The 144,179-nt window shown below is 39.8% G+C and overlaps 2 protein-coding genes across 2 annotated transcripts; one reads left to right on the top strand and one right to left on the bottom strand.

Moving 5' to 3' along the window:
- Window positions 1-13,841: 13,841 nt before the first annotated feature.
- KLHDC8B (kelch domain containing 8B) lies at window positions 13,842-55,631 on the top strand (the record flags this gene model as incomplete). The annotated part of the gene is made up of 5 exons (XM_081321274.1): window positions 13,842-14,217; window positions 43,792-43,956; window positions 45,944-46,168; window positions 48,630-48,731; window positions 54,144-55,631. The coding sequence occupies 5 exons, from the start codon at window positions 13,842-13,844 to the stop codon at window positions 54,338-54,340; spliced, it is 1,065 nt and encodes a 354-aa protein (XP_081177400.1). The 3' UTR covers window positions 54,341-55,631.
- A 2,782-nt stretch (window positions 55,632-58,413) lies between these two features.
- CIMIP7 (ciliary microtubule inner protein 7) lies at window positions 58,414-82,397 on the bottom strand (the record flags this gene model as incomplete). Its single annotated transcript, XM_081319083.1, has 4 exons — window positions 58,414-58,914; window positions 60,470-60,547; window positions 75,437-75,550; window positions 82,371-82,397. The coding sequence occupies 4 exons, from the start codon at window positions 82,395-82,397 to the stop codon at window positions 58,414-58,416; spliced, it is 720 nt and encodes a 239-aa protein (XP_081175209.1).
- Between the last annotated feature and the right edge of the window lie 61,782 nt (window positions 82,398-144,179).

The following is a 144,179-nucleotide window of genomic DNA, read 5'->3' on the forward strand; positions in this document are numbered from 1 at the left end:
TATCGACAAGAATCTGAACTATTAATGATGAGGGCAAATTAGTGCCAGGTAAGAATCAACAGAATTCAAGGTGGGCTGGACTTAAATCTCTTGTGGGTGCGAAAGGACTCCAAACTAATGATGCTCTTGACTCCTTCCTTGGGCTCAGCCTGCTCATTTCTTACAGCAACGGTCCTCAAACTACGGCCCGCCATCTCCTGTGAGCACACCGAGGCAGGTTCAGCTTCTTGTTAGCTTCGCTTTGCCCGGTCCAGCCTCTCTGCACTGTGAGGAGAGCGTGGTGCTGCCTGCCAAAACCGGGCAGGCTGGGGGCTCGGTGGCAGATGTCAATTCTCACTCTGCTTGCGGCGTCCCCTGCCCTAGAACCCACAGAGCTGGGTGTATGAAGTGGGCAAGGGCCAATTGCTGGTCACCTCCAGCCAATGTTGTCATTCTTCATTCTTCATGGAGGGTGACACTTCCCCAGCTGTGTTTCCTGCCTGTTTTTCTCCCTCCCTCATCGCAAATATCTTCCCGCCATTCTGCTCTTAAGGCTGTGCGGCTCTTGTCCAGGAATTTACAATGGCCTTTCAAGCCATGGCCACTGGCCATGCTGGCAACCTCTCCCCCTCTCCTTATGCTTTCCTGGGCACAGAGGGAGGAAGGAATGAGATGGGAATGAGAAAGAGGGAGGAAGGAAGTAAAGAGATGAGAAGGAGGGAGGCAGGGAAGGAAGGAGAATAGGGATGGGATGGATGGAGGAAGGAAGGAGATGGGAATGAGAAAGAGGGAGGCAGGGAAAGAAGGAGGGGAGGGAGGGAGGAAGGAAGGAAGGAAGGAAGGATGGATATTGGAATGAGAGAGAGGGAGGGTCCGAGGGAAGTCCTGTTTTAGTCCTGCCCTGCTGCCCTTTTGCCATCCCCTTGCCCCCTCCTCCTGGCCTATCCTGGTGGTTTCCCATCCTATTGCTAAGGATGCTTTGGTTATAATCATTTTTTTTTCAAACTATAGTCCGGCCCCCCAACAGTCTGAGGGAAATGAACTGGCCCCCTGTTTAAAAGGTTTGAGAACCCCTGTCCTACAGTAACTTTGAATAACTGCTAAACAAGGTGGCCGGTAAGCAAAGAATACCTGTCCCTGAACTCTTTGGATAAAGCTGCACCGTACAGAACACTACCTCAGTTTCAAGGTAGAAGGTTGACGAAAGATCACCACTGAAGGAACAGGATATAAATTTTTGCCAATTCCTCGAAGACGCTCCTTGTTTTTTGTCGTTGTTTTTTTTTGTTTTGTTTTTTTGCAAAAGTAGCAGTGATGAGAAATGATGGGGAGTATTTGTGAATATCATCCTGATCTGAAATTCTTTCTCTAGCTCAGTTGTTTCAGCGGGAATGTTGTCTATTCAGGGGGTTCATTTAAAAACACCTGACCTGTCTTCCAACCAGACAGCAAAATATGACTCAGAAGTGGCCTTTCAGACATCCATTACTCAATGACACTTTAAAAAATACCATGGCTACTAGGATCGCATTATTTCGCATTATCTCCAACCAGGTATCCAGATGGATTTCTCTAATTTAGAAGCTTCCTGTTTCTAGGTTTGTATAAAAACATACATTTGATTTTGTAATTATTTATCCCTATGCTGAACAATTGTGTTGTAAAGAAAATAATTTCAGCAGCTGTGAATTTATTCCTTGAAAGTTTTCCTTGCCCTTATATTAAAAATATAATTGAAATCTTGACAAATATGAGTGATGCTCACTTAACAACCACAATTGGAACTGGCAACTCCATCACTAAGCAGTGAAGTCATTAAGTAAGACATCACATGACCATGACAAACATGGTCATTACTTCTTCCACAGTAATTAAGCAAATCAGCTACAGTTATTAAATGAGATATCACATGACCACAACCTGTGATTTAATGCTAGTTTCTCCATTGATTCTGTTTGTCAGAACCTGGCTGTGAAGGGCCCAACTACCAATCATGTGACCCCCAGAATGCTGTGACGGTCTTAAACCTGTGGATTGGTCATAAAGTTACTTTTTCACAGGCTTCATAACTTCAGGCAGTCATTAAGCAAGAACTACCTTTAGCCTCTTTTAGTAATCCATTGCTGCAAATCTTTTTTCAGATATCTTTTTTCAATAGGATATAGTATTTCTTATGCCTGAAAAATCCACAGTTCTTGATGTGTTGATAGTTCCAAGTAGAATATAGTCAATATGTAATCAAGAACAACAAAGGTGCTTTTAGCATTTGGCGAAGCTATATTAACAGTCCTGTTGATATTGGTGCCAGCTGTGTCAGTAATAGGACATGATCGAAACATGTCAGTTCCTGTTTCAGCTCCAAGATTGCATCTCCAATTGCAAGACAATTGAAGCCAGTTCTTATTAAATGTTCTCTGAGGCATTCTGAAGCAATGTTTGTTGTTCTGTTCAGCTCATTTTTAAATCATAGGAAAACACTGCCATTTTTTAAAAGCAAATCTGCATTAGTTTATTTTAGTGTGTGACATTCAGTTTGTTATTTGAAAGGAAGTGCAAATAACACGATTTTCACCAATCATTTTTTTTGTTGCAATAGCCCGCCAGTTCTTAAATCCCTAGAAGCTAGAAAAAATGACAATACGGTAAATTTCTCCTATTGTTGTTCCTTAGAAATGAATATTTAGAGGCAAGATACATCTTCTCATAATTATTTTTTACATCTGTCAGGGACCTATAATCTCTTTCCTGTGGAATGCATTTATAATGGGGGAAGAGAGAGCTAGAAAGTTAAGTTCAGGTTTATGGAAACTTATCTTTCTCTCATAAAAATCTTGAAATCTATCAGCTGAAGCCAGACCTGCATGGTTATCATTAAAGAATTCTGCATATAAAATTCATTTTGAATATTAAAGTGAGTGAAATAATACCACAATTTGTTTCCAATACTGTCAAGATTTCCTTATTTAGCTGCTACTGAATAATTGGAAGTCAGGAATCTGCTGATTTATGCAGATCACCCAGAGAACTGTTCACTGTGGTCCCTTTTAAACTACAGTTTTCACTTCTATTAACGTTCTTAAAATGATATGTTTTTGTAAAAAGTGCATGGGGAAAAAATGAAATGATTTGGAGACATGAGAGGATTCCTGATAAATATTATTGAACCATAGAATCGGGTCATTTAGGTCACATTGAGTCCAAATTTCTGCGTAGCTCAGAAATACAAATTAAAGAATTTCAGGCAAGTAATTGTCTAGCTTCTGCTTGGATACATCTAAGGAAGAACAGTTCATCTGCACTTCGAGAAATGATTGCACTGTCAAAATTATCTTTCTGTGAGACATTTCTAATGTTCAGTCTGAATCTGCATGACTGTATTATTCCATTATTTTGTGTCCTATTCCCTAGAACAGGGGTAGGCAACCTCGGCTCTTTTATGACTCATGGACTTCAACTCCCAGAATTCCTGAGCCAGCTGGCTCAGGAATTCTGGGAGTTGAAGTCCATGAGTCATAAAAGAGCCGAGGTTGCCTACCCCTGCCCTAGAACAATAGGGAACATGTTTTAACTTTATATAGTTGCCTTGTGGTGAGATGGGCAGCTAACAAATTTAATAAATAAAACAAAAATAAAAATAAATATTTTATATATCACCGTTTTTGGTACTTCAAGAGTACATCATATCTCTCCTAAGTCTTTTTGGTGCTAAACATGGTCAGTTCCATCTGCACCTCTTCATAAACTTTAGTTTCTACACTATTCTCACTGCCATTCTAGGAACTCTTTCCAGTTTTTTTAAAACTCTATTGCCCAGAACTGGATGCAGTATTTGTAGGGCCTGACCAAAGAACTATATAGAATAAAGTAGAATTATTACTGGTCATTGTTTGAATACTAACCCTAACCTAAATGTTACATTTGCCTTCTTACAGACACTTTACATTGATGGCGTACTTAATTTGTACTCCACAATCTTTTTTCCAGTCTTTTTCTTTTTCATTAGGACCATTATCAATGGAGGCAAGGGACTCCTGCAAGACCTCCAAGGTCCCTTCTGGCCCCGTGATTCTATGATATATATATAAAAAATCAAGATGGTGGTTGTAACCAGATGTTCAAAATTCCTTTTAACGCATGTCATATGAAAAAAAGGATGGGCTTCATTGTTTGGTTATGATCCCCATGTTGATTTTTTTTAACTGCCTCAGCAGATGGCTCTGATTTCCAACCCCCTCCCCCCTCCAATCATAGCTCTGCATTTGATTCTTGTTTCCTAAGGGAACAACTTTAAAATTTCTATTAAATTTCACATAGTTCATTTCAACTCATTTCTCTAGGCCAGTGTTTCTTACAGTGTGGTCCTAAGATGCTTTAGGAATCCCCCGAGACTCTCTCAGAGGTCTGCAAGATCAGAAAGATTTGCCAGCCTAGGTTATAAAGTAATACACTATTAAAATCCAATCCAACATTTGTGAGAAACTGTAGCTGCAGCAAATGCATCATTTTTAATTTTTAATACAGTAAACCTCAGTAAGTACAAGGCATACAAAGAAAAGCTCTTTTGGGATCCTCCCTAATTTTTAAAATAGGAAAGGGTGTCCAGAGAGAAAAGCTTACGAAGCACTGTTTTAGACTGCCGAGATCATTGTCTTTGTATTTCTCTGTTCTAGGCTATTCCCCCCAATTTTGTGTCACTTGTAGAGATTTCATAGGCACTCCTCCCACCTGCCCTTCTGTGTTATTAATATAAATATCAATGAATTGGGGGAGCAGGACTCTGTGACAAAACCCAGCTGATCCTTCATAGTACTATTGTTACCTCTTGTACTTCTTTTTATCTGAATTCTTTTGACATCATTGCCTTCTACGCCAGTAGAGCAGTAGTGAACACTTTTAACATAACACTGCACCTTCTCTTCTTCTGACACTCCTGTTAATTTTGAACATACTGTATCCTTCAACTTCCATCGCCAGGTTCTCCTTCCATCTGTTAAACTATATTTACTTTCCTAATGAGGCTCATCTAACAATTTTTCCAGCACTCTGAGCATTAGCCTGTAGGCAATGAACAGCATTCATTTTATGAGCTTTTCTCCCTAATTTTCATTAACTTTTAATAGATGGATCAGGATAACGTTGTTGGTTCTTTCTAGAGTGTTTAGGTTCTTGAAGTTCTTCAGTGTTTTCTAATTCTTTGAAGAAGCACATTTTTACTTGTCCTTGGGAGGTGCAACCAACTTAGCTCAGAGGCCCATTTATCAGATAATGGTCAATGGTCTTGATCAGTCTTGGAAATATAGTTCCAAGCAAAGCGTATATTTAACGTTGCAAAGTGTATATTTAACATTGCATGTATTAACAGCAGTGAGGATTGTATTTGCTCAGCACTGGAAGAATGAAGAAATACCACTAGACCAGGGGTAGGCACCCTTGGCTCTTTTATGACTCGTGGACTCCAACTCCCAGAATTCCTGAGCCAGCCTGGCTCAGGAATTCTGGGAGTTGAAGTCCACAAGTCATAAAAGAGCCAAGGTTGCCTACCCCTGCACTAGATGAAGAGATAATCAAGAAGACTGTGCTGAAATGGACAGACATTGTAGATCAAAGAGAAAGAAGATACAGAATATTTTTAAACGTGGAATTTATTTTATCAATGGTTGGAAAAAAGGGGTAGAGACTAAGACTGTAACTTGTATTATTAAGCAAACAATTTAATCCAGACAACACGATCTTTATTAAGCACTAATGAAATGTAATAATAGAAAATTAAAACATTTTTTTTTGGGGGGGAAGGAAATCTAGTTCTGTCACATCTCCGAAACTTGCTCCTAATAAAAAAAACAACACCTATTTCATGAAGTATTGGGGCTACTGGACACATCCTTGCTTCGATAGTGAGTCACCAACTACCAGAAATGTTCTCTTGTAGTTTCATCTCTTATACTGTGTTTCTGCAAAAATAAGGCCGGGTCTTATACATACTTTTGGGAGAACAAAAGACCCATTAGGGCTTATTTTCAGAGGATGTCTGACTTAGCAGTTGCCCACCCTCTCCATCCCACCATTTGGTTGCTCGCAGTCACAACGGGACAGGAGAGCGTGCATCGCATCAGTGGTAGGCGCTCTCTCTCTCTCTCACAGCCACAGGAGAGCCTACCACCGGTCTCCAGAGCTGCCGCCACTGAAACCAAACAATACAGGCGGCAAACGGGGAGCAGGCAGCGCAATGCAGGACCCAAGTGGCAGGCAGAGGAGGAGGCGGCCACCGACACTGGCAGGTGATCTGTGGGGCAGGGTGGGGCCAGCGGGGACTGAAGAAAGCCCGTTCAGTGGTGGTTGCAGCTGTTGTGCAGTGGCTGCAGAGGCCTTTCGCCGTCACTCTCCCCGGCTCCGAAACGGCAGGGGGGAACGGGTAAGGTGACCAAGCCTGCCCCGCCCATCCTCTGTAGCATGGCAGTCCGGCTTAGGAGGGGAGTGAAAGGGAAAAGGCGGGTGGGCAGCTGGGTCATGGAACAGCCGGGGGAAGGTCGCTGAGTGGGGAGTGGCCTGGCTGGAGGGTCCCTGAGGTAAGCGGGTGCGAGGCACGTGGGGCAGCTTCACCTCCCATCCGACTAACTTGCCTCACCTTGTGGCAGCACCAGCGCACAGTGCTCTCTCCTATCCCATTGCAGCTACAAGCAACCAGACAAAGTGGGCAAGTCTTAACTGGGGCTTATTTTAGGGGTAGGGCCTATATTAGGTGCATGCCAAAAAATCAGGCTAAGGCTTATTTTCTGGGTGGATCTTATTTTCAGGGAAACACGGTATTTCTCTGTCTCCTCTTCCGCAGTGTCTTTCCCTCTTTCCCCGAAGGCCTGAGAACTGAGTTCTCAGTGATGCTGAAATATTCTATGTCTTTCTTTTGATTGTCACACTTGTCCACCAAGTTTGTTCTTTTGTTTAGTGTCTTCTTTATGAAGAGTGGCCTCTAGCATAACCTTTTGTGATAGCTCCTTTCTTAGACTTGATCTTTCTTCATCTTTCATCAGCTGAGGTATTTGCTGCTCCAATTCTTAATTTTTTTTCTTTAAAGCTTGTCATAAATATATGTTTGAGAAATCTTGGACAGTCACTGATGCTATTAGGAATTGGATAGTTCTTACGGGTAATCCTCATCTTACAGCTATTTGTTTAACAGCAGTTCAAAGTTACTACAGCCTCAGAAGAAGTGATGGTTGCATTTGGGACCATCACACCACCCCTGCATTCAGGCGCTTGGCAATAGGCTCACATTTAGGAACAGTTGCAATGTCCTGGGCTCCTGGGGTCATATGATTGTTATTTGAGACCTTGCCATCCAGTTTCCAATAAAAAACGCCAGTTGGGGAAACTGAATTTGCTTAACAGCAGCTGGAAAAATGGCTATAAAATTGGGATTCAGTATATGACTGTGCTGACTTTTGAGGGAAATCCTGGTCCCAGTTGGGATCATAACTCCGAGGATTGCATATAATCTTGCATATAGATTCAACTTTTACTTTTTTTTATTTTTGAGGGTTTTTTGTAAGCCTTCATACTCAGTATTTCCTGGTTCTCATAGGTGCGGAAGATAACAAAAGCAAAGTATCTTTTCTTCTCCTGAGAGGCAAACACAGTGGCAGTCCCCAAAGGGAACAACTATTTCTGATGGGGAGGGACACATAATCAGTATTTGTGTCCGAGTTACTAAATTCTGCCGCCTTCTGTTCTTAAGCTACTAAAGTGCCTAATTTTGTGAGTTGAAAATAAATGAGTCATGGAGTACTCCTAGACCACAAGATTTAGAACGAGGGAATTTATCACACTTAGGGACCAGCTACAAATTAAAAGCTTCGGGTGTCCATTGCAGAGATCGTGAAGTTACGCAGAGAATAAAGTAGCAAGTTGGCTGAACATCCAGAATCCTAAAGATAGCTGCCATGTCTCTTCTCTCTTCCCTTATTTCGTGGTATTCTGACTTCAAAGAGTTGAAGTTCATTCATAATTGCACCGAAGAGGATTTTTTGCTCCTTGGGCTGGACAGATAAAGTTGCCAAATGATCTTGTTTGTGTGGGGTTCTTGATGCTCTCTCAGCTTGGTTGTTTTCTTGTAGACGATTCATTATCAGATGAAGTAACATCAGCAGTGGCTAATGATATTACCTAGTTTGGTAATGAAATAGCTGCAAGAAAACATCCAAGCTCAGATAATAGTACCAAGGACACCACAATTCAACCCTCAGCTGCAAATATTCTCTTCTACCAGGACCTTGCTTATCCTGCGCATTAGAAGCCCTTTGATTTCTTGAAATCAGCAAACAAAAACTTTTAAATAATATAATGACAATCACTGGCTAACTTCTGCATACTAATAGTCCAGGATCGGCGGTGTGAAAGATGACAACCATACACAAACATGCAGCTTTTAGGAACACAGATTTTCATTGTATTGATTTCTTCTCTCTTCCAAAGAGCCAGTCACAATAATTTATTATGTTTATTCTTTTTAAATGATTTTTCTTTACTTGTACATATATTAGTAATATCCTTTAATTATATTTTCTAGGAGTTTATAGGAAGAGCAAGGAATTAAAATGTCAAGTTTTACATAAATGGTGACTAACTAGAGGAAGTAGATGAAACTTGTGTAATTTGATATAATAGGACTAGGGAGAAATTTTAGTGGGCTATTGTGGATAGAAGGGATGTGGGTGGTCTGCAGCCTTTCACGAAGAACAAATGTTTTACCAAAAGAATTAAAAACGGCTGTGTATAAGAGTCTGCTTCTGTCCATTATAGAGAGTTGGGTATGAAACATAAAATGTAATGGGGTTGCGATAAAGTATATGGAGAAAAACAAGAATTGATGATGAAATACAGGTGATGAATGAACGTGAATTTAGTACACAAGTGACCGGTGTGAAAGCAGTAGATTGAAGTATGGGGGGAGGGGGGAGGGCTAGTCAGACAGGAAGAACAAATGAGGATGGGATTGCATAGCAATTACATAGAGGAGGAGTGAGGAATGATGGACCTCATGACCTGTGGACTTCAACTCCCAAAATTCCTGAGCCAGCATCGAAGGAAGGAAGGAAGAATTTGATGGGTTGAGAGGAAGGGAAAAACCAAGGAAATCTTGGTTGGATGGAATTAATGAAATCCTCAAAAAGAATGAGGTGAGAAGCTTACAGAATAATACCAAGGTATGAAAAGCTGGATTGACAAGCTAGTGGCAAGGATGGCTTGCAAAAATGGAAAGATACTGGAGGTATGGAGAGGTTTAGGGCGGCCTTTCTCAACCTTAGCAACTTTAAGATGTGTGGACTCCAACTCCCAGAATTCCCCAGTTCACAGGCCTTAAAATTGCGGAGGTTGAGAAACACTGATATAGGGAATAGTATTGGTGTAAAGTAGTAGGTTTCTTCTTCTCTCCTACTTTTCTAGGTAGTTCTTGACGTATAACCATCTTAGAGCCTGCATATTAAAGCCATAAGTCTGTAATGATAGTAAAACAGTTCAGTCAAACAATTGACCCAATATTGTGACTTTTTATGGCAATTGTTAAGCAAATCAGTGTGGTTATTAAGCATATCCTTGGTCATTAAGGGAACCAATGGTTTGGCATGGGTACAGTTATGCCAAGAAAACAGAAGTAAGTAGCGGCTTTCAGCAAAACTGTTGTAAAATGCAGCCACGTGACTGCGGGATGGTGCAAATGGTTGTAAATATTTCTATGTTGCCAAGCCCTGAAATTCTGTCACGGGACTGCAGAGGGGGGCAATCGGAACTTCAAATCTGGGTCATAAGTGTCTTTTTTTCAGATTGGTAGTAACTTTGAACAGTTGCCAAGCAACTGTCATAAGCTGAGGACTACCTGTATTTTATTTGCCTTATTAATTCTGACTCCCTTGTCTATGCTTTGCATAAGCCTGCTTACCCTAAATGGAAAGAATGTGGTTAAGTAAATACATACGAAAGCCACAACAAAATAAAAGCAGTGCATAACATTCCAGTTGTAACAGAATAACAGAGCTGGAAGGGATCTTGGAGGTCTTCTAGTCCAGCCCCCTGCTCAAGCAGGAGACCCTATACCATTCTGGACAAATGGCTCTCCAGTCTCTTCTTAAAAACCTCCAGTGATGGAACATCCACAACTTCTGAAGGAAGCCATTTGACTGATTGTTTTCACTGTCATGAAATTTCTTAGTTGTAAGTTGGCTTCCTCTTCCATGATCTTCCATCAGTTACTTCTTGTCCTGCCTTCTGATGTTTTGGAGAAAAGGTTGAACTCCTCTTCTTTCTGGCATCCTCTTAGATATTGGAACATGCCATCATGTCACCCAGTCCTTCTTTTCATTAAACTAGACATAACCAATTCCAGCAACCATTCTTCATATGTTTTAGCTTCCAGTCCCTTAAATCTTTTGTTAAATATTTCTGTCTGCAACAAAAAAGGGCAATACTGTAAAGCTGATTGCAAATTACTTTAGAGAGAATTTTCTTACACTCCCCCCCTCTGAGAAGACACTCTTTGACAGTCACATTCTCATTTCATGTGTCAGCAAGAGTTTTTTCAAGAGTCCATCAACTGAAGATTTTAACGGATAGATAGATGTGTTTCTCTGTCTTGCTCTGTCTGTGTGTGTGTGTGTGTGTGTGTGTGAAAGAGAGAGAGGAGAGTATCAAGCCATCCTGCTTTTAAATTGCATCTAAGATATCTTTTCAGTATTACTACAGAGTTCGTTGCTTTTCATACTCTTTCAGAAGCAATTTCAGACTTCTCAGAAGTATGATATGTCCATTCTCAATCAATGTGGCTTGATGGAAAGTATATTAGGGGTTACTATAAGACAGTGAAAGACATTGATTCTCACTACATAGTTATTTATGAGTTGTCAGGAGATGAGATTTCTTCTTCCCTTTAATTTTGTGGCTAAAGACGTGTTCTTGTGACAAGACTGGTCGACTTGAATGTCAATGAAAGAGAAGGCCCTCAACTGTTACCCATGGTCAGTTGTCTTCTGTCTGATTTCTAGGTTTTTAAGACCAGGTGTCACTTTCACAAACATAATTATTTCACAATTGAGATTATTATCAAAAAGAGAAAGGTCAATAGAAACCCAATTAACAATTTGCTGTCACAGTCCTGAATTAGGGCTACAGCAGATATAATCAAGCAGGTGTGTCTAACCTTGGCAACTTTAAGGCTTGTGGTCTTCAACTCCCAGAATTTCCTAGCCAGCCATGCTAAGGAGTTGAAATTCTGGGAACTGAAATCCACAAATCTTAAATTTGCCAAGGTTGGACACCCCCATAATAAAGGAAAGTGAGCAAGGATCTCTGCCTTCCTCTTTTTCCCCCCACTGCTTCCTAATTTTCTCATCTTCTGGGACCCACTTCACCATTGTAATTTTGCAGTAAATTGCTTTGAAAATAAATGGCAGTAGTCACCTTTCACATTTACTTACTTTTGTCTTATTTTCCAATACTTGTTGTCCTTCCATCAAAATATCAACATACCCCGCAGCCATGATTTGTCCTCTGGGAGTATCTGGTTACACATTTGACAAGAACTTTCTTAAGGTTGGTTGATATTGACACGAGGACATCATGGATGCTTTTCCCTGGGGTAGGAAGATGAGTGAAATGCTGCTGCTGTTGCTTCTATAACTAAGAGAGCCAGTTTTGTCTAGTCTTTAAGTCACCAGGCTATAAAGCAAGAAACCATGAGTTCAAGTCCTGCCTTAGCCATGAAAGCCAGCTGGGTGATCTTGGTCCAGTCACTCTCTCTCAGTTCAGCTCACCTCACAGGGTTGTTTTTGCGGTAAAATAGAAGGAGGAAGGAGGATGAAATGTGTTTGTCGCCTTAAAATTATTTGTAAAAATACTGATACTGATTCTGTGTTCACAAACAAATTCACAAACACATTTCAGACAGCTTTATCATAATCTGTGAGATAGACTGAGTGAAGAGCTTAGAAACATGCTGGCTGGGGAATTCTGGGAGCTGAAGTCCATCACTTCAAGTTCAAGTTCTTAAGATTGAGAGACACTGTCCTAGAGTTACCCAGGGAGTTCCTGACAGAATGGTGATGACCCTGGATTTCTGTCAGATCCCCAAAGAAATGTATTACCCTTCTTTCTATCCTATACATGCTTCTATAACCATTTTTGGGGGCCTGCCATTTTATTGGGAGGGGGGAATGCTTTGGGGGATGTTTTGCATTGCCTTGCCACGTTGTTCTTGCCCCAGGGGAAGGAATGCAGACGAATAACATCATCCTACGGTTTGCTTGGAGCCAGAGGGCAATGAAATCGAGAGAGACCTTGTAGAGCACGCCAGAGGAGCCAGTTACCAAAACAATATACCACCTGTGGATTGGCTGAGAATCAAATGGACATTGGGACCCTGGGGGGAGGAGTAATGAGTATGGCTTTTGATATACTGTGTGCGCGGTATTTTTCCTCAGACCTCGCTTTGATTCCTTGCTATCACTAGCTCCTAATAAAAGTTCCTTTTGAGACAATGCCTGTTTCAAGAGTTCTGCTTTCTTGGGAACCTAATTTGAGGCAGGACCTTACAATTTCCTTGGTCCAAGTCCTGGCCCTCATATTAAACCATTCCTGAATGGTATGGCTTTTCAAAGAAGACTCTTGCAGGACAACTCTGTCAACGCTAACATCGGATGTTTTTGCGTTGACAACAGATGGAGATGCAACCATTTTCTTCTTATGTTTTACTCTTAGAGTTAGATGATGTTGGGGGGAGGAATGTGCGTGAGAGTTTAGCTTGACATAACAATACTGAACCTAGTATGAGGACCAAGGTTATTGAAATAAGAGATGAGAAGAATTGGCGGGCTGGAGAACTGGAGGAAAGCCTGCATTTCAAACTAATTGGAGAATGTGATTTATGACTGTTAATTGGAGGAGAGAATTGTACTTTGATACTATGTGCACGGGAGAGGAACTCAGTTTTTGGCTTCGACTGTGTTAGTGCAGATGGTATGCTACTCAAGTAAAGATTCTTTAAGGTAAACAATGCCTCGAAGTTCTTTGAAGAGTTTCATCTGTCGGAACCATGACAAACTCAGGAGAGATACTTTTTTTTTCCAGGAGAAGACCACCCGGGATGTCAAATGGAGTCCATGGGACATATGAAAGTGCTATTATGAAATGCAAACTGAAAGCTACTCTGTTGAAGCTCTTTTCTGCTTGCTTGATCTAGGATTATTGCCTAGGTGTGAAGGACAGATGGAAGCTGGAGGGATTTAATTTGGGAGCTAGCTTTTAATCCAGTGTCAGTGTTTTTCAGTATGATCAAATTTCTTGAGCTAGCTTCCTTAGCAGCCAGTAATTTTGTGCATTATCTCTCTCTCTCTCTCTCTGCAGCAGAACTCAACGTCAATGCAGAGACACTGAGGTACCGACTTCATTCAGAAGAACCTCCTGAACGTGTCCTGGTTTCTGAGTCTGGCTGACCACTTAGGGTTAGGGGCTGACCTCCAGCATTATCGACCACCCTCGGTGTCTGGGCCATCCATTCCTTCAAGTTATTTCTAGCCATTCTGGAGAGGAATGGTTCCTTCTCCTGTGGAGACCCCATCTCTTGGTCATCACGGCAGTCTTTGCCTGCTTCCTTGGGGCACCCTGGCCTCTCCTGGTAGTCAGATCTTCCTCCCGACCTCCTCAGTCTTTGTGGATGTGGAGTTCCAAAGGTGGAAGAAATAAGTCCTTTGACTTGCTTCAGGTGAATGTTTCCCGGTCTTGGGGACCCAATGCAGAAAGTTGCCATGCTGAGGCACCAACTCGCTGCAGGGACAATTGCCATGTCTGTCTCCTGAGATGTCAGGCCCTTGGGCAAAATGGAAGCACCCAACGCCAAGTCATTCTTCTGGGAGACCTTCCCACCCATGCCTACCTGTCGGGTCTATTGCAGCCCAACCTATCAGGATGGACACCTCTTTGTGGTGGGGGGGTGCAACCAGCAGGGTCAGCCATTGGACACCCTGGAAATGTTGGACGTGGTTTCCCACAAGTGGATAGCATTACCTTCTATGCCCACCCCACGGGCAGGGGCAGCGGCCGTGATGCTTGGCAAAGAAGTGTTGGTGATTGGTGGAGTTAACTCCACACAGAGACCCCTGGCCTCCGTCGAAGTCTACCACATAGATGAAGGCAGGTGGGAGAAGAAAGAAGACCTAGATCAGGCTTCAATGGGCATCTCAGCCCTTGAGAAAGGTAGGTGGCCAAATTACTTCATTTTGGTGGGTTGATAGGGAGCTAGAAGAGGGACAGTACAAGGCAGTCCTCGACTAACGATCACAACTGCACCCAAAATTTGTGTGGCTAAGTGAGACATTTGCTAAGTGAGTTTTGCCCCATTTTATGAGATTCCTCGCTACAGTTGTTAAGTGAACCACTGCAGCTGATACGTTGGTAACACAGTTGTTCAATGAATCTGGCTTCCCATTGATTTTGCTTGCCCAAAGCTCGCAAAAGGGGATCCTGTGACCTTGGGACACAGCAACGGTCATAACTATGAACCAGTTGCCAAGGGTCTGAATTTTGATTGCATGATCATGGGGATGCTACAAGGTCATAAGTGTGAAAGATGGTCATAAGTCCGTTTTTTTCAATGCCATTATAACTTTGAATGGTCACTGAACTGTTGTAAGTCGAGGACCACCTGTACAGTAGTTGCCTTGACTGGAACTCCAGACATTGGGGAAACCAGTTGCTCTACCTTTATAAGTTGAAGTTTTAGCCAGGCATATCCTTTTACGGACATCCCATTCTGTTCCACATTGACAATTTTCCTGCCCACTGAATGCACACTTTTCCTGAGCTGATTTTGCTGTTCATCATTTCTGCAAACAAAGTACCATCCTCCCCACCCCTACTGATAATCTTGTTCTTATATAGTGCTTGTAAGGACCCACCTCCAGCTAACCACCCAAGAAAGCAGAACTCTTGAAACAAGCATTGTCTCAAAAGGAAACTTTTATTAGGGGTTAGTGACAGTAGGGAAGTCAAAGCAAGATCTGAGGAAAATTCGGCTTAAACGGTACAGTTAAACCAGCAATATTCCTCCTCCCACCAGAATCATAATGTCCATTTGAAATCCAGCCAATCTTCAGGTGGCACAATGTTTGGGTAACTGGCACATACACACACACAGATAGATAGGTAGGTAGATGATAGATAGATAGATAGATAGATAGATAGATAGATAGATAGATAGATAGATAGATAGATAGATAGATAGATAGATACACACACACACACACACACACACACACACGGAAGACAATAAGGATTTGGGGACCTGACAGCGCTGGAGCTGATTTAGTCTCCTAAAGAGCCACTGTAGGAGAATATATGCTAGCTTTGACGGGTGCCCATGGGTTTTCTGGAAAGTGTCATGAAAAGGAGGCTAGGAAGAAGTGGGCACAGTAAAAGAAGTCAAGCTATCATTTTAAAATATTTTTTTCCTCCTTTTTCATTGCTTCCCACCTTACCTGAACCTATGTAATTTTTAATTCAAATTTGGTGGTAGCTGAAAAGTAAGCTAGGGTGGTAGCATAAAAAGAAGTTGGAGAGGGATGCATACAGCTTCAGCACTGGTTAACACCCGTGGAATATAGCAGAATTTTTTTCCTCAGGCTGTTGGACAGAGTTGGCTTTTGAAGGCTCATTGGGAAGCACCCTAAAAAATAACAGGTAGGGCAAAGACATTTCCTTTCAGTTCTATTTACATTTATTTAAAATTAATAAATTAATGTATTAATAAATTAATAATCTTCTGGGAGGAGGCTCCGTGGCATCCGAAGCAGAACATCCAGATTCAGTCACAGCTTTGTTCCATCCAGTATTAACCTTGTGAACTCTAAAGCTTCCTCCTTCTGTTATGTATTCAAGATGGACAATAATAATAATAACAATAATAACAATAATAATAAGTTGGAAGGGACCTTGGAGGTCATCTAGTCCAACCCACTGCTCAGGAAGGAAACCCTATACCATTTCAGACAAATGGCTGGCCAGTCTCTTCTTAAAAAGTTCCAGTGTTGGAGCATTCACCACTTCTGGAGGCAGGTTGTTCCACTGGTTAATTGTACTAACTGTCAGGAAGTTTCTCCTTGACTAGTTTCCATCTGTTGCTTCTTGTCCTGCTTTCAGGTGCTTTGGAGAATAGCTTGACTCCCTCTTCTTTGTGGCAGCCCCTGAGATATTGGAACACTGCTATCATGTCCCCCCTCGTCCTTCTCTTTGTTAAACTACACATACCCAATTCCAGCAACCGTTCCCTATATGTTTTAGCCTCCAGTCCCCCAATCATCTTTGTTGCTCTTCTCTGTACTCTTTCTAGAGTTTGAACATCTTTTTTACATCATGGTGACCAAAACTGGATGCAGTATTCCAGGTGTGGCCTTACCAAGGCATTGTAAAGTGGTATTAGTACTTCACGTGATCTTGATTCTATCCCTCTGTTAATGCAGCCTAGCACTGTGTTGGCTTTTTTGGCAGCTGCAACACACTGCTGGCTCATATTTAAGTGATTGTCCACTAGGACTACGAGATCTCACAGTTACTACTATCGAGCAAGGTACCACCTATACTATACCTGTGCATTTGATTTTTCCTGCCTAAATGTAGAACCTTACTTTTTTCACAATTGAATTTCATTTTGTTAGATAGTGCCCAGTGTTCGAGTCTGTCCAGATCCTCCTGTATCTTAAGCCTATCTTCTGGAGTATTGGCTATTCCTGCCAGCTTGGTGTCATCTGCAAATTTGATGAGTTCCCCATCTATCCCCTCATCCAAATTGTTGATGAAGATGTTGAAGAGCACTGGGGCCAGAACAGAGCCCTGGGGCACCCCACTACACACTTCCTTCCATGTAGATGCAGTTCCATTGAGGACCACACGCTGAGTACGGCCTGTCAGCCAGCTACGAATCCATCTGGTGGTAATGCTATCTAACCCACATTTTTCTATCTTATCAAGTAGTAGGTTGTGATCTACTTTATCAAATGCCTTACTGAAGTCCAAGTAAATTATATCTACAGCATTCCTCTGGTCCACTAATTTTGTCACTTGGTTTGTTTGCATCAAGGTGTTCGCTGATTTGTTGTTTGATTATCTTTTCCAGAATCTTCCTAGGTATTGAGGTCAGGCTGATAGGTCTGTAGTTTCCTGGATCTATTTTTTTCCCTTTTTTGAAGATGGAAACTACATCAGCTCATATAATATTTATATGTTGCTTATATGTAAGGTTGTAGGTCAATACATATGTTGTATGTTGTTGTTAGTTGCGATGTCACGGAAGAATTAACCTTCCTATCAGAGGAGGACGGACCGTGGCTCATCTGATGCATGGTGAATATCAAAGAAAGAAAATCCGTGGCCTATTCTGCTGTAAAACTTTTAATGAGCTAACAAAGCAAAACCTAGCTGACTACATTCTCTTGTCAGGCAGAAGAGAAAGTTAGAAAGTAACTGTGAGAAACTTTTTCTAGGCTTGCGCACAAAACAGTTTGAAACCATAACATAGCTGGACATGCGAGATTTACTACAGTTACATCATAAGATAGTAACACAGGTGCAGAGAGCAGTGGAAAATGTACAGATAGAAATGAGCGAAGCTGACAAAACTAAAAAACAGCAGTGACATCCCCTTCTTTTGTCAGCAACACAGAACTCAGATAAGACATCTTGCGCAGATACTCGTGTTGGGCTGTAGGAAGTGGTTTGTTCAGCATATCAGCAATTTGATCATGTGTAGGCACGTACTGCAATTTAACAAAATCTTGTTTAACTGCTTGTCTTATGTTTTGATAACGGATGTCAATGTGTCTAAACCTGGAACCTGTAAATCGATTCTCAGATATGTAAACCACAGATTCGTTGTCTTCCATCACAGTGATCGGTCAAACCGGAGGTGTCCAGATATCTGTGACTAAAGCATCAAACCACGTTAGAGAATTACAAGCATCTGAAACACAAGCATATTCAGCTTCAGTAGATGAACAAGAAACAAAATTCTGTTTACGCACATGCCAGTAAACAGGACATCCATTTAAAAACATCATATAACCTGAAGTACTTTTACGTGATTTCTTATCACTTGCCCAATCTGAATCTGCATAACAACATAACTCTGCATAGTGTGTGTTGGTTCTAACAACAACTTCATGTCTTTGGTGTGTTTTAGATATCTCAATAATTTCTTAACACATGTCCAATGAAACTGTTTTGCCTTGCCTACGTGTCGTGATAGGAGATTAACACTAAGTGCAATGTCGGGTCTAGTCCAACTACTTATATATAGCAGCGACCCAATGACTGAGCGATAAAGTGTTTGATCTTCGAACTCAGGACTTGGTTCATGTGCCAAGTTGTGAAAATCGGTTTTCATGGGTATACTCACTGGTTTAGCATCCTTCATGTTGCAGTGATGCAATAGTTGGTCAATCTTATCCTCTTGTGTGAGGCTAAACCCCTTCTGAGTTTTGACAACCTGAACACCTAAATAAGTGTTAATATATCCTAAAGACTTCAATGTGAAAAACTGTTGTAAAGCTTTAGCAAAATTCTCACTCATCTGCTTATTTGGACCAATATAAACAATATCATCAACATAAACAAGAATTATCTCATACCCATTATCAGATCTTTTAGTAAACACACATTCATCTGTTTTTTAGTTTTGCCAGCTTCGCTCATTTCTATCTGTATGTGTTCACTTTGAGAGCAAGCAACTAAATTTCATTTTTAATGTGTGCCATTATGCCCACAATAAAAAAAAATGACAATGAAAGTTATCTAATCTAATCTAAACTTAAAATTACCCTTTGCCATGTATTGGATAGTTTTTCCTTCATGCAACTTAATAATTACAACTGAGTGAAACTTTGGGAGGCTGCTGGGGATGAAATGCTCTGTGTGTGTGTGTGTGTGTGTGTGTGTGTGTGTGTGTGTGTGTGTGAGTGACAGAGCTCTAGGTCTGCACGCAAATGCTATACAAGTAGTCTTTGACTTACGGGCACATTTGGGACTGGAATTCCCGTGGTAAGGTGGTAAGTTGACTGACCCAATTTTACAACAGTTTTTGGGGTGGTTCTTCAATGGGCCCTTTTTGCCAGAAATCACCAAGTGCCTGAATTGTGATCGCATGACTGTGGTACAATGGTTGTAAGTGTGAGTACAGGTTGCATGCCTCTTTTTCTGATGCTGCTGTAAATTTTGACCTGTCATTTGAATGAATGGTCGTAAGTCGAGGACTATCTGTAGAGCAGGTATCTTAATTAAGTACTCTTAACATGGTAAAGGTGCCTTTGTAGGTAAAGTTAGGCAGGCACAAAGGAATGTCCTGCTGCACTCAAAAGAAATCTTGTGGTGTGTTTTTTTTTAACTTTGTAATGGGAAATGTGCAATGTTCTATGTGTGTGTTTGAAGTACCAGCAGCTGCCTCAGAAGGAAAAGGGGGTGGGGTGGGGAAAACGGATAAAATAAACTTGTATAGATAGTCCTCAACGTACAGCCACAACTGAGCCCGGTATCTGTGTTGTGAAGTGAAACATTCGTTGTGAGGTTTGCCCCATTTTATGACTTTCCTTGCCCACAGTTGCTAAGTGAATCACTGCAGTTGTTACGTTAGTAGCCCCGTTGTTAAGTGAACCTGGCCTTGGCTTGCCAGAAGGCCGCAAAAGGAGTTCACATAACCCCAGAACATTGCAATGGTCATAAATAGGAGTCAGTTGCCAAGCATCTGAACTTTGATCACACGACCATGGGGACAATGCAATGGCTGTAAGTGTGAAAAGTGGTTGTCTTGTCGATATCACCTGGGAGGAGTTTGATTCTGTGACTCCGGAGGAAGTGGACAGGATCATGGGGAGGCTGAGCACCACCACATGTTTATTGGACCCGTGCCCTTCCTGGCTGGTCTATGCAGCCCGGGAGAGGACACGCAGCTGGTTCCAGGCAGTTATATCGGCTTCTCTGAGTGAGGGTATCTTCCCCGCCGTCTTGAAGGAGGCGGTGGTGAGGCCTCTCCTCAAGAAGCCTGCCTTGGACCCAGCTGTATTGAACAACTTTCGTCCTGTCTCCAACCTTCGCTTTCTTGCGAAGGTTGTTGAGAGTGTGGTGGCGCATCAGCTCCCTCTGGTCCTGGATGAAGCGGATTATCTAGACCCGTACCAATCGGGTTTCAGGCCCGGGCACAGCACGGAGACGGCATTGGTCGCGCTGGTGAATGATCTCTGGAGGGCTCGGGACAGGGGGCATTCCTCTGTTCTAGTCCTATTAGACCTCTCGGCGGCTTTCGATACCATCGACCATGGTATCTTGCTGCGGCGTCTCAGGGGACTGGGAGTGGGAGGCACAGTTTTACGGTGGTTCTCCTCCTATCTCCAGGGACGTTCGCAGACGGTGTTGGCAGGGGGGCAGAGGTCGACCTCGAGGTCTCTCATTTGTGGAGTTCCTCAGGGGTCGGTCCTCTCGCCTCTCCTGTTCAACATCTACATGAAACCGCTGGGTGAGATCATTCGTGGCTTTGGAGTTGGGTATCATCAGTACGCTGATGATACCCAACTTTTCTTTTCGACCCCAAACCACCCCAGTGATGCCCTCAACGTGATGTCCCGTTGCCTGGAGGCGGTTCGGGTCTGGATGGGGAGGAACAGACTTCAACTCAACCCCGACAAGACTGAGTGGCTTTGCATACCTTCATCCCGGGTCTATTCGGACATTCCACCTCTGGCTATGGGGGGTGAACTATTACCCCCCGTAGATAGGGCTCGCAACTTGGGAGTCCTCCTAGATTCACGGCTCACCTTGGAAGACCATATAGGAGCTGTGACTAGGGGGGCCTTCGCCCAGGTTCGCCTGGTGCGCCAGTTGCGGCCCTATCTTAGCCGGGATGATTTGTGCACGGTCACTCATGCGCTCGTGTCCTCTCGTCTGGACTACTGCAACGCTCTCTACATGGGGCTGCCCTTGAGGACCACCCGGAAGCTCCAACTGGTACAGAATGCAGCCGCGAGAGTTGTGTTGGGAGTCTCCCGATACTCCCACGTTACACCTCTGCTCCGTGAGCTGCATTGGTTGCCAGTTGTCTTCCGGGTGAGATTCAAGGTACTGGTAACGGTGTTTAAAGCCCTCCATGGCATGGGGCCGGAGTACCTTAGGGAACATCTGCTGCCGGCATCAAGCTCCCTGCGCCCTGTGCGTTCCCACAGAGAGGGCCTCCTCAGGGTGCCACCGATCAGAGAATGTCGATTGGTGGCCCCCAGGGGGAGATCCTTCTCTGTGGGCGCTCCGGAGCTGTGGAATCAGCTACCGGTAGAGCTCCGGATGGCGCCCGATCTTCGCTCCTTTCGTCGCGATCTCAAGACGTTTTTGTTTGTACAAGCTGGCCTTGCCTGAGGGGGATCGGTGGGGTTGTTTTATCTTTGGTTTCTTAATTTTATCTTGGGGTTTTTAGAATTGTACTTCTATTGTTTTAACTAGGGCAACTGTTTAATCTCTTTTTAATGTTTGTATTTGGTATTTTATTCTGCCCTGTGAACCGCCCTGAGTCCTCAGGGAGAAGGGCGGTATATAAATGTTATTAAATTAAATTAAATTAAATTAAATTAAATAAGTCACTTTTTTCAGTGCCATTGTAACCTTGAATAGTCACTAAACGAACTCTTGTAAGTTGAGGACTACCTATAATAGCAACTAGATTTTCAGGCGCACGGTGTGTGCAAGATGCCAGCATAGCATCGCTTTTACGTGTTGTAACATTCCTTGCCTTCCAGCCAAAAAAAAAGAAAGGGGAAAAAAAAAGGCTTAAAACCCCGTTTCTGTCTTTTTGTATTTGTTATTACAAATAAGTACAATGCAAAAGGTGCGTTTGTCACGGACCGGACTGATTGGCAACAAAGAGGCCTTTTCAGTAGAAATTGTACCCCTGTCTCTCCAAAGCTTTGTTTCTGATTTAAAGCAGCCACAGGAGGCTGCCAGTTTGGTTGCAGAAGTGGGAAGCAGGAAGGCTGTTTTCCCTCAGAAATATTTGTTCGCCCCACAAGAGCATCCGGACTCCCTTTCATGAAAAAAGCACAGCTTTGGGAAAGGAGACTTAGAGGGGGGTGGGGTGGGGAAAGGTGATGCATATGGCAGCAGAGAGAAGATTTGATTCTTCTGCTCTCAGCACTGTTACCATGATAAGATCTGGAGCCCTCTGGAGCTGCAGTAGGTGAAAAATTCTACAAAAAGAAGATGTGATTGTAGACGACCCCTGAAATGTGTCAAATGACTTATAAGTGCTCGTCTGTATTATGCACTTAGCTGATCTTGCTTTCTGCAGAAGAGCACATTATTTGTAAAAGAGAGAGAGAGGGAGAGAAAGACAGACACATTTGAGATTTTTAAGACTTATCTGTTTCCCATTTATGAACTCTTCCTTATATTTTTATTTATTTTATTTATTTTTATTTTTATTACATTTATATCCCGCCCTTCTCCGAAGACTCAGGGCGGCTTACAAGCTTAGCAGTAGCCTTCATTCTATGTATATGCCTGCTTATTAGGGCTTTCACACACACCCCAAGCGGCATTATTACAAAGTCAGCTTATTGCCCCCAACAATCTGGGTCCTCATTTTACCTACCTCGGAAGGATGGAAGGCTGAGTCAACCCTGAGCCTGGTGGGATGCGAACCTGCACTAATTGCAGGCAGCTGGTGTTACTTAAAGAGGCATCAGCCCACTGCTCCACCAAGGCTCTTTTACTCTGTGCTATCTCAGAAATTGGCTACGCTATGTATGGTCCAGGGCTCTTCAAACTCGGCCCTTTTATGACTCATGGACTTCAACTCCCAGAATTCTTCAGCCAGCATGCCTGGCTGAGGAATCCTGGGAGTTGAAGTCCATGAGTCATAAAAGGGCCAAGTTTGAAGACCCCTGCATATGGTCCTTTAGTTCCACATTTTTTTCCGTTCCATTTCATTCCTTTCCTCCTCTTTTTCCTGTTAGGTTTCGATCATTTGGAGACAATGCTAAATTTGATGTTTATAAGGATAATAATTTGATCAGGAAGAACTTAAATGTGAAAGTTATCAGCCATTCCAGTAGAATGCGTTCATTTAGTACAATCAAATATATCCATTTAATACATTCAAACATTGGTTGGTTCAATTTCATCCATTCAGCAAAGATTATTGGATATAAAATTTTCAAGTTTCTTTCAAAACATATTCCATTCAAACGAAATTTATAATTGATTCAATCAAACCAGTCAATTTAGGCTTGGGTTTAAAAAAATAAACATTTTGTTTTGCTTCAGTAAATATTAATGCAAATATATTTCTTCCAACTAGCTAATGTTCTAAACATTTAAATCTATTAGCTATTAACATTTCTGGAGTATGTATATAGTAAAAGCAAAATGCATATAACCTTATTTAATTACATTATCTGAGAACTTGGACCTGGGTAGTAAACAATTGTTGTGCTTTTCTTGTGTTTAATAAGGCAGGTAAAATAGAAATTGCCTGTATTATCATAATATGGCTGTCTCTTTTTTGTTATTGTTTTTCATTAGATCAATTTTCCAGCACATTTGCTACCATATAGACATTTTCAAATTCTGCTTTCTTTTCTAACATCTTGCTACTGCTTGTTGGAATGCAGCCAATAAGAAAATTCTTTAGACTTCAATGTGTTTTTGATTATCAAATCAAAACAAAACAAAAACTTTAGTAAGGCCAAGGAAGGATCCATTGTAATTTTCTGAGTTGTGATTTGGTTCAAATAGTGATTTGTCCTATTTTAATAAAAAAATTGCATTCCCAAAACTGGACAGCTTTATAAGACTACTACATATGATAATAGGAATCTATTTCTTTTTATTTTCTCTAACATACTGAGTTGAATGTCAGACCAAGTCCATGTAGTATGGTCTAATTAAACTGATTTATTGCTAAGCAACCTATGCACAGGAATTGTCTCAATGTACCCGCTTGGAATCTAATAAGGGTGAAGTTGGTAGTTTGGCGGGTCAAATCCCGAGTGCTGCGTAACAGAGTGAGCGCCTGTTACTTGTCCCAGCTTCTGCCAACCTAGCAGTTCGAAAGCACGTAAAAATGCAAGTAGAAAAATAGGGACCACTACAGTGGGAAGGTAACAGCGTTCCGTGCGCCTTTGTCGTCTAGTCATGCCGGCCACATGACCATGGAGACGTCCTTGGACAAGCGCTGGCTCTTTGGCTTTGAAATGGAGATGAGCACCGGCCCCTAGAGTCGGAAACGACTAGCACACATGTGCGGGGGAACCTTTACCTTTACCTTTTTAATGTATTGGGCCTGTTTCACTTGAACTGTACCACGTGTCTTTGAATGCTGTTTAAGATTGCTTAATCGGAGTCTGTGTAACGGTAGCTGGCTTCTGAGACAAGCAGTTTCCAGGATCACCATTGGTTGGCTCTAGGGCGGCAATAGGCTCCTTCAAACCTATTGGCCGCCACCTAGTGGCCAGCAGTATAAATAGCTGCGTAGAAGCCTTGGTTACTAGTTCAGTTCCTGCATTCAATAAAGCATGTTCCTGCCTGAACTCTCTCGCCTCCTCTCCTGCTTGCAACAAAGAACCCAGTACACAACAGCTGCAGAGAATTCAAGTGAAGTTGGATTTAGTCTGCCTGTGGCTACATAGGAATTCTAGGCTGATCCCTTTTTTAACTCCCTCCAGAGGCTCTGCCATTCCTTCTTCTACACTTACGATAGAATTTATCATGTTGAGTTCATTTGATATGAAATACCAGCTATAAAACTCACTTTTTCCCTAACTTGGGGCAAAATTGTTTTCAGTGTTTTTTTAATGTCAGTTGGATAGCAACCAGATCAAACATACCGGGGCCTTCCCATCTAATACATTATTTTCAACCCACTCAGAAAGTTTGTCTTCCAACAGAATGTTGTAAATTTTTGAAATTCTCACCCATTCCCTATTATCTGATAAATTTAGCTTAATCTTAGATTTAATGTTGATTTGAACTCTTTGTATTATAACCTGCTGGAACTGTAGCGAAATGTAGAATTTCTTCATGAATGAATGACAGTTCTTAAAATTATTTACAATTGTGCTCTGTTCATCAGAACATATTTGTTGTAGCAAAAGCTAAGTGACAGCATAACCTAATCCTAAATTAACAAAACGGAAGTGATCAATTGCTGCATCTAGTTTAATCTACATCTAATACAACATACTAATGGAAAAAAAATCAAATTGTGGATTGCATTGCTTATCATCATGTTCCTCCTCATCTGAAATTGTAGTTTGCAATCCTGTCCTGTGGACTGAAGTCATTTTGGTCATAGTCTGCAAGAGAACTATGGACAGGGAAGACAATGGCTGAGAACTAAATAGACTTTTAAAGATTCAATGGAGGGGATAGTGTTAAAGGAAGAATTTTTATGGTTCCCGCTCATTCTTCAGGCAGTCTCTGCAGCAATTTTCTCATGGCCAGAGGTGGGCAATTATATTTCCCAGTGGGCCACATGAAAAACTAGGACTGTTGTGGAGGACTGAACAAACAGGGCTGTGAAGGTGTGTAGGCATGCACACACGGACATAAGTAAATTGGAAAAAAATAATACTTGCCTTCAAAATGAAAACAATCCACACAGGCCGGATGGGGATAGCCAAAAGGCCAAGATGTGGCCCGGGGGCCATAAAACATCCAAGTCTGCCTTAGCCTAATATTTTTCATAATTTGTGATTAATAAGAATAATTTATTAAACTTGGATGCTACCCGACTCTCAACAACTCTTTAAGTGGCTCACAACAGAAATTATAATAAAAATAAAAGATGGAAATGTGATGAAGTGAAAGGTCTACCCTCTTCTTTCCTTCTTGAGGGCCCAAATAAAGAGCCAGACCTTCACGGGTAAAGAAATAAGAAAGGCAGATCCCAGAAGCATCATGGAATAAATTTCCAGAGGCCCCTCAAGACTTGGCTATGCCAGCAGGCCTGGGGATAGATGAACTAGTGTGTGGCTCTATTTTTAAGCATATTTTTGTTTATTATTTTTATTTTAGCATGGTTTTTGTGCTTTTTAATAGATGCATTGACCGTTTTTAGTTCTATTGTATGCCACCCTGAGTCGTTTGTTTTGGTTAAATAAACATTTTTTTTAATTTATAGGAATAAAAAATTTACAGGTTACAGGAATTGGCTACATCTAGTCCAGGGGTAGGCAACCTCGGCTCTTTTGTGACTCGTGGACTTCAACTCCCAGAATTCCTGAGCCAGCATGGCTCAGCTTGGAAACCTCTCCCTTTCCCCTCAGCATGGCTGGCTCAGGAATTCTGGGAGTTGAAGTCCACGAGTCATAAAAGAGCCGAGGTTGCCTACCCCTGATCTAGTCTAATGAAAAGAAGAAGTAGGGGGAACTCGATAGCAGTGTTCCAATATTTGAGGGGCTCCTACAGAGACAAGCAGGTCAGGCTATTTTCCCAAGCACCAGTAAGCAAGACAAGAAACAATAGATGGAAACTAACCAAGGAGAGAAGGAGCTAAGGAGAAATTTCCTAACGGTGAGAGCAATTAACCAATGGAATAACTTGCCTTCAGAATTTCTGGGTGCTCCATCACTGAAGGCTTTCAAAAAAGAGACTGGACAACCATTTGTGTGAAATGATACAGGGTCTCCTGCTTAATCAGGAGATTGGACTAGAAGACCTCTGAGGCACTTTCCAACTCTTATTATTCCATGCTCTAAATCTGTGGTGAAAGCAGTCAATGGCTCTCCCCATTTTATTTGAATATCGTGCAGGTGTGCCTACTAAAAGCAGGAATGTGGTTGACAGTGGGTCACTGCATTTTGAAGAAAGCCTTCAGTCCTGGAAGGACATTTTAACAGAGGTTTTCCAGGTTCCCCTCTGCATTCCAAGGAGCTGGAAATATTTCTATGACTCTAAATGGAATGTAACATTTATAATTAGAATCTCCTTTTAATCTTCACAAACACCCTACGATATGTTGTTATAGAAGAGAAGTGGGGAAAACGTACCAAAATAGGGATTTATGGAGAGTGATAACATTTCTTTGTTGCTTGGTTTGGGTGATGTTATCTGGCAGAAGATGCAATCTCCATATTTTTGTTTCCCCCACACTGTTGTGCGAAGCAGATCAAAATAGTCTGAAGGGGCCTTAACTGAATGCCTTTCTTCTTCATTCTACAGCAGCGGCAGCTGAGCCGTGTGCCAATTAGGTACATGCTAGGTATGACATTAAAACAACAATAACAACACGCAGTCTTTTCAAAAGCTTAAACCAGCCTTCTCTAGTCTGGTACCGTCAGAAGTAGAACTTTTGCGAGTTCTAATGGACAGCACTAGGCTTGAAAAGGCTGTTTTGAGTCCTTTAAGAATAGGGCAAAGAGTAACCAATTAACCTTTACAGTTAGGGATAAATCAGTAATGAATAAATAATGGAGAATCATTGTGTAGCATTTGGGATGTTGGGCTATGTTGGAAGAGACCAGCTTTCAAATTTCTACTAGGCACGAAACCTGTTTGATGATTCTGGATCAGTCACTATAACAGAATAACAGAGTTGGAAGGGACCTGGGAGGTCTTCTAGTCCAGTTTAGTCCTGCTCAGGCAGGAAACCCCATACCATTCCAGACAAATGGCTGTTCCATCTCTTCTTAAAAACCTCCAGTGATAGAGCATCCACAACTTCTAAATGCAAGTAGTTCCACTGGTGAATTGTTCTAACAGTCAGAAAAAAATCTCCTTATATTTAGGTTGCTTCTCTTCTTGACTAGTTCCCATCCATTGCTTCTTGTTCTGCCCTCAGGTGCTTTGGAAAATACGTTGACCCCCTCTTCTTTGTGACAGCCCCTTAGATACTAGAACACTGCTATCATGTCACTCCTAGTCCTTCCAATATTGGGGGGCTGTCACAGAGAGGAAGGGATCAACCTATTTTCCAAAGCACCTGAAGGCCAGACAAAGAATAACAGATGGAAACTGATCAAGGAGAGATTCATCCTAGAAATAAGGAGAAATTTCCAATCAGCCAATGGAACAGCTTGCCTTCAGAAGTTGTGGGAGCTTCATCAATGGAAGCTTTCAAGAAGAGACTGGACTGCCATCTGTCAGAAATGGCGTAGGGCATCCTGCTTGGGCAGGGGGTTGGATTAGATGACCTACAAGGTCCCTTCCAACTCTGTTATTCTACTCTGTTCTTTTCATTAAACCAGGGGTGTCAAACTCAATTTCATTGAAGGCCACATCAGCATTGCGGTTGCCCTCAGGGGGCCAGGTGGGTATGGCCAGGGTGGGCGTGGCCTACTGGGTGGGCGTGGCTAGAGCGAGTTTGGCCTACTGGGTGGGCGTGGCCAGCTCTACATCGTTCGCATCAAGGGTGCCTATGGGGGCCTGGGCAGGAGTGGGACAGATCTGAGGGTCTCTGGCAGAAGGAGGGTCTCTGGGCCAGGGCCAAGGCAGTGGGGGCCGTTCCCTCACTGTTTCCAGGATGGCTTCGCGGGCCACATGAAACCACTTCGTGGGCTGGATCTGGCCCCCGGGCCTTGTGTTTGACATGTCTGCATTAAACTATACATACCCAATTCCTCCAACCGTTCTTCATATGTTTTAGCCCCAACTATCTTTTTTGTTCTTCTCTGTACTCTTTCTATAGTCTTAACATCTTTTTTATATTGTGGCAACCAAAACTGGATGCAATATTCTAAGTGTGGTCTTCCCAAGGTGGTACTAACACTTCACTTGACCTTGATTCTAATGCAGCCTAAGATTGCATGGGGTTGGGTTTTTTTTTGGCAGCTGCAGGTCAATAACGCTGTAGGAGGTTAAAAGCCACATGTATTGCTTTGGGATCTCTGGATGAAGCAGATAAAGAGTAATTACAAAAAAAAACAACAACCCAGGAAATTACTGTACACTTTGGTAGTCACTAGTGTTGTTATCAGTGGGATTCTTCTACTTCTAAAGTCTTTCAGTGCCTGTTTCTTCTCAGCACAAGTTCATAGGCAATTTCCTCTTTGAAGCTTGTTGATGGAGAATGGGAGACCAAAAGCAGCAGCTGCAAAAGGGTGGTTCAGATTTTACATCCCCTCTCGACATTCTTCCTCTGTTGTAGATTTGAAGAGGGGAGATGAAAAGAGCTGCGCTGTGCTTTGGAGGCTCTCTGAAATACAATTATCACTAGAGGGCAGCAAAGAGATAAAAAGGTAAAGGTAAAGGTTCCCCCGCACATGTGTGCTAGTCGTTTCCGACTCTAGGGGGTGGTGCTCATCTCCGTTTCAAAGCCGAAGAGCCAGCGTTTGTCCGAGGACGTCTCCGTGGTCATGTGGCCGGCATGACTAGACGCCAAAGGCGCACGGAACACTGTTACCTTCCCACCATAGTGGTCCCTATTTTTCTACTTGCATTTTTATGTGCTTTCAAACTGCTAGGTTGGCAGAAGCTGGGACGAGTAACAGGCGCTCACTCTGCTACGCGGCACTCAGGATTCGACCCGCCGAACTGCCGACCTTCTGATCGACAAGCTCAGCGTCCTAACCCACTGAGCCACCGCGTCCCTCAGCAAAGAGATACAGAGCCCAAATATGGCAGCCTTGATGAAAGTCCACAGGCCTACAGTAGTGGCCAAAATTGTGGAAACCTTTTGGGAAAAGTTTATTTTTGAGGTTTGATGGCTAATAACACCACTTTTGTTTTGGAGTAGTACCATAAAGTTATATATCAGTGGAAAGATAATTAAATCAAGAATGTCATGCAACAAAGTTTGTTCAATTATCTGTACTGTGTTCTATGAAAAGTTATAGCCAAAGAACCAGAAAAAGGAAGCACAACGTGCTTAGGTTGATATCGGGTAGCTTTCCTTCATCTGATTGTAGCCAATGAGCATGAGTGTTTAGAGAGCCAATCAGGTGTCATCTTGTTTTGGCAATGAGCCAGTCAGATCACAGTAGGATTCAGTTATTGATGTCATGTATTGAAGCCGAGAGGAGGACATTTGTCAGTGTGTTATGTAATTGCTATCAAGTTGGTTGGGGTGTTTTTTTTCCTTTCATTTAGTGACTTTGTAAAACGTAATAAAATTAAAGTAATGGTGAAAAGAGTTGACTGGTTGCCCAGAAAGCAATATAAAATAGTATTTATTTTATTTATTTTATTAGATTTATATACCGCCCTTTCCTGAAGGACTCAGGGCAGTTTACAGGGCATTTTAAAATCATACCAATACAAAATATAAAAGTTAAAAGACAATTAAAAAGATTAAAGTATCCCTGAAAGTCTACAGTTATAAAGAAATTAGAAGAAAAATTGGTGGAAACTTAACCAAAGGTGGCATTTCTACTGTACACTTTTCCCAAAAGGTTTCCACAATTTTGGCCACTACTGTAGATGGTGCCAGGTTTAGAAGGCAGAGCTTCCATCCAGCTCCAGACTTAAGAAAGATGGGAAGAGACTGATCTTTATCAAACTTTCTCAGACATGGTGTTCTCCCAGTTTGTAGGACTTTTAACGTCAAAGGCCTGGAGACTAAAACATATGAAGAACTGCTGCAGGATTTGGGATTAGCTAGTCTAAAGAAAAGGGGTGACATGTTAGCAGTATTCCAATATTTGAGGGGCTGCCACAAAGAGGAGGGGGTCAAATTATTCTCCAAAGCACCAGAGGGCAGGACAAGAAACAATGGTTGGAAACTGACCAAAGAGAGAAGCAACCTGGAATTAAGGAGAAACTTCCTAACAGTGAGAACAATTAACCAGAAATTGTGGGTGCTCCATCACTGGAGGTTTTTAAGAAGATACTAGACAGTCACTTGTCTGAAATGGTATGGGTTCTCCTGCTTGAGCAGAGGGCTGGATTAGAAGACCTCCAAGATCTTTTCCAGCTGTATTGTATTATATTCTAAACATCCATCAGCTTAAGACAGCATAATTCCTTTTATAGTAGAGAATGATGGGGAACTGAAGAAGCTTCTTGGATGAGAAGCGAAACGTCTTCAAAGAAAAACAAGGACGTCCAGTTGCCTTATGAAAAAGCACCTTCGGGATAACTAAGACCTGGATTTCTGAGAATCCCCATAGACAGATGGGGATGATAGTGCAATATTTTTTATTATTTAGCACTACCTTTGGAAAGGCTAGTCAAGCTGGATGGTCTCTCATAGCACAGATTTAATATTTGAAAACAGGACAAGCCTTGTAACGCAGGAGTTTCGTCCATTCCCTCTGTGATATTGTCTGAGGATGGTGTAAGGCAGGGGTAGGCAACCTTGGCTCTTTTATGACTCGTGGACTTCAACTCCCAGAATTCCTGAGCTAGCACAGCTGTCTCAGGAATTCTGGGAGTTGAAGTCCACGAGTCATAAAAGAGCCAAGGTTGCCTACCCCTACACTAGACCAAAATGGCTTTGTCATATATGTTTTACCATTGGAAAAGAGACAGAATCTTACATTGTTCCTGCACAATTTTGCTAAATCTGAAATTTAGCTTACACTAAATGAGACAATTCATTTCTGCACAATCACATTCCTTATTTTTTATGTTTTACCAAATGGTATGGATATGGATGGGAGCGGTAAGATATAAGGACATTGTGACTGCCATTCTGGATCAGGCCAAGATCCATCTTAGCTCATCATTTTGTTTCTGTCAGGGTGAGCCACATGTTTTTGTGTTCTTTATGCAGGAAATGGAAAGTCCCAAGGGACATCCTATTAATTTCACTCCCTTCCCAAGATATTAGATCATTCTCGTCCTCTTTTTGGTGTTGTTAAGAGACACAAAATGAGATCAATAACCAGCATGTGGCTAAATCAGTTTATAAATACCTCTACAGAGTGATTTTCAGCTGTTAGCATTGTTCCAAGCTTGTTGTCTGTAAAAAGTGTGGAGAGGGGGAAAAACACACACAACAAAGGGTCAATATTCATCATGAGATCAGTTTTTGTTTCTTTGACAGGGGAAACTAAGCTTCTCTTAGTTGACTTCAGCCTGTCCCTCAAAGCAACTTTGAATAAGTTAATTCACAGATTTTGCTTTCAATGGGCTTCCAGCTGCAATGTAAGATGCTGGTTGTCACAAAAAAAAACCCTACATTGTTTGTTTGTTTGTTTGTTTGTTTGATTGAATGCATGCATGAATGCTTGCATGTATTTGATTTCTATAGCCACTCATCTCAGTTAATGATTCTGGGCAGCTCACAATTCAAAAAATATATTACAATTAAAAATATTAAAAACATTTTAAATCAATTAAAACAGTAAAAAAAACCCACCCAGATTAAATACTGGTATACATAGGAGCAAGATACTTGGCCAATTAGCAATACAGCCAGAAATGGAGCCCTTAATACATTCAGCACTCCAGGCATGGAAACATAGCCAGGTTTTTAGGACCTTGTGAAGGGCTAATAGCAGGGGTCTTCAGACTTGGCCCTTTTATGACTTGTGGACTTCAACTCCCAGAATTCCTTAGCCAGGCACGCTGGCTGAGGAATTCTGGGAGTTGAAGTCCACAAGTCATAAAAGGGCCAAGTTTGAAGAACCCTGCTAATAAGGTTGGGGCCATTCTAATCTCTGAAGAGAAGATGTTCCCTTGAGCAGGGGCCACTGGAAAAAGTTTGTAATGTATTGGGCTTAATTGTAACACCACGCAGTAAGCTGGAGCTAGCTAACGGCTCCCAGCATCTCAGACACACCGTATCCAGGGCTGCTATTGGCTGCCCCTAGGTGGCAATAGGCTGCTTTAAACCTATTGGCTGCCACCTAGGGGCCAGGCTATAAATTGCTGCAAGCTGCAGCCCAGTTCCCTAGTTCAGGTCCTGTAAGCAAATAAACATGTTCATTGCTGAACTCACTCGCCTCATCTTCATTCCTGCACAACGAACTCACTACACAACAAAGTTCATATTCTGGTCCCTGCCAGCTGACACTGTTTGGAGGATGAGATCTGCACCTTGCCCATTCTGCTCTCTTGACATAGAGCCAATATATTTGCAAAACTATTCAGCTGTTTCTACTCACCCACCAAAGTTGGCATCCTCTGTGCTCTTTCCGTTAGAAAATGTCTTCTTGTGGGACCAAGGAGCTGTGACTTCTGTGTTGAAGCATCTGCCCTATGAAACAGTATCTTCCTCCTCCCCCCCCCCCCGAAATCTTTCTTTTGACATTATAGACCTGGATATTTACCCTGGCATTGGGACCAGGAGGTTAAATCCGCCTTGTTGGTGGATTTGTTTGATTGGTTTTTACATATTAATACTGGATTGTTCAGGCCCAACACATATTATATGTTATAAATATTAATACTGATATAAAGTTCACTTGGTTGTATTAAGTTTTAATCCTCTGTGCATCATCCTGTGGGGGAGGGCGTCACTGCTGTTGAGATGGGCAGCAGTATAAATTGCTGAAATAAATAAATCTTCCTGCCTAAGCAGGTCCTCTGCCACTGATTTGTGTCAGTCCTAGTTGGTCAGAATCATTCATTCTCTTCACCCCATTCAGTAATTTTTTACATTGCACCCAGATCGTGTGAATCAATAGATCCTGTTGTCATGCCTTCAGCCAGGAAAAGAATGAAGCTGCCTGAATGGCTTGTTCAGATGAGCGGTTATATAACTGATTCATTTCATCTGTTTGATTTAATTATGCAAGATTTAATTACCGCATATCGGTTCCAGAAATTGGCTGCAGTGATTTCCCTCAGGGCGTTTTATCTTTTTAAACATCTCTGTCATAACTCTCTAAAATAAGATTGGCTGCCTGTGCCTCTCCCTCATTATTTGATTTTTTCAATCTTGTCAAGAAATAGAGAATTTTCATCCAGCAAGGTACCTGAAGGATTCTGCCTTTCTTGGTGTGCCTCTACTGTCTTGGTGGAACAAAGAGCAGCTTGTCAGCCATTGTTGGAGATCACAATTGTAGGTTTTCATCCGGATCTGGAGTTAGAGGTGATTGTTCAGACAAGGAAAGCTGTTGTATCTTCTTGATGTCATATTTGGCAATCTGAGTTAATGAAGAGGAGGCTAACAACAGGTGCAAATCAATTAAGATCTGCAAGAAATTCTGGACCTGGTTAACTAATAATTTTGTGTCCCTCCTCTCAAATTGGAAGTAGAAACCTTCTCTTGTATTCCCACCCTCCCTTACTATGTGCAGAGTGGTGGGGAGGCTGTGGTGGAAGCAGAATTTGGCAGCATGGTTGGGTTGCCATGGTGTCTCCAGGGATACTACATGGCGAATATAATTAGTTGTGATAGCCTGGTATCCCAGTGTTGTTCCTGTGTTATATTTGTTAGAAGAAGCAGGTACCCACGTGAGGCAGTTGCTAGGGTCTATCAGAGCACAGCTAGCTTGGGTCTGGGTTTTTTTTATAGAAAATTTTATTAAATTACATTTAAAAACAAAAGTGGACATGATTCAACTTCCCTGGCTACAACACTGCTATTAGTATTATGTTACAGAAAGAAAAACAGAAACTTAAAATACATTCTATGTTGTATCTACGTATCTTTCAGTTGTGTCCTGATATAGGTGCTAATAAGAAGTCCTTATGTTGTCAACTAATCAATCAATAGTCATCTCAGCGATCCTCCTTATCTCTAACCAATCGTACAAATTTTGCCAAATTTCAAAATACTCTGTTTCAGTTTTATTTTTAATCTCTAGAATTAACCTGTCCATTTCGGCGCAGGGTAAAATGTTATTAATTATTTCTTCTTCAGTGGGGATTTCCTTTCTTTTCCATTTCTGAGCATATGCCAATCTTGCTGCGGTTAAAATATGCAATAGTAAGTAGAAAGATGCTTTGCTGAGTTTATCATTAATAATCCCTAATAAGAAGGTTTCTGGTTTAAAATCAATTTTTTTAAAATAATATTTCTTCCAACCAATTTTTTATCCGATGCCACAAATTTTGCGCTTTTGAACATTCCCACCACATGTGATAGTAAGTCCCTGGAAGCCTTCTGCATTTCCTGCATGTCGGTGAGATTTTTTTATCTACTTTTGCTAGCCTTGTAGGGGAAGGTGCCATCTATAAAACATCTTGTACAAATTTTCTTTATAGGAAGTGGCTAGCGTTAACCTCCTGTTTCTATCCCATAATGATTGCCAATTATCTCTAGGTCAATACTGTAACCAAAATTTTTGCTCCAGATTAACATTGTTTCTTTTACCTGTTCTAACAAATCTTGTTCTAATAAATATTGATATATCTTTTTTATCATTTGATCTTCTGTTCCTAGAAGGATTTTATCTAATTATGTATGCTCTAATTTTATCCCTGGTTCTTTTTTGTCTTTTTTGTATCGTGACTGTATTTGTAAGTATGCCCACCATTCCAACTCTATACCGTCTTCTAATAGTCTTTTCCTTGTTTTCAGGTCCCCATTCTCATCTAAGATATCTTTATATGTGATTACTCTTCCTAAATTTATGAATTTGGGGTGCATGAAAATCTCTAATATGGATAGCCAATTGGGGATTTCTGTATAATTAAGGGGTTTTTTTAAATTTTTATCCACACGTCTAATAGTGCCCGTCTAATATGATTCTGAGAGGGACGCAGTGGCTCAGTGGGTTAGGACGCTGAGCTTGTCGATCAGAAGGTCGGACGTTTGGCGGGTCAAATCCCGAGTGCCGCTTAACAGAGTGAGCGCCTGTTACTTGTCCCAGCTTCTGCCAACCTAGCAATTCGAAAGCACGTAAAAATGCAAGTAGAAAAATAGGGGCCACTATGGTGGGAAGGTAACAGCGTTCCATGCGCCTTTGGCGTCTAGTCATGCCGGCCACATGACCACGGAGACGTCCTCGGACAAGTGCTGGCTCTTTGGCTTTGAAACGGAGACGAGCACCAGCCCCTAGAGTCGGAAACGACTAGCACACATGTGCGGGGGAACCTTTACCTTTTTAAATATGATTCTGGAAGTACTGATGAGCCTTATATTTCCCGTCCCACATTATAGCATGCCACCCTATTTGCATGTCGTGGCCTTCTAATGCTAGTAGTCTTCTGTTTCTTAAGTATATCCAATCCTTATCCATACCGATATTGCCGCTTGATAATATTTTTCCCAATTCGGGAGGCTGAGCCCTCCTCTTTCCTTTGCATCCTGTAATAATTTTAATTTAATTCTCGGTTTTCTACCTTGCCAGATAAATTTGGATGTAATTCTGTTTAAATTTTCAAAAAACTCCTTGCCTAATTTAATTGGTACACATTGGAATAAAAAGAGTAATTTGGGAAGTATATTCATCTTGATTGTTGCTATTCTAAAGGAGAGCTGCAAGTTTTTCCATCTGTCTAAGTCTGCTGTAATTTGATCTATTAATATGTCATAATTTTCTCTTTTGAGTGTAATACATCTTGCCGACAGTTGGATCCCCAAGTAAATTACTCTTTTAGATGTCTGGATATTAATTTTTTCTACTAGCTCAGTTTCTTGTAAATTGGACATGTTTTTAACTAACATTTTAGTTTTTTCTTTATTAATCTTCAACCCCGTGACATCATCATAATTTTCCAGCACCTCTAATAATCTTGTTCCAGATTCTAAGGGGTCTTCCAAAATGAAAACCAAATCATCTGCATAAGCCTGTAATTTAAATGTCTCTTTTCTGATTTCTAGTCCTTTAATCAGCTTATCTTTTTGAATTATTCTTGTTAGTGCTTCTAAAGAAAGAATAAATAATAGAGGAGATAGTGGACAACCTTGTCTCGTGCCTTTTTGTATTTGAACGCTATTTGTTAATTCTCCGTTTATGATTACTTTTAATGAATGTTTTATGATTGTTTTAAACATATTTATACATTTCTCCCCGAATTCCATCTGTTTAAGTTGAGTCAACATAAAATTCCATTTGACATTATCAAACACTTTCTGAGCATCAACAAAAATCAATGCCATTTGTTTTTCGCTGTGTAATTCATAATATTCTAAGATGTCTAGTATGATCCTGACATTATGTTTAATTTGTCTTTTAGGCAAGAAGCCATTTTGGTCAGTATGGATAAATTCAGCTAAATATTGTTTTAATCTTTCTGCCATTATAGTCATGAAAATCTTATAATCCGTGTTCTGTAAAGAAATGGGCCTATAGTTTTTAATGCAGGTCAAATCAGAGTTTTCTTTAGGAATTAGTGAGATGATTGCTTCTTTCCATGAGTTTGGGGTTTTTGCTAGCTTGGGTCTTAAAACGATTGTCAGTAGGATAGGATGCCATGCTGTACAGGGAACAAAGCAAGCCTTCTTCAACAAGTTGTATTCTGGAAGGGCAGACTGTTGGGCCCAGTATTCTTTTTTTTTTTTTTTTTTTTTATTGAAAAGTTTTAAAAATACAGTTTTCCTTTAAAAAACCCCCTTCCCCCTCCCTACCTCCCCTCCCTACCTCCCCCCTTCCCCCCCCTCCCCCCCTCCCTCCTCCCCCCCCACCTCCCCCTAACCCCCCTCCCCCCCCCCGGACTTCCCAGAGCTAAATACAAGGTATATATATATAAAAAGGCAATCATAAACAACCATATACTAACAACTATAAATTCTAAAATCCATCACTCTCTAACTTATATAGGATCAAACAAAACTTAGCATTATTAAATATATATAGAAGACAAAATAAAAAAAGAAAAAAGAAAACGAAAGAAGACTTATTCAAATGCTAGATAAAACTTCTTGACCCTATACTTATTCTGGATAAACTCAATCCATTTTCTCCATTCCATAATATAATGTTCTTGCGAGTAATCTTTCAAATAGGCCGAAATCTTCGCCATCTCTGCCAAGTCGGAAACCTTTAAAATCCACTCTTGTATAGTCGGCAGTTCCTCTTTCTTCCAATATTGACCTATCAAAAGTCTTGCTGCCGTAACTAAATTCAGCATCAACTTAGAGTCCACAACTGTAGCGTCAACAATTATTCCCAACAAAAAAAATTGCGGACAAAACTTTATCCTCCGTTTAAAAATCTTCTGCATATTCCACCAGACTTTTATCCAAAAAGCCTTGACCTTTTTACATGTCCACCATATGTGAAAATATGTTGCCTCTTCATCACCACACCTCCAACATTTAGGCTGATAATTCGGATACATACTTGCAAGCTTTTTAGGATCTAGATGCCATCTATAAAACATTTTGTAAAAGTTCTCTCTTAAACTTTGAGCTTGAGTGAATTTTACATTCCTCACCCAGATCTTTTCCCACGTGTCCATTGTAATAACTTCCTGAATGTTTTGGGCCCATTTTATCATACAATCCTTAACAAGCTCTGTTTCTGAATCGATCTCTATCAATGCAAGATATATCCGTTTAATATGTGCTGGTCCTTGATTTCTAATTTGCTTTATCAAATTTTCATCAGTCGTTGCAAATCCATTTTTTTGGTCTTCTTTCCACCTGGCCTGTAACTGAATATATTGAAACCAAGTCTGAACAACCTTCTCTTCTCGCAAGAAACTATATGATTTCAAGCACCAAATATTCCTTTCCAAACTTAAAATTTCCTTGTAAGTAGTCTCATCATGTTTGAAACCAGCATGTATATTTTCTATTGCGTGTTTTGGGATTGCCCACAATGGTATCTTGCTGCTTAACTTATGTCTATACTTCTTCCAAACTCTCAGCAATGCCTGTCTTAAAATATGCATCCTAAACACAGTATCTACCTTCTTATCATACAACAAATATGCATGCCAGCCAAACAACAGATCATGGCCCTCAAGATTTAATAACCTCGATTGTGTCAAATTAATCCAATCACTTATTCCTACTAGTGCAGCAGCTTCATAATATAATTTAAAATTAGGCATTTTAAGGCCACCTCTCTCACGAGTATCCTGCATAATCTTAAGTTTAACTCGTGGCTTTTTCCCTGCCCACACAAATTTATTGATACCACGCTGCCATTCCTCCAAGTTAGAGTCTTTCTTAAGAATCGGTATCATTTGAAATAAGAATAAAAATTTGGGCAGGACATTCATTTTCACTGCTGCGATCCGTCCCAACAAAGACAATTGCAATTTTTCCCAACTCTCCAGTTCTTTTTGAATTTTCCCCCATAACTTTTCATAATTATTTTTATATAGCTTTGTATTAGAGGGCGACAAAATCACCCCCAAATATTTAACCCTTTTAACAATCTCAAATCCAGTTAATCCTTCTAAGAGAGCCTTCTGCGAAACTGTCATATTTCTAGCCAAAATTTTAGTTTTCTGTATATTTACTTTAAATCCAGAAACCTTCCCATATTGTGTTATTATCTCCATCAGGTCCACAACAGAGTTCTCTGGCTGGGTCACTGTAACAACCAGATCATCTGCAAATGCTCTCAATCTGTAATCCTGATCTCCAACTTGTATCCCCTTAATTTTTTCCGAATTCCGAATCTTAACCAATAGTATCTCTAATGTTAATATAAATAACAAGGGCGATAGCGGACAGCCTTGCCTTGTGCCCTTCTCAATATTACATACTGTTGTCAAACTATTGTTAACTATAATGTCTCTTTTCTGATTTCTAGTCCTTTAATCAGCTTATCTTTTTGAATTATTCTTGTTAGTGCTTCTAAAGAAAGAATAAATAATAGAGGAGATAGTGGACAACCTTGTCTCGTGCCTTTTTGTATTTGAACGCTATTTGTTAATTCTCCGTTTATGATTACTTTTAATGAATGTTTTATGATTGTTTTAAACATATTTATACATTTCTCCCCGAATTCCATCTGTTTAAGTTGAGTCAACATAAAATTCCATTTGACATTATCAAACACTTTCTGAGCATCAACAAAAATCAATGCCATTTGTTTTTCGCTGTGTAATTCATAATATTCTAAGATGTCTAGTATGATCCTGACATTATGTTTAATTTGTCTTTTAGGCAAGAAGCCATTTTGGTCAGTATGGATAAATTCAGCTAAATATTGTTTTAATCTTTCTGCCATTATAGTCATGAAAATCTTATAATCCGTGTTCTGTAAAGAAATGGGCCTATAGTTTTTAATGCAGGTCAAATCAGAGTTTTCTTTAGGAATTAGTGAGATGATTGCTTCTTTCCATGAGTTTGGGGTTTTTGCTAGCTTGGGTCTTAAAACGATTGTCAGTAGGATAGGATGCCATGCTGTACAGGGAACAAAGCAAGCCTTCTTCAACAAGTTGTATTCTGGAAGGGCAGACTGTTGGGCCCAGTATTCTTGACAGATGATGTCAATCAGGGAGGAAGTTTGAGGAAGATTTTTTTTTACGGAGCATGGGCAAGGTTTGGTTAGATAGTGTCTTCAGTGCCATGAACATGAATTTGGACAAACTCTGAAAGACTTGAGTTCAGGGGAGCCTGGTAGGCTGTGATCCATGGGGTCATGAAGAGTTACCAACTGAACAACAATTAAGGGGCACAATTATAGTTATGAGGAAAATGTCCCTTGAGTTCTTTCCGAAATTGTTTCTTCTGTTGCTGAGAAATAAGAGTCCCTCTGTGTGGGAGGTGGGGGAAGTTCCAAATGTGAAAAGAAAAGGAAGGAAGGAAGGAAGGAAGGAAGGAAGGAAGGAAGGAAGGAAGGAGAGAGAAAGAAAGAGAAGAGAAGGGAAAAGAAAAGAAAAAAGAAAGTTAGTTGCCTATTGATTTTCCCAGATTTACTGTTGGAACCAAATCCACCTCAAATCATTGGTTAAGATACTGATTCTCTATCTTAACCTGGCCATCTTCAGTTGTATTGGGCTACTTCTGCTATCAGTTCTGACATTTAGCTAAGGCTGGTAAGAATTGGAGTCTCAAAGTTCTGGAAGATGTTGTTTTCAGACATTGACCTATCAGATCATTTTGGAGGAATGATTGTTGATCATTGGAAACAGTGTTTATGAACAGTTGCTGATTTGGAGTATAGATTCTTTGTGTAGAATGACCATGTAATGATGAGAATATCTTATTTCTAGGTTCCCAATTTTAAGAAATGTGAATTATGTCAAAGACTTTAATGTGGGAATCTTCCTCAGATCACATGATGATGGTTTGCCTAAGGAAGAGATTAAGTTTATCTTTTAATGGGCGTCATTTGAAGGTGCAGTACAAGAAGGAAAGGAAGACGATAGGATTCCTTTCACAATTGTCAAGAATTCAGGGGTAGGCAACATTGGCTCTTTTATGACTCATGGACTTCAACTCCCAGAATTCCTGAGCCAGCCATGAGTCATAAAGTCCATGAGTCCATGAGTCATAAAAGAGCCAAGGTTGCCTACCCCTGATTTAGATTATGGAATTAGGGTAGCCAAATCGTGCTATATAGGAGTGAGGAAGATGAACATGTTTTGCATATAATTTGTAGTTCTCTCGATTTTAGTCAACATTGCCTATAATTATTGACAGGCTGGTTGGGTCTGATGCACTTGGAATCCAAATATATCTTCAGTTATCCAACTATCCAGAGAAAAAAATGCACTCATAGCAGTCTTTGCCAGCTTGTTGTCCATGTTGTTGTTAGCTGCGAAGTCGTATCCAACCCATCGTGACCTCATGGACAACATTCCTCCAGGCCTTCCTGTCCTCTACCATCTTCTGGAGTCCATTTAAGCTCATGCCTGCTGCTTCAGTGACTCCATCCAGCCACCTCATTCTCTGTCGCCCCTTTCTTCTATTGCCCTCAGTCTTTCCCAGTGAGTCCTTCCTTCTCATTAGGTGGCTAAAGTATTTGAGTTTCAACTTCAGGATCTGACCTTCTAAAGAGCAGTCAGGGTTGATCTCTAGGACTGACGGATTTGATCGCCTTGCAGTCCAAGGGACTCGCAGGAGTCTTCTCCAGCACCATAATTCAAAGGCCTCAATTCTTTGGCACTCAGCCTTTCTTATGGTCCAACTTTCACTGCCATTCATTGCAACTGGGAAGACCATAGCCTTGACTATATGCACTTTTGTTGGCAGGGTGATGTCTCTGCTTTTTAGTGTGCTGTCTAGATTTGCCATGGCTTTCCTCCCCAGGAGCAAGCATCTTTTAATTTCTTGGCTAAAGTCCCCGTCTGCAGTGATCTTGGAGCACAGGAAAATAAAATCTGTCACTACCTCTATTTCTTCCCCATCTATTTGCCAGGAATTAAGAGGGCCGGATGCCATGATCTTGGTTTTCTTAATGTTAAGTTTCAAGCCAACTTTTGCACTGTCCTTCTTCACCTGCAACAAGAGGCTCTTTAGTTCTTCTTCACTTTCTGCCATTAGTGTGGTACCATCAGTATATCTTTTGTTGTCCATAAAGATTCTCAAGCATCCAGGTCTTGGCTGTCCTAAAGGTCCTTTTCCAAAAAGCAGCTGGACTTTCTTGGTTTTATTTTCCTTGAAATTGTGTCTCTTTTCATCCAGGAAACTTCTTCCGTTCTTACTGAAGAAATAAATAAAACCAAGTAAGTCCCGTTGCCTTTTCGAAAAGAACCTTTGGAATCTCCAGCTTGTTGTTTCCAAATCTGTTGGACTACAGGTTTTACCATCTTAAGGTACCACCAGCCACTGTATTTTCTGAGTAATAAAAATTATATTTCAGTACATCTGCAGTTTGGGTCTAATGATGGGGGTCTGAATCAGAAAAAAAGCAAAGTCAAGAAATTGAAATATTTTGCCTATTGAGGGTTCTAAAATATGAATTGCCTTAATAAAAGCAACATAGATTGGGGAGGGCAAGAGCTATTATGCTGCCCTTGAGCAGTTTAGACTATCCCTATAAGAAAGGCAAATCGTGCTTTATTCTGATAGAAGATAAAATGTGGGCTGATGACTGAAGGATTATATTTCTTGACTTCCCCAAGAAATTGCTTCAATGAACAATGCACCTTGTGCATTAAAAGGCCCATGTGGGCTTTTAATTATGCAGACATCCAAGCCAGTGAGAACAAGAAGGTAATATTTAATTCTAGCAATTAGTATTCTAATTCATGCACAGGAGAGTTCTCAAGTTTTTCTGCTAGTTATTTATTAATAGAAACTGTCCTTCGAATGCTAGAGAAACATCTGAAGGGGCTTATTCTGATGATCTATAACCTAGCTAGCACCCGTAATTCTACATATAGATTTTAATCCCTCCCCCACATGATCTCAAAAAGATCCAGAATTTCATTTCCATCTGAGTTCGACACCTCACTTAGCCATTTCAATCAATCACTTGCAGATTTTCAACTCCACGGCCATGGTGGCTATGGTCCAGCCAAGCAGGAAGGCTCCAGGATGAGAAAGCTAAATTTTGAGGCCTACAGTGGAAGAATCAGAAGAACGATGGCATGCTGTAGTATCAGCCTATTATAAATAGGATAAAAAGTGATTACCGTATGTAAACTTGCGGCATTGCCTTGCTGTAGCATTTGCCGATAATTGTAAAGGGATAACTTCTCTTGTCACTTTTCTCTACTTTGAGTTCCTTCAGTAATTTTTGTGAGGCCATAACTCGCATTAAGCCTAAAAATCTCTTGAATCTTTACTTCGTGTATCATTAATTATTATTTTGTTCAATTTATTTATTATTTATTTACTTACTTACTTTATTTGCTTGCTTGCTTGCTTGCTTATCTATCTATCTATCTATCTATCTATCTATCTATCTATCTATCTATCTATCTATCTATCTATTTAGCATCCTGCCCTTTGCAAAGACCTACTTTAGAGCAGATAACATCCATAAGAACTTCAGTAAGAATAAAAACAGAACGACGGATCCCAAAAACCTGGCACCGTAAGGTAGAATTACAAGATGCATTTTTTTAAAAAAAAATCCAACGCTCGTCCCTTTTACATGTATCCATTTCTCCTTTTCTTAGATGGAGTGGTTTATGCCTTAGGAGGGATGGGTGCAGACACATCTCCACAAGCCCTCCTGCGACTGTATGAACCAGCTAAGGATCATTGGCAGTCTTTACCCTCCATGCCGACACCTTCCTACGGGGCTTCTACTTTCTTGCATGGGAACAAGATCTACGTGATGGGTAAGGATTCAGCCAACAGGGCCTGGCTGTGGATTAGTTGGATTACTTAACTGCGAACTCTGGTCACAGAAGCTTACCAGCCACAGGCCTGGTGGAGACATCAGTCTTCACATTCCAGTTAGAGGGGGCCCTTGGCTTACAACACTTTGTTTATAGCAGGGGTAGGCAACCTTGGCTCTTTTATGACTCAGGAATTCTGGGAGTTGAAGTCCACGAGTCATAAAAGAGCCAAGGTTACCTACCCCTGGTTTAGCGAGACTGTTCAAAGTTACATTGGCATCGATAAAAAATGACTTACAACTGGTCCTCACACTTATGACAGTCGCAGCATTCCCCACGGTCATGTGATCTAAATTTGGGCACATGGCAACTGGCATGTATTTAAGACGATTGCTGTGTCCCAGGGTCATGTGATTGCCCTGTGCGACCTTCCCAGCTGTTTTTCCACAAAATATAATAATAATAACAATAGCAATAATAAAAATGTTGGAAGGTACCTTGGAGGTCATCTAGTCCAACCCCCTGCTCAGGCAGGAATCCCCATACTGTTTCAGACAAATAGCTGTCCAGTCTCTTCTTAAAAACTTCCAGTGTTGGAGCATTCACAGCTTCTTGAGGCATTGAAAGAAGCCAGATTTGCTTAATGGCCACATGATTCACTTAACAACTGCAGTGATCCACTTAGCAACCATGACAAAAAAACGGTCATGAAATCACTTAACAACTTACTTAGCAACAGAAATTCTGGTCCCAATTGTAGGCTTAAGTTGACCTGTACATGTCAAGAGATGCTCAAATACCATTTTATAAATGCTTATCCAAAGTTTGTTATCCTGAGATAGAAATCCAGCACCCATAATGAGGTCAAGCCTTTATTGAGGCCAATGAAAGAGACACAAAGAAAAGTGCAGGCTTTCAAATTCTTCAGAATCCTTCGAGCACAAAATATTATGAACAAACAGGAGAGGTGAGGTGAGGTGTGGGGAAGCTAGACTTTCTTGCTTCTTTCCCATCGTCTGTTTTTTGGAACATCATGCCTGATGAAAGATTTCTGGAGTACTCACAAGCTTGTAGACATTTTTGTATTATTTTAGTTGCAACACTTCTTTCCTTCATGAACCGACATGGCTATCATTGTTTTTCATAGGTTATCTTTCAGCAAGGAATCACTATAACGTTTTATACCTGCTTTGTGGCTTAATCTCGGATCATTCATAGTTCTTTGTGGAATGGAAAAGATTTCCATTACAGATGACAGTTTTGGGAAGTGTTCACATATTCATTAATTGTGGGGTGTGCAGCCAGGCAAATCTGATCTAAAACTAATCAAATCTGATCTAAAACTAATCAAAGAGAGAAGCAACCTAGAAGTAAGGAGAAATTTCCTCAGAGTAAAGAACAATTAATCAGTGCAACGGCTTGACTTCAGAAGTTGGGTGGCCGCTTCATCACTGAAGGCTTTTAAAAAGAGACCTGTCTGGAATGGTATAGGTCAGGGGTAGGCAACCTCGGCTCTTTTATGACTCATGGACTTCAACTCCCAGAATTCCTGAGCCAGCTTGGCTGGCTCAGGAATTCTGGGAGTTGAAGTCCATGAGTCATAAAAGAGCGGAGGTTGCCTACCCCTGGTATAGGTATAGGGCAAAGGTAGGCAACCTTGGCTCTTTTATGACTCATGGACTTCAACTCCCATGCTGGCTCAGGAATTCTGGGAGTTGAAGCCGAGCCAAGGTTGCCTACCCCTGGATAGGGTCTCCTGCTTGAGCAGGGGGTTGGACTAGAAGACCTCCAAGGTCCCTTCCAACTCTGTTATTCTGTTTTTGATCATGGTAAACATTTTGAAGCTGAACTGAGCTTGGTGGCTCTTGTCTAATTTTCACAAGATCTTAACTTGCTTGCCTCTAGAACTGTGCCATCTGTTGTATATTTCTTCAGTTTGCTGTGCTTCACGAGTGACTTGCAGTCATGGTGTCTCTGCTTTCCATAGGAGGAAGACAAGGCAAGCTGCCCGTCACAGCCTTTGAAGCGTTTGATCTGGAAGTGAGAAGCTGGACACACTACCCCAGTGTGCCCAGTCGGCGTGCCTTTGCCAGCTGTGCCATGGCTGAGGGTTGCTTCTTCAGCCTGGGAGGACTGCAGCAGCCCGGCCCCCATAACTTCTATTCCCGGCCCCACTTTGTCAACACCGTGGAGATGTTTGACTTAGAGGAAGGTAAACTAGAGATGTAGTTGTGCAAATCAAGTGGAAGAACTGTGAATCCTAAGATGATTATTATTATGTCTCATTAATAGGCAGAATAAAAGGATAAGGACTGAGTGCAGGTAGTCCTCAACTTACAACCACAGTGGGGCCCAAAATTTCTGTTGCTAAGCGAGACAGTTGTTAAGTGAGTTTGCCCCGTTTTATGACCTTCCTTGCCATAGTTGTTAAATCACTCCAGTTGTTAATTTATTAATTTACTAATACGGTTAAGTGAACCCGGCTTCCCCATTGACCGTTTGTCAGAAGGTCACAAAAGGTGATCACATGAACCTGGTACATTGTAACTGTCACAAATACAGGCCAATTGCCAAGCGTCCAAATTTTGATCACATGACCATGGGGATGCTGCAAAGGTTGTAAGTATGAAAAATGGTCATAAGCCCTCCTTTTTACTGACACTGTAACTTCAAACAATCCTTAAACCAATAAGCTTGTAAATCAAGGACTATCTGTAATCCATAGTTTCACACGCCCAGATTAGAACACACAGTCGCCATCCTGTCAAATTCCATCTTTGAATTCAGGCTTCTTAATAATTATAAATGCCTTTTACATTGTCTCCAAGTCAAGTTCAGTTCTTGTGATACAATCACAAGATTTTATTGGCAAACCTGCAAGTAGCTTACCATTATGGTTATCCATTGAGAAGTAACCAGGTGTTGTGATTCAGCGTCAGCCTGTGGTTCTGGCAGCTGAGTCGGATGATTCTGAAGAGGAGGAGGAGGAGGGGTTTGGAGAGCCTTTGGTGTCAGAGGAAGGTTCTGATGCACTGCAGAACTCTCAGCCTGGTCCCTCCCATCTTGTTCCTCCTCAGACTCAGCTGTGTGACCATGAGGGATTGGAAGAAGACGATCCACAGCTGGCTCTGTTCAGGGACGGTAGGAGCAGGAGGCAATCTAGCAGAACAGAACAGAGGAAAGCAATGAGGCAACTCGGGAGAAGGCAATGAGAAGCCACGCCTTGGGACTGCTGATAAAAGGGGAATGTGTGGGAGGTGCTGGTTGCTGAAGGCAACCGTTTGAAGAGCTTCTGCTAGATTCCTGTCTGTTATTCTTGTTTAACTCTCGTTTAACCTTTTGGTGTAAGTCTTGTTTGAACTTTTTGTTTAACTTTTGTTTGAACTCTTTGTAAATAAATTTGGTTGGGTTTTTTCCAGCCTGTTGATTATAAAAAGGGGTTGTCCCTGACATTCAAACAGGGCCGGTCGTAGGCTGGAACAGAACACCAGGTTGACTCAGCCTTCAATCCTTCTGAGGTTGGTAAAATGAGGACCCAGATTGTTGGGTCAAGTTGCTGACTCTGTAAACCGCTTAGAGAGGCCCTGTGAAGTGGTATATAAGTCTAAGTTCTAGTGCTGTTGCTAACAAGATCCACTCCTTCTTAGTTTCCAGACTTAGAAAAAGTAGTTCTCGGTGCTTCTATTTGTCAAAGCTAAGTACAGATAGTTTTCCGTTTATGACCCCAATTGGGATTGGAATTTTGGTCACTAAGCAATGCAGTCATTAAGAGAGTCATCACACCACCGGCCCCAAATTTGCAACCATTTTTACCATGGTTGTTAACTGACTTACTGCGCTTAATTGAATCACATGGTTGAATCATGTGAAGCAAAACTACCTTCCCTAATTGACTTTGTTTGTCAGAAGCTGACTGGGAAGGTTACAGATCTCAATCCCTTGACTACATGATGCTGTAACCATCATAAATATGAGCAAACACCAGATAGCAGCCCCATAATTATGTCTGTGTGTGATGGTTGTCACTTTGAGGACAGGTCGTTAATCACTTTTTATGAGGCCATTGTAACTTCAAACCATCATTAAATGAATGGTTATAAGTCAAGGAGTACCTATAGCAGGGGTCTTCAAATTTGGCCCTTTTATGACTTTTGGACTTCAACTCCCAGAATTCCTCAGCCAGGCATGCTGGCTAGTTGAAGTCCTCAAATCATAAAAGGGCCAAGTTTGAAGACCCCTAACCTAAAGCCTTATCATCTTCCTCTCCCTTTAAAGGTAAAGGTAAAGGTTCCCCCGCACATGCATGCTAGTCGTTTCCAACTCTAGGGGCCGGTGCTCATTTCCGTTTCAAAGCTGAAGAGCCAGCGCTTGTCCGAGGATGTCTCTGTGGTCATGTGGCCGGCATGACTAGACGCCAAAGGCGCACGGAACGCTGTTACCTTCCCACCGTAGTGGTCCTTATTTTTCTACTTGCATTTTTACGTGCTTTCTGCTAGGTTGGCAGAAGCTGGGACGAGTAACAGGCACTCACTCTGTTACGCGGCACTCGGGATTTGACCCGCCAAACTGCCGACCTTCTGATCAACAAGCTCAGCGTCCTAACCCACTGAGCCACAGCATCCCTCTCCCTTTAGATGAAGCTAAATTCTTTCTGTCTCCAATTTTCCAATTAGGATCCTGGAGTCGGCTCAGCCGTGCCATCCGTATGAGAGACAAAAGGGCTGACTTTGTAGCTGGCCACCTTGGTGGACGTGTGGTAGTAGCTGGTGGCCTTGGTAAGTGTTGCTGATCTTTGAATCCTGGCTTAACATATGAGGTGGCTTCCATTACTCTTCTGAGCTAGGGAATATTTTAGTTCCTTAAAATAAATAAACCCTACCTATCTCATTTAAATACCTCACTCACTTCTTGTCTGAGAGATTCTTACTAATTTTGAAAACCTTGATTATTTTTTTAAACAGCAGTTTGATAGTCGACTGTTTTTCTCTGTCTAATTTTCTATTCTAGCCACAACAATGTCTCTTATTTTTTTCTATCCTATTGTGCAGGAGGTGTTAATAACAGCTTAGGCACAGCAAATGATGACTCTGCAGCAAGTTTTTTAAAAAAATGAAAGTGCCATTTTAGTGGCATAATAGAGGCTTTACACTTTTGAAGCCCTGTTTTAGCATTTGACGCCTCTATTTCAAGGGTCTTGGGGAATTTGCTGGAAAGGCTTTGAAGAAATGGAGCTAGGCTAGGTAAAGAGAACAGAAGATTTCATGGAACAATTGGTGACATCCACAGCTGTTGATTCTGTATTTTTCACATTTGATTTATTGTGGAAGAACTGTTTTTACGATTTCATCAGTCTTATCTTTCCAAAGAAAGAAACTAAACTGTGACAATGAGCATCTGCTTCTAAAACCTTGCCGCACACTCTTATGTTATGTGTTTTATATGTTTACCTCCACCACCACTGTTCATAATATCAATAATAATAATAATTGTTACCTTACTTGTATAAGAATCCAGTTTGATTCATATATGCGGGAAAGGATATATCCCTTTCCAAGCCTCCTTTAAAAATCTCTGAAAATTCCCAATTATTGTGCACATGAAGAACACTGACTCCAGCTAGGCAGAAAGATAAAATCAGCTACAATTTCCAACTGAGCATATTTATCAAGGAATCATGCAGAAAGCCTTTGAGAACGTTGCTTCTAAAAATAAAGACTTGGCTGAAATTGAACAGGAGCCAAACCTTTTAGGAGTTGAGATGTCTTGGGATAGCTGTAGCCCAAGTTTGTTGTACATATCATCCTTTTAGTTGAGCTTCTATAGACTTACATCAGAGAAATCCAACTAAAAGGATCATTATCTTATCAAAGGAGCCTGCAGAGCGAAAACCCTTGGACTGCACAGTGTAGGAAATCCATCATCTTGACTCTTAGTTAATTGTTTGCACAAACAGCAATAGCACTTAGATTTTTATACCACACCATAGTGCTTTACAGCACTCCCTAGGTGGTTTACAATATCAGCATATTGCCCCCAGCTATCTGGTGGTTCTCATTTTACTGACCTCGGAAGGATGGAAGGCTGAACCAACCTTGATCTGGTCAAGATCAAACACCTGGCTGTGGGCAGAATTAGCTTGCAATACCTCATTCTAACCACTGTGCTACCATGGAAGTATTGCAGGCTAATTCTGCTCACCTGTCACCAATTCTTCCCATCATTTCACCAAGGAGAAATGAAGATTTTTTTTTAAGCAAATGTATTTCAGTAGGAATGGTTAGATAATGCCCTAAGAGCAAAATTCAGACTAACTGATCAATACTGGAATAATGTAGGGCAATGTGTCCGATGTTGCTTGACTGGAACAACTTGAGCCTGAGTAAGCGAAAAAAATTCTTCCAGGAATGAGAACTGGAAGACATATGTGGCTGCCTGAACTTAGGACATCCTTGACATACAGGACATGGCATGATGTCTCATATTCTGGAAAAAGTGATGGGGGAGGGGTCTTTGGTGCTCTTTCAGCTTGGCTGTTTTCGTGCAGACATTTCATTACCCAACTAGCTAACGTCATCAGTGCTGTAAATAAATGCTTAACAGTAACAGTGTAACAGAGTTGGAAGGGGCCTTGGAGGTCGTCTAATCCAAATGGTAAGAGGGTCTTTCTTACAGCAACCAAGGAGAATGTTTGGATGTGACCCGTGTATCTTCCGGTTGATTCCTGTACAAATCGTCCTCAACTTACAACCATTGGTTTAGTGACTGTTTTAAGTTACAGTAGCACTGAAGAAACTGACTTACAGCTGGTCCTCACGCTTAACAACTGTTGCAGCATCCCCATGGTCACGTGATCAGAATTTGAAAGCTTGGCAACCAGCATGTATTTATGACAGTTGTAGCATCCTGCGGTCACGTGATCACCATTTGCGACCTTCCAAGCCAACGTCTGAACAGCAAAGTCAGTGGGAGAAGCCAGCTACCACGTGATTCAGTTAACACCTGAATATTTAACAACCGTGGGGAAAAAAAGGTCATGAAATTGAGTGCAACTCATTTAACAACTGCCTTGCTTAGCTGTGAAAATTCTGGTCCCAGTTGTGGTAGTAAATCGAGGATTAAATGTATATAATTAACATGAAGTTGAGGCTGAGTAAGAGAGGCAAGTCATTCTTGGATGTGCAGGGGTGCAGATTTTGTTTCTGATGTGCCCGGATTTCTTTGTTTGGAGACATGTTCTACAAAAGAGGAAAGGGGCTGGGCTTGTCACACAGGGTGATAACCAAGAATGGATTCTGGTGTTGGCTGTGTTGTTTAAAAATCAGAGGAGTGATACACCTGTGTGAACCCAGAGGCTAATTCAGTTTTGCTCAGCCAGTTTCTTTGATGTTCAGAGGTTTCGCAAGTACTCTTCTCCAGTAATCAGGAGAATTGTATAAATAGTTTTCCTGAAATGGCTTGGCTATGTTTTTATGTAGATTCAAAGCAAGGGGGGGAAAGGACATGTTTTCAGCTAGATCAGCAAAGACCATGCCAGAATCAGTTAGGTGAAAACTAGGTCGCTCGGCAAATATGGTACAAAATCTCTGGATGCAAACTCACTTGGAAAGAAGGAAAGTTGTTACTCAATGTGGACGCTAAGACCAGGCCTTGGAGTACCAGGAGCAGATGCTTCATCCTTCTCCGGTGTGTCACTTTTGCAATCCATTCTTCCTAACCACTTTTTCCCTTGGGGAAAACTATTAAGAAATTTGATGGGCAAAAGCTAGCAAAGGGCAGAGGCAGTAAACGGCTCCAGGGGAAAACAAAGCCATTATTTTTCCTCTGCTAATGCTGACCATTGCAACGATATGATGCAGCAAAGGCCTAGCCCAGTGATGGCAAATCTTTTAGAGACTGAGTGCCCAAACTGCAACCCAAAACCCACTTATGTATCATCGGGTGCTGGGTGGACGTGGACCATTGGCTGGGTGTGGCCAGTTGGGTGGATGTGGCCCATTGGGTGGGCGTGGCTGCGGTGGTAATGGCAGACTGGATGGGACTAAAAAGTTCGTTCGATCAATTCCAACTTTGCGAGTTTTTTTTCCTCGCGAGAAGTTGAAATTGATTGATTGAACCTTTTTTTTTTTTGCACACAGCAGCGGAGGCCTAAAGCGAAAAGGTTTTATAAAACCCAGCTGAAGGTCTGGGACTGGGGCGACGGCATGCATGCCCACAGAGAAGGCTCTGTGTGCCACCTGTGGCACGCGTGCCATAGGTTCACCACGGGCCTAGCCATTCCATTTTAGTCCTATTCTTCAGCATCCATTAACCTTACTGCATTCAAACACAAGTCGGAAGGTCTTGTCTCTCCTGGCATTCTGCCAGCAGCATTTTTCTGAATTACTTAAGCAGTGAGGAAAAGCAGATTTGGAATATATGCTGTGCTGAATGTTGCCTGGTAAGAGACATGTTGCGCGGGCAAAATGTTCCAGATTAGGTCCTGGCACATCCAATGAATTGAGCTCAAGCATCTTGGCCACGAAGATGCTGTCAGAATACCAGGCGAATAGAGTGATAGAGCCAACTCGTATGTATACAGTAACTTGGAGTTCTCCAGAGCGTATTTTATGAGAAACATAAAATATGGGTTTGTGTACTATTTCAGAACTAGAATAAATGAAGACCAAGTGTTTTGCTGCACTTTAGCCACTTTTTAAAGGTAATAACTAGAACTAGTCAGGTAAATAACATCTTCTGCCTCCTACAAACTGTGAGTATGCCTTGTATTTGTTGTTTTTTTAAATGGATTTATAGGGAGGGGTACCTAATATTGGGAATTAGATCAGGGGCATGCCATGTGTACTTATACCTCTTGCAAAAGGACTAATGGGATTGAAAATGATTTCTCTTGAAGATTTATCTGCTTTATTTGGGATAGTTTGTTCAGGCTGAAGGCCACACTTGACACAGGAAGGCACACGTTCAAACAATAAGACATATTTCAATCAGTGGGTGACACCAGGACAGTCTCTCAAACTGATGTCACTTCATTTCCATTTATACTAAGTCAAACTGACGATTTTCTCTTACTCCACTTTCTTTTGAACAGAAAAGTGGTGGTACATATTATTTTGTGTCTTTTTTTACCATCTTCTGTGGCGGTATCATCTATCCTGTTTAAAGTTGAAGGCAGGGAGAAGAGCATTTAATATATTTTTTGTGAACAGATCCTGTGATGAGCCCCAACAGCAATTAGTTGTAGTCTGTCTTTCCTCTGAAATGGACAGTGCCTGTACTTGTCACCTCTGCTCCCATCTTTACACCTGCAGCTGAGTGTAACTGAGTTCCATTTGCACCTTTGTTAGACTAGTATATTAAGTTCTCTTGTAGAGCTTGACAATGATGCTTCATCTGGGTGTCGGGTGAGGCATAGCCCTGGGTCTTCCTTTGGCCCCGAACCTGTAGCTCATTTCCTGCCCCAATCCACTGTTGCAATATCCCCCTTCTTTTCTTACCTGGATTGAAGGACATATAGGTAAGTTTTGCCCTTCATTTCCACAATGAAAATATCTCCTATAAACTGTGGAAACTTACCATCATAGCAGAACTGCGGTGGGTGACCTCTGTCCCACTGAAAATAACACTAAACAGTATAATTTTCAGTATAATTTGTGTGTGTGTGTGTGTGTGCGTGTGTAATGACTTAACATCTAAATATAAAATGTAAGCATTTATATGAAATAAATCAGAAAAGATCTGATTTGAAATGGAAGTTAGAAAATACGCAGCCCGAATGAATCCCTTGGCACTGTCTCACTGGCTCTCCTGGAGGATTACAGCAGGCAGTGCCGCTGGCGTTGGCAATGTGATCGATCTGCTGTGAGAAAGTGAGCCAAGCTCTCCCTGCACCATTTCTGGCTTTAATTTTGGCTCCAGGCTTCCAGCTTCCAGAAGTCTGTCATGTTCAGAAGCACCACGCATCCTGTCAAATCCTTTGTTTCAGCAGCAAGGCATGCCTGGCAGTAGATCCTGGGAGATATTTGGCTTGGTGGAATTCAATTGCACAGCTCTCGTTCAATTAACAGAGAGTGCAATTTTGACACCTTCAGTATATGTGGCTCTGCAGCCGGAGACAAATGCCAGCAGAGTCTCAGTTGGGTAAGGCAACTGCCACTCGGTTCACGCATCTTTCTCTCTCCTTCTTCTAGGGAACCAGTCAAGTCCGCTGGGATCTGCGGAAGGATTTAATCTGGCTAAGAAGAAATGGGAGACTTTGCCCTCCATGCCTACTGGGCGCTGTTCTTGTGCTAGTTTGGAGGCTCCCAACCTGCTGTTTGTGATTGGAGGGGTGGCTCAAGGCCCCAGCAGTGCGGTGGAGGCCCTGAGCTTACAGGGAGAGGTCTGATTGAATGTTATTGTGAAAGGATTCCCAGCCAGTATGCACCAAGATGACTCAAGTGCCTGTTGACAACAGAAATTAGCATACGAGAAGCCCTTGATTGCCAACCTGGAGGCCTGCTGCAGTGACTTTCCCCTTTGCCGGTTCTGCAAATAACTCATTTCATCTCTGCAAAGCGTCAAGTAGCTCAGAGACTAGAGCAGTCTGTTCTGTAGGCGAGGCAAGGGTCAAGCAGTTTAGCAGCTCTGATGGCTGGGACAAAGTAGGTCTGATGCAGCTGATTCTTTTGATGTGCAGCTGTGATTTCTTCTTCACATAGCTTTCCAAAGGAACCAGATTGGGAATTTGGGCTGGTCTGGGTGAAGTCTGATTGAAGCAGCTGTGTGACTGCCTCCTCATAAGCAAAGTCTCAATTCTGCTCTCTTCCCTTTGGTTATTTACTTATATTCCACTGCAATAAAGCCAATACACCACAACAGTACTATATTTTATTTTATTTTATTTTATTATTTTATATTTTATTTTATTTTATTTTATTTTATTTTATTAATTTATTTTATTATTTTATTTTATTATTTTTTATTTTATTATTATTTTATTTTATTATTTATTATTTTTATTTTATTATTTTTATTTTATTATTTTTTATTTTATTTTATTATTTTATTTTATTTTATTATTTTATTTTATTTTATTTTATTATTTTATTTTATTTTATTATTTTATTTTATTTTATTTTATTTTATTTTGCTTTGTTGAAGCTCTCTAGCTTGAAGATCTTCCCTCCGCTCTCTGTGGCTCAGCTACTCTGCAAATTGTCATTGCTGCATTAGTAAGACTCATATATAGCATCCACTATTAATCGTCCAAGAAAAAGGGGTAAGATATGACCTGATAACCACCAGTTGAGTTTGGGACATCAGTTTGCAATTAAGTAATCACAAAGCTTGGGAGACAGCTTCACCCACATTCTAGCCATGCCTGTTTGGCAGCATAGATTGTTTCTTATTTATGAAAGACAGCAGCGTTTCTTCAGCTGGGTCTGGGAAAGACTAACGGGAAGTGCTGTCTCTGTGGAGCAGGTACTCCAGTATTTTTGCTTCAAGTTGTGATTGCTGTCCTTGTGCTCATACCTCTCTTGCTGCATAGCTGAGTTGTCTCTAGGACTCTGGGTGTGGCCATTGCACCCCACGTGATATGGTCCTAACTTCCTCTGTGTCTCCTGTAGCACATAAGGTGCCCTCTAGTTCAGTGCCTAGGAGGTGGTGTAGCCCCTCACCCCAATAAAATCTGGATTTTTCCCCCCTGGCATTGTCTCATTCAGTGTTGGGTTATATCCTCAGTCAATGTTGGATTAGACATTACAATGTCTTTACAGTGTTATGAGCTCTCTATTTTTATCAATATTAAATGCTCAACTGCATTCTTTAGAGACCAGAAGGGGACAATGTATGACAGACATGTCAAACACAAGGCCCGGGGGCCAGATCCGGCCCACAAAGTGGTTTCATGTGGCCCACGAAGCCATCCTGGAAACAGTGAGGGAACAGCCCCCACTGCCTTGGCCCTGGCCCTGGCCCAGAGACCCTCCTTCTGCCAGAGACCCTCAGATCTGTCCCACTCCTGCCCAGGCCCCCATAGGCACCCTTGATGCGAACGATGTGAGCTGGCCATGCCCACCCAGTAGGCCACACCCACCCTGGCCATACCCACCCGGCCCCTTGAGGGAAACCACAATGCTGATGCGGCCCTCAATGAAATTGAGTTTGACACCCCTGATGTATGACCTTTAGATGGTGGATTGTAGCTCCCATGAAACTTGGTAACTGTTCAGGCTGGCCCAAAACTTAGGTTCATGCTCATTTTTATCCAAAAACCAGCCTATTGTCAAAAGATGAAGCAATTAGTTTAAAAAAACCCTGATTTAAGTGTTCAGATGTGATTATAGCACTCTGGTTGCAAACCCGGGTTCGTGATCATCCATATTGTATCCATGCCTGTTTGGCAGAATAGATTGTTTGGCAGCCGGAGAGCTGACTAGCTCAGCGTCTTTGACCACTGAGCCATGGTGCCGATGGGGTGAGCACCCGTTACTCGCCCCAGCTCCTGCCCAGTTCAGAAGCGTGCAAAATGTGAGAATTTAAATAGATACCACTTCGGTGGGAAGGTAATAGTGTCCTGTGAACCTCGATGTAAAGTCATGCTGGCCACACGACCACTGAAGGGTCTTCAGATAACGCTGGCTCTCCCTCGGCTAAGAAATGGAGATAAAGCACTGCCCCTTAAGAGTTGGACACGACTGGGCAAGGGAAACCTTTACCTTCTGTGTAATTGTAGAGTTGGAAGAAGTACACAGATCCCATCTCAGTGTGTTCTTTTTCTAGTTCTGACTCTTGAGCGTTCAAGCAAGGTCAGAAGTGGGCCACAGTTACTGGAGGAGGATGTTCAAACGAAGCTATCCCCCATTCTAAAATTCTGTAGTTGCACAATTCCAAATTACAGAGAGGCTTCTAAAGATGTCGAAGTCATGGTACTCCCCTCAACTGAGATAGCTGGTCTTGAGTAAGCAGAAAACTACTGTTGTGAAATTTGCTATCCCTATAGCCAATACTTAGTCTGGCCTCTATTCCCGGCTGCTATATAACAGTGTCAAGTTACTGCCATTCCTTGACTTCAAGCCAAGGTAATTTTGAGGCTGCCCTTAGAGATTGTTAGAATAATGACAACCTAAAGCTGTTTGTTTTTTTCCATATGCAGGCTGGGAGTGAAACAAAGGCAGCATCACCGGCACACAGTAGAAAAAAAGACGTCCTCAAGATAACGTTTGTAATGTATCTAGGTTTAAGAGGACAAAGGCCCTTAAAATCCCCCTTCAGTTCTTCATGCTGAAAGTGCAAAGATGTGCAGCATTATGTAACGGCTTCCTAGAACTGCATTTTAGGAAACCTGTGATTGAGAATGCAAATGTGGCCCACCAGGAAGCTTTAGAGTTGCTGGGTGGCATATAAATTAAATAAATAAATTAGAAATCAGGCTACCAAGGGCCATCTGAACCTTGCAACCAACCTTGAAATTGATGTCTCTACACATTTTGGGTTTCACTTCTTTTAACGATATTTGGATTTGGACCCAAATACCACACTCAAAATACAACACAATTTTGGCTATACGCAATCCGTACCCAACAGTGTATGAACTTGTTGCCAGCAATCATTAAACCTTAGATCATACCAGATTAGATCATATCATCTGTTAATAATACCTTATAAATATGGATCTCGGCATTGGGTATATTTCTGTCATGGCGCAAGCATGAGTTAACAAGATTTTGCTGCACAGTATCTCCTTAATTTCCAGTTTCAAACTATACTGTTAAGGAGAGAATAATCCAGCTCTTCAAAAATAATGGTGACCTATGAAAGTTTAATGCATACCACAAGTTATAAACACATGACATTTTCCAGCCAAGACGTTGCTGAGTTAAAATCCAATCTAACAAGTGTTGATTATTATCCATCTTTCGGTTGTCATGTGAAAAGTTAAAAGTTCTTACTGACAGATCTAAAAAAAGGCATTTTTGAAGTCACTAATGATAGATCTAGAAGAAAGACGCTTTTTCTTTCACAAACTGATGCTCATTCTTCGTGCCTGCTACTTCTAAATGCTTTCCTTACCCAGTTCCCCTGCCCTAACTTTATTTCAATTACTTATTTTCAAACACAAGATGATGACATTATATGCTACAAATAAACTTCAGCAGCTGAACAGAAAGGTTTTCAACAACAAAAAAGCACGCTTCCTTTGTTAGAAAAATTATCCAAGGAAGTGTGCTTTATTTTATTTTATTTTATTTTAAAGAAAACACAACACATAAAACTGATGGGATCCTTTCTGTTGCCGTTCATAGCAAATAATTCTACGTTGGCAGAACTTGACTGCGAGCTACATAATATTCTCCACTGTGGCAAATACTCGGCAGTCCAGCAAGATTTGATTTTATTTTTCTCTCACTTTTAGCATTTACAAAAGAACATTTCATTTCCCTCAGTCAAACGAATAGGGAGCTAACCGATGTGCGATCAACAATTATGCCAGTGCAAACAGTCGTAAACTGTCAGTCGGGGTGGAAGAAGAAACACAGAACGCTTAGAAACAGGTGCTGGAACAACGGCTTCTGCGGCTGTTGTGTTGTCTGTTGCCATGGCCTCGCTGGAGGCAGGAGCTAGAAGGTCATTGAAGGTGAGGGTGCTAGGCTCGCAGGAGGCAGGAACGGTAGATTTGGGATCTTTCGGTTCGGGCTCCTTGGCCGACGGCTGCTCCTGGAGTATGCTCGGGTCGGGCTGAGGCAAACAGTAGCTGTGGTAGGTATGTTGGTAGGTGGTGCTGGGTATGCGTTGGAGGAGCTGCCCTTGCAACTGGTGCTGGATCAAGAGCTGGGGAACCTTCCCTTCGGAGTGGAAATCGCACTGGTAACTTGTGAAAAGGGGCCTATCGCGCTCCAATTCCTCCTTCAAGGGGACCCAGTCAATCAGATTCCGAGTGTTGGGAAGGCTCCCTTCTATTCTCCTTCTCCCTAAACCCTGCCGTGGAACAAGGAGGATCCGTTCAGACTTGCAGCGCTGGAACATGACGACCAATCAGTTTAACCCCAAAGTTAAAAAAAAGGATACAAGTGACCAAAGATGAAGATCAAGCAAGTTGTGGAGACCGTTGGAAAAGAGCCTCTACTACAACAGGGGTGGGCAACTATGGGTAGTCCTCGACTTACAACAGCTCATTGAGTGGCCTAAGTTACAAAGGCAGCGAAAAAAAGTGGCTTAGAACCATTTTCCACACAGTTGCAGCATCCTCGTGGTCATGTGGTCAAAATTCGGCCGCTTGGCAGCTGACTCAGTGTTCCCTGGTCCCCTCTTGCGACCTTCTGATCAGCAAAGTCAAGGGTCAAGCCAGATTCACTTAACAGCCGTGTTACTAACTGAACAACTGCAGCGATTCACTTGACAGTTGTGGCAAGAAAAGATGTAAAATGGGGCGAAACTCCCTTAACAAATGTCTTGCTTAGCAACAGAACTTTTGGGCTTAATTGTGGTCGTAAGTCAAGGACTACCTGTAGTCTTAGCCAACCCAGAGGAAAACACATAGAGTGTGTTCCGTTAGCATCCTGGCCCCAAAGCTACTGATTTCTGCCCCCAAATGGGCGGAGAATTTGAAACCGTAAGCAATTAAGAGGCTCAGATACATAGCTCAGCTGCTGCTTTTACAAAGACATCCCACTGGTGATGGCAGTTCCTGAAAGAACCCAAGAAGTTGCTGAAGGGAATTTAGTGACCAGGGGAATTTTTTAAGAAATAACCAAGCACTAAATGTACTGCTTCCTTTTTGTTACTATGAGCCAGCAGTGTGCAGCAGCAACCAAAAAAGCTAATACAATCCTGGGTTGTATAAACAGAGGCATAGAATCAAGATCATGCGAAATACTAGTACCGCTTTACAAGGCCCTAGTAAGACCACACCTGGAACACTGCAGCCAATTTTGGTCACCATATCACAAAAAAGATGTTGAGAGTTTGGAAAAAAAATTCAGAGAAGATTAACTAAGATGATCAAAGGCCTGGAGGCTAAAGCATGCAAAGAACAGCTGCGGGACTTGGGTTTGGCTAGTCTAAAGAAAAGAAGAAATAGGGGAGACATGATAGCAGTGTTCCAGTATCTGAGGGGCTGCCACAAGGCAGAGGGGGCCAGGTTGTTCATTAAAGCACCAGAGGGGAGGACAAGGAACAATGGTTGGAAACTGATCAGAGAGAGAAGCAACCTGGAATTAAGGAGAAACTTCCTGACAGTGAGGACAATTAACCAGTGGAACAGCTTGCCTCCAGAAATCGTGGGTGCTCCATCACTGGAGATTTTTAAGAAAAAACTAGACAATCACTTGTATGAGATGGTGTAAGTTCTGCTTGAGCAGGGGGCTGGACTAGATGATCCAGCTCCTATTCTATTCTATTCTATTCTATTCTATTCTATTCTATTCTATTCTATTCTATTCTATTCTATTCTATTCTATTCTATTCTATTCTATGAGGAGACAAACATGATATCTGGAATTTTCCCCCTTCTCTCTCCCTGTAATATACTCACATGCTCAAAATAGGTAGCTGATCCTGGGAAGGCATGTCGGTTATCATGCTTGGAGAATATGTGCTTTGAAGGGGTTTCCTTAAAAAAAGAAAAGACATGATTAGTCCCCTGCCAAATACACAGCCAACAATATTTGCTCAGGGATGGCATTCTGCTGCAACCTGCAAAAATTAAGACATTCAGGTTTGCCACCAAGAAGGCAGGTATTCATTTGGGCTGTGTGAGATACAGGCAGCCTCCTCCATTTTATGTCTCCCTTCTCCACTCAAATTATAAGCACAATTGGGACTAGAATTTCTGTTACTAAGCAAGGTGGTTGCTAAGGGAGTTGCGCACAATTTTAGGACCTTTTTGCGACAGTTAAGTGTATCACTGCAGTTGTTAAGTGAATCCCATAGTTGTTAAGCAAATTTGGCTCCCCCCCATTGACGTTGCTCACCAGAAGCTGGCTGGGAAAGTCACAAATGGCGATCACATTCCCTGAGGACACTACAGCCTTGATGGACACATGGTTGCCAAGTGCCTGAATTTTGACCACATGACATTGGGGATCCTGCAACAGTCATAAGTCTGAGAACCAGTTGCGACTTTTTCAGTGCCATTGTAACTTCAAACAGTTGCTAAAGGAAGTTGAGGATTATCTGAATTGGAATGGGTTATGGTGAATACAAGACTAAAATTTTCCTCAGAGTATTCTTCCTTTTGGAAAAGCTACTAGATATTAGTTCATGATAGCTACTAGATATTGGAAACGCTACTAGATACGAGTAACTAGTTCATGGTAGTTTTATCGTGAACAATTAAAATATTTAAGGGAAGCAGACAACAGGAATGAGGTTACAGGTATCATGTGTGCTATTCCCTAAGCAACTGCAACACACTGGAATTTTTTAAATCAACACCTGCTCATAATACATGATACATATCTGTCGGCAACACGCTCACACAAATACCCTGAAATGAAATTCTGCTTAACGAGACAGCTCATAAACACCATCAGTGACTAATACTTGACCAATTCCTAACATTTGCAACAAAATTGCAGGCATTAAAAGCTAATGTAATTGATCCAATGGGCAATCTTTTGATTAGCTGATTAGTACATCCCCTAGTGAACTTAATATAATAATAAGTTGGAAGGGACCTTGGAGGTCATCTAGTCCAACCCCCTGCTCAGGCAGGAAACCCTATACCATTTCGGACAAATGGCTGTCCAGTCTCTTCTTAAAAACTTCCAGTGTTGGAGCATTCACAGCTTCTGGAGGCAGGTTGTTCCACCGGTTAATTGTTCTGACTGTCAGGAAGTTTCTCCTTAGTTCTAGGTTGCTTCTCTCCTTGACTAGTTTCCATCCGTTGCTTCTTGTCCTGCTTTCAGGTGCTTTGGAGAATAGCTTGACTCCCTCTGCTTTGTGGCAACCCCTGAGATATTGGAACACTGCTATCACGTCACCCCTCACCCTTCTCTTCGTTAAATTACACATACCCAATTCCAGCAACCATTCCTTACATGTTTTAGCCTCCAGTCCCCCAATCACCTTTGTTGCTCTTCTTTGTACTCTTTCTAGAGCCTCAACATCTTTTTTACATCATGGTGACCAAAACTGGATGCAGTATTCCAGATGTGGCCTTACTCATTCTTTTCCCAAGACAATTAACTTTTATGCTTCAAAATGCAAAAAAAAAAATATGATGAAATTGTTTCCTTTCAGAGAATTTAAATTATTTAAGGAGATGCTTTCAAGGATCAAATCAAATTATTTTTTGTCCTATCTGCAACCTTCCCTTTTTTAGGAAGATTGTTGAGAAGGTTGTTGGGCAACAATTTGAAAAAGCTCTGCAGGAAACAGATTATTTGACCACTCTCAGTTGTATTTTAGACCCCATTAATAGTACAGGTAGTTTTGTTGCTAAGCGAAACAGTTGTTAAATGAATTTTGTCCCATTTTATGACTTTTCTTTGCACAGTTGTTAAGTGAACCACTGCAATTGTTAAGTTAATAACACAGTTAAGTGAATCTGGCTAACTGTCTGTCTCTCTATTTATCTATATCTTTTTTCTATCTTTTCTATCTTCTATCTATCTTCTATCTACCCCTATCATCCGTCCATCCGTCCATCCGTCCATCCATCCATCCATCCATCCATCCATCCATCCATCCATCCATCCATCCATCCATCTATCTATCTATCTATCTATCTATCTATCTATCTATCTATCTATCTATCTATCTATCTATCTATCTCTATCTCTATATCTTATATATCTATATTTTCTATCATCTATCTATCTTCTATCATCTATCTATATCATCTATCTATCTATCTATCTATCTATCTATCTATCTATCTATCTATCTATCTATCTATTCTCTCTCTTTCCTGATTATTGTTGGCCACTCAAAGTAGTATGAATCGATCGGCCATATAAATTAAATCTATAAACAAACAAACAAACATACTGTGCACAAAATGTAGCTATGCAAAGGCCCTCCTGGCCATACCTGCCACCTACTCTCCAAGCAGTGAGGGTGAGTCCAGGAGGACCCCAGGTTGCACGTAACTCAGTCGTGTCAGGATTGAGCCACAATCTCTTCTTTCCCATCCTGGCCCAAATAGCCTCTAGATACTGCATCAGCAACTTGATAGCTTAATTTGTGTATCCGGGATAGAAAGTAAAGCTGGGTATCATTAGCATACTGATGCTATCAAACCCTGAACCGGTGGAGACCTCATCCAGCAGTTTATATAGATAAACATGAGAGGTAGAAGTGTCAGACTTTGATATCCCAGTTATCTTTGAAAGATGACTGGCCCATCTAAAATTAGTTAAATCCAGTTCTACACAAACATTTCCAGGTGCTGGTTTGAAAACAGATATTGTATTGATACAAATTTTGGGTTCTTTCCCTAACAATCATTATAGTTACAATATTTAACACTGAGTGACAGGCCAGTATAAACGATACAAACCAGATTATGGAGATTTATATTCAGATCCAAAATCATTAACAAGGTTGTTAGTATTCAAACAACTATTAAATATCTTCCAGACTGGATTTGCACATTATGCTACAGAATATTATAATACAGTAATTTAAACCATGGTTTGCTGACTATTTCACTGTTACCTAACTTCACACATCACACTAATTCAAAATGAAACAAAACTGATGTGTGAACTTAGCCAAAAATTGTTGTGAATCTAAAATAATCTCAAATTGACAGGAAGAAATTTCAAAAGTAATGTTAGGAAGTATTACTTCACCAAAAGAGTAGTGGAAGCTTGGAACCATCTTCCAGCAGAGATAGTGGGTCAGTCCTCATTAACTGAGTTTAAACATGCTTGGGATAAACACACAGTCCATCATCCAACAAAAATTAAAAAATAAAATAAAAATCAATAAAATATAAAAATAATAAATAAATTTAAAAACAAAAAGCAAACTCAAAAGGCAGATTTGATGGACCAGTGGCCTGAAATTGCTAATATTCTGACAAAGCCGTAGAGTCACTTGTGGCATATTTTTCGTTTCAAATTTTGTTCTAATACGTTTTTTAAAAATGTAGAATATATTGTCATGATTCTGCAAAGAAACCAAAGGGGAGGGGGTTGGTTTCCATGATTTCCAAGCATGTATCAAGAAATGAACAAGATTTAATTCATTATGATATGGATGTCATGTTATGTTATAAATTAACTTACAAAGCCAAATTCTCTTAAAAGTGTCAAGTGAACTTCCCATATGGTTATTTCATTGCAATTATCTACATAAATCCCATCGTGACATACAAAAAGCCTTTTCTAATGGATTTCCATTTCCCCCTTTTTAACATTAGTAATCTACTTGCAATGTTTGATATAGTTTTAAAACAAAATCAATATAAAGAGGGGAAGAGAGAGAGAGGGAGAGACAGAGACAAGAGACTATAGTCACTTGACCACATTTCAGGCCTATTGTAGCCATTTACAGTATTTTTTGACAGTTTCCATCCTTTTCACCTGTTTTCCAGCAAAAAAAACACCCATAGGAATAATAAATCCACTAAATGACCACCATTTGTTTAATGACTGCTACAAAAAAAGTCATAAAATTGGGTCTTCTAACGACCTAACGGAAATTCCAGGCTCCATTAGGGTCATAAATTGAGAACTACCTGCATTCTGCCTAGTACTGAGCTGAGAATCTTTCCTCTTCCAGTAACTGATCTATCCCTGAATAATAAACTCGGGGGTACACTGCGTGCTGTCAGTTTCATAGGATGCTCTGTTAGCAGATGAATTTAATCAACCTGCTGCAGGAATGATTATTCAATGGGAATATTTATTGTGCCAGTGATTGATGCTGGAAAGCACTTGCCAACTGACAACTGAGGGAAGTCAGCTCCCCAGAGAAGGAAATATTAAAAGGGCAGGAAAATACATTTCCTAAAAAGAAATTAAAGAGGCAGAAAAGCATGCCCAGTTTTTCTTAATAGCCCCAGGTCTCCCTCCCCCAAGCAGAAACCAATAAATAATAATAATAATAATAATAATAATAATAATAATAATAATAATAATAATAATAATAATAATAATAAGAAGAAGAAGAAGAAGAAGAAGAAGAAGAAGAAGAAGAAGAAGAAGAAGAAGAAGAAGAAGAAGAAGAAGAAGAAGAAGAAGAAGAAGAAGAAGAAGAAGAAGAAGAAGAAGTTGGAAGGGACCTTGGAGGTCATCTAGTCCAACCCCCTGCTCAGGCAGGAAACCCTATACCATTTCAGGCAAATGGCTGTCCAGTCTCTTCTTAAAAACCTCCAGTGTTGGAGCGTTCACAGCTTCTGGAGGCAAATTGTTCCACTAATTAATTGTTCTAACTGTCAGGAAATTTTCTCCTTAGTTCTAGGTTTCTTCTCTCCTTGACTAGTTTCCATCTATAGAAATGCAGATGTAAACCATTCAGGAAGGTTGAAGCTAAGAAGACTTCAGACATCTAAAATCTACATGCCCCAGGGAGGTGGGCTGGGACATACAACCAGCAAGATTCCTAGAGGGGCCCACCTGGACCCAGGACAGAAATACGTGACAGGAAGTAGCCACACAGGAACAGGAAATCACTCCAAATAATAGAGTCTAGGGCAGGGGTCTTCAAACTTGAGCCTTTTATGACTTGTGGACTTCAACTCCCAGAATTCCTCCTCAGCGTGGCTGGCTGAGGAATTCTGGGAGTTGAAGTCCACAAGTCATAAAAGTGCCAAGTTTGAAGACCCCTGGTCTAGGGGGTATAAAAACCCACTACCCACACGTGGTCAGTCCTTTTTCTGTTGGATCCATCTTGCTATCTGGCTTTTTTCCTGCAATAAACTACAACCTTCTTCCCAAAGCAGTTGCCATGTTTATTCCCCGCTTGGATGAACCATGATGAAGACTTTTCTTCCAACACAACCAAAAGTCAAATTTATATTCTCCTGGAGTTGCTTTTTCTGTTACAAGGTGCACTCCCACACTATGCAAAGGCTGCCATCTGCAAACTTCAGTTTCTTCAGCATATCAGTCAGAGCTGAGGAGGCAGTAGGGTCAACAAGATGGAACCTAGGCAGTAGCTTCTGCGTTGGTTTCAAACTGAGTAAATGTTTTGGTGGTCAGCTCTGGTTGTTAAAGTGTGTAAAGTCTTAAATTCTTAACGAATACTCTACACCAGGGGTGTCAAACTCAATTTCATTGAGGGCCGCATCAGCATTGTGGTTAACCTCAGGGGGCCGGGTGGGTGTGGCCAGGGTGGGTGTGGCCTACTGGGTGGGCGTGGCTAGAGTGCCTATGGCCTACTGGGTGGGCGTGGCCAGCTCTACATGGTTCGCATCAAGGGTCATCAAGGGTCCTATGGGGGCCTGGGCAGGAGTGGGACAGATCTGAGGGTCTCTGGCAGGAGGAGGGTCTCTGGGCCAGGGCCAAGGCAGTGGGGGCCGTTCCCTCACTGTTTCCAGGATGGCTTCGCGGGCCGCATGAAACCACTTCGCGGGCCGGATACGGCCCCCGGGCCTTGTGTTTGACATGTCTGCTCTACACAAACTAATACTGTACACCAAACTACTTTACCAAAACTAATGAAGAAGGAAAGTAACAGAAGGAAAGAAAAGGGAAAAAAAAGAAATAGAAAGAAGAAACTCCCAATTTCCTCTGCGGCAAATGTAAGTATAAAACACAGGAGAATAGCACTGGAAGAAGAGAAGATCAAGGAAATATATTATTAATACATCGAGTATGGAATTATGGAAATTAATCATTATTGTTTTTAAATATACGAACCCAGACAACACGCGCTTTACTAAGCACTAAAGATTGCTATTGTAAAAAAACCAATAAAATATATATTTTTAAAAAGTATAGAATACAGAGTTGGAAGGGACCTTGGGAGGTCTTCTAGTCCAACTCTCTGTTCAAACAGGAGACTCTACAGAATTTCAGACAAATGGCTGTCCAGTCTCTTCTTAAAAGCCTCCAGTGATGAAGCACCCACAACTACTAGGTTTAGGTTTTAGGTTTTATTAAATTTTTATACCGCCCTTCTCCCGAAGGACTCAGGGCGGTGAACAGGGCATATCATAAAACTACAAAAATACAAAAGTTAAAAAAGAATTAAATTATTGCCCACAGTAAAAACAATAGAAAATGGAACCGGCAGGCCGAAAAAGCCGAGCCCAGCAACACCGCGGAAGACGAGAGGCAATGGAAAAGGCAACACGCAGATGGAACAGGCAAATAGCAAAACTACCTCCTTATTTGCCTCATAAATTCAGCTTCATGGATTTAACAATCCACATCCCCTACCCAGCGGGCCCAAAAAGACCCCTGAGGGGCTCCGAAGGGACGCCCAACAGCCGGAGCTCACGGAGCTCAGCCCAACACGTCCGCCATCTTCAAAAAAGTGTAAAGGCAGGTTGTTCCATTGGTTGATTGTTCTGGCTGTCAGAAATTTTCTCCTTAGTTCTAGGTTGCTTCTCTCTTTGGGTAGTTTCCATCCGTTGCTTCTTGTCCTGCTTTCAGGTGCTTTGGAGAATAGGATGACCCCCCCTCTTCTTTGTGGCAGCCTCTCAGTTATTGGACTGCTATCATGTCACCCCAGTCCTTCTTTTCGCTAGACCTGACAAATCCAATTCCAGCAACCATTCTTTATATGTTTTAGCCTCCGGTGCTCTTCTCTGCACTCTTTCCAGAGTCTGAACATCTTTTTTATATTGTGGCGACCAAAACATCAAAGTTATCTCTTGCTAGGATTACAAACATTCTTTTCTATTATCCAGGTGTTTTTTTTTCTAATCATAAATGAGAACTGCATTTTTTTCTGTTTTATGCAAAAAAAAAAAAATCAGTAAAGGGTGTCCAGTCAGCCGTAAATGTAGGCATTGTTTTTTTCTATAATGGAAAAAGTTAATTTAGCCACCTATGCACATTCCATCATCTTCACCGACCGTTCCTCCGTAGTGGGTGCTGTCAAACCATTCCGTTTTTGAGCAAAACTGTGTTCGCTTGTCATGTATAGACCTAATTCCAATTAAATATGATTTGTTGAGTGAGCCATAGAAAGCCCAGGAGTGTAACTTTTGGATGATTGCAGATGTACTTACAATTTTTGGAAGGCTGAAAAAATGTTCAGCTCATTTTAGAGATTATATTACAACTGGGGAAAAAAAAATTCAAATACTTTAAATGTAAAGCTACATGAAGCCCCAAGGTGTTCAAGGTCCTCACCCTTGCTATCAGTCTAGATTTACAAAAAAACCTGGCTAGGTTCACACTTAACAATAACGAAAGGAAAGCCAAGTAAGCTACGTTATGATTTAGGGCAGGAATTAGCAAAATGATGCTCTTAAACAACACCGAAACACTGTTAACCTTCCTCCCCAAAACCTCTCAAGAAATTTCAGCCATTAAAATGTTCTAAAATGTATTTTAGTGCCTTTATAATTGTGCAACTTTCTGGAGCCTGGCTACAGATGACATGACAGTAGTGTTCCAATATCTCAGGGGCTCCCACAAAGAAAAGGGAGTCAAACTATTCTCCAAAGCGCCCAAAGGCAGGACAAGAAGCAACGGATGGAAACTAATCAAGGAGAGAAGCAACCTAGAACTAAGGAGAAACTTCCTGACAGTCAGAACAATTAACCGGTGGAACAACCTGCCTCCAGAAGCTGTGAATGCTCCAACACTGGAGGTTTTTAAGAAGAGACTGGAAAGCCATTGGTCTGCAAAATGGTATAGGGTTTCCTGCCTGAGCAGGGGGTTGGACTAAATGACCTCCAAGGTTCCTTCCAACGTTATTGTTGTTGTTGTTATTATTATTATTTAGTAAAAGAATCTGTGGCAGCAATACTACATAATATCCAACCAGGCCAAATACAGTAAGATCAAGATAGCCACAGTCATGGACCTCATCAACCTCTGCTTCACTATTTACTTTCAGTTTGATGGACGCATATACCAACAAATCAGAGGAACACCAGTCACATCCTTGTGACTCATAGCAGAGACTATAAGGCAGCATCTAGAAATTATAGTACTTCCACACATACAATTTAAATTATGGATTTGGTATGTAGATAACATCTTTGTCATAATAAAAAAGGAACAACTAAAGAAGACACATGAAGCTATTAACAACATCCTCAACACACTATATTTTTTATTTAATCTATATGCTGCCCATCTCACTAGCATGAGAATATTATTCAGCTATGTTTAAATGCACTGAATCTAGCTAAAACATCAGAAGGACACAGACCACCTATATAACATCTTCCAATAAAATTGAAACCCACATTTTATAAAAAAAAACTTGACCCCTCAACCCGTTATAGCACAACCAACACAGACAATGAAAAGGACAACAGTGCCATCCATCAAAGACAGAAACAACCAACAAAACTATTACAACAATACAGCATCACCACAGCGCACAAATCAACTAAAACCTTCCAAAGCATCTTAAGTAAACTAAAAGACCGAGTAGCTCAAGAAGCAAAACCAGGAGTCAACTACTACAGCATATTGTCAAGTTTCCGACGTATGGGCTGATGTCAATGCTGCTAACATCGAATGTTATTGCTTGACACATATAGTGTAAAGGACTGTAATGCCCACTATGTAAGACAGACAAGTAAAAAACGAGAGTGCATCCATGAACATCAACTAATAGAAGATGTGATGAAAGCTCATTAATCTCCTAGCACATGGACAGACTGAACCATAGTTTCAACTGGGAAACTATGAACATCCTAGACCCAGCTAAATCCAAAAGCACTAGAGAGTTCCTGGAAACTTGGCATTCAGACAGATCAGCTATCAACAGACATATAGGGATAAATCACGTTTACACACACAAAGGAGACAATGCAAAAGTTAGGAAGGAAACAAAAAACACCAGAATAAGAGATTAGCACCAGACAAACAATGAGGCAGAAAGCAATAACCAACTATCAAGGAATTACCAAGGAGAAAACCACATCCTTATCAACACTGGTGGGGCAAGCTACTGTTTATAAATAAAAAGCAAAGCCCACACTCACTAGTACTAATGATGTTACCTAGTCAGGTAATGAAAAACATCTGCAAGCAAACATCCAAGCTCAGCACCAAGGGCTGCACAGTTCAACCGTGACTACAAATATTCTCCTCTGTTAAAAGCAGGAATTTTTAGCCCGTGCAATTTGTCATGCGGAATTGCTGTAGGAACAAGAAAAGAATAATCTACTACTTTAAATAAACACAAAGTGTCTGTAATCCCTATCTGTTGCATCTCCCCTCAACTCCAGAATTACGTGAGAACCCCACTGGTACACATCAGGCTTTACCATTTTTCCGTTGCATGAAATAAATAAGAACCAACGTTTAGATTAGAAAATCAGCAGTGTGAACTCTCTCCAGCAAATTGAAAGGATCAGAGATTATCTAACTAAGGCAGATGCAGAGTTGCGTGAGCTAAATCTGCTATCACAATATGATGTTCAATTAGACTTACCAGGTCTGAACCGCAAAAATCCAGACAACTGGGCTGGTGGCAAAGAGATACAGAAAACATTAGCTCTTTGCTGCTACCTAAGTTTGTGCTGCCTAGTTGTGGTGCATTGATGCTCTGTTTCCCACTTCTGTAACAAGATGACAGAAATCCAGGCCTGGGGAGAGAGATACACCCAACAGATTGTACCTACTGTCAAAACTGCTGTGGGTCTAAAAAGAGAATTAGGAGACGGTTCCCATTATCTGGTACAGGTAGTCCTTGACTGAACAACAGATCGCTTAGTGACGGTTTGAAGTTACAACATCACTGAAAAAAGTGGCTTCTGACCATTTTCATACTTGCAACCTCGGCAGAATCCCCATGATCACATGATCAAAATTCAGATACTTGGCAACTGACTGCTGCTGTGTCCCAGAGTCTGGCGATCACCTTTTGCAGCCTTTTGACAAGCAGTGTCAATGGGGAAGCTGGATTCACTTTATAACGGTGCTATTAATTTAACCGGTGCAGTGATTCACTTAAAACGGGACAAGAAAGATCATAAAATGGGGCAAAACTCACTTAACAACTGTCTCGCTTAGCAACAGAAACTTTGGGCTCAGTTGTGGTCGTAAGCCAAAGGCCAGCTGTGCAAGGAACAAATGCTATCGTTGCTCAAATGAGGTGGCAGGAATCTAACGGCACAATATTCAAGGTAAGACTGTGGCCCAGGCAATTAAATACAGCTGAACTGCTATCTCAAATGCCAGCAGGCAGAATTCATATAAGCAAGAACAGAACTTTTTTATCCGGGCTTTCCTGAAGCTGAAATGAGCTGCCTGCAATCGATTGAGTATCTTTCTCATAAGCAGATAACGGCAAGAAGGCGAATTCCCACTAATCTTATCTTAATGCCTTTAGAATTTGATTTTGACAGAAGAGATTACTTGATAGAGGAATATTTGGTATTTGATAGAGGAGAATAGCACTGATGATGTTACCTAGTTTGGGTAAGGAAAGGTCTGCAAGAGAATTTATTTACATAATATATTTAAGGATATATTTAAACCAGGGGTCTTCAAACTTGGCCCTTTTATGACTTGTGTACTTCAACTCCCAGAATTCCTCAGCCAGGCACGCTGGCTGAGGAATTCTGGGAGTTGAAGTTCACAAGTCATAAAAGGGCAAGTTTGAAGACCCCTGGTTTAAACTTTTCTTTTCAGCATAGAAGCCCTTAGAGCAGCAAGAGGAAAATAATTAGCAAAATTATACTTTCTAACAATCATTTTCTCATTAGAAACTTGCTTTAAATTTTAACATATTGCTGTGATGTAATTCTTTCAGTTTAAAGCAGACCTGGGCATTTTACAGCCCCTGGGCCACATCTGACCCTTTGGCTGTCCCTGTCCAGCTCAGGTGGATTGCTTTTATTTTGAAGGTGATGACTTTTCCCCCCCACTTTACATATGTGCATGCGTGCCTGCCTACATCCCTTCATAGCCCTATTGGTTCAGCCCTCCACAATAGTTGCAGTTTCTGCTCACCCCTGGTTTATAGATTAGATTTTGACAAGTAATGAATTAAGACTTTTATCCTGGAGTGTACAAATATAATTCCTTTCTCTCCTCCTTTGCACTCAGGTAATGCATTCAAGAGTTTCCTTGCAGCAAAATGGGAAACAAACAAATAATATAAACAAACAAACAAATAAATAATAATAAACTAAGTGCCTTCTTGCCAAACTTTGCATCCTTTCTGGATTTCTAAGGAGTGAAGATGGGGAATAACACTTTGCAAGTCATGACAACATTGTGCAAATGATACGGCTTACCTACTGCATCATTTGCATCATAAAACAACTGATGGAAATAATTTGTTTTGATATTTTTTTCATGATGATCTTGTGATGTACAGTATGTAATGTCATTGTGATTTCAACCAGATGCCTCTGCTGTGGCAATCATAATGCTGGCAGGGATTCAATTCTTTCAGTCAGTTATGCTGTCATTTATGAAGGGAGAATAGAATTAGAATCACAATAAAACTTTATAAAAGATATATTCCAATTATCTTACAAGTTGCGGACTTGATTGCAAAGTGCCTAGATTGGTAAGGGCATAGAATCTGCTGTTTTCAAAAGTCAAAGATGGATAATTTATGGCCTGCATTATGTTTCTGAATGTCTTTTTACAGCCTTCGGCATCATGGAAAGTTGTACTGTTGAAATTGCAAGTCAAATTGCCAAATTGCAGAGATGTAGTTTTCTCACAGTTTCTACACACTCATTGCTTGATAGATAGATAGATAGATAGATAGATAGATAGATAGATAGATAGATAGATAGATAGATAGATAGATAGATAGATAGATAGATAGATAGATAGATAATATACAGAAGAGAGGGGGGGGAAATAATAGATAGACAGATAGATAATCTAAACATAAAAAATACAATTATTCCAGTGCAGTCATTCATGCTATTCCCCAATGTCCAGGGTTGGTATTTGTCTACTTCCTACCTACTACTTGTGGTGCTACAAGCATGCCATTCCAATCATTGGCATTATCCCTCATGGCTATTTTAACTTGGGTTGTCAGAGAGACTGGATATTATGGAGATTCTTTTCAGAATTGGGTTTAATACTCTTCTGAAGGAATCCTAGACGTGTTGTTAAGGATGTCTTCAGTGGTCTTTTGAAAGAGTAGTAGAACCATCTTTTTTTTTAAATAAAAAAGACAGGAACTCCAATTGATTTAAATTGGGAAAAGAGCCAAATTCTGCAGCTCTCTGCATCTGATTCTGTCCCAAAAGCCTGCATCATAAAGTCTCTTTTTTAATAATAGTTTTATTGATCTATCAAACTATAAAATACAAAGAGAAATTCAAAGAAGTAATAAGAAAACTACGAGGGGGAGGGAAAAGGAAAAAAAATAGTGTAAAGAGGGAAAAGAAAAAGGTACCAACTTCCAACTCTCTTTGCATCATAGAGTTTTTGATTTATTGTTGTTGTTGATGATGATGATGCTTTGGAGTTTTCCAGGGCTGTATTCTCTATTTGTTTTATTATTTGAGGAAGTGCCATTTAATTTCTGCCAACACTATCTGGTGTATCCTCTGGATTATTTCCAGATGCTACCAGCCACAGCCACTTGCTTTCAATACTTCAGCTTGCAGCATTTATCAATAACTCCTTCCAGTTCATCCCACACTGACTGACGAGTACACACATAGTGGAGACAAAGACTAAAGCAAGACAAAGCTCTTTGAGCTCATCTGCCACACCTGTGACCTGTCAATTGGGCTGTCAGTCAACCTATGTTTAGCTCTCTTCCTGAAGACCACTAAACTATGTCTAACAGCTAGCCCAGGGGTGTGGGATAAGAAACAGACCTGTGCTGTGTAGCAACCTGGCAGCTAGGCTATTTTTAGATATAGAGTTTACTGCTATTCATGATCGCACTCATATTTGAATAAACATCTCCAGCATATTATATCAGGAGATTTACCATTTTTTTTAGGCTTTGAACTTTAGCTAAGAGCAAAACAAGGGCTGGAAAGAGAAAGAAAAAATAATCACAAGAGAAAAACAAACAGTGCCACATTTAAAAAGTAGGGTTTTTTATAGCAGGCGTTGAAGATGGATGTCGGATTTGAATAACTGTGCTCTAAGATCATGGCATCCGTCCCTCTCAATTCCTGGCAAATAGATGGGGAAGAAATGGAGGTAGTGACAGATTTTATTTTCCTGGGCTCCAAGATCACTGCAGATGGGGAAAGCAGCCAAGAAATTAAAAGACGCTTGCTCCTGGGGAGAAAAGCCATGGCAAATCTAGACAGCACACTAAAAAGCAAAGACATCACCCTGCCAACAAAAGTGCATATAGTCAAGGCTATGGTCTTCCCAGTTGCAACGTACGGCTGTGAAAGTTGGACCATAAGAAAGGCTGAGCGCCAAAGAATTGAGGCCTTTGAACTATGGTGCTGGAGAAGACTCCTGCGAGTCCCTTGGACTGCAAGGAGATCAAACCGGTCAGTCCTAGAGGAGATCAACCCTGACTGCTCTTTAGAAGGCCAGATGTTGAAGGTGAAACTCAAATACTTTGGCCACCTAATGAGAAGGAAGGACTCACTGGAGAAGAGCCTAATGCTGGGAAAGATGGAGGGCAAGAGAAGACAGAGAATGAGGTGGCTGGATGGAGTCACTGAAGCAGTAGGCGTGAGCTTAAATGTTGCCCATGGGGTCGCAATGGGTTGGACACGACTTCGCAACTAACAACAACAAGAACAATCAAGTAGAGAAAAGTTCCAAAGTCCAGAACTGTAGGATTTTTCTATCTGCTCAGAGCTTACGCTGGGGCAGACTACCAGTGTATGCATTTTTTGTTTCTGAGCAAAACCAAGCTGTTACTAGAGATCAGAAGATTCCTCACACTGGCTGAGGTATTCTGGGAGTTGAAGTCCACAAGTCATAAAAGGGCCAAGTTTGAAGACCCCAGCTTTATTAGTACAGATTGTCCTCAATGTATGACCACAATTGAGTCCAAAATTTTTGTTGTTAAGGGAGAAATTTGTTGTGAATTTTGTCCCGTTTTATGACTTTTCTTGCCACATTTCTTAAGTGAATCACTGATGTTGTTAAATTAATAACATGGAATTTGGCTTCCCCATTGTCTTTGCTTATCAGAAGGTTGCAAAAGGAGATCCCGTGAGCCCGGGACACTGCAACTGTCATAAATATAAACCAGTTGTCAAGCATCCAAATGTAAATCATGTGACCATGGGGATGCTGCTGCCACAGTCGTAAGTGTGAAAAATGGTCATAAGTCACTTTTTTCAGTGCTGTCATAACTTTGAACAGTCACTAAACGAACTGCTGTACGTCGAGGACTACCTGCACCTACTAAATGTCAGAAAGGTGTGATGAAGTCTTTGTGCAACCTTCCCTCACCTTCTCCGTCAGCTCTGTGAGAGAGCGAGCAGAAAGACCCAACCACTCACCTTCATCCTCTTCAGAAAGATATCGGGAGGTTGTGGACGGGCTGCTTTACGATACTCCTGGTTGAAGTCACTCCTGCATCTGCTTCTGTGGTTGCCATAGAAACCATTGGCGTGCTAAAGGGAGATAAGCAAGAGAGAGTTCCCTCATTAATAACTGGGCAATATGGATCGCACAGATGCTCCAAACTTTCTGGTTAGCTTGATACTATAAAACCCGGGGAGGTTGCAATTTTGTCTTTGACAATGAGAGAAAGAATTTTAAAGGATTTGTTATTACTTTTAGGTTTGATCAGAAAAGTTGCTCTTCAGACAGGGGCAAAGAACCGGGCAAAAAAAAAAGTTACAGGTGGTCCTCGACTTACGACTGGTTGGTTAGTGACTGTTCGAAGTTCCAGCGGGCCTATCTGTGGGACACTTATGACTCAGGTTCAAAGTTCCAGTCGTCTCTCTCCCCCCCCCACCCGTTATGGTCACGTGACTGCACATCAGGTGCTTTGGCCACCAGGCCTATTTATGGCTATTTGCAGCATCCCATGATCACATGAACCGTGGTTTGCTTAATTGACACTTAATGTTCACTTAATGACCACGACAAAAATGGTCGTAAAATAGGGTCAGTCGCATGACTTGATACATTTTTACCACCATCACGTGGTAATGGGCAGTTGTGACACGATGGGCAGAGTTCATTGTGATTGTAACTCGAGGATTACCTGTATTTGGAGAAATCAAGACAGTTTCCAAAGCCAACCATTAAACCATTACATTCAACCTGAATTTAATCTCCCTGTTCAGGAGTCTCTCATGAATACTAGCTATTCTCCACTGATGGCTGCTTGGTTCACAATAATGTCTTGGCTGAAAGATTTTGACAACAGTTAGTTACAGCTTAGGCCACAAAGAGACATGGTGCTGAATCTCTTAACGCATTTTAACACAGATATTTCATAGTGAAGTTAATCTTTGAAATTTCTTTGCTCAAAGGTCAACGCTTTAGTTTGGGATACCAAATTTGAAAGATTTATTACTTATAATATATACTTATATACTTATAATAACAGGCCATTTCCCTGTATTACAATACATGAACCAAGCTTGGCAGCAGACCTGAATTCCTCTATATCTATTCTTGCTCTGTTCTAAAAACCTACTGCCATGTCCCACAACACTGTGGAATCACGTAACTACATGCTTTTGAATGTGGCATGTGCAATCTTCTGTTAGCATTACACTTTACATTGGACAAACTGGCTAATTCTTACATAAAAGCACAGACACAAAACACATTATATCCAAAAATCAATTCCTAGGAGAGTCTTCAAATACTTTGGCCACCTAATGAGAAGGAAGGACTCACAGGAAAAGAGCCTAATGCTGGCAAAGGTTGAGGGCAAGAGAAGGAGGGGACGACAGAGAATGAGGTGGCTGGATGGAGTCACTGAAGCAGTAGGCGTGAGCTTAAATGGACTCCAGAAGATGGTAGAGGACAGGAAGGCCTGGAGGAACGTTGTCCATGGGGTCGCGATGGGCCGGACACAACTTTGCAGCTAACAACAACAACAAGGAGAGTCTATCACAGACCTCGCTGAAAATGATTGTGCAAAGAATTTACAAAAAAAACCCAATTTCATAATGCCATTTGAGCCAGAACTTTTAATTTTTAAAAACCGTACTTAAATCGATTTAAATATTAATTGATCAGGGCAAGATATTATGCCTAACAAATCTTTTGTGAACAGCCATTGTCTAAACATAACATTCAGGGAGTGTACTTCTTCCATTTATTTCTCCTACTTTTGTTCCACTCTAAACATGTCTGTATCAGGGACGCGGTGGCTCAGTGGGTTAGGACGCTGAGCTTGTCGATCAGAAGGTCGGCAGTTTGGCGGGTCGAATCCCGAGTGCCGCATAACAGAGTGAGCGCCTGTTACTCGTCCCAGCTTCTGCCAACCTAGCAGTTTGAAAGCACGTAAAAATGCAAGTAGAAAAATAGGGACCACTCCGGTGGGAAGGTGACAGCGTTCCGTGTGCCTTTGGCGTCTAGTCATGCCGGCCACATGACCACGGAGACGTCCTCGGACAAGCGCTGGCTCTTCGGCTTTGAAACGGAGATGAGCACCGGCCCCTAGAGTCGGAAACGACTAGCACGCATGTGCGGGGGAAACTTTACCTTTTACCTTTAAACATGTCTGTACTTCTCTGTCTCAGAACAATATTCTGTACATCTGATCAAGTGTCTCAAGGGTGCTTTCCTTGAGGAAAGAAAAACAGTCCAGTTGCCTTTTGAAAAAGCACCTTTGAGACAACTAGGACCTGGATGACTGATAATATCCAGAGACGTCTCACCAAATGGATTAAAGTGCATATTAAATGTGTTAACGTTTAAAGCATTGCAAGAGACACTAAAGACATTTTTTTTAGTTGAAAAGAGGGTTACTCTGTTACTGCCTAGACACTGCCAAGAGTTTCCAAACACTAGTGCAGGACACAGAAGCTGCAAATGGACAAGTATAAGACAGTACGACATAATGCATAAGTACGGCTAAGTGTGCTCTTTATTTAAAAAAAAAGACTGTTTATAATATTTATCAAGTGTTGTGAAAGAAATTTTCAGAAAACATTAGGAAAATTCTCTACAGATGAACAAAATTTGGAAATGGGTTGCTTTCATTGAAGATTTGCTAGAAAAGGCGAAACTATAATTGTATGGGTCTTATTTAAGCATGCTGCTTCACTGCAAAATCTGGACCCAATGGAGGATAGCTAAGATTTAAGAATATTTTTCTGGAATTCAGAAATAATAATAATAATCAAACAACAGTATCTGTCTGTCCCAGGTCCCTAGAAAGAACTCAATAGATGAATAAAAAATATCTCTGAAATCACTGTCAACACTGCAAACATTGGACATTTTTGCCTTGACAATATAAGAGGCAGCCTTTCTCTTTAAACTGTTCTGCTTTTGAAAAATGAAGCTGTAGGGGGTGAGGAGAATGCTATCCCGGTTGTTTTTTTAATAAGTTAAAGAATGGCTCGAAATAAAACGGAAGAGAAGCTTTGCACGTTAAACTACTTAGAGAATGTGTTTTATGATGTTAAATTAAGGGGGGGAATTGTGTTTGATACAATGTGTTCAGGGGAGGAAAATTCAGATTTTGGCATTTATCCATGAGTGCCGATGCTTTGTTCTCATTATTATAGACTTTTTAGAATAAACAATGCTGGAATGTTCTTTGAACTGTCTCATTATTCGGAAACATGACACACTGGTTGTCCAGTTGTTTCTAATGAAAGCCTCTTGTCACATAGTCTGAAACATACCATCTTTCTTGCTCAAACCATGGTTGGCATCTTTGAAAGGTCACTGGGTTCACATACCTTTATAATCACTTGAAAATTGCTTGTCAATTACTGTTCAGCTTTAGAAATCTTTGAATTAAACAATAAAGGTGTGAGTTTCCTTTATACCTTAGCAAAACAATACAAATTTAAGGATGACAAAACATTATTTTGAAATAAACAGCAAAAGGTTGATTAGAACTTTGATTTTGGAAAGTTGCAAACAGATTAAGAGTCCAGATGGATTTGAAATAAAATTTTGGAATTACTTATAAGAATCCTTCCCATGGGAAAAAGTTGTTTTGAATTCTCTAAAAAGAACATGATAGGATGAGACTTTTGACAGTTGGGCACTAGAGTGAGCCAGAGGAACTAAAGATTACAATTAAAGGAGAAATTTGACTTACAGGTACTTCTTGTTTAACAACTGGTTGCTTAGCAACTATTGAAGTTATAATGGAAAACCCCCCTCAAATGCTGCTTACAATTCAGTTCCTGAATTCTAAATGCAGCAACTACACCCCTACCCCCATCACACAACAGCATTTTGGACACTTGGCAACTGGCTCACTGTTATGGCCAGTTGCATGATCCACAGTAATGTGACCACAATTTATTATATTTTGGGCAGTTTCTAGTCTTTTAGTCAAGTTTCTGGCAAAAAAGCACCCATAGGAATTAATGACCTATAATGCTTGATCCTTCTGCCAACCTAGCAGTTCGAAAGCACGTAAAAAATGCAAGTAGAAAAATAGGGACCACTACGGTGGGAAGGTAACAGCGTTCTGTGCACCTTTGGTGTCTAGTCATGCCGGCCACATGACCACGGAGACGTCCTCAGACAAACGCTGGCTCTTCGGCTTTGAAACAGAGATGAGCACCGGCCCCTAGAGTTGGAAACGACTAGGACGCATGTGTGGGGGAACCTTTACGTTACCTTTAATGCTTAATCACCACTTTATTCACTTAACTACTGCTGTGTTTCTTTAACTATTGCTGCATTCACTTAAGAACCACCACAAAAAAGTTGTAAATCGGATCAGTCACATGGTTGCTTTAACTTTCAACCATCGTGACTTACATTGGAAATTCCAAGCTCCAATGATCTTAAGTCAAGGATTCTGTACTAACAGAGAATGAACATTGGACACACTAAAGTATATTTTTGAACAATGGACCTAGAAATTAATTTTAAGGGTGTCTGTCTCTATAGAGTGTGTACAGTCTATAGAATACACTCTAAAGACTGTGCTTGAAGACTGTGTTTAAAAGATGTTATGAAAGAGGAACAAGTTTTCTATGACAAGATTGAGGCTGATCTGAAAGTAGATTTGAAAATAACAGGCTACAAGAATGACTTGGAAAAAGATGCCACACTGAACATGCAAAAAAATAATAATTAAAATGGATATATTGTAGAAATAACAAACCAAGAGAGTGAGCTAATTTTCATATATTAGATTTTCAAAATAGTCTTGTTGAAACATTGAAGAATTTTGTGAGAAGGAATAAATAAAAAAATAAAAGAAATTAAGTTCTAGGACATTATTTGAAGGAACTTATGACCAAGATTGTTAAAAATAAGGAATATAAAGTTAGTTTATCTGATCAAGCTTAAAATAGATACAGTCTGCTATTAAATTTGGTAACCCTTAATGGACTTTTGCTGATCAGGACTGAATGATGAGGCACTAAGGATCTGTTTATAGATAAGAGTTGAGATAAAGGAAGAAGAAATCACTTGTTATATGTTAAAAGAAGGTGCTAAGTTACTAAAATTATTTGTAATTATAAAGAATGGGGAAGTCATTTCTTTATAGGACCCAGATTGTTGGGGGCAATAAGCTGACTTTGTAATAATGCCGCTTGGGGGGGGCGAAAGCCCTAATAAGCAGGCATATACATAGAATGAAGGCTATTGCTAAGCACATTGTGCTTTAGATTGTAAGCCGCCCTGAGTCTTCGGAGAAGGGTGGGATATAAATGGGATTAAAATAAATAAATAAATAAATAAATTTCTTTTGTATAGTCTTTTTTTCAGCATTTTCTGTTTTTCTATTTTTTCATTTTCCATTTCTTCTTTTTATTCTTTTTTTAGTTTGCATTAGTTTTTTATCTTTGTAATTTTTAATAAAATTACTATTAAAATGAAACATATTATCCTTAAGTAGTAGCCCCAAAATTAAAAGTTAAGGGCTCAGTGGCTAGTATGGTAAAATGATTGTGTAAGATCCATATTTGCCTGTTCTGTCATTCATCTTTCACTTCTTCCTTGGGATACATTACAGCAGCAATCTTCCTATACAGCACTTACTTGGTGGCGTATTCAGTTGCTCAAAATCTTAAAGAGGGAAAAGAATTTCAGGTCTAATGGAAAACGAAGGTTAAGAAATCAGGAATCAAGAAAAAGAAATATCTGGTAGCCTTCTAAATGGTCAGATGAGAATTCCTAGCTGTCTGATCAGCCGAAACATCCACCGTAACAGCCTGGAGAATTGTTATAATTTAAAGAACGGAGGAGTGAGGTTTGGTGGAAATTTGCAATACAGTTATATACATTAGTGAAAACAGGTAGACCATGTACAGTTATGGGGGAGGGCAATTGTCATTTTTATCATTGGCCTAAGTCGGCTCCTGTTTTCTGCCTGAGATGAACATGCTGTGGTTGCCAGGCAACAACAGGGCTTATTCCCTAATCATTTTCTTTTGAGGAAAAGAGAAGGGTCAGCAGTGAGACTGTGGGGAGGGAGGCAGCAGCAGAAATAGGGGGAAAAAGTGCAAATTCATAGGATCCTAGCTCAGGATTGATCCAGTACAGAGATCATTGTAAGGGTTTGGATCAAACTAACTCTCGTCGTTTCTGTCCTCTTCTGCAGAGAAACATCAGCCTAAAATCATCCCTTACCATCCCACAATATAAACAAGGCTACAATTTAATTATTGGGGGGAGAAGTGGAAGTAGGTCACCTAGCTGACCTCATCTCTGTCATTCAGATCTGGGTTGATCTGCTGCAAGACCAAATTAACCTCAACAGGCAAGTCATGTCATCCCTTAGGCACTTTTGTGCCCTGGTTCAGTGACACTAATGTACAAAGCTTTATTCGTGATACAACAGGCAAAGATTCAATTCTCAACTGAAGAAGCAATAACATGGATGAAATATTCTCTTTAGTAACTTTTTTCACCCTAAGGTTTCTTTGAGGGGGGAGCATAGCTCACCATGGCAGGCAGGGAAAACGTTGCTGTCCCTTTGTAATTTTAAGAGGGTATATAATTTTAATATACCAAATCTGTGCATCAGGTCCCTCTGAAGCTTAACACAGCTACCCAGCTACCTTCTCTATGGACAGAAAAAGAAAACCTCCTTTGGCTGTTGAATTTTGGACCTTGCAATTCTGGGGTCTCTTAAGGGTGAAACTGAGGCTGGTCAGATCCAGTAATAGCATTTCTTTGCCTCAGTTTTTAAGGCAAAGAGTTTCCAGATCAAGGGGGGATATTTGCAGACACTTCTTTACTCTTTCAAAAGTAGAAAGCGTTGCTGATGGGGCCCTACCTATAACCACAAGCCACACTCATCACAACAGTTGAGCTTACCCATGTCCCTACAACAGGACTTGGCATCCCCTCACAGTTTGAGGGGAGCCTCCTAAAAGCAGCCAGTCCCTTCTGCTTTTACAGCAGTCACCTGAAGCTGACTGTGATGGGGCCTAGAATCCTCCATGTTTATATAGTTGCTAAGCAACCATTCTATGAGGAAAGCAGTTAGATTGTTCTAACAAGGCCAAGACATTCAGTGGCGCCTGGGAGTCTTTTCATCTTGGAAGAACTTATCTTGGAATGTAAACACTTACCTGCTATTAGTTCTTTGCCGCAGGTGTGTGTATCCACCCACAGTTGTGTGAGTGTGATGATAGACTCACATGTGGGGTCTATAGTTATAGTGAGATATTTTCTCAGAAATAATAGACAAATCTAAAAAGGGGACAAATCTGAAAAAGGTTCATAAGGATAATTGTTCAATTGTTTATATTTATAGTTTGCTTTGCAATGGAAAATTCAAGAGCAAAACCAGGAAAAACTTTACAGAAATGCATATTCTAATAAATACTGTATATGTACAATCAAACAGTATGTGTAAAGGTATTTTTAAAAAAATCCATTTCCATATTTTTCTCATGAATGTGATACATTGTGCACGAAATAGTACCATTTATATAGGAAGCATGGAGGATCAGAATAAAAGTTAAAACAGGTTTTGAAAAAATAATGAATCCAAAAGATAGTTTTCTTACCATAATGGACTGTCTTTTTTAATAAAGGACATAGGGTCACTATATCTGTAATGCAAAAGAAATAAAAAAAAAACCTTGGCTGTGAGTTGGAAGAATAGCAAAATAGGGTAGGAAAATCAGAAATGTTTACAAACAAGTTCCCAATCCCAGTTAACTAGAATAAAGTAGTCTAACCCAGTGTTTCTTAAAGTGTGATCTGAAACACCATCTCTGGGTTGCCAGAATTTGCCATAGTGAAGATATTTGCAAAAATATAAAACAGTGTCACTCTTCTTAATTATTATTTTTTAAAAAGGATTCTTAATGAAAAATATTTTGTGAATATCTAGTGCATTATTATTTATATGTTTCAATAAATAAATAAGCAGCAGCAGATGCATGTTTTAGTTTTTAATACAGTAAATTTCAATAAATATAACTCATAGAACAAAAACTCTTTGGGGATTTTTTTTTTAAAAATTAAAAGTATGAAGTGGTTTGGTCCTAAGAGCAAAAGGTTTGAGAAACACTGGTCTAATCTAATCCTACAGATTTAACAGGTTTTATTTAAAAAAGGTTTTATTCCATAAGTTTTATTTATTATGGTGACCTGAAGTCTTTATCAATGACTACATCCACTTTCTGTAGATCAAATTACTGTTTTAAAAAAGAGCAACCAGGACTAGCTCTACAATAAAATTTGCTGTTGACTAACAATGTGGAGAGCTAAATCTTAACAGATGATATTTACTGTCTTTTTGTAGTATTAAAATGGAGCAGGATGCATCTATCCTTGAATTGTTACAGCTATTAATGATAGCAAGTTGGACATTCTAAATTGGATCTAAATGAGTTTGTCAAAGTGTTCATCATTTTAGTTATGCCTTGATATTGATGTTTCTTGTTGCTTAAAATTGTAATCTCATTTTGAAAGATGAACACATTCACAGGCATATATAGATTTGGCTACATATTACATATTACTTTACCTTACATAATACATGTTCATAAATTTAAATATGTGCTTTGGTCTGTCACTAAGATGTGAAGTTCAGTAACATTGTTATGTATAGTAAAATGTTGTTCTGAAATCTCAAGGGTGGAAAAAGTCACAATCTTGCTGAAGGACAAAAATGAAGAATGTTGAACATGTTCAGGAAACCATATTCAGGACAAGATTTCTTGTTAGAAGAATCATGATGAGTGAGCCATGCAAGCCCTTTGAGTTGGACTGGCTCTGTGATTTTTCTCATAGTTTTATATGCAGTGCTTTTTTTGTAAAAGAAAAAGGTGCCAGAACTCACACATGTCATACAACCCGCCTTGCCTACCCTACAAGGTTCCATCCAAAAAAGGTGCCGGAACTCCATTCTGAGCATTCTATGAGGAAAAAGCCCTGTTTATATGCATTAACTTAACTAAAATAAATTGATTTTACATCTTTATAACTTTAGTTTTAGAAATGTATCTTGTATCCCACAGCTATGCTCATTATGGTGATCCCTGAGGGGAATCAATTCAGAGGGAAATAGTCTCTAATGAAATTTTTATACCTTCAAGAACTTCACAGCCAGTGTCTGACAGTAGCCCTAAGCTCTGAATTTTGGAGGCGAAAGAAAGGAGACTGTGATGATGGCATTAACAATCATAAATGTCAATTCGGCCTTTTTTCTTCTTCAATATTTTTTAACGTTGGTATATAATCCCTTTAAACCAAAGTTTTACAGCATCTCACAGAAACAATTTACAATCTTAAGAAAGTTCAATCTCCACAACATCATCCCAAGTTGGATATTTTCCGTATAATAGCAGAAAATGACAAGACAGACCAATGCCAAATTTAATTGAAACTGTAAAGCACAAAGCAGTTTGTAGGCTTCTTGCTGAGATTGTGAAAACAAAAAGAAAAAAATGCATAGAAATAAAAGTTAGGAAAACAAAGCATATATGCAGTGGAGGTTGGTTGGAGACATAGCAGATTATGATTCATTAAATAAGTTAGTGCCTAATTTACACATAATGTTATACCACAGTGCCTGAGTTTACATGTACAATTTTGTATATAAAGCCACCGCTACATTATAGCTTTGTGCACTGCATAAATTTAGTCATAAACAATGTACTTATACACTACAAAATATTATAATTAAAACCTCTTGTGCAGGTTCAAACACTGAGAATCTAAATCCTATAAAATATACACATTTCTGGCTTTCTTGGTTGCAAATAAATAATTAACTATGTGCAAGCCCAAACCGCCCAAAACAGGTTTTTGTAGCATTGTTATTATTGGCCGGAGGCAAGAAAATACTACTATCCCAAGTGTTTTTGTTACATAGCTTGTATCTGAATGTATTTGGGGATATTTTAGGGTTCATATATTTTAATATACAAACTATAATGGCTAACCTCTTTATTGGAATAAGCCATAATATGACTCATTTGATTTTGGTCTATATGAAATACAGTATGTGAATCTAATCTGTAATTTTTTTTACTATGTAAACCATTTCTTGAGAGCTAGTTTGGTGTAGTGCTTAAGGCACCAGGAGACTGGGAGTCCATGAGTTCTAGTCCCATCTTAGGTACAAAGGCAAAAAGCCAGCTGAGTGACCTTGGGCCAGTCACTTTCTCTGAGCCCTAGGAAGGAGGTAATGGCAAACCACTTCTGAAACATCTTGCAAAGAAAATTGTAAGGACTTGTCCAGGCAGTCTGTAACAATGAGATACGATTAAATAGAAGGGGAAAAAATACAATTTCCTTGTTTGAACTGATTTTTTTTTCATTTTTAGGAATATATTTTCTAATATTTCGCAGGAGAGGTTGGAATCATTATTACAGTTTTTTCTAATATCAATTGCTAGAAAACTAAATTCTGCAAGTCATTGTTTGTGAACTAGATTTATATAGAATGAACGTTCTGATTTTTTCTTAAATATTTCAATACATAGGTTTTTACAATTAAGACATGGAAATGAACTAGGAGCAGACTGACTAATCGTAAATCTGAAGCAAAATCAGGAAAGGTAACATTAGGTCCCATATTAATTAATATCTCCCCTTCTGAACTATACTTTCAGTTTCTTTTTAACTCTACCATATACGGGGCATCCATATGGAACAGCCCTCATATCATATTTTTCACATGTGAGTAATATATTAACTTCTATTTAGATTACTTAAAATGGAACACTGTGTAAAGCTTTTTGTATGGAGAAGATAGTACATTGAAATGGTACAGTCAGTTTTCTTTTGTGCCTAATTAGTATAAGCAATGTTTTTTTGTGTAATACGTAAACATTATTAAAGTACTAAAGAACAAAGGGAATGCATGCTGTTCAGGTTATGCTATATATAGCATTCATGAAATTATACGCAAAAAGTGTAGTGTTGAGCAATGTTAATTACAAAAAAGATGATATATAAAATTTATAATTATGAAGATAAAAAAGAACTATTACTCTTTCTACCTGCTTTTTCGGTTCTTTAGCAAGATATTGAAACAATAGTTAATAAGTCATTACATCTGTATAACCAAGGCTGAAATCTTCTCTTGTGAATAGTCTGCTCATGGATTATTTACCTATCTGTTATGATGGGAAAAATTCATAACCCATAATTACTCCATAAGTAAAAGCCCCGTAGTATTTATAAATGCTAGCATTTCTGATAGGAGATAAATACAAAATATCATAGCATCATAAGATAAAGAAAATAGCCAATAAGTTATAAACTACCCATGGCAAGTGATTGTAATCAAACATGCTAAGATTGCAATTCTATATATATCAAGCCATTTCTAACATAATTATGGAAACTATTACATATGTTTGAATGAAGCTGTAAAGCAGCACACATTTATAAAATGTAGGCAATACATATCATAACTTTTAATTGACTTAGAAAATTATCTTTTCTTTGCTAAGTGAAAAGAAATTATACAAGGAGAACTAAGGACTCCCTACCTATAGTATGTATCTGAATGGCTGGATATTGTTTGGGAGAAGTCCACAGGGGAATTTCAGTGAGAATGAATGACTTTAACCTTCTCTGATACATTACGGGAAAAGATTGTTTCCTTTGTTTTATAACTTTATATAGAAAACGGGTTTGTAATATCTCCTTTAATGAATGTTACAACATTGTGCATCAATACAGGAACTATTTTCCTTTTTTTAATCCTTTAAACTCTTGAATGAAATGAGATTTTTTTCTCTTGATTTTGTTCTCTATGGAATGAATTGAGGTTATTAAATAGCAAGTATAAAGATCTTCAATAGAAAGTCTTCAGGATCAAAATCCGGCTCAACGCTTCTGCTACTTTTGAAGTATCAGGGGCTGTCTGCTGCCTAAATTAAACATCTTTGTTCTGCCATTGTTAAAAGATCTGCTGCAAAGCACTTTATACAGTGTTATGTAAAAAGTATGAGGGCTAGGATTCATGTCATGACTCATTAGGAAAACAGTAAAGCAATCCTATCCCAAATTTATTTCCCCAAACAGAAAATCCCTACTCTTTAATGAAGATTTAGCAATGGGTTTGTTAACACACAGATCTTGTTTTCAACCAATCCCCAAAATGTATGACGGTTCAAAAACACTGGCTTAGATTTTAGAATAACAGAGCTGGAAGGGATCTTGGAGGTCTTCTAGACCAACCCCCAGCTCAAGCAGGAGACCCTATACCATTCTGGGCAAATAGCTATCCAATCTCATCCTGAAAACCTCCAGCGATGGAGCACCCACAGCTCCTAGAGCAGACATTTATTTTTTATTTTATTTATTTTATTTTAATCCCATTTATATCCCGCCCTTCTCCGAAGACTCAGGGCGGCTTACAATTTAAGCACAAACCAATGTGCTTAGCAATAGCCTTCATTCTATGTATATGCCTGCTTATTAGGGCTTTCGGGGGGGGCAAGCGGCATTATTACAAAGTCAGCTTTTTGCCCCCAACAATCTGGGTCCTCATTTTACCTACCTCGGAAGGATGGAAGGCTGAGTCAACCTTGAGCCTGGTGGGATGCAGCTGGTGTTACTTAAGGAGGCATTAGCCCACTGCTCCACCAAGGCTCTATAGCAGGGGTGTCAAACTCAATTTCATTGAGGGCCGCATCAGCATTGCGGTTGCCCTCAGGGGGCCGGGTGGGTATGGCCAGGGTGGGCGTGGCCTACTGGGTGGGCGTGGCTAGAGTGCGTATGGCCTACTGGGTGGGCATGGCCAGGTCTACATCATTCGCATCAAGGGTGCCTATGGGGGCCTGGGCAGAAGTGGGACAGATCTGAGGGTCTCTGGCAGAAGGAGGGTCTCTGGGCCAGGACCAAGGCAGTGGGGGCTGTTCCCTCACTGTTTCCAGGATGGCTTCGCGAGCCACATGAAACCACTTCGCGGGCCGCATCCGGCCCCCGGGCCTTGTGTTTGACATGTCTGGGATGCTACTTCTGTTCTCCATTGAGCTTGGTGTACTACCTAGAGGCAAGCTGTTCCACTGGGTAAAATTGTTGATAGAACTGTTTAATTCACTGGTAGTGCCCACTCTCTTGAGTCTTATACCAAATAGTCTTAAGTATCACAATGCCAGCGTATATAAAACCTAAGAAAGGGACTACACCCAGCATAACTCTCCCAAGATAAGAGATGAATCTTGCAGGATGCTCTAATTAAGGAAAATACAATGATTTAGTTATATAAGTAGCTGAGTTTTCACTTGTATTTGACACATTTTGAGTGCAACAAAGGCAAGAGTCTCTTCTTGTCTCCTAATAGACTTTGTCCTTTGGATGAGTCCTACCCGATACAATTCAACTGAATCCAATCCAATCAATTTCAATTCAATTCAATTCAATGTTATGGTCGCTCAGTCCATTAGACCAGAGTTCCCCAACCTTTTTGGCTTTCCAGACTGGCGGGGTGAGGGGTGAGAGAGGGGATGATTCCACGCAAGCAGCTGGCAAGTGCACATGTGTGCAGCTCCATTTGCACATGCACCCACCGCTCACACAAATGGAGCATATATGCACATACTCGCCCACTGTTTCCACGGCGCGGTTGCAAATACGTACGGCCCACTAGTGGGCTGCAGCCCAGAGGCTCAGGACCCTTGCATAAGATGAGATGAGATGAGATAAGATAACCTTTATTGTCATTTTTTTTTTTACTATGAACACACTGGCCCACATTAAAAATAAAATTCTGTTGCTTGCTCTCAACAGAAAGTATATATCTAACCATACATATACATAACACACATATATACACATTTTAAATAATAATAATAATAATAATAATAATAATAATAATAATAACAACAACAACAACAACAACAACAACAATAACACTAATAAGCTGGAAGGCACTTTGGAGGTCATCTAGTCCAACCTCCTGCTCAGGCAGGAAACTTTATACCATTTCAGACAAATGACTGTCCAGTCTCTTCTTAAAAACTTCCAGTTTTGGAGCATTCATTTATATTTTATTTGTCCCATGCTGATGGACATTTGCACAAAGTGCCTTCTTGGTGTAGTGTTGTCACTTAGGAGGCCATTATTCTGCCTACGTTCAGACAGAGTGTTTTTTCCCCCCTACACTGTGTTTTTATTGTTTGTAAGAGTTGGTCTGAGCTAGTAGATTTTCTTAAATTTTCTAAATAAATAAAATAGTGGATTTTAAAAAAAATTGTAACCCTCCCCCTCCAGTTCCCTGTGTGAGTTCCGCCACTGTAACGATTTGTTTAGTAAATAACAAATCAACTTTTCCCTTTTCCCTCACGCTTTTTCCCTCTTCCCTTTCTCCCTCCTTAACTTTCCTACTGTTTTCCTTTTTCTTTGCTGGACTGTTATTTTACATTTCGATCAACTGATAAAAACAGTTGAAAAAAAATCAACAGTAAATAACAATCAATAAAACAAGAGGAAAGGAAAGAGACAGGAGAAATGGGAGGGGGAGATGCCAGCTCATCCCTGAACACCTGTGAGTAAGATAGCAATAAAAAGTCTGCCATTTCCCGGGGGGGGGGGGGAAAGAAAGTGTTGATTTTTATTTCACCCACGAGATTTGATTTCTCCCGAGAAAGTCTCCCGGTGAAAAAGGGGAGTTTTGTTTTATGTTTATTTTTTATTTTTTAAAAAAAGAGACTCCCGAAAAAGATAGATTTGGCGCGTCGGATTCCTGCAAAAGCGTCATACTAAAGTTCGCGGCGCGCGCGGCTTCCGTGGCTGATCTTGCGAAGGGAACACGGCGGCGGGGGAAGGGGGGGGGAAAACACGTGATTGCCTTCAGACGGCCTTCGTACCCGTATTGCCTTTGCGATGTCGCGTCAACTTCTCATTTGCCCGAGAAATAGAGCTGAGTTACCCCGCTCCTAGAACCGTAAGAGTAGTGGATGTATTGTGGTAAGGAAGATGAGAAGCCATTGCCTCAGTGGTCGAAAGACTTAATTTCTCATGTGTTCCTCGCTTGTCTCCCATTTCTTCCAGGTCCTGTAAAAGAGAAAAATACGTACGAGACTGCCCACGTTTATGAAACAAGAGTGTGCCGTAAGCTGTTTGCTTGCAACGTTGTTGTTGTTGTGGTGGTTGTTGTTGTTGTTGTTGTTGTTGTTGTTGTTGTTGTTGTTGTTGTTATTATTATTATTATTATTATTATTATTATTATCAGTGCTTTTTTTGTAAAAGAAAAAGGTGCTGGAACTCACACATGTCATACAACCCACCTTGCCTACCCTACAAGGTTCCATCCAAAAAAGGTGCCGGAACTCCGTTCTGAGCGTTCTATGAGAAAAAAAGCCCTGATTATTATTATTATTATTATTATTATTATTATTATTATTATTATTATTATTATTATTATTATTATTATTATTATTATTATTATTATTATTATTATTATTTTTATTATTTTTATTATTATTATCAGTGCTTTTTTTGTAAAAGAAAAAGGTGCTGGAACTCACACATGTCATACAACCCGCCTTGCCTACCCTACAAGGTTCCATCCAAAAAAGGTGCCGGAACTCCGTTCTGAGCGTTCTATGAGAAAAAAAGCCCTGATTATTATTATTATTATTATTATTATTATTATTATTATTATTATTATTATTATCGTTTTGAAAACTTGTTTTAGTTATTGCTTCTGTGCTTCATTTCATTCAGAGTTAAGATACGATTCCCACATTTTCTGTTAAGACTTCTGTGCTTTTGACAGATGGCGTTGGTAAGATACAAGTTGGCAGGCCATTATTAGAGAGTAAAGTCGTGGGCATTATACAGATTTTGATTTAAAAGTCCAAAAAGGTATTCAAGGTTCGGGATTTATTCTAACCATTCCGAATTAATATCTGGGCGTGACAGAAGCATAGCCTGAAATTTTTCTGCTTTATGAATTTTTTTTTAAAATTTCAGAAATAACCCAGTTACTGGATTTCTGATTGACATTTCTACACATTTAATATGTTCTATAAAGCTTCAAAAAGTTTTCTTAATCCATCCTTTTATTATCAATCTTAAAATAATGAAAAAGCATCTGTGACACCGTATAGTTCATCTTGGAATTGAGAGCATCTGGAAAGCTGTCCTAGTGCCTTTCTGCAGTCTTATTTTGTTATTTGTTCTAGGAACAAGCAGAGTTCAGTGCTTAAGTTTAAAGGATTTCTCTTCCTCTCTTTTATTTTTTGCTACACTGCTAAGATCCAGTAATTAAAACCAAATGCAAGTGAAAATATGAATTAGTGTATGAATTAAGAATATGAATTAAAAATAAGAGTAGGAATTGAAGAATTATGAGTCTAGCCTAAGAATTTTTTGGATGTATATTTACACTATTATACATGGAAGATGCAGTCATTGCATGGAATTTTCCTCTCCAAGAATGATAGAGCTTCTTAATGTCATAACTATAATTTGTTAGACATCCAGTATGAGAAATCTTGATACCGTAGCTTTCCATGTAGCATCCTTTTTTTTTCTTTAGTGCATTTTTTTGGCTACTTTTCACACTTCCAGCTGAACTTGTTAATGGAATGACAGGAAGCTAAGTGCATCGGTTCTTGTGCTGATTTTCAGTGCTGAGTGCCATTACGACAATCCTTTTTTGCATTATTTTTACTTCTAAAGGGCAATATGGAAGACTCTCACTGTAACAGATACTCTAAAAGAGCTGGATTTAACAAGAAAGTGTGGATATTGTTCTAAGAATTCAAGATCAAAGAAACCAGCATTTAGGAATGCTGTTACCGAGTGCATGCTATTGCAATTTCTATCAGGTTTTTTTTTCTGAACTTCTGTGAATCAGAAATCTGATCCTGCATGTAATCTCCTTTGGGCAAGTGATCATCCCTCAGGATCATTTCCCTTGGATCATTTTGATGTTAAATATAATTCACTTTCTACTGATGCTCAGATACAAATGTAAATAATAACTTGTATGACAATGCCAGGCAACATCTTATGTAAAGTAGCTAGCAGCTATCACTGTTAAGGAGAATTTAATGAGATTCAATCTCCAGGGCCAGATTAACTACATTCTGCGATACAGTAGAAATTTAATAATAGTCTCGCTAAAACTTTTATTTTTTTTTCCTTTCAAGAAATCTTTAAGAAGTGGAGGAAGTCACATATTCTCTCTCTATTTAAAAAAGGGACGAAGGGACAATCTGGGGATTCGCAGACTAATCAATCTCTGACTTTTCTGAGGCATAAAAGCCATCAAGGTGACTCTCAGCGTAACTCACCTGATAGGGTTGTTGTGGGGAAAATAAGAGGAAGAAAGAGTTAATTATGTTCACCACCTTGAGTTATTTATAAAAATAATAAAGGGAGGATATAAATACTTTTCTGCTACTAGTTGATACAGTTAGACTACTTTTTATAGAGTCTTTCTCTATGGATGCTGACGAAATGTTTGTGAACTCCATTGAATGTGTCAACATTCTCTCCCTTATTTATATTTTAGAAATATAAATATCCCAGGAAGAGAGTTTATTATTCTTCAGTTCATAAAACGTATCCAATAATAGATATGAGTAGGATTTTTAATTCATTGTTAACTAACTTTATAGATGTAAAATTAGAAGCTCTTATTGGATTACAGTTATGATCCAATAACTGTAAGACTAAATACAGAAACTTCCAAATTGAAAAAAAGGAGATTAATGAACTTTTATTATCACAAGAGGATATCAGATTGAAGTATCATCAGGAACTAAGAGTTTCCTCCAAATCAGTTTAAATCTTTAATGTTTCTTTACCAGCTAGATGGAATGAGAACAAATAAGAAACAATATAGAATATACATTGCTGAACGAACAAATAATTAGAACCAATTTTGGATTAAGTACAAAGGATAAAAGCAAGCAACAAAATTGATTGCTTGTTAATGCAAGTATACAAGACTTACAAGAAGCTGAATTTATTAAACTGAAATGTTTTGAGAAAGGCAACCTCAAATAAATTGTTGGGCTAGTAAATGCATAAGGAAAAAACAAATTAACTATTATTTCTATTTGGGACAGTACCAAATATGTCTCTACAATCAAAGAGATGATGAAGCAATTTACTTATTATTCTTCCAGATTTTATAATAAACCAACATTTGATCTAGAAATATTGAAGAATATTAAGCCAAACCTTACAAAATATACAAGTCAACAAAAATAAACATTCATTCATTCATTCATTCAATTTTCTTAATGTATAAGTGAAGTGAAAATTAAAGCAGTAAATATCTAAAGAAATAGAAATTAATGGAGAGCTATAGGATGATACTTAGGTTGGTAATAATACTTGTAAAAATCCTGGAATAATAATCAGTTTTCAACTCCAGTTTTCAACTGGAGGCTAAGATCCTCCTTTTAAATATATGCTTTTGTGATGTACATAGAAAAATGAATATAGCATTTATAACAGGCCTCACATATTTCTCTATATTTCTTGTAACAGAAAAGCCTAAAAGATGAATCTGAATCTTTGGAATACCAAAGATATATTTATGACTCCAACAAAAATGGGGTAAGAAGCTTATTGCTGCCATTGCTATTGATTTGTATTACTTTGTAACGATCAACATTGTGATTTTCAAACCATGTTTTTTTAAGTTGAAAGCAAGATGTGGCCAGTAATACTCACAATTTGTTCAGTGTGGACCTTATGTCAAATTCGTGTTAAAAGTAATCATAAATGGAGGAGATCAGGACTGGATTAGAATAGTGTACAGTAGAAATGCCACCTTTGGTTACGTTTCCACCAATTTTTCTTCTAATTTCTTTATAACTGTAGCCTTGTTCACTTAATAATACTATTTTATATCGCTTTCTGGGCAACCAGTCAACTCTTTGCACCATTACTTTAATTTTATTACGTTTTACAAGCTCACTAAATGAAAGGGAAAAAAACCCCAACCAACTTGATAGCGATCACATAACACACTGATAAATGTCATCCTCTCAGCTTCAATACATGACATCAATAAATTAATAATCCTGTGATCTGATTGGCTCATTGCCAAAACAAGATGACACCTGATTGGCTCTCTAAATGCTCATGCTCATTGGCTACAATCAGATGAAGGAAAACTACCTGATAACAACCTAAGCAAGTTGTGCTTCCTTTTTCTGGTTATTTGGCTATACCTTTTCATGGAATACAGTAGAGATAATTGAACAAACTATGTTGCATTACATTCTTGATTAAATTATCTTTTCATTGATATATAATTTTATGGTACTACTCCAAAAAAAGTGGTGTTATTAGCCATCAAACCTCAAAAATACACTTTTCCCAAAAGGTTTCCACAGTTTTGGCCACTACTGTAGGTATAGCTCATTTCTACAAATTAAACTGTGATTTGACTGTGATGTCCTGATTGAATCTTTGAGACAACACATGCAATACATTGTAGTTTAAGATTTGGACAAATTGTTGTTGTCTTAAGTAGTTCACTCACTTGACCAATACAGGAGCAAAGGTTCACTGGAACAAACAGAATTGGTTTGACGGATCGGCCTAAAGTCCATCTAATCTAGCTTCATGTTTCTGATAAAAGATAGTTGGATGCCTACTCATAAGCAGAGAACTGAAGTAATAGCTATTTTTGTCCCCCATAGCTCATATTGATAGTAATCTGGTACAGTACTCTTTATTTGGAAGTTCTGTTTAGGTGCTTGCAATGACTTATATTTCTAAAGGAATTTCAAATCAGGAAAGTTACTGCTTGTTGTTAGCTGCAAAGTCATGTCCGACCCATCGCGACAATGTTTCTCCAAGCCTTCCTGTCCTCTTACCATCTTCTGGAGTCCATTTAAGCTCACGCCTACTGCTTCAGTGACTCCATCCAGCCACCTCATTCTCTGTCGTCCCCTTCTCCTATTGCTTTCAATCTTTCCCAGCATTAGGCTCTTCTCCAGTGAGTCCTTCTCATTAGGTGGCCAAAGTATTTGAGTTTCAGCTTCAGGATCTGGCCTTCTAAAGAGCAGTCAGGGTTGATCTCCTCTAGGACTGACCGGTTTGATCGTCTTGCAGTCCAAGGGACTCGCAGGAGTCTTTGCCAGCACCATAGCTCAAAGGCCTCAATTCTTTGGCGCTCGGCCTTTCTTATGGTCCAACTTTCACTGCCATACATTGCAACTGGGAAGACCATAGCCTTGACTGTACGCACTTTTGTTGACAGGGTGATGTCTCTGCTTTTTAGTGTGCTGTCTAGTTTTGTCATGGCTTTCCTCCTGAGGAGCAAGCGTCTTTTAATTTCTTGGCTGCAGTCCCCATCTGCAGTGATCTTGGAGCCCAGGAAAATAAGTTACTGCTTGGTCATCCATGAAAATACAGTAGTGGCCAAAATTGTAGAAACCTTTTGGTTGGGGTTTTTTTTGTGTTCTTTCATTTAATGAGCTTGTAAAATGTAATAAAATTAAAGTAATGGTACAAAGAGTTGACTGGTTGCCCAGAAAGCGATGTAATATAGTATTATTAAGTGAACAAGGCTATAGTTATAAAGAAATTTGAAGAAAAATTGGTGGAAACTTAACCAAAGGTGGCATTTCTACTGTATACTTTTCCCAAAAGGTTTCCACAATTTTGGCCACTATTGTACGTCAGCAAAGTTGCTTAAGTGCTATTTATTTTATAAATATGTTGTATATATTAAATGTTCTTAAATGCATATTTAATTGCTTTGTTATTTTTGTTTTATTCCGTTAACTGCCTTGGGCATTACTTTTGGCTGGAAAGGCACAGCGTAGAATTAAATAGATGCATAAGCTTTTCTCTGATATTGCACTCATGAGAATAGTGGTTTGTTCATGTCACAACTGTTTTCATGAGATCTGAATAATTCCCAATGATCAAAACAACATACTATCCTGCCTTTTAGAATAGGAAATCATAGTTGCCTCAGTGAATTTACATCAAAAGCATTTGTTTAGTTTATTTACAAATTTAAAAACAAAGGATGCAACTGATGAGGATGCATTTTGAAGCCAATACTTATAAATTAATGAAATCTATAATATGAACTTACAGAGTTGATGCTACTAATATTTCTTGTGAAGTACAAATATACCTACTAAATTTGAGAGAAAGTATAGTTTGCTATTTTTCCCCCTGCAAGTATCAGCCTTTTTCAGATTGGAACATCGGCCTGATGTTTACTGGAGGAGAAATATTAAAATATGCATAAGTTATTGTTTAACTGTCAGATTAAATTTCTGGAGGCTTTATAAGCATTTTATTGCTGTGATTTCTCTTGTGCTTTTTTATAGTACAGAATTTATTATGTGAAAAAGCCTCTTCAGTGTTGATGAAGACCGCACTGAAATGAATCATAATGCTCAAAATATAATTTATTCATTATACAACAGTATAGGATATTTTACATGCTTATGAGCTTGGGTATGAGTTTCTGATTAGACTTCATTTCTTTATCAAATCAAGTTGCAATAGATCTTCCCAGAACAAACGTATTTTTCCCTGTAGATTAACCAGAACAAAAAATGGCAAAGGTTTTTTTTTTTAAAAAAATATGACAGACAAGGAGAGAAAGAAAATAGAAATAATCAAGTTAATCAGTATGCTAATTGCAGTGCAGTTAAGTGAGGAATGGCGCCAACCGATATATCATACTAGTAAAACTGTTGTGAAAATTTACCAATGTAGGTACCAAATTCCCTGCCTCTTGCTTTGCTATGAGGGTAAAAGAAGAAAATTAATGCAAGAAAATAATTATAAACAATGCAAAAAAGGCAAATTAATAGAATTTGTAAAGCAGAAGGTATTAACATGGAAATAGTGCAATTAATATTTCTGACATGAGTTCCCATTTAAATAATCACATGCTGCTTGATTGTATTATGATTTAGGATTAGGGATTTGCATTTTTTTTATAAAGCTCTGGAGTTACAGTAAGCTTATTAGATTCTTATCCAAATCGCATCCAGTATTACAGTTTTTTTCAGTGTGCACATAAGGTGCACACTAACCCAACAAAATTCATAAAGAAAATCTCAAAGGGACGAAGGAATTATCCTTTTTGAAGATAGCACTGAAGTTCTTTCTTTAGGACTATGAGATACATTTGATTTTCCAACTAATGATACAGAGATTTATAAACCCTGGAGAAATAAAAGCTCTAGAATGCTGGATGGCTCCTCTTTTTGGTGTTGATCATCTTGTGCCAGCTTAATTTTGAAGTATTTATGTAGCTTTCATATTTTCCAGGAAGTTACACTGAACTGTGGCAGCCGACTTAAAATATCTGAATTGTTTGTGCTTGTTGAACCAGGGAGCAGTTTTGACACAGTGTATATTCAGTTTGGATATACAGTTCAGATTTTGTCGCAGTGTGTGCTATGGATAAATCTATCTGACGGCAAAAATTAACCTCTCACAGACATGCTGACGCAGTCCATTTCAGGGCTAGGAAACAGTCGACCCAGAGGATGCAAAGGAGAGAAAAAAATTAAAAATTGTCAGAGATTATAATGTTTGAGCTGTTGGTGTAGCCAGGCCAAGCATATGCCTTCTCTACAAGCACATTTCACCTATCCTCCCACCCAAGGAAAAACATTTTTTTATTAACACAATATTGAAACTAGGTAAATAATACATTTTAATATTTGGATAGTTGTTTACAAAGAGAGAATTTGGCCCTAATTAGGAGCTAAATGCATAATCTGAGGCATCAGGTTGCCTCTGTACATATTTTGAATGCTCAATACTTTATTTAATTATTAAATTTATGCGCTGCCCATCTCATTAGAGGTGACTGACAAACATTAAAATGAGTACACATTTAAAATAACAAAACAATACATAAAAAGAAATATATATATATATATATACACACACACACACACATATACATACACACACACATATACATACACACACACATATATACATATACACACATATATAGATATATACATATATACATATGCATATACATATACATATACATATACATATATATAGTTAAAAGTAGGGGAACACAGAGCGCACAGGGAAAGGTGGAATCTTTCCTAATCCAATAGTCACCTCCAGAATGGTGCATCTCCATTGGTACCCCTGGCCATTTGGCAGAGCCGGGTCTTCAAGCCCTTACAGAAGGTCAAAAGGGTGGGTATGGATCTCACCTTGGTGGGTACAGTGTTACAAAGGGAGCCTTGGCAGAAAAGACTCTTCTGAACCTCGTCAGCTGAGAATCCTTAACTGACGGGGTTCGCAGCCTGCCCCCCTCTGCCAGGATGGATGGGGTGAGCCAATCCTATTAGGATGAGACATTAACTAAACGTCAGGTCTTGATACAGCAAAGCAGTGCTTTTTTTCTTTAAAAAATGGTGCCGGAACTCAAAGATGCTGTCACTGGGAGCGATGCCGGTGTCTTGCTACAGCGTCGCTGCCCATCCTTTGCACCCCTGGCCCTGCGGCTTGGAGCCACATGCCGCGGGGATTCCCCTCCCCACAGCCGCTGTGGGGATTCCCCTCCCCGCAGTTGCCATGCTGCGGTCCGTGCTGAGCCCCCACCCGGAGCTGCTCCAAACCCCGACCCAAAGCTGTGTTCCTCGTGGCAGTGGTCTCTGGTGCCAAACGGCCTCTTTCCAACCACATCAGAAACATTTGTAACAAACATTGGAATTCTCAAGGCCATGTTTGGCATTTCCCAGCAATCTGTTACTGGAAGGAAAAAGCAATCCCTGCTGTGTTACTGATCCCAGAGAAGCATTTGCATGTATGCAGGTATCCTTAGGGTGCCATAGTTATGGATGAGAAATATTGGTTGCAAAGTTGGCATTTCTGGATGTAATACAATATGTATATACTAGGTTAATTATTTAAAGACTGAACTGCAGCATAACTAGATTCTAAATAATCTATTTTTCAAAACACACAACAGTCCAAACAGTAATAGTAAAGTCCAAATTAACAATATTTTATTCTTAAGAATTGTTTAATTTAAAGTGGTTTAGTTGTAATAGATGGTTATAGATTCAAAATAGTTTTCAAGAGTGTACAAAAGATACTATTTTTTTCTAGCATCAGCTAAATTAGACATATTACATTGAGAAAAATGTTTCTCATTTCTTTCCTGTTACCTTTATTGATTTCATTGCAGAGATGTTAACATAGGAAATAGATTATTTTGTTATCTAATTTTACCTTCCAAAAGACAGAAGCAGATGAAAAATGTGAGGTTCTTTCATGTTGGCTTTTTAGAATTAGCTCTTTTTAGATTCTAAAAGTTTAGTTCCTAAAGAAGTAACCTTGTAAATATTTTTAATTTCTTGCTCTAGTGCAGGGTAGGCAACCTTGGCTCTTTTATGACTCAAGGACTTCAACTCCCAGAATTCCTGAGCCAGCCTGGCTCAGCTTGGAAACCTCTCTCTTTCCCCTCAGCATGGCTGGCTCAGGATTTCTGGGAGTTGAAGTCCACAAGTCATAAAAAAGAGCCAAGTTTGCCTACTCCTTGCCAATAGAGGGAGCTTTTTGTTGTTGTTGCAAAATAAAAGGTGCCGGAACGCCGTTCTGAGCGTTCTATGAGAAAAAAAGCCCTGCAGCAAAGTAACCCCAAACCATAACATTTCCACCATCAGGTTCTTATGGTGAAATACTCTCTTTGGTTTTCACCAAACATGTCTTCTGGTCCTGTGGCCAAATAACCCTATCTTTGTCTCATCTGTCCAGAACGCATTGTTCTAGGATACTGTTCTTTGCCTAGATCAGACATGTCAAACTCGCGACGTCACGTGATGTCGCACAACGTATTGGGACAGTTTTGCCATTGCCGGCAATGGGATGGGCACGGCTTCCGGATGATGCATCCGGCCCGCGGGCCAGCAGTTTGACACCCCTGGCCTAAATGTTCATGAGAGAACTATTTGAAATCTTCCCCACTTGTAGATAATCTTCCGCACAGTAGAATGATTGATATTCATTTATTTGGCAATCTTTTTAAGTCCCTGTTAGGCATCTTTTTTTTCTGAAAGCCTTAGAGAGCTTTTTCCGTCCGGGCATGATGATAGCACACACTTCAACAACAAAAAGGCAAATCACAGTAAATCTCAGAGCTTTCAATAAGGCAGGTTCCAACCAGATCCTCTCTAATGATATCCTAATCATTTGCACCTGATCTGGTGCACCTGATTCTAATTTTAGGTGTCTGAGGTAATGGTAGGGGTGTACTTATTTTTTCCACATGCAAAGTTTCCTTTTACGTTTATTTAAATTACATGATGCACTACACAGTGCATGTTATTTTAATCCTTTTATCAGTATTGACACACAGATCAAATATATGTATGTATCTTACTGCTTTGAGTATATATATAACCCATGCTATAAATCAAAGCAGTACTAGGAAACATTTTGATGTGAAATTATTGCAAATGTTTCTCTGCATGGTTTGCTATTTTAAAATATCAAGTTCCATCGTTAGTGTAGGACAGAGGAAAAGTACATTGTGGTAGGTGGTATTCACTTGCTGTTTAGAGATATAATTTTTGCATAGCATAGGGCTTTGTCTGCATCTGGTGTACAGCTAAATTCATACTTTGGTTTTATTTTATTTCTAGGAACATTTGCATATTTATTGAATTTTCCACAATCGTTTGCTTCCCAATCGTTTTCCTGATATGTCAGTATTTCTAATCCAACATGCTCAAGTTTCCTATAACTAGCGATGAAAAAATGGAAAGGTATACTTTGTTGAAATAGAGCTGCTGACATCAAATAAACATACCAAAGCATTATCTGAAAGATTTTGAAAAATAAAAACACACGGCAGACAGCAGATGCTGACATAAAAAAGCAACTTCTTAAACATTACATGAATTGTGAGGTCAAATCAGAATTTCATCCATGCAAACTTTATGGCGGGGGTCCCCAACCCCTGGACTGTGGCCGTCTACTCGGCCATCGCCTGCTTGGAATCGGGCCGCGCAGGTGGCAGGCAAGCGTGCGTATGCATGGGTATAGCTCCATTTGTGTGAGTGCGCCCACCACTTGCATAAATGGAGTTGCACAGAACCATCCTCTCCTCTCTACCGGTCCGACAAACCAGAAAAGTTGGGGAGCACAGCTCTGTGGGATTTCCAATGAGAAAGAATACCAGTCCAAAATGAGATTTTTAGGTTACAGGTAAGTGGAAAACCCAAAGCATGTATGGAGTGAAAATATTGACTACAGTATAGGCCAATTATTTCTTATTATTTCTATATTTTAAATGATAAGGCATGAAGATTACCTCACAATTTCAGTTCCTTAGTGAACATAAGTCAGGATAGCTAGACATTGAATGTATTTTTATTAAGGAGTTTGGACTAACTTAGGAATCACAGCACAGGTAGTGCTCAATGTACGACCACCATTGAGCCAAATATTTCTTTACTAAGTGAAATATTTGTTAAGTGAACTTTAGCCCATTTTATGACCTTGCTTGCTACAATTGTTTAGTGCAGGGGTAGGCAACCTCGGCTCTTTTATGGACTTCAACTTCCAAAATTCCTCAGTCAGCTATGCATAGCTGACTGAGGAATTCTGGGAATTGAAGTCCATGAGTCATAAAAGAGCCGAAGTTGCCCACCCCTGGCTTAGTGAATCACTGCAGTTATTAAGTTAATAACACAGTTGTTAAGCAAATCTGGATTCCCCATTGACTTTGCTGGTCAGAAGTTTGCAAAAGGTGATCACATGACCCCAGGACACTGTAACCGTCATAAATATGAGTCAGTTGCCAAATGTCTGAATTTTGATCATGTGATCATGTGGTTGTAAGTGTGAAAAACGATCAGAAGTAACTTTGAACAGTCACTAAATGAACTGTTGTAAGTCGAGGACAACCCGTAAACAAAAAAGAAATTAATGCGTATTGTTTGTTTACTACTAAGGAATTTTTTTCTTACTTCTCTGTTTAATAGAATGGATTACCACAGTAACTTAAAAACACCTGTTATGATTTGTTCATGCCTCTTGCTTGAGGCATTCCTCTTTCCTTTTTCAGGTCCCATAAATCATCTGGCTGGACCAGCGCTCCCAACGAACATAACAGTATGAGTGATTCTCAGTTCCTTTTTGGCTCCCAGTTTTGCCCAGAGAATTCACAGTGTGCTTCAGCCTCAGCTGAATTTAGTATCCCACTAAGGCAGGACAAAGGCTCACAACAGAATTCTCAGGAAGTGAGTCCAATGTGTAGCGTACTCTGTACTGTATTACACAGCCTCAGTAGTCAAAATTAGAACATGATATTCTTTCTGCAAAAGCTGGATGTTAAATATTAGACTCACAAAAATTCCAATAAAGCAGCGTTAGGGTAAGACTTAAAATTTACCCAAGATCTTGGCCCAAATGTTCCTACTGATCAATGGGGTATCAACTCTTTTTTTAAAATTGTCTAGTGCAAATATTATATAGATTTTTTAAAATGAAAACATTTCTGACCATAGATAAAAACAATAATGTTTTTGTTTATTTTCTCACATAAGAGATATTTATATCTAATTAAATTTATATCTAATTTTCTTAGAAATATCTCTCGTGGCCGTTGTAATCCATAGTAGCTAATCAGAACTTTTGAGAGGCCCTGCATTTTCATCACAGTTTAGCACAAGAGTTGAGTAGGAAGGAGTTGCAGAAAGTCCCATGCTATTTTCTTTCCTTGATGTGGTTGGGAGAAAAATAGGAGCTTCTGTTTTTCTCTCCGATATGTGTGGAACTTGTTATTGATTAATGTGTGGTTTATTTATTATGAATAATCTTAACTGTGGTTAGCTTAAGCACGTCAGCTTCAGTACTGATGGTTCCATGTTGCTTCCTTGGGCCTAACCATAGTTATTGTTAGTTACAACTTGTCTTCTGTTGTAGTAAACAGTTTGTCAACTGCTAAACTAGTCAGTAAAGTAGAGGCTTCCATATTTTTCCTTCTAGCCATACCAAAAAAGAAATGGCATGTAGGGATAAGGAGAGTACACATCTGAGCCAGGAGCTTGCAGTAACTTCTGATACAACGATTTTTTATTTATTTATTTTAATTCCATTTATATCCCGCCCTTCTCCGAAGACTCAGGGCGGCTTACAAGCTTAGCAGTAGCCTTCATTCTATGTATATGCCTGCTTATTAGGGCTTTCACACACACACCCCAAGCGGCATTATTACAAAGTCAGCTTAATTGCCCCCAACAATCTGGGTCCTCATTTTACCTACCTCGGAAGGATGGAAGGCTGAGTCAACCTTGAGCCTGGTGGGATGCGTCTGAGTTGCATGAGGTTTTCGTTCTTGAAGTAACTTTCCTAGGCCTCAGCAGCCTCCAAAAACGGTGTGAAAGCACACCGTTTTTTCATGTAATTTTTAAATACTGCAGAGGCTACGCAAGAGCCCGGCCCTTTTGCGCGACTTCTGGAAGGTTCGGAGGCTGTACAAGAGCACGCCCCATTCTCACATAGCTTCATTCAGACCCATGCTACAGGTTCACCAGCACTATTCTAGTACCTTGTATCATACTAAAGTACGGTTTATTGATAGCTGAACATGATTACAATGAATCCAAGCTGATGAAATGCAAAGCTAGAAAACACTTTCATGGTTCCTGATGGGTTTCCTAGAGATACTATATTGAATCATATAAAAACTAAGATGATGTATTAGAGCAACTTTTGGTTTAATCAAATAGGATGCTATAGTACAGGGGTCTTCAAACTTGGCCCTTTTATGACTTGTGGACTTCAACTCCCAGAATTTCTCAGCCTGCGTTCCTGCCTGAGGGATTCTGGGAGTTGAAGTCCACAAGTCACAAAAGGGCCAAGTTTGAAGACCCCTGCTATAGTATAACTTCCATGTTACCCAAAATTTCTGGCAAATTTCATGCAGTTTGTAATGGAAGTGACATGATTCCTCTGTTTTTCATTACAAATCAATATCTTTAATTTGCTGTTGTGCTATTTCCTGAAACATTACCAGTTCTCCAGAATTTCTTGAAGAAAATACATAGGATTCAAATAGGCTACCAGCTGGCTCCTTCAGTGTTCTAGGATACATTTAATTTAACCTGGGATATTAGTTACCATAAGAACCTTCTGACTGAATGGGATTGTAAATATTTTTTGGGGAAAAAATACAATTCTATCTAGTGCACCCACTCATAAAACTATATTTAGCGGTGACTGAATGCCACGGATTTGTCCTTTTCTTAATTTATGTTAAACACATTTTTCATTTTTCCTGATTAAAAACAGAATGATGTCAGTATTTTTGCCAAATACCAGTCTAAACCACAGCTCTTTGGAAAAGAGGAAAAGGGAAATAATTTTGCTGGAAGATTCAAAGGAGTCATGGAGCAATTTGAAGAAAACAAGAAAAAGATCAAGGAAAAATATGATAAGTATGCAGATATTTCTGCAAATATTTTTTTCCTCCTAATAAAAACAATACTGTACAACTATATAGGCTCTATAAGAAATAGTTAGGGTTAGGGTATTTTATGTCATCTGAATTTGGATGAGAAATTGTCTAATACCGTTAGGAAAGTCCACACTGAAATAGCCTTTATAGTTACAGAGAATGACAGCATCTTGCAACAATGGCTGAAATTATTTGAAGAAGGACTCACATCTTGTGATTTATTTATTTATTTATTTATTTATTTATTATTTAAATTTATATGCCGCCCTATTTATCTTTACTGTCTGCAAAAAAAAATATGGAAGAGGAATGATGTCTGCAATCAGGAAGTTTCCATTTTGTTGGCTGGTGTGTGTGTGTGTGTGTGTGTGTATGTATATGTATTTACATAAACCATCAAATACATATACATGGATTGAAAATATGCTCTAGGATCAGTAGTAAGTTGGAAGGGGGGCACATATTGAATGATGTCTGTGTACTTTCTTATTGGTCATTGCTTGTTTTATTGTATTCCCTGCATGTTTTCAGTGTTTTTAGATCTGTAGACATTAGAAAGACTAAGTCAAATTTAAACTGCTTTTTGAGGAATTGGAGATGGAAATGCTATATGTGAAAATGCATGTAAATACCAGTATATACATAATATAAAGATGTATAAGAGCTTACTGGTTCCATTTATCTCTTCTTGTTAAATTCTGCATTTAATTAATTTGGCTGGATAAAATATTTTATACAACTGCTGGCATCTCTCCTTTAGTGCTAGCCATCTGACAGCATTTCAGAAAGACCCATCAGCTTGGGATTCTTACTAATGGAATTTATTTGGCTGTAAAAATAAATGTTTCATTAATATTTTAATATGGAATTAAGGCATTTCCAACCCACATATTATTGTTTATTGCACAAACAATCTCATGAGATTCTCCTAGTTTTTCCTATCCATTTTCTTCTGATTAATGTACATACGAAGTTAGTAATTCCCCAACATGTCTCTTTCAGTGACCTTTTAAATGCTTTTATTTTGAACACCAAAGAGAGTCTTCAAAAAGTAAGTGAAAGTTTGATTGTCAGAAGTTATTTATTATTATTATTTATTAAACTTATATACCGCCCTTCTCCCGTAGGACCCAGGGCGGTTCACAAGGCAATTAAAACAACATTACAATACAAAAATTAATAACAATTAAAATAGATTAAATTTTCCTTAATTAAAATCTAAAACCCCTATGACTCTGATTAAAAACCGAATTACAATAAGTTAAAAAATTAAAAAATTCCTCAGTCCTGGCCGGAAAGCTCAAAGAACCAGGTCTTCAGGTCCCGGCGGAACGAACGAAAATCAGGGGCAGTCCTAAGCTCTACGGGTAACTGGTTCCAGAGGGCAGGCACGCCCACAGAGAAGGCCCTCCCCCTGGGCGTTGCCCGCCGGCAATCCTTTGCCGGCGGCACCCTGAGAAGGCCCTCCCTGTGGGAGCGCACAGGACAAAGGGAACTTAATGCCGGCAGCAGGTGTTCACCTTGAATCTCACCCGGAGGGCAACCGGAAGCCAATGCAGCTCGCGGAGCAGAGGTGTTATATGGGAGTATCGGGAAGCCCCCATAACAACTCGCGCGGCCGCATTCTGCACCAGTTGAAGCCTCCAAGTGGTCCTCAAGGGCAGCCCCATGTAAGAGAGCATTGCAGTAGTCTAACCGGGAGGTCACGAGCGCATGAGTGAAAGTAGGGGTGGGAAAGTTGCATTACATTTTGATATTTTGTCTTTCTTACTTACTATATGATAAAATATAATTGCAACTTCTCTATTGATTCAGCTGAAAACATTAATACTCAGAACATATAATAAAAGAAATGAATACCCATCAGCCAACAACATTATTAATTTATTTTTCAGTTGCAGTCCTCCTTCAACATGTTAGAAGAAACTCTAAAATCTGTTTTGAATGATTTGGGAAATATTTCTAAGACAAGTAAGTGTGTGAAATATTTCTGTATCTAACAGAGAACAAAATCAGATGAGTCTCTGTACTGACCTATTCCCTATCTATCTATCTATCTATCTATCTATCTATCTATCTATCTATCTATCTATCTATCTATCTATCTATCTATCGCCTTTATTATTTTTATAAACAACTCAAGGCAGCAAATATACATAACACTACTATTCCTATTTCCCCCATAACAACAATGCTGTGAGGTGGGTTGGATGAGAGAGAATGACTGGCCCAATATCACCTAGCCGGCTTTTAGGGCTAAGGTGCAACTAGAACTCAGTTTCCCAGTTTCTAGCCTGGTGCCTTCACTAAACCAAAGAAGGTTGCTGAAAAATTCCTGAAAGACTGGGCAAGCAATACCCATTGGTCTTGATGCCTTTATACGATATCCCATATAACAGATAGCATACCTTAAAATAATAGCTGATGGGAGAAGCACTGAAAATTTTTGATATTTGCTTATGTTTCTCAGCTTTCCAAGCATATCTTGCTGGTCATTGTGTGATACAGAATGCTGGACATTTTGCCTGATCTAGCCAGACTCTGCTTGTACTCTTACCAGAAGAATGCTATGCAGTTATAAGAAAGAAAGTTTTATGAACCATGATTTTCCAATCAAAAATTTATTTATTTTATTTTAATTGCATTTATATCCCGCCCTTCTCCGAAGACTCAGGGTGGCTTACAAGCTTAGCAGTAGCCTTCATTCTATGTATATGCCTGCTTATTAGGGCTTTCACACACACACCCCAAGCGGCATTATTACAAAGTCAGCTTAATTGCCACCAACAATCTGGGTCCTCATTTTACCTACCTGGGAAGGATGGAAGGCTGAGTCAACCTTGAGCCTGGTGGGACTCGAACCTGCACTAATTGCAAGCAGCTGGTGTTACTTAAGGAGGCATTAGCCCACTGCTCCACCAATTTATGTCAATTTATGTCTAAATTAAAAAGGAGTGACTGACATCTTATTTTCTGTGAGAGGTTGTTTTCCTATATTTAGGCCATATGAAGATTTAAATGTTTTATTCTGTCCTGTTTGGGTTCCTACCTCATTTATTGGTAATAATATTAATATTGTAATTTAACACATTTAAATCTTAATTATTATGATGAAGACCAACGTTTCAGTACAAATACAAGATGCTAAGCAGTAGAACAAGTATAGTATTTCCAAGATAATCAAAGTAGGATGTGCAAGGACCATGAAAATATCTAAAATACTAAGGAAAGAGAATTTGGATATATATCTTAGCTTACTTTCTATATAGCTATATTTACTCATCATGTACTACCTCGAAACTGCAGTTCTTTGTTTTCTCCAAAACACTCACACAACTATTTTATTTTATTTATTTTTAATTTTAATTCCATTTATATCCCGCCCTTCTCCGAAGACTCAGGGCGGCTTACAAACTTAGCAGTAGCCTTCATTCTATGTATATGCCTGCTTATTAGGGCTTTCACACACACACCCCAAGTGGCATTATTACAAAGTCAGCTTAATTGCCCCCAACAATCTGGGTCCTCATTTTACCTACCTCGGAAGGATGGAAGGCTGAGTCAACCTTGAGCCTGGTGGGATGCGAACCTGCACTAATTGCAGGCAGCTGGTGTTACTTAAGGAGGCATTAGCCCACTGCTCCACCAAGGCTCAACTATAAACCACTTGGCAAATAAAACATTCTGTTTAGATAGTAAACATTAAAAGTGATTCACTGTAAAAATCCTGCATCCTTTACTTGGCCATCTGGAATTCTTCCTACGCTGCTTCCTCATTCCTTCTTCTTTTTTCCCAGTAGTTGGAACAAATACGAGTCTTCTTTTTAGTCCTTCAAGTTCTGGAAAAGCACACTTGACATTTACCACAAATGTACCACAAATACATAGCAGAGTGTTACAGTATATGCATAATGAAAATGAATCCACCACTTTCAATATATTGCCCTCTCTGTCCACATTGATGCATCTTTGTAAGACTGCTAATAAGTATGCTTTTTGACTTGGTACACAGTGATGATTAAATATCTTCCTACCATCTAAATAACAACGATTGAGACATGGAAAGATACTGTGTTCTCTATTAAAGCCCAATGTCTTACCTTCTGGTTGTAGTTCATGTTTTCCTCCAATGAATTTAAGAATGCAATTGTCCCTTCAAAAAAATTTGGGAGAAACTCTTGATATTCACTTGTATTGGTCAGTAGAAAAGCAGCAATGAATGAACTGGTGTATTAGATTTCACAGATGTCATTAGATGGGCAATGTCCAAATCTCTGGATGCTATGTATAGAACTTTTCTGTTTTGACATTACGACCTCCTATAAGGAAGGCAATGATTTAGCTTCTGATTTAAAGTTGCTGTTTGTGGAAAACAGATATGCATTCATAGCTAAACAAGTTCTGCTATCTATTTTTGGCTCTGTGTTTGTGCAGTTCTTCAGCGATTGAATAATTGCATAGACATGTCCCATTGATGCAGCACAGTAGGAACAGTGTTATAATAAAGGCTTCAGAAGACATTTAAGCACTCCATGCTGCTGTGCAAAGATGTCTGTGCTTATAGCTTATGGCAAAGTTTTATAGATAGCTTAATCTTTTTAAGAAAAAAACCCTGATTTTTCATGGCCATAAAAACATCATTAATATATAGATCTACTTAGTTATTTAAACTAATTGTAGCAGTATAGCTGAGCCAGCAGGGTAAAAGAATTGAGGTCTCATAACATTTTCTCACAGAAGTCTTGTGGATCTTCAGATCCTGGCTCACCCTGCCTGGGGTAGTTCTTGTTGTCACTTATTGTCCAAGGGTTACCTCATGGAGACTCCATTGCAGTTGGGAGGCTTACAAATTCAAATAAATACATAAATAAATCTAATTTCTCCCATATCTTCCTATGAGACGGGGTTGCTACAACCCATGTTGTTGTTTTTTTCTGGCAAATTATGAGGGAAACATAAATAAAAATGCTATAATGCCACCTCCTGGCCTTGTGACACTGAGGCATATAGCTATGGAAATCAGCCCTTCTTTCCCCTCTTCTTTGGGAGACAGATCAATCTCACAAGAAATAAATAAAATCGAACTACATTTTTAAAAAGTATATAAAACAGACCTCCAGGTAGTCAAGAAAGTTAAATACCTGGGGATATATTTAACTGCAAGGTGTGCAACAATAAAAGAAGATAATTATGTAAAACTATTAAAACAAATAAAACTAGACCTGGAAAAATGGAAAAATCTACAACTATCAATATTGGGAAGAATAGCGACGGTGAAAATGAACATTTTACCAAAACTATTTTATTTCAAACAATACCTATAAAAATTGAATTTTTTTTTTGATGATTTAAATACATTGATTTTGAAATTTATCAAGTAGCTGCATTAACATGGTTAAAAGAATGGATAACCCTTAGACACAAAAGATTACTATACTTAAAAGGACACAACCTACAACTCGGATGGCACACTTTCTATAGTATGGGAAGAACAAAATCCATAAATACTTTCAAAATCACTATGTAAGAAATGCTTTGCTTCTAACATGGGAAAAGATAAAAACAAAAATTTATATGAAAATACTAGGATGGATCTCAACAATAGAAGCGCTTGTGCACCCAAATTTAATTAACTATGAAAAACCTGTGACTTATAGAGATATTTTGAATACTGAAGGGAAATTACAAACTAAACAAGAACTGGAAGAACAGGGCATTGAGCTCTCATGGTGGCCACACTTGCAAATGCAAATGAAATACGAGAAAGATGCCAAAACATACGGTTTTTATAAACATCAGACAATGTTTGACCAAATACTACTGTCATCAGATGAAAAATTGATTAAGAAACTATAACATTTTGTTGAACTTAAAGATGGAAGATGAATAAGTCAAAGAATCAATGATATCATGGACAAAAAACTTTGGGCACAATGTAGAGTTAGAAAAATGGCAAAACCTGTGGGAAAGAAACTATAAAATAACAAGGGCAGCTATCTATAAAGAAAACTTATATAAAATGTTTTATAGATAGCATTTATCACCTGCAAGATTAGCAAAAATGTTTGAAAACATGTCTAGCAATTGTTGGAAATGTAGGCAAAAGCCAGGCAGGTATTATCACCTTTGGCGGATATGCCCTAAAGGAAAAAAAATCTGGTCAAAAATACATACTGTATGAGGTTAGAGAAAATGATAAGAAAATATGTAGATTTTAAGCCGGAACTATTTCTTTTAGATACAATCTCAGAAAACTGATAAAGAATGTGTATGTTTAATATTACTTGTACTAACAGCAGCAAGAATTACATTTGCACAGTATTGGAAAAATGAAAAACACCAACTGAAGAAGACATAATTAAGAAAATTCTGGACTGTGCAGAAATGGATAGGGTTATATTGAAAATGAAAGGGAAAGAAGATACAGAATACTTTCAAACATGGGGTAATTTTTACAGATGACTAAAAAAATGGAGTAGAGAGTAGGAATGGAAGTTGTATTATTATTAATGTTAAATATGTGGACCCAGATAACACATTGTTTATTAAGCACTAAAGATCTGTAATTATAAAAAATCAATAAAAATATATTTTTAAAGTATATAAAACTCCCTTTTTAACTTTAAGTATACACATCAAAAAATATTCATTGGCAAAGGAGATTAAAAAAAACAGAGCTGTACTTGACCTTGTAGCTGTCTGGGACCAGCCCTTAATACTTAGAAAAAAAACTCATTTGTGCCTTCTTTCTCCTCCTCTCATGGCACAGCTTTGTTTCCTACCTAAAAAAAAACCTAACAGTAAAACATGTTGTATTCAGAAATTTTAGCTTATGTAGCTAAGTTTAGTATAGAGAAACAGAAGAATTGCTTGTTAAATTCACTAGTGCAGGGGTGTCAAACTGCCGGCCACGCGCCGGCTGCATCACGCCAAAACCATGTCAGCCCCATTGCCGGCAATGGGGAAAAAGTCGCAATACATCGCGACACGTCACGTGACATTGCGAGTTTGACACCCCTGCACTAGTGCCTCAAAATCATTGGTCTACTTTATGCTGATTGGCACTTCTTCAGTATTTCAATTTATCAGAATCTTTAATGGAGATTTTTGAGACTGAGATTACACCAGAGCAACAGCTGTATTATTTACCTGGACCTCTATTACTCTACTGGAATATCTTTCTTGGCATCATGGTGTGGGAATATGATATTTCAGATAGGAAGAATATGCTTTTAAGTTAAACGCAGCTAATTTTTGTGTTATACATGAAAGTTTTGCTAAGAATGAACAATGGGCAGCTAAACAGGCCTACAAGGACTATTTAAACTTTTTTTGAGAGTTATACAGTATTCTCAAACTACATAATGCCAAAGCGTGTGCATTTTCTCCAGTATTTCCTGAAAAACTATTTTTCTACTGGATTCTTAGAATTTCAGTTAAAAAAATTAAGAATTCCATTAAAGGAAAAAATAAAAAATGAGTCCTCATATTCAGATACAGTAATCTCAGAAAATGGATGGATTTTGTATAAATATTAGAAGTCAGACTAAAAGCATCAATGCTTCCCCTGCTGCTTAAATTAATAAGCTCAAAAAATCGTATGAGCTATTAGTGAAGGATCAGTCACTCAGCAGTAGTCATTTTAGGGTAGAAAGAAAAAAAACCTCTTTTCAGTTGTAGTCTTATGCAATAATGTAATATCCATTAATAATAATTGTAGTGGATGAAAAAAAATTATTCAAGGAAATAGGAGTTTGATATAATAGCTAGCCATTTATTTAATGCCTTTGCTTTTTCTTTAGCTTTTGAACAAGGTTAAATAAGATCAACATATGCTCAGTAGCAATTGCAAACTCAGTGATAGATCTAACTGCTTCAACGTAAGATCTACAAAACTAATAATGAAAAATGCTAGTGTTATAATAATTTAAAAGAGTTTTATTTACCTGTTCATATTCCTCAAGAGCAATAACCTTTTGAGAAATGGTAATAAATTCAGCTCAATTCATTGAATGAATTGTGCAATACTCTTAAGAGATGCTTGGTGGTTGTCTTGAAGAAATAATAATAATAATAATAATAATAATAATAATAATAATAATAATAATAATGATGATGATGATAATGATGATGATGATGATGATGATGATAAAATTGGAAGGGACCTTGGAGGTCATCTAGTCCAACCCCCTGCTAAGGCAGGAAACCCTATACCATTTCAGACAAATGGCTGGCCAGTCTCTTCTTAAAAACTTCCAGTGTGGGAGCATTCACCACTTCTGGAGGCAGGTTGTTCCACTGGTTAGTTGTTCTCACTGTCAAGAAGTTTCTCCTTAGTTCTAGGTTGCTTCTCTCCTTGACTAGTTTCCATCCATTGCTTCTTGTCCTGCTTTCAGGTGCTTTGGAGAATAGCTTGGCTCCCTCTGCTTTGTGGCAGCCCCTGAGATATTGGAACACTGCTATCATGTCACCCCTCACCCTTGTCTTCATTAAACTACACATACCCAATTCCAGCAACTGTTCCCTATATGTGGTGTGATGTAATACAGGATTGGGAAAAGCAGCCTAGACATTTTACAAAATACTGGAAAAATTCATTAGCCCCATGAATACAAATGATTCAAATGACTAGGAAAGATATAGACTGTATTAAAATGCAAAATGAATAATAAAATGGAAAAGAAGGGATCCCAAAATTATCAGTTTCATGGCAGAGCTTTCTGTTAGCACTAGATATGCATATTTTTCGTGTGTGCTTTTTTTCAAGTGACTTCAAGCCACTCAATCCAAAGCTCAAGGTAATATTAATTGGTTCTCCTTTTATTCTCAAATAATTATTGTGTTAGGCAAGTAAGAAATAGTGTTAGCTTAAGGACTTCCAGTTTGGCATCATAGTGAGACGGGCACTGGAAAACAGGGCTCTGCTTACCGTGGCCAATTTCACCCTGCTGGGGCCCCGAAAAAGGAGTAAAGTTGCCCTCGGGAGGCGACGAAGAAGGACGGGACTTATGTTGATCATAGAAAGATGGAGGTCAATCCGTTTGATCCAAGGAAGCCCCCGCAACTGGCAGGGGAAAGACTGGCTGCACTTATGTGGCCAGTCAGAAGCTACTGACAACAGAGGAAAGCACTAATTAGCAAAATCTGAACATCGTGGCTGGAACTGGGTGAGAATACTATCCTTTCTCTACAATTTTAAAACTTTGTCCCTGGAAAAAGATTTCCTAAAAGCAAGAAAAGCTCCCAGATGAGAGGGAAGAGGGGCCTCCAACCTTTTCCTTACGAGAAAGGAAGCGGCGATCTAATTTTTATTGGGAGGAAAAAACCCAGAGAAGGCTACAATCTTAATTTGGAGAGACATAACAGAGACATAACATTGATAAATTTGGGATTTGAGAGAACTTTTGAGCTTTTCTTTCTTTTTGGGAAATAACAGCGAACTTTATGAAATAACTTTGGGCTTAAACTTGGAAAAATGGACATCTAATGATATCTAGTAGTCAGAGGTGGAATAAAGGAATGAAGGACTGAAAGTTGTTATGTCTGGAGTGAGCTTGGTGTGAAGCCCAGACATAGACTCTTAGATGTTCCTGGAAACTTTCACTTTTGCAGACTGCTGCTGAAAAAGGGGGAAAAAACTCTTTGGGTTGTTTTTTTGCATGATGGAAACTATAAACTACTTTGAAGTAGGCCTGCTTGGATCACAAACATTGATTGACTCACGGTTTTAAGAACTACCTAGAGACAGAAAGAAAATTGATTTTTGGCTAGTTTCTTTTGAGAAGGTTCTATGGATTAGCAACTGAGGTAGCTGGATACTTTGGATTATAAAGGCTGGTTGATCAAAAACTATTGGGTTTTTTTAATTGAAGAGACATGATTGGCCTTGTATTTTTCCTTTTGGACTTGTTGCTGTAAGACACTGGTGGATTACAAATCTTTTTTTTCTTTATTCTTTTTTCTTCCTTTGGTGGTAGACCTATAAACTGGACAATTGGATTATAAGGCTACAGAACTACAAAAACTATTTGGCACGATTCAAAGTACAAATTGGAAGTAAAAGATTGTATTGTGATATTGATTATAAGATTGTTTGTTTTGTATAAAGCTGACAATTAGGGGACATACTAGATTTGATAGTAAAGGTTAAGGGGGGGAGTAAAAATGAATGTTCCAAGCTTGACTAAAACAGGCAAGAAACCCACCTCAGCACCATCTTCTGGTGCCCCCAGTCCTGTTTATCAGAGATCGGTTGACTCAATGCTTCAGCAAGAAAAAAACCAACAACTTTCAGAAGGAAATGCAGGCCACATTGCTATTCATACAAGAGATTATAACTTTGTATAAAGAAGACACTAAAAATCATGATGAGACAAAAGAAAATTTTGGTAAAATAAATGAAAAAATTCACAATTTAAACTGACAACTAGAAATTTTCCAACAAATTATCACAAAAAATGAACAAAGAATTCTGAATATAGAAGACAAATCAGAGGAAACTGATCAAAAGATGGAAGAAATAAAAGAAGGAAACCAAAGGCTGATGCAGACCAATAAAGACTTGAAGGATTCAGTGGCAGTTCTGTAAATGGAGAAGGCATCTTATTTCTTAAGATTTCAGAATATAATGGAAGACAAAGAAGACCACCTCTCAGATCTGATGATAGAACTCCTAGCAGATGCATTGGAAATTGGGAAACAGGAAATGGAAGGAGAGATAGATCAAACATTTAGAGTCAACTCAAGTTATGCAAGAAAACACAGACTACCCAGTAAAACAGGAAAAAAGGAAGAAATATACTACCTAAGGCCTTTTCCAAATGGCTGAAGAAATTTGTATACAGGATATCTGGAGAGAGAAAAAATCTAAAAAAAATTCAGTATACATTTTATTCGAATTGGCACAAATAATGGTCCAGAATTGACATGATATGGTTATCCCCTGAATTAAGAATGAATATACATGAGACAGATAGAAACCAACATATGGGAAGATCATAGCCCAATAAAAATGACCTGGAGAGGAACAAAGAAAAAATTCAGATGGTCATTGAATCAAGCTGTACTAAAAAAGAAAGAATTTATATAAATAGCATTTGAGGAAATAGAATTCTTTTTCAAAGAAAACAAGAAAGAAGAGACATCACTTTGAAATGTGTGGGACGTGATGTCGCACAACGTATCAGAGATTTTTCTCCATTGCTGGCAATGGGGTGGGCACAATTTCATGATGACACGTCCGGCCTGTGGGCTGGCAGTTTGATACCCCTGCTTTAGAGGCTTAGCTCTAACATATGTGGCAAAAAAGAATAAGGAAAAACAACAACAACAAATGAACCTAAAGGATGATCTTAAAAAACTGGAACTAGAATTACAAATAGACCCACTAAAGAAAACTTGTAAAAAGCAAATGGAGATAATAAAACACAAACTAAACTTAATAGAAGCTGAACAAATGGCTCAACAGATTAAAAGGGCAAAAAATTTTTTTTTTGAAAATGCTAATAAACCGGGTAGATGGTTAGCTTATAAATTGAAAAAAGAAAAGGAGAAGAAACTGTTAAACAAACTACAAGATGGGAAAGGATGTTTACAATTGCAAAACAAAACAATAAAAAATAGTTAAAGAATTTTATGAAAAACTATATGATATAGAAGAAATCCCTAAGGAAAAAATAACAATATATATGGAAAAAGCTAATTTACCAAAAATACCTGAAAATTTTAAAAACGTTAAATGAAAAAATAACAATGATGGTATTGATGGAGGCTATAAAAAGACAGAAAAATGATAAGACTCCAGGTCCAGATGGATTACCGACAGAGTTCTATAAATGTCTACAGGACACATTAAGCTTACCAATGAAAGAGGTTTGCAATGAGGTTTTATCAGAGGCCAAAATACCAAACACTTGGACAGAAGCCAACATTAATTCCAAAAGACACAGATCTGACTCAGACCAATATCACTATTAAACGTGGATTATAAAATTTTTGCTTCAATAATAGCAGAGAGATTGAAAAGATTTCTGACAGAATTTATTCATCCAGATCAAAATGGATTTTTACCCAGGAGACAAATACAAAACAATTTAAGAATCATTTTGGATACATTGGAATATTATGAAATGCATCCAGGGAAACAAATGGCACTAATTTTCCTAGATGCACAGAAAGCTTTTGACAATGTAAATTGGCAATTTATGATGCAACAATTAAACTGTATGGACTTTGGAGAAAAATTTATAAATATAATTAAAACAATATATTTTAGACAAAGCCAAAGTAATTGTAAATGGAGACTTCACAGAGAATGTTAATATAAAAAAGGTACAAGACAAGGGTGTCCATTATCTCCATTGCTATTTATATTAACTTTGGAAGTGTTGAATAGGAATATTAGACAAGACCCAGAAATCAAGGGAATGGAGATAAAAGATGAAAAATACAAACTACAAACATTTGGAGACAACTTGGTATTTATACTAGAAGAACCCTTAGAGACAAGCCTTAAATTATTGAAAAAGATAGAAGAATTCAGAGAAGTAGAGGACTGAAAATAAACAGAGAAAAAGACTAAGGTTACAGATAAACAAAATAGTCAACTGTCAAGGAAATTAGATCTCCAGATAGTCAGGAAAGTTAAATACTTGGGAATATACCTAACAGCAAGATGTGCAACAATAAAAGAATACAATTATATAAAACTATTAAAACAAATAAAACTAGACCTGGAAAAATGGAAAAATTTACAATTGTCAATGTTAGGAAGGATAGCCACAGTAGAGGTGAATGTTCTACCAAAACTACTGTTTCTATTCTAAACAATACCTATAAAAATAGAGATTTTATGAGTTAAATCAGGGGTGTCAATCTGCCAGCCCGTGGGCTGGATGCGTCACAACGAAACCGTGCCCACCCCATTGCCAGCAATGGGGAAAAAGTTCCAATACATCCCATGACGTCACGTGATGTCTCAGGTTTGACATGTCTGAGTTAAATGCATCAATTTTGAAATTTATCTGGCAAGAGAAAAAAAGCTAGAATTAGATTGAAATTGTTACAAGAATCTAAAGAAAATGGAGGCTTTGGATTTCCGAACTGGGTTTTATACTACCACGCATGTGCATTAACATGTTTAAAGGAATAGATTACTCTTAAGACATGTTGTTGTTAGTTGCGAAGTCATGTCCGACCCATCGCAACCCCATGGACAACGTTCCTCCAGGCCTTCCTGTACCAGACTCTTAGACATAAAAGATTATTATACTTAGAAGGACACGATGGTATGGGAAGAACAAAATTCATAGATATTTTCAAAACCATTATGTAAGAAATTCTTTATTTATTTATTTTAATAATATTTTATTAATTTTCCAGTTTTACATTTGAGTATTTAAAAAGCAACGTGGTGACTAATCAATAGTTCAGTAACAAAATCTTTAGTGCAAATCTCAGGTTACAACATCAGATATTTCTTCTCTTTTTCCCTTAACATTTACTGTCTCGTAAAAAAAAAATGCAAGTAGAAAAATAGGGACCACTACGGTGGGAAGGTAACAGCGTTCTGTGCGCCTTTGGCGTCTAGTCATGCCGGCCACATGACCACGGAGACGTCCTCGGACAAGCGCTGGCTCTTCGGCTTTGAAACGGAGATGAGCACCGGCCCCTAGAGTCGGAAACGACTAGCACGCATGTGCGGGGGAACCTTTACCTTTACCTTTATTCAAGCTAGTACAATTCTAATTATGTCAATTCAATAAAAACATCATCATTACTGGATTGAGTGCTGTGTATCATGGTCATGGGCGTTATCCCATGGTCTGGCTCCTCGACAGGGAGGGGCTGCATTTCAGAGAAACCAAAAACAGTGAAGTTTAGATAATTTGATTGGGAGGAAGAAAGCCAAGTCCCTAGGAGTTGTCGGAGCATTTGCTTTCGTTTGGCAAGATTGATGTCAGGCCTCAAAGAACCAAGGAAGGCACTGAATTTCTTCTTAGCAGTTTCCTTTATTGTTCCTCACCTATAGACAGAAACCTTGTCAAATTAAAGCTTACTACTGGCATCATTAAAGATATACAGTGAGAACTCCTACGGAGGAACTGTCTTATCCGTCTTCTAACTTGGTTCTCCCTTGCTCCTCTGGAATGCACCTCTCTCCCTGCTGGAAATCCAAACTATTTTCTACCACTTCCCCCTTGTTCATTAACCCCTTGAAGAGCTGTCTCCTCCTCCAAGTTTTAGATTACAGGATGAGTTCAGTAACTGTAATGTAGACATATGGAAGGGTGTTTTACCGGCTGCCAGGAGTGGTTTTTTGGCTGTTGGATTATTGTTTCCGTTTGTTTTGATTGCTGTTTTTCTGAGCTGCTCAGGGTTATTGAACATAATCTGGGCAGCCATATAAGTTATTAAATAAAGACTGTAAGTACATTATGGAAGGCTTTCCAGAACCTTAGCTTGAGTAAATTCAAAATGTTACTGCAAGAAAATATTCTCCTTTAATTCTGTGAGGATGTCAGAATTTCCCAGGCTGAATATTCTACAGGAGTGGTGCAGTAAATTAGGCATTTGAAGACAGAATTGTAGAAATTACAGCAGCCTCTTTTTCTGTTTGTGTAATCCAAAAATGGAATTTAAGACAAAAGGTACCAAGTGGTTAGAATGCTTTCATTGTGCAAAGCTATCACAAGAGTCTCATAGCTCTTTAAATATTAACATAATTATTATCACATTAGCTTTTGTGGATCTCGGTCTACTTCATCAAATGTGTCTGAGGTTTTTAACTACTCACAGTTGTGTGATCAGAACAGAAATGGAGAAATAAGGGTAGAGAGGAAAGAGGCAGAATTGGTTGAGGCATAAAATTATTTTGGATGTTGATTATGAGTGTTGTTGTTGTTAGTTGCGAAGTCGTGTCCGACCCATCGCGACCCTATGGACAACGTTCCTCCAGGCCTTCCTGTCCTCTACCATCTTCTGGAGTCCATTTAAGCTCACGCCTACTGCGTCAGTCACTCCATCCAGCCACCTCATTCTCTGTCGTCCCCTTCTTCTCTTGCCCTCAATCTTTCCCAGCATTAGGCTCTTCTCCAGTGAGTCCTTCCTTCTCATTAGGTGGCCAAAGTATTTCAGTTTCAACTTCAAGATCTGGCCTTCTAAAGAGCAGTCAGGGTTGATCTCCTCTAGGACTGACCGGTTTGATTGCCTTGCAGTCCAAGGGACTCGCAGGAGTCTTCTCCAGCACCATAGTTCAAAGGCCTCAATTCTTTGGCACTCAGCCTTTCTTATGGTCCAACTTTCACAGCCATACATTGCAACTGGGAAGACCATAGCCTTGACTTTATGCAATTTTGTTGGCAGGGTGATGTCTCTGCTTTTTAGTGTGCTGTCTAAATTTGCCATGGCTTTTCTCCCCAGGAGCAAGCGTCTTTTAATTTCTTGGCTGCAGTCCCCATCTGCGGTGATCTTGGAGCCCATGAAAATAAAATCTGTTGATTATGAGTAACAAATAACAAAAAGTAATACTTTGAGAGGATTATCCTTATGAGATAATTGTAGCAAAAGTAACTTCACAGACCACACTAAAATGGCAACATTTAGTTCTTAAAGTATTTTAGTTAATTTAATGTTAAATCAAATAGCATTGTGTAAATTGTTCAGCCCTCCGTCTGTGTGAAATGTTACATCTACTTTACATCTTTGGCAACCTATGTAAACTGGGTTGTCTCTTGCTCTTCTAGAATGCATTGTCACTAAAGTATAGTATTTCAATCCAATTCCACTGAAAAACCTGGAATGGCATTTTATTCATGTATTCAGGTGACAAATAAATGTGGTTTGTATTGATTTCTCTGTCTAGTGCAAGAAACCTCTCAGTCCCATTATGGACTGTTGCTGAATGCTCTTGGTGAGAAAAATGAAATGGGACAGGTATTACTGGGAATGGAGAAAAGGCTGCAAGAAGTAAGTGTGAAATTGTTCTTTACCAAGCTGAAATTTGCCCTAGTTTCACTGTTTCTTCAGAAGAGATAGTCTACTTATCTTAAGAGACGTAGCCTAATGTTATGTTATCATATTTTATGAAATAATTGTGCAATCTTTTTTAGACGTTAGATACCCTGCAAATCAAAAACTAAAGTTCCAGAAACTGCATGTTTGCCATCATTGATAGCCTGTCAATGAAATACATTTTTAAAAGTTACATGAACCATACACTGCATGCATTATGAATCATTTTACAGAATGTAACTTAGAATAGTAATGGAAAATTCTTACCTTTATTTAATCCTGCATGTAGATTCTTTGTTCAGCTAGTGAGAAAGAAAGAAAGAAAGAAAGAAAAACTAATGTGTTATTTGGAATTTATTTGATTGGATGAAAATAGGTCAATTTTGCTTTGATGTAATTATCTGCCTGAAGTTAAAGATATGCAACTGATTGCTTAAATGCCAGATCTGCCTATAAAGAAGTCCTGCTCTCAGAAGCTATACCACATAGCTTTGCTGGGAAAATAGGACAATGAAAAGAAGGAGAGCTTTGCAAATAAATTGGGAAAGTTATGAGCTTACTAAGGTTTGGTTCGTTAATATCTGTGTCATGCTGATGACTTAATAAATTAACATTGTTTGTCTGGTTGAACCATTTAATTCTTACCTTCTAGATAACTAGGTTAGAGACTTTTTTAAGACAAAAAGACTGCTGTCTCTAAAGAAATTCTTTGTGCTAACATTTTTCCCTTTTATTAGCAGAACAAAATATTTTGCCCTGGGGTTGCAGTATAGTACTTTGAAGACAGCCAAGAAGCTGATATGGGTTAATAAGGGTCTCAGAGTGTAGAAAATCTATTAGGGTTACAAAGAGACCCCAAATCAGAGTCTTTTTTATGGATGTCAGCTTTCAAAACTACCACTGTGGAATTACATTTTTAATACCCTAGGTTCCTCAGTGTTAAAGTTTTTGAAAACTGACATCTGTAACAAATATTATGATCCTTTAACTCTCCAGAGGCAGCTTACAGCGTATTAAAGGATGAAACTACATTATTTCATGTTACAGACAAAATCACAGGGTTTGTCTAAGTGTCCATCCTCAGCCTTTGCTTTAAAGAATTGCAGAGCCCATTGGGGACATGTGGGATGTAAAGAGGAAAGAAAGTAAGATCATTTTATTTTATTGATTCCCCCCCATTTCTGAACCACCCATCTCCTTCAAAGAGGGATTCCAGGGCACATACAATAAACCTCAAAGTATAAAAGCAGTATCTAAAATTAAAAATTTATAATTAAAATTTTTAAAGGAGACAAGAATCAGAAAATTCTGTTAAAATGAATTAAGAAAGGTGAAGGGGAGGCTTTCGTGGCAGCAACCAGCCCCACAACTGCGTGTTCTTTTGGGTTCCCCATGTGAGGTCGCAGAGCCATGTTTTTAACTGCTTTACAGGAGGCCAGAAGAGTGAGGGCCTGCCTCACATCTGGGGGAGAGAATACATATGTGAGTTCTTTAACTGACAGGGTGTGCAACATAGTTTCTCTGCCTGACTGGGTGGGACAGGTCAATACAATTGGACGAAGCCATTTCTGTAGACAGCCTGTCCCCATGCCATGTAGGGACCATGAACATGACATGTAAGTCATAACCAACACCTTGATTGAACCCAGAAATAAACAGATACCCAGTGCAGTTTGAGGAGCAGAGATGTTCCATGTGCTGTTTCTTTGTTGCTTTGTACAAATTACAGTCCTATAGGATACTGGATGTACTCCAAAATTGATAAAACCCCAAGGTGGAGGGAGGGGGGATGTCTTTTTTGATAGATGGGAAATTCAAAGTAAGAAATGAACTTGTCTGTTTCATGGTGTAGTGAAAGTTGCACAAATGTTAGTTATAGTTCATGTATTTTGAAGTTACTGCGTGTTTGGCTTCAAGGCATAACAATAAACTCTATATGTCTCATGCGTGCTAGTCGTTTCCGACTCTAGGGGCCGCTGCTCATCTCCGTTTGAAAGCCGAAGAGCCAGCGCTTGTCCGAGGACTTCTCCGTGGTCATGTAGTCGGCATGACTAGACGCCAAAGGCGTACGGAACGCTGTTACCTTCCCACCATAGTGGTCCCTATTTTTCTACTTGCATTTTTACGTGCTTTCAAACTGCTAGGTTGGCAGAAGCTGGGACGAGTAACAGGCGCTCACTCTGCTATGCGGCACTCGGGATTCGACCCGCCAAACTGCCGACCTTCATCGACAAGCTCAGCATCTTAACCCACTGAGCCACCGCATATATATATATATATATATATATGTGTGTGTGTGTGTGTGTGTGTGTGTGTGTGTGTGTGTGTGTGTGTGTGTGTGTATGTGTGTATACATATACATATACACATATATACACATATATACATATACATATACATATACACATATATATACACATATATACATATATACATATACATTTTATATGTATATGTATATGTATATATGCGTGCGGCTCCCGCCCGACATTGCCGGCTCCCGCCCGATGCTCTTCCCTCTTGAGGCAGCATCGCTCCCCGGCTCCTAAGGAGTCCTCGGGGATGCTGCCTCAAGAGGGAAGAGCATCAGGCGGGAGCCAGCAGGACCCGACGCTCTTCCCTCTTGAGGCAGCATCCCCAAGGACTCCTTAGGAGCCGGGGAGCGATGCTGCCTCAAGAGGGAAGAGTGTTGGGCGGGAGACGGCAGGGCAGTCCTGCACACGCGCGCACTCCCCGGCTGCTAAGGAGTGCTCCTTAACAGCTGGGGAGCGCGCGCGTGCGCAGGACTGCCCTGCCGGCTCCCGCCAGACGCCACCCTACCCTGCTTCCTCCACAGTGAGAGGGGAGGGCGTGCCTTCCCGGGCTCGCTGATTTTCCGGCGTATAAGACGAAAAATCGTGAAAATCATCTCAAAAGTTGGGGGGTCGTCTTATACGCCCAGTCGTCTTATACGCCGGAAAATACGGTATACAGTATATATATGTAAATTTTTGGCTTGCTAACAAAGAATAAAGGGAGACCAATATGATCATTACAAACTTATTTCTTCTCATCAGTCAGCCATACCCTTCTGAGATTCGAACCTGGGCCAACTGCGACTTATGCAGTTGTTTTAACTCCTAGGCCACAGGCTCTCTCTCTCTCTCTCTCTCTGTTAGCTGAGAAGCAAGGAAGTTATGTGTTAAATGTTTGTTTAGCATTCAGAATACACTTGCTTAGTCCCAGACACGGGACAAATCTTATTTCCTGTTTCAGCCTAGCCCAAGGCCATCTACAGGCAGTAGCCACAGCAGTGGCAGCTCATATTTGTGTAAATTTTTTGGTTTGCTAACAACCTTTGAACACCTTGTCCGTGGACATATCTCCCTTGTCTCTTCCCTCCCCGATGCAGCTGACAAAGTGAGAAAGAGCCTGTGGCCTAGAGGTTAAAACAACTGCCTAATGTGCAATCAGCCCAGGTTTGAATCTCAGAAGGGTGTGGCTGACTGATGAGAACAAATAAGTTTGAAATAGCTATATCACTCTATATTAATTCTTTGTTAGCAATCCAAAAAATTTACATACACACACACACCCATGCCTACTTCCTCCACACTTTATAAATACAATGCGTGAAATGCCCTTCAATGGAGAGGAAAGTTCAATAAATTATATTGCAGTATTGTATAGGAATGAAAGCATTTTTAAACCCATCTTAACCATTATCTCTGCTGTCGCAACCACTTTCCACAGAAAGACACAGAAATCTCAGATCTGACGTCTGGCCTTCAGTTACTAAAAGACAGTCTGGAGCAATTTACAGTTCAGCAGAACCAGCAGCACTTGAAGATCTGTGAACAATTGGACCACATGAGGCTTTCCAAAATTCTGGATGACTTACAAGCATTCATTTGTGCACCCAGAGAATCTCATCACCTCAAGGACAGCAGCTCCCAGACTTCTCCAGATATGCTGTTGAACCAATTATCTTACAGTTGCCACTTGAACGTTTTAAACATCTCTCCTGCAGACAAAGACATCTCTAATAAAGCTGCCTCAGAAAGTAGAGGAAATTTTGACACGCAGCAGCAGCAGAGGCGTATTCCAGTCAGAGGCCCCAATGCTGATAAAACACTTTGCTGTTCCGGTGCAAGTCTTCTTGCAAAAAGCCAAGAGAGAAACTGGTTCCTTAGTCAAGAGCCCAATGAAGCTACTCCGGTGAGGAAAGTGATCCCGAGAAGCAACCAATCAAAAGGCTACAGTGCTACAAAACATTCACTGCTAAGCCATCCTGAAATGGATAATGGATTCGTGCGAGATCGCGCAGGTGATGGGCAAAGCGAGGAACTAATCGCAGGCAAGATGAATAATAAAAGCAAAGGAAGCAGAGTTAAACAGGGCAAGAAGCCACGATTGTCTAGCCAGAGGAAAAGAATGTACCCTTCCAGGAAAGGAAATGGTTTGAAATATTCCAGAACTAATGTAAAACAAGAAGCGACAGGAAAAGGACATTCCATTGCAGAATATTCCTGTAGGGATGTGAGGGAATCTGGTAGTATTAGCTTGAGGCCTCTGGCTTTGAGTGAGAAAAAGACAGGCAGTCTCCAGGACAGAAAGGCAAAGAAAGCTAAGCTCCTGTTCCTTTCCCATGAAAACCAGCAGCCCACGCCGAATCTCAACGAGAGGACTGGCATGAAGGGCAAACATTGTTTCTGGCCCTGCTCTTCTCCAGAAAGTTTGTTTCCCCAAACCCAGATCAACTGGCTAGAGCTTTTTGATAACTACTCCCTGAGTAATTGCAATACTCCTGTCCCCAAGAATGCCACGGCCTGTTGCCAGTTGTTTTTTGACAGTGAGTATTCTGATTAAAAGGGGTTTGTATTTTATCATCTGTTGTGGAACTCTCCTTGTAAAACGTTAGCAAAAAAAAAAAAGAACCCCTTTTGTGTATCGTAACTAGTAATCCCAGCATCCTTCTGGACCTGCCCCTGCCACCATCACTGAAAAGCTGTTTTGTCTTGTGACATTCTGAGAAATTACTATAGTAAGGTAGAAAAGGGGAGCATATATCATTTAATTTCTCTGCAGCTCTGGAGATGGGAAAGGAAGTACATGACTAAAGTTGAGGTTGTTTTCTTTAATATTATACCGACTCTGCTTGTTTTTGTCTCCAAAAATTTAATTTCCCCCACTGTTGTTATATACATAATGCCCCAAATAAGTACATTCTGAGCTTATTAATAGCATGGTTGTGACCATAGGAATGAATGTTTGATTTATAATACAGCATACAGTATCTATTTGATAATGTGTGTTTATTGAACCTGTACAATAAATGTTCTATGGTTTCTGGCCGGTTCTAGGACTGGGAAGATTCTTGCAACTGGCTTTGCTGATACACTGAATACCTTTTGGTGACCCCCTGAGGCTTTACTGCACGCATACCCTGCCATTCTCCCTCTCCAGAGCCATTTCAGTTGTCAAGATCTTAAGGCAGGGATGTCAAAGTGCCGGCCCGCAGGCTGGTTGCAACATATGGAGGCTGCGCCCAACCCAGCTTCGGCAATGCAAAAAAAGTCACAATGCATCGTGCCATGTCACATGACGCGGTGAGTTTGACACCCCTGGCTTAAGGGAACAGTCTCCTGCATGTCACAAAGACATCTCCCTTTCCAACCAATGGCAGGGAGAGAAGAAGAGGAAATGGGCCTGTTTGATGTTAGCTCTCCAGACACCACCTGGTTCACCTGCTCAAAACTTCCCATAGCATCTCGGTTGCTTCCCCTTAAATAGCTTATGTGCTGCAGCTCTTCAGCAGAAGGGAATGTGTTTAAAATATGGTTTCAACAGACTTCCTCTAGAGCAGAGGTGGGGAACCACGGCCCCTTTATTACTTGTGGACTTCAACTCCCAGAATTCCTGAGTGTCAGTTCTGTCACCTTTGGCTCCAAGCCTCATCGGCATCCTGCCATCAATAGCTGAGGGTGGGGGCGGGAGGCAGAGGAGGAAGCAAGGGACCAAACGGGCAATAAACATGTATTAATTTACCACTGGGAAACCAGGAGCGGGGTGGGTGGGTGGGGGAATGACAGTTGAGGAAGACCAGGGATGCTTTGAACCAGTTTGTGCCAATCTTCAAGGAGACTGAGAAGACGGAGACGCTTGGGAATAGGGTGTCGATGCATCACATGTTCTCAAAATATTTATTTATTTATTATTTATTTATTTATTAATGGGATTTATATCCCGCTCTATCTCCCGAGGGACTCAGGGCGGCTAACAACAACAAAACCTAAAGGTCTCTGTATAGTAAATTAAAAATAGAATTTGAAATAAATTAAAATAAATTAAAGAATAGAGTTAGAATTGTAAATATAATTAAAATCCCTGTCAGTCTAGGTCAGCCAGGTGGAAAAGGAGTGTTTTGAGGCCGCGGCGAAAGGACCGGAGATCTTGGGCCATCCGGAGCTCAGGGGGGAGCTGATTCCACAGGGCTGGCGCTCCCACAGAGAAGGCTCTTCCCCTGGGGGTCGCAAGCCGACATTGTCTAGCCGATGGTACCCTGAGGAGGCCTTCTCTGTGTGAGCGTACTGGGCGATGGGAATTCGTTCCCAGCAGCAGATGGTCCTGCAAGTATCCTGGGCCTAAGCCATGTAGGGCTTTAAAGGTAAGAAACAGCACCTTAAATCACCTTAAATACCTAGACATCCACCCATTGGTTGGAAATGGACTGGTCAAGGGGGAAGGGCCAAATGTGTGTGGGGAAGTCTCTATGCTTTTGGGTGGGAAATTTGGTTCAGGAATTCTGGAAGTCCATATAAGTCATTAAAGGGCCATCGTTCCCCGCCCCTGCTATAGAGCACACCGGATAGATGTTCCATGCCCTAAAGCTTCCTACACAGTACAAGGCTACCCAAAGCATTTTAAGGCAGAAGAGCATTGCAACTAAGAGAAGTGACTTTGCATCTTGTACTGGGGGGGGGGAGGGCAGGGGGAAGGGGGAGACACAAGTTGCAGAGTTGCTTCCCGGGCTGTTCTGCAGGCCTCACCCCTTCAGGAAAGGGTGGGAATCCTTTTCCCTGCTCCACTTTCCCTGCTCTCCTCTCTTCCCACCCCCCACAAGGAGGAGGGAGAGAATTGGGGAGGGGAGAAATAAAAGATAATGGTTTCTTTGATGGCAGTTCTTTGATCTCACCTCTATGATTGGATGCCAACCTCTGATGCCGACAGCTGCTGTCAAGGAGATGTTCCTCGCCCCATCTCTTTCCCCTTCCCAGGTTCTCCGTGAAGAAAGAAAGGCTATTCTGCTCCTGGGGAAGCCAGAATGGGGGTTCCAAAGTGCAATCAGCGCTGTAGCTCTTTGAGGTGTCTTGACTATTTTAATGGCAGCTGTCACTCTTTAGTGCTGCCATGCAGTAGAACATGCGTAAAAGTGTCAGGAATGTTGCATTTCTCATCTTGTTTTCCTGTTTGGTTTGCCGTAATTGGGACTGAGGTGGAAGAAGAGAGAGTGATTCTCTCCTTAAATGTCAGTGGAAGGTTTCAGATAATTTTTTTTAAAAAAATTTGTAGCAGTTGAAACTCTTGGTTTAATTAGGGAGGTTTGCAAATGAAGATACCATCTTTCTCACACCTAGAAAACTGATTGCTTTTAACAGTCACTTCAACAGTGATTAGAGCCATTCTTTGCTGCAAGTTAATATTGTTAGAGTTTAGCTCAACTATTAAATTTCTCCTGGGTTAAAAAAATGCAACTGATTTTATATGGCCATTCTAAAGATGATTTCTGATTTTTTCAAAACCTGTACCATTTTTTACAGCAGGCAGGAAAGATAACTCTATAAGTCATGCATATCAATATTGTGATTTGTTGGGTCAAAGCCACAACTCTATATTTCACCACACAATCCCCAGATAATAAATTTGAGATTGTGTTTCTGTATTTACAAGCATCCCACAGTTTCTCCTTCTCCCTATGTCAGGGATAATGAAATCAGAGAAGCTTCTTTGGCTCACATTTTGATAAACTTTCAGAATATATATGTGCAAACTGGAATCCACTACCAAAATATATACAGTTTTCCTAATTTTGCACTGTAGCTTGGAATTAAATGGATAAAATGAAGAATGCACGCAGTATCAATTATCCTCACAAACACTGATTATTAAAACTCCAGTATTAAGAACAACGCTTATTAAATCATATTAGGATTAATGAGCATTAAAAGATGCATGGATTTTCATGGAAATTTTAAAAATGACTCGGCAAGTCCTGTTGAGGAGCCTGAAACCCAGTCCTGTGGGTTTGGCTGGAATGAACTTGAGCATATAACTCAAAGAACCTGGAAAGGAGCCTCTGGACTGTGAATCCATTTATTACATATAAAGCATATTACAACAGTCCATCCACGAGGCAACCAAGTCATGGGTTACCATCAGAAGAGCCAATTGGTCATTCAAAAGATGTTACAGATGCACTTGATGAACTTGTGCAAAGGCCTTCCTGGCTACAGTTGCCATCAGGTCTTCAGGTAGGAGCTCTCGATGGAGAGAGACCCAGAAACAGCTAATTCCTCCCAAACCAATTTAATCGCCACTGCAAGACAGCTGTCAACTCAGAACAACAGATTCACGAATTTCGCGATCTAAAGACTTACCTCTTCGAACAAGCTGGCCTGGCCTGATGGGATGGGGTTGGGTTTTATTAATGTGTTTTAACTTTTTTATTGTCTTTTAACTTATTGTAAGATTTGTGGGCATTCTGTTTAATCTCTTTTAATTTTTGTATTTTGTTTTTTAACATGCATTGCCCTGTTCACCGCCCTGAGTCCTTCGGGAGAAAGGCGGTATACAAATAAAATTATTAATAATAATAATTAATTAATTAATAATTAATTAGAGTCAAGTCTCTCCTGCTTATTAAACCTATATCCCTTTTGGCTTGTACAGGCCACTTGGGAAATGACATAGTATTCATAATGAATAGAATAAGAATGGAATGGAATGGAATAGAATAGAATAGAATAGAATAGAATAGAATAGAATAGAATAGAATAGAATAGAATAGAATAGAATAGAATAGAATAGAATAGAATAGAATAGAATAATAACTTTATTGTCACTTTGAATCTACATTAATCTGCATACATTAAAATGAAAATTCATTGCATACAGCTCTCAAAGGGTTACCACCTCCAATATACACTACATAAATATGACAAAAATAAATAAGTACAGAATTATGCATATACCAACATATATTATATGACACAGAGAAACAATACAGCCTAGTTTGAATTAGGTATACATGTGCATGGTGAGAAAAACGAATCTTGCAAGTTTACCCAGACAGATGGCATAGGGAATAAAGCTATTATAGAATCGAGTAGTTCTGCTAGAAATATTTCAAAACCTCCTCCCAGAGGGGAGCAACAGAAACAGACTGTAAAGTGGGTGTGTGGGGTCTCTAACAATGCTTTGAGCTCTAAGCACATAGCGCTCATAAGCAGCGTCCTGAATACCAGGAAGCGAGCTTCCTATGATCTTCTCGGCTGTCCTTACCACACTCTGTATGGGCCTTCTATCTGGGGCAAACTTTTAACAACAAAGAACAGCTGTGACAAAAAGAAAAAGATAATAATCTGGGCCGTAGACAAAGAGAGAATTATAAATTTCAGGGGGGGGAAAAACACCTTTTTTGAACTATTTGGATTACAAATGTCTATTTAATTTGGGACTCTAAAGCTGTTTGCAGAGAAAAGAAAGGAAGAGAAAAACTCAAACTCTTGGCCATCATGGATCAGAGACATGTAGAAACAACATATCAAGAAAACATAAATACTTCACAGGAGGAGATATGTAGTATACTGCAACTAATTCAAACAACAATGACTTTAAACCACAAAGAAATCCAAAATAACTTTGAAAATATAAATCAATCTATTTCTAAGTTAACTACAACAAAAAAATTCCCAGAAAACAACAACAGAGAAGGAGCAGATAAAACACATAGAATAGAGACTTAAAGATGGAAGTTAACAAAACAAGGAAACATGATTTAATTCTAATGGGGGAAAAATCACAAGAATTGGAAAAAAACAACTTATCCCTTAAGACTACAAAATAAATCTGAGGTCAAGAAAACAGTTTGGATAAAATGGACTGTAGAGATGTCAGGAACATCGGAGAGAAAGGAAATGATAAGAGAAGTGGAGAGAAAAAAAAGAAAAAGATTTTCAACAAACATGGAAAGGCAAAAGCCCCATACAAAGACACTTCACCTGATTTACTTTTTTATATCTACAGCAACATTTACGAACTTACGGAAAACCTTTTTGATTCAGCAAAATAATTGATTAAGAAAGATACTGGGCAAAGGAAAAAGACTAAAGTGGAAACCAAGAAAATAGATGATGGGACTTACCAGAGAGAATACTTAAAAAAGAAACATTTATTTGAATATGGCTAAAGAAATAGAAACGTTTCGGAATATATATGTCATTCTAAGAGGGATGAATTCCCTAAATAGGATAGCCTGCTTTTCCCCCATTTTTGTTCTCTTTCTTGATATGAGTAATATAAAAAAGTTGAAATGACTTAGATAAAGGAAATGTTTTAGATACTTAAATGTAATTGAATTTAAGAAAATTATAAGGGATAAAAATGTTTTGAATAAGAGTTAGATGACTAGATGTATTAAATGGAATGTTTAAATATTAAACATATTTTTAATTATGGTTAAAAAGAAGAAATTTAGGAAATAAATATATATTAGCTTAGGAGGGATATATATTTTAAGTAGTATGTTATTTTTTATGTTTCTTTACTCTTGCTCTCTTTTCTTTCTTTTTTTCATTGTTTTGTCTATTCCTTAAGAAATGTAAAAGTGTGAGATGGTTCATATAGAAAAATAGAGTTAAATTTTTAAAGGTAATTAATTTTTGAGAAAAGCTTAACCAGTAAGAATACCTAGAATTTGGTGGGAGAAACGAACTAAAATAAGGACTGTAACAGGATCTATGATAAGACAACCAGAATGATTGGATAGAATAGAAATATTACAGTATATTGATGTGATTATTATTTTTAGGAATATTGGGGAAAATTATATATTTAATTCTTATCTATCAAAACAATAAGAATTGTATTAACTTAATGTTTCCGAAAGAGGATATTTTGGGGAAAGAGGAAATCAACTAAAACCATTATGTGGATTATGGATTATAGAAATCAATTGTTAATGATTGTTTTACAAATATAACCCAGACAACATACTGTTCACCAAGTATTAAGTGATTTATGTTTTTTAAAAACTCAATAAAATATATTACCAAAAAATACTAAGATATTTATTTTTTTAGTGTATGGCATATCCTGCTTGGCATTACATGACAAGATAGAAAGACCTGCACATGAATTAGAGAACAAATAAAAGTATATGATATCATCAAGAGAGTAAAAGAAATGAAAGCGAAATAGGCTGGTCACATAACAAGAGGAACTGGTGGCAGGTGGACCAAGGCAGTCATGGAATGGATCCCATTTGATAAAAAGTGTCCACAAAAGAGACCTAAAACAAGATAGATCAACGACATCAGCAAGTATTGCGGGCCCAGTTGGCAAAAAAAAGCTCAAGGTTGACTCAGCCTTCCATCCTTCCGAGGTAGGTAAAATGAGGACCCAGATTGTTGGGGGCAATAAGCTGACTTTGTAATAATGCCACTGGGGGGGGGGCTGAAAGCCCTAATAAGCAGGCATATACATAGAATGAAGGCTATTGCTAAGCACATTGATTTGTGCTTTAAATTGTAAGCCGCCCTGAGTCTTCGGAGAAGGGCAGGATATAAATGGGATTAAAATAAATAAAATAAATTGGTTGGAAACAGGCAGAAGAGGCCTTCATCCTGCAGTGGATGGAACAATGACTAAAAATGATGATGATGTTGATGATAATAATGGTGGAATATCATACGTGGACTAGCAATATTAATTAACATTCAACTAGATTAGTAGAACCCAATAAAATATAAATGTTAAAAAGATCTATATTCAAGTATCAATGTCTAGGCCAGGAGTGTCAAACTCCCGGCCCGCGGGCCGGACGCGTCATCCGGAAGCCACACCCACCCCATTGCCAGCAATGGCAAAACTGTCCCGATACATTGCGTGACATCACGTGATGTCGCGAGTTTGACATGTCTGGTCTAGGCCATCTAACCATTGAAGTGCAGCATCGCTTATATTACAAATAATCAGATACTGGACTTCTCTGTGGGCGCCCCGGCTTTATGGAATCAGCTGCCGGTTGAGCTCCGGATGGCACCTGACCTCCGCTCCTTCCGACGCGACTTGAAGACCTACCTGTTTGAACAGTCCGGCCTGGCCTGATGGGGGATGCGTTGGGGTTTTTTATTGGGGATTTTTTACATTTTTCTACTGTTTTTAGTTTGGGCTCGTGTTTAATTTTCTTTTAATTTTTGTAATTTTGTATTTTTATATATGCCCTGTTCACCGCCCTGAGTCCTTCGGGAGAAGGGCGGTATACAAATATAATAAACTTAAACTTAAACTTAAACTTAAACTTATATGCCTTCAGCTTACAGCTGGTCGCGATTCTTATTAAGATAGTATTAATCATGCTTGTCAATGACCTGTGGTGGTGGCAGGATGGGTGAGGTGTTGCTGTCCCAGTCCTCTTTGATTTTTGTTTTTTTGTTACTATTAATCATTGTATCCTCCCAGACCAGGGGTAGGCAACCTTGGCTCTTTTATGACTCATGGACTTCAACTCCCAGATTTCCTGAGCCAGCCAAGCTGGCTCAGGAATTCTGGGAGTTGAAGTCCATGAGTCATAAAAGAGCCGAGGTTGCCTACCCCTGTCCCAGACCATCTGTGAATCCTTGGTGCCAGGAGTCTCTTTCTCTATGGGTGGTTCCAGCTGGCACTGGTAGCAGGGAAGAGACCAGACCTTAGGTTCCTCACTTCTGTAGTGCTTCAGAACACAATGCTTTGCCACTTCTGTTTAGCACCTGCATCAGGGCGTCAAACTTGCAACGTCACATGACGTGTCGTGATGTACAGCTACTTTTTCCCCATTGCCAGAGCTGGGGTGGGCGCAGTTTCGGCATGACGCATCCAGCCCGCGAGCCAGCAGTTTTGACACCCCTGATCTACATCTACCATGCTGGGTGAAATGATCCATCCCTTTTTGTTTGCTTGAAGGAAAGGGTGGAGAGATTTTCTGTTTTCATGCAAAACGAGAGGGAGCATGAAATCCTCAGCTATTGACCAATACTTGAGAGCTCTTTTCATATCTTCATTCCTTTATTCCCCAGTTTTGATTGGCTATTGCCTCTACTAAGCATTAAAATTATAACACTCAAGTGTACCTAAAGCGCTGACAACAGCCTACACTATATTTCATTTCAATTCTGAAATCTGAGGGCAGAATCGCTAGTCTCTTGGCCAAGTGTCCCTGGCCTGTGTTGACAGAATTCCCATAAGGTTACAAATCAAACTTTTCAAGATGGGCAATACTTGAGAGAAAATGAAGAGTCACGAGTAGAAGATAATTGTTTAGCAGAAGCTAATTTACATTTGCCAAACAATTCTGAGTCCCCCAAGCCAGTAGTAGATAACCCAGACAGAAGGAAAATTGCTCCTTAATTGAAATTTACATTTCCATGGATCTAAGAATCTTATTAATGTGATTCTGCTCAGCAGGCATTCATAGCAGCCTGGGGATCAATTTGGATTTACAAATGGCAGGTGTATCAACTTTAAATCAATAATTGCATCACAACAGGGTAGCTTTTAGCTCGATATGAATCCATGGAAATAAAATTGTCACTGGCCAAAAAAGTAGCTGAACTTAAGTCATGGCTATGAGGAAGATACAAGAGGCAAAATTTACTTTCATTGGTCCATTAGATAGTATCAATATTTATTTTAACCACTGCAAGGCACTTATACTTCAAAAAGGCAAACAAGAAAGATTAAAGTAATAAATATTTCATAATACAGAGCAAATAACATTCATAACCTTCACATTCATCATACTGAGGAATATATTTCCCAGTAAACCCAACAGTGACCTGCCACAGGATGGAAGCTCATTATTTTATCAAAGTTCAAACACTTCTGAAAGAACAGCTTGAAGGCTTTTAAAGTTTGTTTTTTTTAAAGGCAGCAACCAGCATTTTGAATTGTCTCTGGAAGTCAACTGTCACTTTAACTAAGTGAATTGTTAAAATGCCCTTAACTAATCAAGCCGCTCCGTTCTGGACCAACAGAAGCTTCTGAGCAGACTTCAAGAGAAGTCCCATGTGGACTAAAATTATAATAACTGTAAACATAATAGGAAGGATGAAAAGGTTCAGTCAAGAAGAGACCAAATCATAAATACCTGTGTACAGGCCTCTTGATCCAGGAATGCTCATAATTGATAAAAGGTCTTTTAAACCACAGCTAACACCTGTTCCTCAAGCTCTGATGGCGAACCTTTTAGAGACTGTGTGCCGAAACTGCAACCCAAAACCCACAGGTATCATCGGGTGCCGGGTGGGCGGGGCCCATTGGGTGTGCATGGCCCATTGGGTGGGCGTGGCTGCGGTGGTAACGGCAGACTGGGTGGGACTAAAAAGTTCAATCAATCAATTCCAACTTGGCGAGATCTTTTTTTTTCCCTACAAGAAGTTGAAATTGATTGATTGATTGAACCTTTTTTGTTTTTTGCCCATGATGGCGGAGGCCTACAGTGAAAAGGTTTTATAAAACCCAGCTGAAGGCCTAGGACTGGGGCAAACCTATGGCACAGGTGCCACAGGTGGCACACAGAGCCCTCTCTCTGGGCACGCGCACTGTCACCCCAGTCCTAGGTCTTCAGCTGGGTTTTATAAAACCTTTTCGCTTTAGACCTCCGCTGCCATGTTAAAAAAAAAAAAGGTTCAATCAATCAATCAATTTCAACTTCTCGCAGGAAAAAAAAAGATCTCGCAAAGTTGGAATTGATTGAACTTTTTAGTTCCACCTAGTCTGCCGTTACCATGCCCAACCAATGGGCCATGGCCACCCAATGGGCCACGTCCACCCAATGGGCCATGCCCACCCAATACATAAGTGGGTTTTGGGTTGCAGTTTGGGCACTCGGTCTCCAAAAGATTCGCCATCACTAGCCTAGAGGAACATGCCCATCTAAAATAAATAAGGAATATAACTAGTTTCAGTTGGTTTACAAATCCATAGATTTTCTAGTAAACCTGAATATGTTCTTCGTCACCCAGACCTTCTCAGACTCCAGTCACTGATAGCATTTTGCTGCTGATAACGCATGCCAACAGATTTCTCCCAATGTTACATAATAGGGGTGAGTGAGTAAAGTCCACAGTGCAAGGACGGGTGTCTTCCTTGGGCCACCATTTTATGTTAACCTGGAAAGAAGAACGGAATTTTCTTATGTTTGGACCAATAAACTATGACCACTATTGGTTGTTGAGTGTGTGGTGGCGCATCAGCTTCCTCTGTTCCTGGAGGAAACTGATTATCTTGACCCGTACCAATCAGGTTTCAGGCCCGGGTACAGCACGGAGACGGCATTGGTCGCACTGGTGAATGATCTCTGGCGGGCTCGGGACAGGGGATGTTCCTCTGTCCTAGTCCTTTTAGATCTCTCAGCGGCTTTCGATACCATCGACCATGGTATCTTACTGCGGCGTCTCAGGGGGTTGGGAGTGGGAGGCACTGTCTTGCGGTGGTTCTCCTCCTACCTCCTGGGCCGCTCGCAGTCGGTGTTGACAGGAGGAAAGAGGTCCGCCCCGAGATCTCTCGTTTGTGGAGTCCCTCAGGGGTCGGTCCTCTCTCCCCTCCTGTTCAACATCTACATGAAATCGCTGGGTGAGCTCATTCGTGGTTTCGGGGTGGGGTATCATCAGTACGCTGATGATACCCAACTTTTTCTTTCCACCCCGAACCAACCCAGTGATGCACTCGACGTGATGTCCCGTTGCCTGGAGGCGGTCCGGGTTTGGATGGGGAGAAACAGGCTTCGTCTCAATCCTGCCAAGACTGAGTGGCTGTGCATACCGGCATCTCGGGTTAACCAGGTTGTTCCATCACTAATGATGGGGGGTGAGGTGTTACCCCCCGTCGATAGGGCTCACAACTTGGGCGTCCTCTTGGATTCATGGCTCAATTTTGAAGACCATATAGGAGCCGTGACCGGGGGGGCTTTTGCCCAGCTTCGTCTGGTGCGCCAGTTGCGGCCCTATCTGGACCGAGATGCCCTACGCACAGTCACCTATGCACTCGTGACCTCCCGGCTAGACTACTGCAACGCTCTCTACATGGGGCTGCCCTTGAGGACCACGCGGAGGCTTCAACTGGTGCAGAATGCAGCCGCGCGAGTTGTTATGGGAGTTTCCCGATACTCCCGTGTAACACCTCTTCTCCGTGAGCTGCATTGGCTTCCAGTTGCCCTCCGGGTGAGATTCAAGGTGCTGGTAATGACCTATAAAGCTCTAAATGGCTTGGGTCCGGATTATCTAAGGGAACACCTGCTGCCAGCATCAAGTTCCCTTCGTCCTGTGCGCTCCCACAGGGAGGGCCTTCTCAGGGTGCCAGCGGTTAAGGAGTGCCGGCGGGTGATCCCCAGGGGGAGGGCATTCTCTGTGGGCGCGCCTGCCCTTTGGAATGATTTACCGGTGGAACTTCGGACCGCCCCCAATCTGCGTTCATTTCGCTGGGACCTGAAAACCTGGTTTTTTGATCTATCAGGCCTGGACTGAAGGGGTTTTAGCTTTTAATATTGTTTTAATTGTTGGGCTTACTTAATTTAATCTATTTTAATTTTATACTATTTTTATATTGTATTTTATGCTGCCCTGTAAACTGCCCTGAGTCCTTCAGGAATAGGGCGGTATAAAAATTTAATTAATTAAATAAATAATAAATAAATAAATTAAAACCTTGATCTTATGACAGATGTTGCCACACCTTGATCAGGTGTTAACAGAGGGATAATAAGTAATTATTACTTACTTACTTACTTACTTACTTACTTACTTAATTAATTGTAATTCAGATGTGCCCTAATCAATACGTGGCCTCTGGATTGGATTGGATTAATGTTGGACTCTGCCACCCAGTGTCACCTTACAAGGGAGATGGGTGGCATAGTTAATAAAACAACAACAACAACAACAATAATAAAAAATAATAGAGTAAAAATAAATAATAAAAAAATAATAAAAAAAGAAAAGAAAAGAAAACCATGGAGGAGGAGAAGGAAGCACCATGGGAGCAAATCCTGAAAAAACATCTTTATTGGGGAAATGGAGGAGGAGGAGGATTTCCACACTTCGTAATGCAGGGATGCCTACATCATTTTGCATAGAGTCTGGAAAGGTCAACTGGTTCAGAATGCAGTGGCGTGAGCAGTTATTTGTGTGTCACACGTCTGCTCTGTGAGCTACATTGTGTGCCGGTTTGTTTCTGGTCCAATTCAAGGTGATGGTTTTAACCTTTAACGCCTTTTATGGCATAGAACTGGATTATCCGAGGGATTGCCTCTCCCCGATTACATCGGCCTGTGCATTAGACCTGGCAGAGAAGGCCTGCTGCCAAGACTTATCTTTGGTGGGTCCCAGGGGACGGGCCTTCCCTGCAGTGGCACACACCTTGTAGAATATCCCCCCTCCAAAAAGAGGTTAATTAGTCCCACCCCTTTTGATATGCCAGAAGTCCCTCGAGACCTGGCTATGCCAGGAGGCCTGGGGGGGTCCCAGGGGAGCAGTACCTAAGAAGTCTCCATCATGGTGGTTAATAAAAAATAGGTTATGACTATAATGGACCCTGCTTATCACCCAACATAATTCATGACATTTGCAAATGGGTTGGTAATGTGAGCGACTTGACTTTACAACATTTTTTTTTGCAATGGTCATTAAGTGTTGATTTATTGTTTTACTTAATTGTATGCTGCCCACTTCTTGTGAGGTGGTCAGTTATATAAATTTGATATATAAATAAACAAAGCACAATATATTATCCTGTTTCTATATTTCATCAGTATATTAATAAAATGGATCTTATTGCTTATTTGTGTGTGTCGCATTAAGGATATCAACATTCAGCACCTATACATGTACACACACACACACACACACACACACACACACACACACACCAGTATAGATTGCTGTTATACCTATTTTCTGTCTGGGCAGTCAGTGGGAAAACAGCTGCTTGAATTTAATTTCGACAAGTGGAAGTATCGGGATGAGGTAGATTGGCATATGGTGCAGAGACAGCTGCTGCTTTAGCTGAGTTTAATTTATTTTGGTCCCTCAGAAGATAAAGCCAAAAAAATAATAATAATAGTTACTCGTCTTACCTTGGTATTTATAGGAGCAGATCCCTTCATTTTCTTTCCTTTTGTAATTCTGCGGTGTTCATGTTTCATTTGGCAAACATGACAGACTGACATTTTCAATCAATGCGTCAACATCTCCTGGCGAGTCAACGCTCCTTGGAAAATGACAGCAGTACAAATGATTAAAGAAATCTGGAGTGGATAATAAGCCTTATGTGACAGCCATCCTGGGCACATCTCCATTGACTTCTGAGGTCTTATGAAATTATTACTGAAGCTTAAGAAGTGCTCACTGGGTCATGCCAAAGCTTGCATCTTGATCAGTTAATGGGTTTTCCTCAATGGTCAGCTAGATGCCTCCAGGAAGTTGCCAGATAGACCACCCACATAGCAAAAATCCTCCTGCTCTTGATTCTTAGTGGAATATAAATACAGCGCTTGATAGGGATGTGAGGGAGAAAATAAATGTAGCAAATAACAGGGAGGCTGCTGCACCTTTTTCTCCCTGTCTTTAAAAAACCCTCTTTCCTTTTTTTAAAATAAGATTTTATTATTATTTTTCTTACATACATATAATAATTTTTCAACCAATGTGCTGTCTGGGTTTAAAAACGCTAATACATATTTAATTCCTAATCCTTCATTCTTTCCTCTAACCATTGATTAAAATAAGTCCCAAGTTTGGTAATATTCTGTTTCTTTATCTTTCAGTCTCATAGTCTATCTGTCCATCTCTGCACATTCCAGTATTTTTAAAATTATTTCTTCCTCTGGTGGTACTCCTTCATTTTTCCAGTATTGTGCAAATATTATTCTTGCCGCTGTTGTGACGTGTGAAATCCAAATATAGGCTTCGTTTGTGAATCTTTTCTGGCATTATACCTAGTAAGAAAAATTCAGGTTTAAAGTCAACATGTTCTCCCACTATCTTTTCTAACCAAGTATGGATCTTTTTCCAATAACCCTTTGCTTTGTCACACGTCCACCAAACATGATAATACGTGCCTGAGTTATGTTTACATTTCCAACATCTATCTGACATATTTTTAAACATTTTTGCTAATCTTGCTGGTGGCAAGTGCCATCTATAAAACATTTTATATAAATTTTCTTTGTACGAAGTTGACATTGTCAATTTATAATTTCTCTCCCATAACTTTTGCAACTTTTCTAGTTCTATATTATATCCAAAGTTTTTTGCCCATCTTATCATTGTTTCTTTAACTTGTTCACTTTCCATTTCCAGAATTAACAAAAAATTATACATTTTCTTAATTTCTCATCTGAAGTTAACAAAATCTTATCAAATAGAGTTTGTTCTTTATAAAATCCATACAGTTTCGCATCTTTTTCATAACTATTTTGCATCTGTAAATGTGCCCACCACGACAAGTTGATACCCTGATTTACCAGTTCTTGTTTAGATTTTAAATTCCCTTCAATATTTAGAATATCTCTATATGTCCAAATTTTTTCAAAGTCTACCAAGTTTGGATGTACAAATGCTTCCATAGTTGACAACCACCCTGGAACTTTCAGGTATATTTTACTTTTAATTTTTTCCCATACTATTAACAAAGCATTTCTTATATAGTGATTTTGGAAATACTTATGAAGTCTATTTTTCCCATACCATAAAAACCCTCTTTCCTCTTCACCTACTCTTCATTGCGTAATGAAGAATGATTGCAGGAATTGGGTATGTCTAATTTAATGAAAAGAAGGACTAAGGGTGACATAACAACAACAACAACAGCAATAATGTTGAAAGGGACCTTGGAGATCATCCTAGGACAATGTTTCTCACCCTTGACAAATTGAAGGTAAGTAGACTTCAACTCCCAAAATTCTCAGCAACAGCTATGCTAGCTGTGGAATTTGGGGGGCGGAAGTCCATATACCTGAAAATTGGGTTGGGAAACTCTGATCTAGGACTTCCCATTTTGTAGCTCTCAAATCTATAACAATCTTTGCTTTCTCTTTGTTCAGAGTCCTTCTTTCTTGCAAAACGGGTCAATGATTGTTGCACTAAAGGTTGATTCTAGCATTGTGTTCCTTCTTCAGATGGAATTCACAACAAGGAAGTTTCATCTGGCAATAATGGTTAAAAGACAATAATTAAGAAATTATTAGGGCAAAAAAGTCCCTTCCAAAGGGATAACAGCTTTCAGACAATCATCTCATTCTCACTGCTTGCTCTGGCTTCTAGAAGGACAGGGAGTCCGCAACTTACCTTTCATTTAGCGACTATTTAAAGTTACAACAGCACTAAACAAAGTGACATATGTCCATTTTTCATGGAACCGTTGCAGCATCCCCATGGTCACATGGTCAAAATTCAGATGCTTGGCAACTGGCTCATATTTATGACTGCTGCCATGTCCTGGGGCAATGTGATTCCCCTTTTGTGACCTTCTGACAAGCAAAGTCAATGAGGAAGTCAGATTCACTTTACAACCATGTTACTAATTCAACAACTGTGGTGATTCACTTAACAACTGTGGCAAGAAAGGTCATAGAATGGGGCAAAACTCAGTTAACAATAGAAATTTGGGGCTCAATTGTGGTCACAAGTCGAGGATTACCTGTATGTTCTCTTTCACATGTCTTTTTTACTCCACAGATAGAAAAATAAATAGTGATCATTCTTGGCTTTTATAGTTTCCCTTCTGCCAGTGGGGAAAATGTTCAGTGTTAATTTTAATTTTAACCTTTTGGGAGTTTTGTGGGACCTCTTGAATAAAAAGGTGGGGTGTCGATAAAATAGATAGATAGATAGATGATAGATAGATGAGAGATGATATATATATATATATATATATATATATAAAGAGAGAGAGATGAAAGAAAGAGATGATATATATAGAGATGAGACAGACAGACAGACAGACAGATAGATAGATAGATAAGAGGATATATATATATATATATATATATATATATATATATATATATATATATATATATATATATATATATATATATATATATATATAAAGAAAGAAAGAAAGAAAGAAAGAAAGAAAGAAAGAAAGAAAGAAAGAGAAAGAAAGAAAGATGATATATATATAGAGAGATGATAGATAGATAGATAGATAGATAGATAGATAGATAGATAGATAGATAGATAAAAATTAATGTTGGGCGTGAACCCCAATTATTCCCACTCGTCTCCATTTCATATCATTTCAGGATAAAGCAACCTACCATTATAATATGTCCATGAAATTTTAAACCACTGACTCATCCTCTACTAGTTACCATAGAAATATAAGGACCTTCCTTTTATTGAGTCACATGGTTATTTGCTCCTTCAAACTCTCAGAGAAAGAGGTTTCCAGTTGGTGTTTCTAAGCTGTAGAGATCAGATCCATGGGGATGAATCTGAGGACAGCCAGGAGTCTCCTTGCTGAGCTGAGCTGTCAAGCCAGCCGGTTTCATCTGATTTCCGTAAGTAGCAATTCAAGAAAAGATTTGATGTGGCTGAGACCTTGACATTTCACTCAGAGCCCCGTTCTCCATACAGCACTGAAAATGGCTGTGCTGTATCTCATTTTTTCTATTGCTTCTGTTTTCACCTGCAGTAGGAAGCTGGTTTCGGACACCTATTATTTGATGGCAGCCTGCTCCCTCTAGTGCAGAAAACTGAGATGTGGATGCCTGTCTGAATATCTTTTTTCCCCCTTTTTTTTAGAAGTGCCCTCCCCCAAACCATCCTTGCCTGTCCTCTCTTGGGAAATGATGCCAACAGATGAGTGTTTTCTCTATTCCTCCATTAAGATATTGTCCTACAGGTAGTCCTCGACGTACAATCACAACTGAGTCCAAAATTTATGTTGCTAAGTGAGAAATCTGTTCAGTGAGTTTTGCCCCGTTTTACGACTTTTCTCGCCACGTTTGTTAAGTGGATCACTGCAGTTGTGAAGAGTAGTAACACGGCTGTTAAGTGAATCTGGCTTCCCCATTGATTCTGCTTATCAGAAGGTTGCAAAAGGTGATCAGATGGCCCAGGGACATGACATAAATATACGCCAGTTGTCAAGCACCTGAATGTAAATCACGTGACTCTGGAGTTGCTGTAATGCAAGGGTCCCCAACCCCTGGTCCGTGGACTGGTTACCGGGCCACGGCACGCCAGCAACTGGTCCACACAAACAAGCAAAGCCCCATCCACAGGATGCAGGCAGCACACAAAACCACGCACCCTTTCAGTCCGCGGAAAAAACTCTTTCCACATTATTATTATTATTATTATTATTATTATTATTATTATTATTATTATTATTATTATTACCGGTCCCTGGTGCCCAAAAAGTTGGGGACCTCTGCCGTCACGGACATAAATGTGAAAAATGGTCATAAATCACTTTTTTTTCAGTGCTGTTGTAACTTTGAAAGGTCACTAAGTGAGGCGTTGTTAAGTCGAGGACTACCTGTATTGAAAAAGCAGTGCTCCCTAGCAATGCTGGAGATATCTTATAGTGCTTTGCCTTGATCGTGCTTTGAGCAAAAAGAGGCTGCAGGATAGCAATAGCACTTAGACTCGTACACCACTTCACAGTGCTTCTTCACAGGACTCTCCAAGGGGTTTACCGAGTCAGCATATTGTCCCCAACAATCTGGGTCCTCATTGTAGAATGGAAGGCTGAGTCAACCTTCGGCTGAACTGCTAGCAGCTGGCAGTCAGCAGAAGTAGCCTGCAGTACTGCACTCTAACCACTCTGCCACCACAGCTCAGGATGCCACGTTGGGTTCAGAGAGAACTCCTCGGATGCTGATGTTCTTTTCTGCTCTGTCCAGGTGCAAACTTAGGCACGGACAGAATTCTCTGCTGATCACAGGAAGTGCCGGTGATCACTGGGAAGCTGAAAGGAATGCCACCACCTCTACAGCAATG

Source organism: Vipera berus, assembly GCF_964194415.1.
Source record: "Vipera berus genome assembly, chromosome: 2".
Lineage (NCBI taxonomy): Eukaryota > Metazoa > Chordata > Lepidosauria > Squamata > Viperidae > Vipera > Vipera berus.